The 144,179-nt window shown below is 47.0% G+C and overlaps 1 protein-coding gene across 1 annotated transcript; it reads left to right on the top strand.

Annotated features, from left to right (window-relative positions):
* The first annotated feature begins 29,248 nt into the window (after positions 1–29,248).
* LOC144142518 (nose resistant to fluoxetine protein 6-like) lies at positions 29,249–124,898 on the top strand. The gene is made up of 16 exons (XM_077674096.1): positions 29,249–29,338; positions 41,918–42,233; positions 42,557–42,768; positions 46,511–46,622; positions 54,759–54,843; positions 56,317–56,408; positions 64,201–64,377; positions 65,663–65,756; positions 71,229–71,315; positions 73,531–73,696; positions 98,635–98,717; positions 103,572–103,694; positions 108,128–108,248; positions 113,038–113,227; positions 121,909–122,051; positions 124,432–124,898. The coding sequence occupies exons 2-16, from the start codon at positions 41,948–41,950 to the stop codon at positions 124,618–124,620; spliced, it is 2,160 nt and encodes a 719-aa protein (XP_077530222.1). The 5' UTR covers positions 29,249–29,338; positions 41,918–41,947; the 3' UTR covers positions 124,621–124,898.
* Positions 124,899–144,179: the final 19,281 nt, after the last annotated feature.

Genomic DNA, 144,179 nt, shown 5'->3' with positions numbered 1-144,179 from the left:
CGTCCTTATTATTCAAGTGTAGCTCATGAGATTTTTTTCCATGGCAGTGCTGCTGCTGATGCAAAAGTGACAGTGCTTATTTACGCAGATGGCTTCCGCCTTCATTGATAAATTTTAGTACTGTATGTGAGCTGACACCCATGCCCTAGAAGAACTGAAAATGCGCGTATTTGGCTTGAACAAGTTTTCTGCTTGGAACAAAGTTGCATTTCTTGCTTGGCAGAAGCAAGGCTTTGGTCCCAATTGCACTGACAGCAAGACGGGAGGGTTCTTATAGCACGCCACTGTGAAGTTTACCTAAGGTAAAATATTGAGGCTGGAAAAAATGCTTTCAAGTCTGCTTTGTAAAACTGGTCACCTGTATGATTCAACGCTCGCTTGTTTGCTTCTTAAGGATGTCTGACTTGTTCCCGCTTGAATTGATGACGTATATAATTAGTCTGCTTGTTAAATTTTAATATGTGTAACATGCTCCCAGCAACCTGGTTTACAAAATTATATAAGATTCACGCTGGCTTTTATCAGATTTCTTGGGATCAATTTGTCTGGGCAAGTAACGTGCCTTAAGTCAAAAGCCTTTTCAGGACGCTCATAAGGTCTGTTTTGGCTACAAATAGCTTGATGTTACACTTACGTCTGGTGTCAGGAAACTGTACTATATTTAATAATCATGTTTTAATTGTGGCATACTGCCACATGTGACCTCTCGTGTCAAAATGTTTTATCGTTAATCTTGGCTCGAGCGTTCTTTTCCTAAACTCTTGCACTGCGCTGTTGTAGGTTTGTGGTAATACAACCGTGTATGGCTTGTTTTAAGGCCTTTCCCTACAATTTAATAGCAAACTGCATTTTACCAAACAGTTATGCGTAAACATAGTATGGCAAGCGCAATGGGTAATTCCGCCTTTGAATTACCTTGGTTTATCTGATAAGACCGCATATTTGATGCTCACTGTGTATAATGTCTGTGTCAGTGCCGCGGTAGACGCAGACGTCCATTTATTTGTGAAGCAGTTGCCCCTAATACCGTCTTTATTAACCATGTTTCTGAGTAAAGGTGAATATGTGAAAATGCCACTTGGAGCCTAGTGTTATCGTTATGGTATTTATTCCTTGTACGTTGGTCATTTTCTGTGCAATTTAAAATAGACAGCTATTCATATCTGAAATGTATGCATACTAACACCCAATAAAGTTGTATAGTATATTGAAAAGCAGTGTACGAATCATAATAGTTGGTTTCGTGCGTATTTTAATGGAAGTACATATATTGTTTCTTTTACATGCAGCTAAAACCCAGAACAAGGTTCAGCGGCTGAAGCCAAAGACTGTGTGCCGCTCTAGGTGCCTCAGACGAACTTTTATATAGAACTGTGCTCCGATAGGCAACTGCTGGGAACTGTCAGGGACCACACTGCTGCGGTGGTTCCTGCTTTCCAATTTTTGGTATCACTGCGGGTCATATATCAAGGCTGTGTTAAAATCGTGCTTCCGGTTTCCTGCTGATACCAATGCATCCGCCAGCCTGGCATATGACCTTGGTGTATACCGACAGGAAAGCAGAAATATTGGAAAAGTGGAGTCCCATAGACAGTTTCCCAATGTCTATAGGAACACCGTTTTATATAAACAGCTGGTCTGAAGGTACCTGGAACGGCACACCGGATAAATCCCATAATCATTTTACATGGATCAATGTTCCAGTAACTTAAACTACCCTTTTATTTGGAACAGCGATCCCCATACTTTTATTTGGAACACCGATCCACATAATTTAGTTGCAAAAATATGTGATGCACTGTTCCACTTAATTTTCAGGGTATGTGGAACACGGTTCCAAATATATAACTGGAACTGTTTTGCAAAAAAGTTCCACTTACTAAGTGGATCTTACCAGATTAAGAGTGTAGAAACGGCGGCGGCAGCGGCTTTCTGCTGTTTTCGCACCCATTCGCGCTTTTGTCCCGGCAGACGCTCCTTCGATTCCTGCTATTCTTCCTCCGACTGAACGACACGCGTATGTCCATAGGGAGTTAAAGGGGCACTGACACAAAAATTTTACATTTTGTTTTTTTTATTCCGATAAGTAGCTAGTGACCTACTTATCACATGTAGAAACCTCATTTGCTTCAGCGTGCGATGGTTGTTTAATTAGACGCATTTTCAATGCGGCCAGTCGCCGTTTCGGTTTCAGCGGGTGCCGCGAAACGATGGATTTTGTGTGAACAAAGCTGTCCACATGACCGTCGGAGGGATATCACAGAGCAGAGCTGCCGTAGCACTGCTGAATCCGCGTCGCCGGCAGTTTCTGCGAATTCCCCCACGCACTGATTTCGTGAGCCACTTGATTAAAAAGCGACCGTGGACGTGACGCAGGCGCTGCGAGTGCAAATGCTGCCGCGGCTAGAGAACGACTGGGAGCAGCCGGCCGGTCTGCCTACAGATGTGTTCGGCTTAGCACTGCGGCAGATATTCGATTGCCGCTGTCGTAAGCGGTGCAGATGACAATTTTTAATGCAACCCGCCATCGCATCATTAACTCCTTTCTCAAACAAGCTGCCATGGTTGGGACTTAGGTCCAATTTCGTGCAGCGGTAACAAGTTATCACTCGAGCTACCTGCGCCGGCCTGCGCCACTTCGCGGCCGTGGCCGCCGCCTGCACAGCGACCGTGCGGCTCGCTCAGTGGGCTCTTCGTGTCTCCGGCGCGTTTTCACATCCAATGTAGATAAAAAGGGATAGAAACAGAGTGCCTGGAATCGCTGTAGAACTTTGGTCGCGGCCAGCTGCGCGATGAGCCGACGAAATCACGGCGCCTCCGCCGCCAACGATCGCGTCGTTCGTTCTCGAGAGCAGAAGCTCCGCCCTCGGATTGGAGCGGCGAGCCGGCGAAAAACGCCGGCAGTGGGGAAGCGGCAAACACAAACTCGTGACGTGTTTGGATGTTGTTTATTTACAAAAATACTCCCACCTCCCCTCGCGGGAACCCCTGTGTAGATGCGACGCATAGGGGGTTCCGTTGTTGTTTCCGTTAGGTTGATTCTCCCGTCGCGTGAAACGTGCCGTGAACCACCTGCCGCGGCTATGACGCAACACAATCCAACACAATCCCCTTTAATTCAATCCAATCCAAATCCAATCCAAATCCAATCCAATCCAATCCAAATCCAATCCAATCCAAGCCAAGCCAAGCCAAGCCAAGCCAAGCCAATCCAATCGAATCGAATCCAATCCAATCCAATGCCCCTCACGAGAGTGTTCGCTATCGGAGAGGAGATGGGGTGAGCGGCGGAGAGCGCAGCTCGCGCGCCGAGGAGAATGGGGGAGGGGTGTGGACGGACAACGACAACGCCGTATGGAGGGACAAGGCGAGTGAATGAGATGCCGTCGCATCTAAAATATCCAGGGGATGTCGATTGCGCGAGGTCCTCTGATGGCTGCTCGGTTGCGTTTCGCACACTTTAAAATTGATTTAAAAAATGTTCTAGGCTGCATTCGCCGCTGATATTTTGCAGATGATGTATGTGTGTTCACACCAATCTATCCGAAGTTATCTCGCCTTCAAAATTTTGTGTCAGTACCCCTTTAAAACCTGGAAGTACTCGAGCTTTATTCTAGCTAGTGGACAAACAGGTTGCTGTCCGTTTCCGTACCGCGTCGTAAGCACCCCACTGTCTGTGTAACACACAACCCCAAACCGCATTCAGTACAGCTGACAGGTCGAATTGAGCCGCGGGACTTCCACGTTTAAATTTCCCGCCAGCACAATGCGCATGTCATCGGTAGCGGCATGAAGACCAGCTATGCATGCACGCCCACGGCCGGACTGGAGCAGCGGCGAGCGCGCACTTTGAAGTGCGCGCCCGCCGCTCCTCCAGCCCGGCCGTGGCACGCCCCCCATTCTTTCACCCCGACCAGTGCATGCATAACCCGGCAACCGGTGATGGCCGCGTGCTTAGGCGTAAAATGCACGGGCAGAAATATCGCGCGGAAAGCCTCTCACGCTGAAAAATTATCGGCTCACGTTGGCGTTCAAAGACGGCAAGTTGCTCTGGTAACGCCTGATAAGGGTGCTACCGCCGTTATCAGCTGATTGGGAAGCTTGTGAAAGAGGAATTGCTGGTGGTCAGGGGAATAACAGTTGTGAAAGCGGTGTCAGCAGTGGCGAGGAGAAGTATACTTGGGTTCGCATTATTGTGGGCTGCGTTTTAGCTTACATGCTACACAAAATTAGCGAAATCACACGAACCAAGGGGACAGCGCCAACGCAGCTATCAACTTATTTATTACAAGTACAATATTTGCATGCACATCATGAGAGGCAGCATGATGCCTCAATAAGAAGCTTCAAGAACACCGCTACACATGCCAGCTAAACAGCCCCCTCAGGCAATCTGTCGCTGCACTGGATTATTTAGAGTGCAGCCCACTGTTTGAAAATTCTTGTATTGGAAAAATAACAGATCAACCACAAGCGAAACTTCGGAAGTCTATCACATATGAAGCGAGAAGAGCGCATCCGTGAGCCCATGCTCAGTTATGCTGACCGTGTCTAAACTAGACCTAATGAAACGCAGCTTACAGAGAGTCGACAAATGGAAATAAAAGGTGCCAGATACGCGGGTTCGATTCCCGGCACCGACGGCCGCTTTTCTGGTGAAGGCGAAAAGCAAGAACGCCTGTTTTTTCTAGATTTAGGCACACGTTAAAGATCCCCCAGTAGTAAAAATTAATTCGGAGCCCTCCGCTACGGCGCGCCTCATAACCTGCGTAGTTTCGGCGGGTTAAACAATGTGATAAATCAAAAGTGTCAAGCAGAGAATACGCTGCTACTTAAAAATTAAACAAACGAAAAGTGCCTTTTACCAGCTTATGATGCTTTGCCGCCTGTCACCTGTGAGTTGTAATGAAACCTTTTTCCCACACTTGCCCCTCCCCCCTTCTATTTGTATCTTGTAACACTTCCGACGTGTTTGGTCTCCAAGGAAATAATGTACTTGTAATAAAACGATTTACAGTAGCGCTCACACTGTCCACTTCGTGTGTCTTAATTTTTTTCACCGTGTAACCTAAAGCTCGCTCTACAAAACGGAGGTGAAATACATTTTTTTGTATAGGGGGCGCAATAACCGGCCTAGCAAAGTAGCAGGCGCCACTGCCTGGAGTCTGCCGTTAAAGCTATAAGACTGTCGCCACAGAGAAATATTTTTTTAGCTGTTGCGCTTAGCAGCTGCATTGCCGCTTTGGGAGGTTACGTGTTACTCCTTTTTCAGCATGTGCTTTTAACAGTGAGGCTGTTGTTGCTGGCCCTAATGTGTGCGGTGTGCGGCGTCATCAAAAAAACTGCGCCATAGTTATTCCGGCTGTTTACCGAGTACACGAGCAAGCGTCTCACGAGGAGCGCCCGGCGTCGTCCTGGCTTGCGCGTGGCGCTCGCAAAAAAAAAAATACCAAGACAACAGTTCACGTATGTCTACGCCTCAAGGGGGGAGCACAAGGCGGCTCGCGCTACAGACGCCCAGTTCGCGAAGTTGGTTGCCACCTGCGGACAAAACTACATGGACCCGCCAGTCATGCATGAACATGACAACGGTATAGATGGATATGACAATGACTACTACTACCGCAGTGAAAAGCGACTATGCAACATGTAAATAAACAATTTCAAACCTAATGCAATGCTTCGTGGTGCTTCGATAGAAAGAGAGTGCCTACAGAGAAAGAAATCATCCAGCTTCGTCGTGGTTCAAGCCTTGCGAAACTTAGTGCAAACTTCGCCATTTTTTTATGTGAAGCTTGTTATTCCTCGCTGATGGCGGGGGAGACTGAGTAAAAGCACTGTAGGAAAGCCAACCCTTACACAGTGGGTTTCAGAAAACGATGATGAGGTTAAGCGAAGGCACAGCAAGCGCCTCAAGAAAAATCTTTCCCGTGGTGAGAATTGAACCTGGGTTTCCCGCTATATGAAGCCGACGTCTATCCAATTGTGCCATCCTGACACTATTGAATCAGTTTCAATTGTAAACTGTGACTTTGACTCAGGTTGTACGGGAGAAAGCTTCGCGCTTTAATTCTCGTAATACAGGTTTTTTTGTAAGTTGGATGAAGTTGGTAGGAGTTAATGATTGTTTTGGGGCATACCTCATAGCCAATGTGAAGTTTATCTCTTAAAACACCCAATTTTTTTTTTTTTTTTGCTTCACGTAACATCTTGGTGTCGGTGTCAGTAGGGCCGCATTGAAGGTCTCCGCAAAATGGAACAATTCATGTGGTTTGCAATAAAGGCGAAGTTAAAACTCCCGTGCTGTAAAAAACAGTCAGTTGGAATGTGAATTAGCGGTGGTTGTGAGTGAGCGCGAGTGGGTGACGGGAGTGTAGAGTGCGTGTGAGTGGAGGAAGCGAGTGGTGATTGCGAGGGAGTGTGAGTGTGTGAGTGGCCATTGCAAGTGGTGAGTGCGAGTGCGAGGGAGTGTAAGCGGTGAATGCGAGTGGTGAGCGTGAGTGAGTACGAGTTGTGACGATGAGTGGTGAGCGTGAGCGCGAGTGAGTGCGAGTGGTGAGGACGAGTGGCGAGCGTGAGCGGGAGTGAGTGCGAGGGGTGAGGGCGGAGTGGCGAGCGTGAGTGCGAGTGAGTGCGAATGGCGACACGACGAGTGGTGAGCGGGAACGGGGGTGAGTGCGAGTAGTGAGGCCCGAGTGGCGAGTGTGAGTGCGAGTGAGTGCGAGTTGTCGGGAGGAGGGGTGAGCGTGAGCACGAGTGAGTGCGAGTGGTGGGGACGAGTGGAGAGCGTGAGCGGGAGTGAGTGCGAGTAGTGAGGGCGGAGTGGCGAGCGTGAGCGCGAGTGAGTGCGAATGGCGACGATGAGTGGTGAGCATCAACGGGGGTGAGTGCGAGTAGTGAGGCCCAAGTGGCGAGTGTGAGTGCTAGTGAGTGCGAGTTGTGGGGCGGAGGGGGTGAGCGTGAGCGCGAGTGAGTGCGAGTGGTGGGGACGAGTGGAGAGCGTGAGCGGGAGTGAGTGCGAGTAGTGAGGGTGGAGGGGTGAGGGTGAGCGAGAGTGAGTGCGAGTTGTGAGAGCGGAGTGGTGAGCGTGAACGTGAGTGAGTGCGAGTGGCGGGGACGAGTGGCCAGAGTGAGCGCGAGTGAGTGTGAGTAATAATGGAGGAGTGGCGATTGTGAGTGCGCAGGAGTGCGCGTGGTGAGGGCGGAGTGGCGAGTGTGAGTGCGAGTGAGTGCGTTAAGATAAATATATTTTTTTGAGTGAGTGTGAGTGAGTGGCATCCAGTTTTGCCGAGCTATGCGTCAAGCTCAGACTACCGGTAAACGTCGTAGTGCCTCAAAAGGAAATGACAGACCTAAGCGGGGGCGTAGCAGCCAGTTGCTGTCAGCCTAGCAATGTGATACATACCCGCACGGATGTATTGGTCAACATTTCGCAAGCTTGGAAAATGCTGGGCCATGCACCAAGTAACCATTGAATCAACCAATTTATTACTTTTATCTCAAGGAAAACAAGGTAGACTACATAACAACTGTGCTGGTATTCCGAACCCTGTCTGCGCACTCTGAAACCTACAAAAGGGTGACATGCACACCGACTATCACATTCCCATGGCGAGGTAATAAACAAAGCTTGTAGGCAGGGGTGCATGTTTCTTTGACACGATATTTTACGGTTGGTGGAGTATGGTTTTTTATAGGGTTTTAAGTGATGAGTACTTCTCTTAGTTGAGTATCCTATACTTCGTCAATTTGGCTGAGTGGGTATGAGCCATTAGTTTTTCCGGCGAAAGAGAGAGAGAGAGACAACCTTTAATAGAAAAGGATGACCACTGGTCACGATGGGGAAAGGAATGGGGAGGGAGGGTAAGAGAAAATAAACAAATTAATGCTGGTCGTTCTCAGTAGTCAATAACTGGGCCAGTTCTTGGAACCTGCAATTCATGGGCCAGTTCATGGTGATCGCAATAGGATTTGTGCACATACACCAGTTCGTTCGGGGGAGGACCCGCTCAAACAACCCGTGCCAGACCGCTTTTGATTGAATAAACCGCTATTTCATATAATAGTTGTGCATCAGTTTGTTGTGGATCGGGATGGGGCTGAGAAGATTGAAATGTACGGTGCGTGGCGAAAGCTGGGCACCACCAAACTAGGTGTGTGAGGTCTGATGGTGTTGTGGTACGGCAGTAAGGACATCGAGGGGGCAGGTGAGGGGTATACCACTTGCGAAGTGTTTCAGGTGTGTACGCTGAATTTGCAATATATTTGTTAATAAAAATTTCGCCTGAGCGGGGAATAGGAGGTAGGCGGCTGAGGTAGCCAGCTGGAGTTAGGGCTTTTAGACGTGTGCGTCGGTCCTTCTTGTGCTGGTGAATACGCATCGCTGGGGAGGGAGAGGGGGACCGCGACGGCCTCACCCCAGGCACCAGTGGAGGATAAGAGGGGGAACTCTTCTGAGCGGCCATATGAGCCGCCTGGTTGCCTGAAGAAAATGGTTCGTGGCCAGGTACCCAGTCGACGCGGATGTTGGTGTTGTTCCGTTTGAGGAGTTGAATTTGAAATAGAATTTCGTGGACGACAGGGTGGGTCGAATCATATGATCGCAAAGCTGTGAGGGCCTCGTACGAATCTGTGAGTATGCGTATGGAGGGCGGTAGAGGTGGGTCACAGTCAAAGGCGATAGCTGACACTGCGTTGTTAATAGCGTACAGCTCCGCATCGAGGCTGGAAAGTTCTTTGCCAAGTATGGTAGTGTACCCTGAGAGAACCGGTGCCTCAGAGCATGTCCAAGCAAGGCCCGCGCCGTACTGGTTTACGCTTGCGTCCGTGAAAATGTCCAGTTTGTTCTGAAGGCGATCCCTCTGGAAGCGTCGGATTCGCCGCTGTCGCAATAGAGTATTAGTACGCTCTATAGGTCTGCTATGCGTAGCAGTATCAATTGCTGGTCGCTGCCAGGGTGCTATGGGGACTGGGTAATTGGAAGGTACTGGTGGTCTTCTGGCGTCCCACGCTACTAAGGCGTGTCCCTGGTGTGTAAGGGGTCTTTTGAAGTCCGCCTGGCCTTTGGCCTCCTGAATGATGGCTTCAATAGGAGGAAGAGGTACAGCTTGCTCCAGTTTACCAATGGGTGTATGCTTTGGTAAGCCAGTGACTGTCCTGAGGGTCGCCCGATGTAGCACCTGAATGGTTTTGGTGTCAGTCTCGGACAGCTACCTCACCGACCGAGGTTATCGGAGCCGGTAACTTGTGTGCTGCTGTCAGGCCTGCCATAAGTTGATTCCCTTGCAGCTCTACAAAGTAATCTTCAGGTTCAACACTCATCCAACATGACGGAGCAAGCTTCTTACGGCTCTTTTTCAGCTACACAGCTTTTGCTGAACACCCCCCGAAGTATCGGGATACTGGTGCCAAACGGCGGGAAAATGAAAAAGCCCGTTATTGTGTGTTTAGCAATCTTCATTATTGCCATCACGATGATCGCCGTCGGCGCGATCTCCAAGCCGACGCCGGAAAAAAATTTGAGCCCGGGATCGAGAAACAACACGCTCATTCAATTCGCTGCTACACAGACGAACTTTATAAAGACGAACGATTCTGCATCTGACCATTCTGGCTCATTCAACTCGACCAGCCCCCCCAGAAGCACCTGGTTTTTGGGAACCGCGAAGGGACAACCACACGCCGCATGGGTAGCCAGTAGGACAAGCTGGAGAAGGACTGACCGCGGAGAAACATCGGGTTACCCCGAACTGAAAAAGGCAGGGGAGACGTCTTTTTCCACTGTGTTGTTTGTTACAAGTTCGTCTTGACTTCGGAAAACATTTTCCTTAAATGTTGTGCCTTTTTTTCCTCTTCGCTTTACTTCCGCCGCTATGGTAGTTTTTTTAAGGGAAAAATTTGCGGGCTTCACTTTTTTGCCCGGAAGAGCATGAAGCTATCGCGGTGAAAATTACACAAGCGAAAAGCGCAGAAGCACGCCCTATGTTTAAACTGCCTGGCAATACCCATGTGTGGAAATACAGCCTTCATTTACTGGACCGGCAGTTACGTGTACGCATTTTTTTAGTGTCATCGTAGCTTAATTCACGGCATTTCATGTACGATTTTAGAAATTAGGTTTATGTTCTAAATCTAGAAGCAAACATTATCGCACTTCTTATGTAGTTGCCGAGTGAAACGTACATTCGTAATGTAAAAGCAGATATAAACCTGTATCGCTCATCATTGGAATGAGGTTAGGGGAGTGTGTGGAAAGAGAACTCATTCAGTCAACACAACTGTATCACGTACCAACCGCATCACATTAAAGTTGTCAAAATGTATTCTCTCATAGTTTTACACCAATATGCCTCTCTTCGACGGAGTAACTTCAGAGGGCTGGCAGAAGATTTGCAACCCTTTGGGCTCTCTTTTATTATCGCTTTAGAGGGCCTTGAAAGTGTAAAGACGTCATACTGTGCTAACCAAGAAAAAAACTCCATACTTATTTGCACGAAACACTTAAACAGGAACGTCGAAAAAAGTGGTGGCCATCGCTAAAACCTCGCACGACTAACTGTTGAGGAATGTACCTGTGATGTCGTAAACCTAACAAAAAGGTACCTTTAAACGACCAACGTGTGCAGAATCTCAAAAAGTAGGCTTTTCAAAAATAGAGTGATGTATAAGAATTCACGAGAGATCTACCTGAAGGCAGCTCAAAGGAGGGGCATACGCAAGGTTTAGTACCGGCAAACGGGATACGTTAAAAAGCGAAGAACATAACGAACGTCGTCGTGAGTGGCAGTAAATCAAACCAACTTTCGATCATTTCCTTAAGTTTCTTTTTTCTTCATTTTCTTCGAGCGACCTGTGAAATGGCTGACCGCTGTGGTCATTGCAGACGTTGAAACGAATCGCTTGTGGCAGTGAGATATTCAGATCGAAATAGAGAGCTAGGAGGGTTACTTTACTCTCATGTTTAAGAGAAGATAATCACGGATTTACGTACAGCCTGCCACCTAGTTGGGACTCCTACATGACCAAGTGACTTTTCCGTCCCCGTCTCAACACAACAAAAAACTTCCAAGGGGGGGGGGGGGGGGACCCGCTTCCCTCACACGGGAGTGTCTGCAAAAATAATAATTATGCATTGGCTCAATATTCTGCATTACCGCCATGGAGAGACATCGGTCTAGCTGTTTCGTTCCAACCAGGGTGGAATTTTAATAGAGCAGGAAGAAGCTACTTACCTCCTGCACAGGGCCGCGCAATGCCCGAATATCGGCATATACGAGCGAGACAGCGAAGGCATCATAAGCAGCCCTACACACTCGTCGACGTCGAACGTAGCTTCACGGTGCGAGCGGGATCGGTGCTTTGATGGAAAACAGCACCAGGGGGTCGGCACTCTGTGATCAACCCGAACACGACAAGCTTTAGGTTTGGCCAAAAGCAAAAACACATGAGTGCCAGAACTATGATGGGAAATTTGAACAAGGTAAAAAACGTCAGACACTTATAAACATTTTCCGACCAACCAATGGTTGACTCCTTACGTGTGTTATTTGCTACAACATTATGTGCTTATTTCACGCTATAAAATGATACATATGCTGAGCAAATGCAGTGTCTAGAGTGCAGTCCGACAGCACTCCAGCTGAGCGCTAACGGCCTGGCTTGAGTGCCGTCCGACAACGTTCGAATGTTTAAGACTAAGCTGACAGGCGCCAGAGCGTCTCCCGTTCTGGTGTAGAGGTTCCGTTTTAGCTTCGTATTTCGCAGGGCGGTGCTTCTAGCCCGGCTTTGGCCACCTTTCATTTTTTTTACCTTCAGTTTAATTAACATTTTCTTGTCGTATATAAGCTTTCGTTGTTGTTTTAGATAATTTTTTTGTTCCTTAAGTTATGTTGCATTAGTTTTCGTAACATTACGTTATAGAGCTAAGTAGTGCCAGGCGGGGCATTTTTGTATGAAAACACCGGAGGACGTCGATTTAGTAAAGTTCGTATAGTACTGTCGAACGGCACTCTAGGCACAGCCCTCAGTAAATATGCGGTGAAGATCTAATCCCCGCATCGCCGTGGTGAACGCGGGCCGGAGGAGGTCGATGTAGAACATCATGGCCCGCGTCCGAAACGTCAGTACGGAGCATAGCCACATTCCACGCATAATAACGCGTCACAGACAGTGGGGCCGTTAGGGTGCACGGTTATAGCAAGCTGCGGCTAAGCTTCAAAGCATGTACGCGGGAATGCCGAAGTGGGTGTAGTTGCGGATGTTGTGAACGCGTATGTTATTCGTGGAGAGTCTGTACGGGTTTCGAAAACACTAATCTACGGAACTTGCGATTCTAAGTATTAAAGAAAAAATAATAGAGAACATAGACGACCAAAATATTTGACTGGGTATTTTTCGACGTAAAGAAAGCCTTCGTTTCCATTGACCATAATATTTTACTAACGAAGCGTGAAAATGATTAAATACCTGCAACTAGTAGTCTCCAAGGTTACTTATGTATTAGAAAAGATTATGTGCAGAGTCCCCAGTATTGAACATTGAACGAGATTAACCACAAGGATAGAAATTAGGTCCTTTGCAATGTCGTAGCCGTAAATTTTGCCCTGAGGTAGGGGGGTAGTGGGGGGCGGGGTAGTGGAGGGGCGCTGAGGTTGCACCTCGACCTCCTCCAAATGATTTTTCAAGGGATTAAAAGTATGTATAATAAATACACAACTATTAACTGATACCAATGTACAGTCATGGACAATTGAAATACGAACCGCGGAGCACACGGCCGAAGTTACCGGTGCTGTCACCTGGCAGCGGCCGTGGGAAATGCACGGACATGCGCAGTCGAGATGTCGGGAGCGAGGGTGCGTGCCCCACTGCAATATGTCGCTCTCTCCCCGCTCGCATGCTTGTCTTGTCGCCATGCCGCAAGAGCGCTGCAAGCACTGCAAGTACTACCGCCGCTGCAGCTGAAGGTGTTGGTCGCGTTGAGAGCAATGCGGCGCGTAATTGCCTGAAGCTGCGGCCAGTGCTTGCGTGGGAAACGCGTGCACGCTGTTGTAAGGAATACTGTTGAGCTCATCATGCTTTCTTAAAGAAAACCAGCGCACAGAAATGCACACAAAAATAAATGCATGCCGCATAACTTTTCATGGCACTTCAATGTTTTGTGTTCATGGTGCAGTGGCTCGGGAATTGAACAATGAGCTGGCCGCCAAGAATGCGCCTTTGTTTAACGGAGTCATGGCTGAGTCATTTCGCGGGCTCGGTGCTTGTAGCAAACAAAACATATACCACCAGAATTCGTCTCCAATAATATGCATTAACTGCAAGCATTGTATGGGCTGGGAAAATTACTGCCAGAATTCTAATATTCTGATTAACAAACATTAAGAAGATAAGCACGTCCAACCCTTCAAAGGCCAGATTCCGTTGCACAACAATTTTGACGGCCCGATTTTTTCGTGTTTTTGTTTTGGCAGGCGCCTCAGTGCTCATAGAAATCTGCGGAGCGGACAGCACTGAGCATGGTTTGGGCGTAACCCAGGTGTCTATAGGTTTTTGCTTAAGTTACTGCACCACATATGCAAAGCTATGTCGGCAATGTGACGCCGGCACATACGGGGAGCAGGTGCTCATGTGAGCCGAGCACACAGTGGCCGCAGATACTATCTCTCGCCGCATCGCTAACCGGTGTTTTCAGCGCTCTTGCGGAATGGCGACAAGGCAAGCATGCGAGAAGCAGAGGGCAACATATCCCAGTGGGACACGTAGCCTCGCTCCCTACATCTCAACTGCGCATATCCGTGCGTTTTCCACGGCCGCTGCCAGGTGAAGGCACCGGTATCTCCAGCCGTGCGCTCTGCGGTTCGTATTTGAATTGTCCATGACTGTACGTTGCATGTTCCGAAAGAATTCTGGAACCCCGCGTGCGGTCAATCACAAGGAAAATAAAATATTTATGCAAAAACAAATTATTCGCGCGTTCCGAGATGTGTGGTAGAAGTGCTATCAATACTTGGAATATTTTACTTGTGTACGTAGGAGAACGAAGGTTTAACGAATAATCAAAATGTAGAAAAAATATAAGCATATATACTTAACAAACATGGAAGCAAAAACATACAAGTTAAGAACTACATCAATCTAAAACTCACAAAGGGTTGCATGAAGCAGATATTATAAATCTGGAATGCCACAAAACAAATAACTTGTGGGTGGGCATTTTATTGTAATGTAGCTTTGTCATTCAAGAACCTTTTTTTTTCATTTTCGTACACCTGCGACGGTTAGAGACAAATCTTAAACGCCGCTGTCTTTTATGCCAATATATTGAGTCTACCGTCGCGTACTGCGGATAACGGCACCAAAATATGTCCCACAAAAAATATGTCAAAACGACACTTGTGGCAAAGAAAGCTAGAATATAATGTTTTTATCAGGGTAACAAAGGCGTACCGGCAACAATGTGTACAAAGAGAAAGCCCGGTCTACATGGTGCGAATTTGCCTGCGAATTCCCTGCTGCGGCGTCCCTGGCGCGGAAAAACGACCTATTTTTATGGCCGTGGCCACAGATCGTTTTTCCGCACGAACGCGCCGCAGCAGCGAATACGCAGGCAAATTTGCACCATGTGAGAACGGTAGAACGGGTTTTAGGCGCTTAGAGCCTGGGAGGGGAGTCGCGGGAAACCGCCACACCCGGCTCGTTGCAAGCCGGCCAAAGCTTTCGGGAATTGGACAGCCGAAGGGTAGGCTCAACGGGACGACGCAGCCGAGCGAGCGGCTGCCCTGCGGGGCTCGTAGGTCCGGGAGGTGTTCATGAGAAAAAATCACTACGGCAACTTCATGACGCCACCCCCCTACGGTAAAGAGCACCCCCACCTTTGAACAAAATTACGGAAAACGCTTTGAACAAGGACATATGAAAACAACTAAAAAAATCCGCAGGGAAGAAGCTTCACACAGACCTAAACCCAGAGAGGGGGAGGGGGGGGGGGGCAGAGACGGAGTCCGAAGTCAGCGCATTGGTTCTCGGCGGCAGCCCTGTTGCATGGAGAAGGGGCGTAGGCAGAAATTTTGCTCAGGTGGGGGGTTGAGATTGCAACTCGACCTCCTCAATACGATTTTCAAGAGATTGAATAATAAATACATAACTATTCACTGAAATTCCTAACTGTTAAATGAAAATGCAAAACTATTACTGTCAAGAACAATAGAAATAAAATACTTCATAAGAAATGTATTCGCATGTCGCGAGCATTGTGGCAGAATTGCTATCCCTCCGTGCAATTTAATTTCTTGTTTACATAAGAAGCGATAGCACGTGACGAAATATGTAAATGTAGAACGAATATGACGGAGAATTGAAGCGCTAGGACCCAGGGACAAGCGAAGTGGGACACACAAGGCGCTGCGCATATGCCGTGCGTTTTCCAAGGCCGCTGCCAGGGGAAGGCACCGGTATCTCCAGCCGTGCGCTCCGCGGTTCGTATTTGAATTGTCCATGACTGTACGTTACATGTTCCTAAAGGTTTCTGGAACCCCTCGTACGGTCAATCACAAGGAAAATAAAATATCTATTCAAAAACAAATTATTCGCGCCTTCCGAGAATTGTGGCAGAAGTGCTATCAATGGTTGGAATTTTTTAGTTGTCTACATAAGGAGAAATAACATTTAACGAAATATTAAAATGTAGAAAAAATATAACCATGTATGCTTAACAAACATGGAAGCAAACATGGAAACCACTCGCTTGTCCCTGTGTCCTAGCGCTTCAATTCTCCGTGTTATACCAACAGGCCCAAACCAGCACCTCGTAGAACAAATATAAACATGTATATGCTTAACAAACACGAAAGCACAAAAGGTGGAGGCAAAGAACTAATTCATTTAGAACTAACAAAGCACGCAGCGGTCATTATAAACGAAACGCACGAAATAAACAAGTTGTTGTGGGTGGACGTTTTATGTTACTGTTGCCTTGTCATCCAACAACATATATTTTTTTTTTTCATTTTTTTACACATGCGGCGGTTAGGGACAAATATTGACGCCTTTCTATTTTATGCCAATATATTGCGTAGGAGCAGCTTAGCAACCGTCACGTACTACGTATAATTGCACCTAATTTCGCCACCCAAAAATACATGAAATGTGCAGTTGTGAAAAAAAGCGAGAATATATTTTGATAAGGCCAACAAAAGTGCCACTGGCAACAAAGTGTACATTTATGCAGAAAGCCCATTCTACGTGGTGCGAATTTACCTGCGAATTCGCTACTTCGGCGCCGCTCTTGCGGCAAAACGGCCTATTTTTGTAGCTGTGGCAATAGATCGTTTTGCCGCACGAAGGGCGCTGCAGTAAAAAATTTTAGAGTAAATTTTCAACATGTATGTGGAGGGAGAGACGAATTCTGAAGTCGTTATTGCACTGCTTTCCGGCGGCGGCACTGGTTGCATGGAGGTACTGAAGCAGCCAGGCCGCTTTCGCCCGCGGATCTCCCCTAGTTTGTTCAGGAGCGACTTTCCGTCGCATCGCGGACCGCCCGCTTGCAGAACACCCCCATGGATGAACGCCTTGCACAGGAGTTAAGCGAGCCAGGGGGAAACGGTCAACCAAGGGAGAGCAGGTGCGCTTTCTGGACAGGATTCCTGGCGTTTGGGACAAAATCCTGGGATGGTTTCAGGGGCAGGTGGTTCCCTTCATCGCGGTGCATGACAGTGCGACAAAATTTGGGGGGGGGGGGGGGGGGGAGTGAAGCCCCATAAGTCCCCGCCCGTCCCTACACCCTGGAATGGAAGTACTGAAGCAGTCAGGCATGCGGTTTCGCCCGCGAATCTCCCCTAGTTGCTTCTGAGCAGTGACTCTCCGTTGCGTCGCGGAGCGCTCGCTCGAAAACCAATCCCGTGCATGAAGGCCTTGCATACGAGTTAGGCATGCCAGGAGCGAAACGGGCCACGGGGGGAAATATAGGTGCGCTTTCCGGGCAGGATTCCTGGGGTTCTAAACAAAATCCTAGGATGGTTGCCGACGCAGGTCGCCGGCAACCGCCGCCGTGCATGACAGCGCGACGAAATTTAAGGGGGGCGGGGGTGGCGTATTCAATACGCCCTCCCCCTCGCTACGCTCCTAGCATTGCAGTCACTAAAGTTTGCGGTCGTGCCTTCGTGTGGTCGGTTCTAATGCTGAGGAGCTGATCCATCCGTTGTGGAGACGATCTCGCCGACATGTGGGCATGATCGAAACACTGTGTATACAATCCCACTTGCTGCCAAGCTGGGTGGTTGATGTGACATCGGTTGGTCTAGAGTATGGGCAGACCATAGGAGCAAGTAGAAATAAAAAGGTTGGACTTTATAGAATATATGTTGCGTGGTTCGAGAACAAGTAGAGACAAGCCAGGCGCTCCTGCGTGTGGGAAATTAAATAAACTCGTTCGGGCCCACCCCTTTCCTTCTTCCCCGCGCTGCCGTCAGGACTTCGCTAATCAGGAACGTCCTGACAGTCAAAAACAAACAAAACCTCCAACTGGGAAGGCAATTTTTCCTCTCGCACAGATGGCGTCTCGGAATCCGATGGTCAAAAGCCGCATCAGGGCGCCAAGTTGACGGACGGTCCTCGAGAGGCAGCTTCCCATTTCTGCGCGTCCGGTAGTTCACGGAAGTCAAGGCGTGTGGGAGATTATCCCATTAACGAGGGGAGATAGCCATCCGCTACGCGTGGCTGTTTACGATAATTGATGGGGGCATACCCGTCAATAAACAAGACGCAGTTGGCCATGGTTCGGTTTTCTGCGAAGACGACGAGGCGCATCGGTGCCCCCCCCCCCCCCCTCCCCCCTGTCGATCGCAGAGATATCAAACGTGGGCCTCGGATTCATGAGCTAGATGAGAGAGTGTTAAGTTTAGATAAAAAATCGAATCCCCTCTTTCTACCGACGACGGTGGCTGAAAAGCGAGTCTTTCTTGCTTGCGAAAATTAAATGTCGAACTAAAAGCCGCCCACGTCAAAACCGCTGCACTCAAAGCCAAAGCATCGACGACAAAAGTGCAAGCCACCTGAGACTCAAAGTCAACGTGTCAACGATCAAAGTGCAAACTGCCTGCGAGTCAAAGTTTGAACTCAGAAGACAGCAATGAATCCCTCACGGGCTAAGGTTAGGGACCTTATCACGGGCAAGCTGAGCGCGCCACCTAGCGAATCGTCGATGCTGTCGGAATAGCGCAATCGGCTTCAACTTTGCCTTCTTAAAGCGGGGGACACTGGTTCGATTCCTGCCACGGGAAGTATTATTTCCTGTGTAATCATTATCATCGTCGTCATAACGTGCCTACCCATTGTGTAAAGCAGGCTTTCCTGCAGTGCGGTTTGGTTGCGACACCGCCATCAGTGAGACCAAGCAAGCTTCGCTTCAAAACGGTTTTTTTCGACTCCACCCACTCATCTATCAGCAGACGGGCTTAGTTGAAAATATGTTAGGGGGAGTCCGTTCGAACCTTAGGCGGGAGGTGGATTGTCTGTCTGGTCGGGCTGTGTCGGCGGGCCGTGATGTGCTGAATGGGTCCCTTTCCGCGAACTACTCCTGTCCGCATCGGCTCGCCTCTCACCTCAATTCTTTGGGTGGAGTCCGTATATAAGCAGTAGGGTCGAGGTAAACTGAATATGTCAGTCAACTCAACCCTCCCTCGTGTAGTACATGTATGTCTGGCTATGATCTTTGCTCATATAAGTGACGTTCACGAATCTCTACGAAGTCATTTCTGGGTTTGTATCAATGAATACCTACTAAGGAGAAGATGTATTTGGACGTATTTACATGTTCTTAGTGATTACCCAATATGTTTCATACCCATCTCTATATTGGTGCAACCGGGTGTTATTTGGTTATGCCACTAGTCAGAAATAAACACTCTTCTTTACATGTAGCGGACGGCAAAACCTCTTGCGAACTCGCCTTTTGCCGTTACAGTTCCCCTTTCTTATGTCAAGTAATCTTTGGTGTGTCCATTAGGAAAATTGTAGTTTTTTCCAGTTTTCGGTGATTCTTTTCGGTTATGTAGCGCCTCCTTACACTGCCTGGGACAAAAAAGACGAAAACTTCGTGCCTTCTCCACGCCAAATGATTCCTGCAGCGACCGTGACATTTCTTCATCTGCTCTAGTCCCGCCACGCGCCGGCCTTGTGCATAGCTACATTCGAACGCCGCCGAATAAGCAGATGCAGACCGCGCCACGCTCTCCCCGACCAAGAAAATTTGGTTGTCGTATGTCTCGGAGCGTGCGTGCCCTTTCCTGTTCCGTCTCGCTTTTTCGCATTCAGTCGCAGTGTAGGAGTACCAATGACCGTAGCAACCCTTCAAAAAAAAAAAAAAATGTCAACAAAGCTGCCAAAAAGCAAGCAAAATATTAAAAAATGCATATTTTTAAGAAGGTGCGCAGATTAGTACGAAATGGTCATCGGTGATTTTTACAGCAGCCCGGCGTAACTCACAATAGTGAGTAAGGCCGGTCTGCTGTGAAAATCTGTTCATCTTAGGCATGTACGCCCCATTATCGCCCGCTGGTTGTGCTCTCCCGCTCATTGTACTGTCTGCTCTGAAATTAACACTAAGAAAGCACCAACAGTATTAAAGAAGGAGAGGAAAGCCATGCCGGCGCTGAAAGAAAGAAATAAAATTTCCCCTTACCCCTCATTTATATCATGATCGTCGCGAGGGTTCAAAGAGGGGAAATATTCTGCAAAACCTGGGGTTCAGGAAGCAGTAATACTGCGCAAGTTCTGTTGGAACAAAAATTGGTTTGCATCAAAGCAGCTAGAGCAAAAAAAAAAAAAAAAACAGCGAAAAACAACTATTCGAATTCAATTTTCTTACTGAACCCACAAAAAATACAGCAGCGTTACGTTGGACTTTAAAAAGCAAGTTTTAAAAACACCATTTTCGTCCTTGAGGTTGTATTTAATATGATCATTTCCAGACTCCAAACCTGCCGCTCTACCGTTTACCGGTTGTAACTGAAATCTACAGAGAATAGCAACGTGCAATCGAAAGTCGTAACTGAAAAGAAAACAACGCTTGCCCCGTCATTATTTGTAAGTGCAGGTCACGAAACGCTTTTTTTCCCTTTAGAAACATTCTCGTAGCTGCTCATCAAGAAAATTTGCAGTTCTTGCAAGTTATCATGGTTTATTTCCCGCCGAGCCTGGCGATTCGTAGCGTTGTCGAGTGCGGCGCCGAAAAAGAAGGAAGCAAATTTGCGCTTTCCCCTCTGCAAGATCCCTGTCGGGGCCTTGGGTTTTTTACGGTTGCTGCAATCAAGGCACGTGCCAGAATTTGCGTCACTGAAGCCGTACGCCACAGACTAAGTACGCCTAGACTGGATTATTCCGTCTCATACGGGACAATGATTCGTTGTATCACCTAGCTCTCAAAATAGGCGCCGCATTCCTTTCGGCGCCGCACTCACTTTGGGATGAGAACTACCGAGCATTGGTGAGAAAGTTGGCTTTGCCGAATAAAAAATCTTGTGTACTTTCGGCTATGGATGCTGTACAATTGAACCAAGGGGTGAAGTGTATCGGTATGCAGTTACGTTGTGAGGGCTGAAATATTTCTCGGACTAATTCCAGACGGTGTCGCAGTCCCGTTCATATACCAAAATGGGGCTTTCCCAGTATAACGCGTACCACTTCTAAGAAACGAAATTCAAGGTTCGTCCCAAACAATGTCTATCTCGCCGAATCTGGATTTGTGGGAACATTACGTCTTTATGTTGACTCAATATGAGGTTCACCCGTGTTATATTGGCATATCCGGGCATCACTGGGTGTACTCGCTGGGTGTATATTTAAAGGAAGCCCCTTCCTCCTGTGGGGGTCTTAATTGGGGCTACTCCCAATTACGCGAGCACGCTAGCCCGCGATCCCCTCTCCCAGAGGGGCGAGGATAGCCCCTCGCGCCCTCTCCCTGCAAGGGTGTACGGGCTGACCAATGCGCGCCGGTCCGTGGGCCACGTGGGGCGTGACGTAGTGGCCCCGCCGAAGGGCTCGCGGCGGCGGGCGCGCGCTTCGGTCGGACCATGGAGGAAAGAATACTCAGGAGAGGCCCCTAGCACCCCAATGCATTGCGAAAAGTGTGGAGGAAGTCACACGATTTTTCTTGAGCCCATGGACAATGTTGCTTACTTGTTTACAACTGCGGCGGCCAAATTTGGGCGAATAGAACGGACAAATTTTTAAGGCGCTTGGTATGTGGCTGCTTCGCTACGCTTGCAAACCAGTGCAGTCGCTACGACAAACGTTTTTAGATTAGGCCAGTTTGAAAACTCTGCCGTCGGAGGCGTCTGCGTTCGCCATCGCGCGAGCCTGTTGCTATGACGACGACAAACGCTACTTTCCCAGGCTTAAGAGCTGAAAAATCGTCCTTCTATCTCAAAAACGAAGGCTGTTTTTTGATTGAAACTTTGGGTGAGGGTTAGAATGGGCAAATTGAAGGCGAAATCAACAGCTTAGAAGATGACATCGCACCGAGGAATTAGCGACGAAGCTGTTTTCGCTTCGAAGCGGGAGGGCAGGGCGACGCCATGTTAGTCAAATCAAACCGGAGACAGCAAAGGATGATGGGATAGAGTGCTGGGCTCCGTGGGCTCAAGTCATGGCGGGACTCGGCTTCACAAATGTGACGTCAGGGCCTCTCCTAACCTTTTCTTTCCTCCATGGGTCGGACCCAGGAGAGATTGGCTGGGTGCCGACTCCGACAGGTACTTCGTGCTTGCACGCTCCTCGCTCGCTTCGGCCTGAGCGACCGCCGTTTTCTCACTTCCGTGAGGTCGGCGAACGTACCGGGAGTTGGATTTCTCAGTCAGTCTGGTGGTCGGTTCCGGTCATAGCCGGGCCCATCACCCGCAGCGTTTCGGTGGCTTACGCCACTGGAACAACAGCTGCCGATTACCCCCCCCTGCACGTCGGGCTCTGTGGCTTGAAGCGTACGGTCGGCGGGTACCCCCCTCTCTGCCCCAGGGCTAGGAGTGTAATACCAGGGCTGGTTGCTGTACCGTGGATTACCCGGAATAAAACCACGTTCTGAGGAGCTACTTCGTCTCCACGGAGTGACTGCGCACGCGTGGCGAGGGCCGCCGCGGCCGTCTACGGCTTGGCTCGCTCGAACCCATGGTGGGCACCTTGGCAGGCTCCACTGCATTACAGAGGTGAGGCCCACACTCCCCCAGCCCTTCCTAATAATAGCCCACTGCACGCTTTATCTCTCAAAAATATTCTTTTGTAGGTTTAATAAAATTGCGTTGTTACTTGTTAGCGGTAGTTTCTTTCCTCTTGGGCGGTACGACTTCGTATCGCTCCCTGGGTACAGCGTCGAACGAGAAGAACACTTCAGGCTTACACCACGCGCGCGGGCCCTATCGCGGCAATGTCATTTCTTCCGCTCCTGCCGCCGAGAAGAGTGCCCGTACTTTGCATAACTGCAGCAGTACGCCGCCAAACATGTTGACGCAGACTGCCTAATCCAATGCCCGCCGGGGAACGCAGTACGTTGTACTACCGAGGTCTGAGCCCGGGCCGGATTCGTTTTCGCGTCACTCCTCGGCGTGTGGTCGTATTGTCCAACCAACTCTGTAAAGCAGACGATGTAGAAACGTTAGCTTAGAAACATACTAGCTTCAAAATAAAGGCGTATTTTTCAGGAGGCTTCAAGGTATGGGTGAAATGAAACGATCACCGACAGTTTTTGTCATATGTGAGTTGCACTCGTCCCACGTGAGACGTGAGACGAGTGCACGTACGAACGTCATAATGTGCCTCACCGGCAAACTTTATCCCACTTGTACCTTCCGTTGTGGGTGAGGGGTAAGGCCAGAAAGCATTTAAAACTGTTGATGTGTGGTTCTATTCCATCCAGATAACGCGAAAGTTAAAAGGAGCACTAGCTTGCGGTCTTAATTCCCCTAAAAATGAACAAATAACGGGGAGCAGGAGCATGACCCCAGCCTTCATGTGAGGCGGAGAGATATGGTAGAGTGTACTAGAAGTTTTAGAGTGGCCCGAGCGGCGGCCTCTCCCATTGCTCCGCCGGGTCGACTTTCGCGCAGAAAATAAAACCGGTATAGCGGTGGCGCTGCTGTCGTCAACAACTGAACAGCCGGCGCTCCCCGGCACTAGCTCGCAGCCTGCGCGCAGCAATATTTGCGTTGCTCGCAGCGATGCTTTGCGCTTGCGAAGCTGATTTATTTTGGATTATGAGGTTTAACGCGCCGGTGCTACACAGGCGATGAGGCAAGCGGTAGTGGAGGGCTCCGGATTAATTTTGACCATTTGGGGATCTTTAGCATGCGCCGAAATCTCGAAGACACGAGCGTTTTTCGCTTTTATCCTCCATCACAAGAGCGGCTGCCGTGGCCGGGAATCCAACCCGCACCTTTGGTCAGCTAAATCTACTTTGGTGATTTAGAAAGTAGACGCAGACCGTTATGACTCCGCTTGATTAAACTTTAAACTAGTGCGACAACATTTATCTAACCCCCCTCCCCCCCCCCCAATACTTTCTCATGTTTTGATGCGTATTCTGAAAACGTTGTTGATCTACAGTAATCTCTCGTTAACCCAAAGTCGTAAAATTAGCTGAAAATTTCGAGATAAGCGCGGAGTCTCGATTTAAGTCAAATGCCGGAAACTTGGCTAGGTCCCTGAAATAGCAGCTAGTGCTTCTAACAAAATCACTATTGCATAGGGGAGATTTCGTTATAAAGGCAAAATAATTTGCAGGAAAAAAAACTTTTATTACTGCAGAAGAAAGAACTGTGTTGCGCTCGGCTGTGTCGCGTTCGCATCTGCGTACCAGAAAAGCCTACTCGAGCTTCTCAATGTATCGCGTGGTCGCCACCGCTACATTATACCTTGCTACAAAGCAGACGCAGCATATATGTTGTATCGGCCATTGTTGTATGTTGTATCTGCCGTCGTAGTCACTTCTGGGTGCTTCTCCGCATGATCAGCTGCGTCGTCCACATCTATCTCAATGATGTACGCGCCAGACAGCATTCCGGTAACGGGGACGCGTAGTCCGCGTAATTAAACTTGCACTTCACGGCCGTGTTCGGTGCGTAGTGGGAGTAAGCATTCGAATGGGGACCTTATCAGCTGCCTGTAGCGGACTTTGCCTTGTGTCCTCTCTGCCAGTATTTCAAGATATCCGTGATCCTCCAAAAAAAAAAAAAAAGTTTCGGATAAAGCGGGCAAATGCGTATGGCCTATGGGAGGTAAACACACGGCAAGAAAAAGTTTCGAGAAGATATTCTGAGATAGCTTGAGTTCGAGTTAACGAGGGATTAATTTGACGTACAGGCACCAGGAATGTTTTCCCTTCCCCTTATTGACTCTGAGCGTGAAGCAAAAGCAGTGGGGCGCACATTCTATAAGCTGAAAAACGTTTGCTGTTTTTTTACGTTCCTATTTGGAACTAAAATATAAGAGCCTTCTTCTGAGATACCCCTAACGTTGGTGCTTGTACTGTCGTTAGTGGGCTTTCTTATTTTATTAACCTACTATGTCGCAGGCACTTGGTCAGTAAGCATGTGTACTGAAACCGAAGTGCCAAGTCTGTAGGACCAACTACTGCTTCCTGCATGCCAGGAGAAGATGCCGCTGTGTTTACTACCTTTTGTAATTTTGGGGGACTTCTGAATCCTTCCGTGCATTTTTTAAAGTTTATTAGCGATCTCTAGGACGTTTTTACCGGTTGCTTCAGGGACAAGGAGCTCCACCATGACAGCGTTATGGATGTGCTGCAGCCCTTATTCACAACAAACACCTTAACGGTGTTGGTTGCGACCAGCACAGTGAGACCTTGGCAGCAAATTTGGTTGGTTCTGTATACATTGTGACACGGATTCATTTCTATAAAAAAGGTTTAAACAAGTTTCGTGATTGCATGCGAAGGCGGGAGCAACACCTTAAACTTAGCCGTCGCTAATGATCGCAGGCGAGTTATGAAAATGCGTTGGCCAAAAATGTCAATTTAAATCTCCCTGTTAGCGTCATTCCTCAACCATTACCTGTGTAGACTTTGTGCATGATTTCCCGCGTAACATTTTATATGCTGGGCTATTAAAAATGAAAACACAATGTGTATTTTGTTCTAGTTCCGTTTATTTGAACCTCCATGTTAGCTTTCTTGACTTTGTGTATGATTTACCGTGTTATATTTCATTTTTGTCGCGGTCAATATATTTCCTGATCTATGCTTTGCTTTGATTTTATGTGCGTTTAATTATACTCTCAGCATACTTGCGAATTAAATTTGTGTTAATTTTATTGAACTCCTTTCTTGACCGAATCAGGTGAAAGGTGGTGCGATTAATAGAATGTTGTGGGCATAGTTCTATGAAATACGGTGATTGGGACAACTGAGCTAACCGCTGGGCTATCCCCTTTTTATTAAAAAAGTTATCTCCCTTGCGAGTGTAATTTTCTGTTCGGACAGGTGACAGCATTGACACCGTGCGAGTGTAATTTTCTGTTCGGACAGGTGACAGCATTGACACCATGGTGACCCCTAATTATCACAAGCGGGCTACTGCTTAAATAACTAACGCAATAAAAAAACACAACCTATGATATTAACCTATATAACTGCAGTCGGTGCGTAAAGTGCGAGACAATAAATAAGAAATTCTTCTGAAAAATCATCATCCCAGTCCTCATATTTTTTCATGTCATTTGTGTCGACCAATTATGTGCATCAATCAGCACAATAAGGACACACTCATCAAGCAATCATGAACTGGTTCATATCAGGCAATTTTACACAAAATAAATTTTGATGGGAAGTTGGAATAGCCGAAATGTCGATGCAAATACTTTATTTACAATCTGCTAAGAATGTTGCACTCAGTTAAGAAAAATCCAAAAATTTTTCGTTGTTGTCGAGCGGGAAAGGCAAAACTAACGCAAAATGAGCTGCAGCGTTTATTATTCCTTTCGTTACCCACAGTCCACTGTACCTACAGTATATTGAAGGAATTGGACGCCCCGAAGAACAAATTTTGAGCGCTCCGCGCGTAAAGAAGCAGCATTTCCTGGCCCGACTGGGCGCGCGGCCGTACGCGCGGCTAGCCGCCGCTTTCAGTTGTTGTTGACTACAGCGCCGCCACTATTTTCTGCGCGAAACGAGCACCTCTCCGGGCGGCCGGTCGGGCCACTCTAAAACTTCTAGTACACTCTAGATATGGGTAGGCGGTAAAGTGGGCTCACTTTTTACTGGCGGTGCCTTGAAAATGTCGCTAATAAAATCATGGCGTCCGTTCAATCTTATTAATGGCGAGAATGGGTGGAGGAATAGGTGGGCGCAGCTATTTTCATGTTTGTGAAAACACCTGTGATTACATTCTCTATTCATACGATTTGCTTGAAGAGGGCAATCAACTGTGTTTTTTTTTCTCTTCCTTATACTGCTCCCACCACAGAAACCTCCTGCGGCCTCTCCACATCAAATCGAGCTCCCTTTTATGGGCTCCCAATACGTAGGCGGTCGAAGCGCAGATACTCGTGGGTACGTCGTCTGCTCCCGGAACTCCCGACTGGAGAGCTCCCCTGGCGTCCCATAGGCCGGTGGCTTTTACGTGCGTGTGTGTGTGTTGTTTATTTCTCAAAATGTGCTTTCCTTTCAGAAAATACCCCGGTAGCATCCATCACTGTTATTCGTTGAATGCGCGATGCATGAGCGTTTTTTTGGAGTGGGGAAGGTTGAAACAGATAAACAACACGCAGACACGCACGTGAAAGCCATCGGAGTACGGGAGGTAAGAGGGCTCTCGAACTGGAAGTGGCGGGAGCAGACGACGCACCCATAAACATTTGCACTTTTAACCGGTCATCTATACCAGAACACATGGACCCTGTCTACAACGCCGGTCGCCGCCAACATCGCGCTCGCCTACTCCTCAAGAAGTACAGCGATGCTTATTACACTGACGCAGCCCCATACCACACGTACACGGATCATGCCGTAGCAGCAATCCCCTGAAACAATTCCATCACAGCTTTTCCCACAATACTAACGACATCCACTGGTACCGCCGATGAGGCTGCAATTGCTTTGGCCATCACCAATGCACCTTCTTCTGCCATCACCACACTGAACGGTTCCCAAACCGGTTGCCGCCGCTATGTCACGGGACTCATCCCTCGCATCAGCTCTAAGATCCTAGCACTCCGACCAGCATTCCCAAAGACCCGTATAGTGTGGATTCCTGGCCCCACATCTTTTCCTTGAAACGAGGGGGCACACGTGATCACCCGCAAGCTCACTTGCGGGGCATATCCAGAAGAGACTAATTAAGTACTGCCACACGATGTCCTAAACCTCCAGCACCTACCCCCTCGTAATCCGACATCCTAGCCCACTACCCGAACTCCCGACGACTCTATGCCCCCCCCCCCTCCTTACACGCCACCCCCAACAACCACCGACGCCCGCATATGGCGCCGCCTACAAACCCAGATGTACCACAGTCACACCCGCCTTCACTATGTCCCCCCACTCTCCACCCATTTACGCTTACGTCCGAGAACTTGCTCGCCGGGCACCGCAAGAGGATGATGCGAGGACCCCTCACTCACTCATCACATACAACCACATCACCCAACACAACATGATCACACGGCGCACCTTCCCGCCGCCACCCCACCAGATAACAAAGGAACAAGGATTCACGCTTCGACCGCTTCAAACGAACATATTTCCACGCCCCACGTGGCTAAACCCTTCCGCCTCGCAATGCAATACCCCCTGTGCAGGCAGTGCGGGAGCCCAGCTACGCTCTACCATATGGTTTGGGCATGTCAGCACACCCAGACCTTGATTCAATACCTAATGCAACTAACGAGCAGTGGGAGAGTGAGCTTGCCAGCTCAGACCTGAGTAAGCAGCTTTGGCTCGCTTGAAAAGGTGAAGACGGCAGGCCGCACCAACTGAGTCTTGGACCACGTCCTGGACTGAGGACCCCGCCCACTAACCCGCTCGACTTCACTGTAAATCGAGTTTTGCTCCTGCTCTTTCTGCCCCTTCCGCAACTCTCCCAACACCCCCTGCCACCGAGTCTGAACATGTCCGTCCAATCCCTCCCTCCCCGCCCTTCTCTCCCCCTCTCCTGAGCACTAGAAGCACGTGCTGTGCTGCAGCCAGCTGCTCGAAGAACAGGAAGCCCTGATTGGCCGGGCGAAGACTGCAGCAACCGCCCATGGCCCACCGGAATATAATGGCCACTCATTGCTGCACTTTTAACCCGATTCCCTTCCCCTCTTTCCTCAATAAACGTTTTCAACAACAACACCAACAACAACATCAACGCCCACAATCCTCGTTGTACAGGCCTCTGCTATCGTGAATTCGTAAAGTTCCAAATCCGCCAGCTCGAAGAACCAATCGCACACGATGGTTCTGGTCTTCATTTCTTCCTCTTCCCGAATCAAGCAAAAACAATACAGCTTGAACCTATATAACATTCAGCAGCAGGATAGAGCGAATATAAAATGAAGGCACACCGGAAATTACGATGCAATATTCTAGCGATCTACTATCTTCGTAAACAATTTTAGCGGCCTTGCTTCTTCTCAGTTCCTCAACAGGAAAACAACAGAAACAAAGTTGAATTGGTCGTTTTATTTTGCTGTATTTGCGGACGTCGGTAATCAAGCACAGGTGTACTAGGTTAAGCAAGGTGTCCTAACCGCTATACACCCACAACGGCTGGTCTCGTGGATTAGGGCACACGGGGGTAGGATAATATATATATAACGATACGTTACGTATATTTTAATGTCTGCGCGTGTGCATGCTTGTGCGTGTTCATGCTTGTGCGTGTGCATGCGAGTGGTCATGCTTGGTAAGGACCTTATTTTAACTAGCTGCGTTACGAATCACTGTACGTGGAAAAAGTCGTTTTGCATTCTATAGGCCGACCTTTGTCATCGAAGTTAAGATTGCTAGGAATTTCTTCGGCCTTATTATTAAGCGCTGGACAGAGCATAAATGGGAACGCCATGCTTCCTTCGCCATCGACTGCTTTTTGGTAAAGAAAACTGCTTTAGTTAGTGTGACGCACGCACCTCTGAGTTGCAAGGTTGATTTGCATAAGATTGAACGAAGCATGCGCAAAAGCTACAGCCGATGAGAGTACTGACCTTGCGCAAGTATTCTTAACACGTGCTATGAGCGTGGTGTAATCGAATTCTACGGACGCGTTTACTTGCGGTATTCTCCCCGCTTTCACAGCCCATTACTCGAATCGCCTGGTACCAGCGCTGTGGTCTGTGGAATACTACCAGCAAATCTCAGGTGAGTGCCTGCCTCCCCAACGTTCAACGTACGCAGTAATTTTAATTGTAATTGCCATGGACGTCTAGAGGAGCTTGTAGAGTGCCGCCATGAATTGGGTTGGTGCGGTCCTGTCGCTTTACCGTAAAGTAGAGCGCACTAATCATGATGTTGGTTTGACGCCGAACGTGAAAAATGTGTATCTGAAACGTAATATTTGTTCCATTCGAGAAAGCAGAATAAAACGCACTTGCATGTCATGTTTGGGTCACTCGGGCAGAATTCAGAAATACCCAGATGCACACTGTTCGAGAGAGACCGATTTGTTGAAATTATGCTTCCAAAGTTCTTGTGTCCGCAATCTCGGACGCCAAAAATTAATCTAGCTCGTTACATTTGAGCCAATTGATTTGCCGTTACTTTTTGGAAATTTCTGCATTGATAATTTTGTGCACGTATCACTTCTTTGCTTTCCACGAAATGTCGAGTGGTGCGCACTAAAGCAAGGGTGGCTGGAAAATAATAACTCCATGACCGGAAGATGAAGGTGTTGTTCCATGGCGGATTAATAAATACGCGAATGTTTACGTTTCGTGCTGTCAAATTTTTACGTGCCGGAGCTCCACTTGCGCTATGAAGTGGACCGTAGTGGAGGGCGAAAGATTGATATACACGCTGTATTGGTCACGGTGTCATTTATTCACTCGACCACACGACAGCGGAAGTCAAAGATTGGAACCAAACAATAATTTCGTGGAGACTTGGGGCACGGCAGATATGTAATCTCTGTAGCAAGAAGCGTTTGTTCTACTTTCACCGTGCGATTGACAGAATGCCAGCCCGATGGCAGAAAAATCAATCAGGGAATACAAAAGTCACTGCCTTTGTGACATGTGTTCAAATGGGCAAATCACATATAAATTACAGGTTACAGTGAATGGGAATTACACGAGTTCTTGTGGGGCACTGTGTATGCTAAGACAGCTATGTAGCCTGAACGAGCGAAGCAAAGGAAACATAAAGCAGCCTCCGTAGTTAGCAAGCTACAAAGGGTACAAGCGTAAAATAAATAATGGCAGTGCGTAATTATAAACATAAGACTACAGTTTCGTTGGTGAAAAATGCGCCCATGCACTGTGTGCAGATGGTTAAGCAGCAAATCTGTAACGTGCGGCTGGTGTTCCGTATGACACGTGGCCTACCCATTTCAAAGTAACGTGCAGCCGGTGTTTGCCAATGCCACGTTGACGGCGTTCCGCTCGCGCCGCCGGCACGCCTGCTTGCTTATGTAGCTTGAGCTATGCTTCACGCAGTAGGTCGCTGCGACTGGCTGCGATAAACCCAGCCAATCTCTCTCCCCTCACTTTTAACTCCTCTTCCAGCTGGTTTTCTCGCTCATGCGCATGAGGTTATGGCGGAGGAGTCTTCTGCGTGCATGGGACCGCTGAATTTTCCTTTCGCCAAGCCACATAAAGCTCTACTTTAAAAAGTATGGGTCATCGCGATATTCGTTTCCCGCAAGTCCACTCAGTGGTCATATAGGTTGGTGCACGAAAGAAATATCGGAATGCAGTAGATGTCATGGCAAAGGCCTTGGTGTTTTTTTCTCGATGCACGAACTTCTTTTGGTTTCGGATCCTGCAATTCTTCACATGCCTATTCCTACTTCGAAAAAAAATACGAACGAAGAATTTAGCTCACAATATAAATTTCCGGTAATTTAAATCAAAACAAAAGGGTGTGGGTTTTTTGTTTTTATTGCAATACCTTACACCACAGGCAGCAATTTCTTATTGCAGAAGTCGAGGTTTTGACGGAAGCCTGTCTGTTAGGCAGACATGTTGAAGTAAAAACGGAGACACCGACAAAAAGGAACTGTTAAAAACTTTAAAAACAACAAACAAGACGTTTTGGCTTCGCTAGAAAAGGCCCCGAAAGAACCGCCGCTAGTACACCATTGCTTATCCCTACAACGGTGGTTCTTCAAACACAAATATGCCGGGGACGCAAACCGGACACTGCCTCATTGTGGGTAAATGAACGTAACACTCAAAATTTGTAGCCTTCTTATCAGTAAGCTCTAGGTAACGCAAATGTCTTACCTATATTCTCATTTTTTGGTTCAATGTAACGCATTACTTTTGCGACGAAATTATGCCCCAGTTTATATTTTGTTTCTTTTGCCGTTTCACCCACGTATTAAAACTGGTCTAAATTTTTCAAATTAACCGGATGTTGGGTACTCTAGTCTAGGAAAACATGTAATGCGAATTATGCCCGAAGAAAAACAGGCAATAAATACCGTAGATACAGCATTACCAGAATATAAATTAGTAAGCTGAATGAAGCCTTATTCAAAGCCAATGTGATGTCATGGCAACAGTGAAAAAGAGGTCACAAACGGCGAGGTTAATTTTCAAGCGAAGCCTGTGTTGACTCATTTGTGTCGTGGAAGCTCGTGATGGTGTACCAAAAAACCAAGCGCCTCAAGAAAAATTCTGCAGCAATTCAGGGATTTGTATATTAATGCGCAACATTCTCACGCCACTTGTCTACACTGAGAGTTATTTACAGCTACACTTGGTTATGAGTAGCCAAAAACGTTGGGTTATTTGATTGCTTTTAAGTTTTTTTGTTTCTTTGTTCGAATGATGTAAATTTATATTTTAAGGATGAAGTGCCTTTACTTCACGAATGATGTGTTTTCCCGCAGATCCCAGGTGCAGTGCCGAGTCGACTTTTTTTTACTATTTTCCTTAGCATTTCCGAGGTTCTTCAGTCGGCTTTTTTAGTTAAGTACTCGTTTTCTTGAGGATATGTGCACACAATGCATATTTTTGATTTCGTCCGTCCATTTTGGTAAAATCCTTTTTCTATTTTGTTTATGTCTGGGTTTTCAGTATTCTGTTCTACCAATTGTCTCCACTTACGCTGTTATAACGACTGAATGTGGTACTTCAACTAAATCTGCATTTTTGTGCAAATGCAGGGCGTTACACGGTTTGTTAATCTTGAGTATTTTTTAATTCGTATTTGCAAAGTTCTTTCACGGCTATTTTTTACTCCTTTTGCGATATCTGCAAGATACATATTTTTCATTTCGTCAGTCCATTATTGTAAAATTTATTTTTTATTTTTGTTATTTTTGGTTTTTCACTATTCTGTTTCGGCCAATTGTCTCCACTTACGCTATTACGATGATTAAATGGGTTACTTCCGCAAATTATGAATTTTTGTGAAAATGCAGGGCGTTACATGGTCCTGGCTGTGGGGGTACTCGGAAAAGAATGCCACGCATTAAAGCGGTTCCCGTCCCTTGGTCGGAATATAAACCTGGGTCTCTCGCGCAATGAAGTTACGTCCATCCGATTGCACCATTCGTACACCGTATTCATATGCAAAGCTTGGAGGTGATACTTGCGCTGCGTCGTTGCCACGGACGCCGCTGTTGCTAAGCCGCACTGCACCCCGGGAAATAATCGGCTAATTTTAATTGGGCGCGCTGTAAACATCCCTGTTTACCGTAGTGCCATTGGCCCGGACGCGGTCATTGATAAGCCGCGTTGGATGCCGGGAGATGAGCGTCTGATTTGAAAGTTGCATAGAAATATAGCGTGAAAGCAGATACACCAGCGGAAGTGAATCCGTATTTCATGAGGTAATAAGGTGATTCGATTAGGGGTGAATATTTGTGTGGTGTGTGTGTGTGTGTGTGTGTTATGGTTTTCTTTTAAGATCCAGTCAAGCTGAGCCAGTTGGTTTGTGTGGGGTTTGGTTTGGGTTGGGTCAGAGGTTTGGTTGGGTTTGTTGGGTAAGGTATGGGTTGAGGGGGTGTGGGTTTGGGGTAGGTTAATGGTTTGCTTGGAGTTGTGAGCTCTTGTTTGCTTTATACTGACTGGTGAGAAGCTTCGCGCCCATCCCTCTTCTCTGAAGGGGAGGGGTTGGTTAGTTTTTTATTGTTCATTACTCACATGAAGTAAGCCGCAGGACTCCGTTTCGTAATGCCGTAAGAGATTACATGAATTGCTACCTTAGAGGTTACTAACATGAAATCAAGGGTCTTTTTGAGCCCACGATTATTTTGTGGATACTCCCTTATATGTTGGTTTCGGAAGGTATTTGCCACTTACTGTTTTGCATAATTGCAGTTATTCGCACCCACCTAATTTTCCTATCCATTTACACCGCACCACGAGGGAAAAAAAATCTTCAGCCATGCTAACTTGGTTCGTCTTTTTTTGTTATCGACTGTTGCAGACGAGTGCAGCCATCTTTCTTACAAATGAGCGTGAATCCACGTTAGTAACAGGCGACCAGAAATAAGGGGTAACATTTGCTTGTGTGTTTTTATCGCTGACAGAGGTTATCTATATTATATAATAAGTATTTTCATTTTTTCTGCGTTCGTGGCGCGTTTCTGTTGTGAAGACATGAAAACATGAACAGAACATTTTGTCTTAGCTGTGCAATGAAGAGACGCTCAGATAATTTTACCGAAATTATATATGTAGCTGGAAAGTGTATTCCATCTCAAGGGATCCTTTATTTTAGTAATTCGGTGATATCGGAAGATATTTTTTGGTCGCAAAGCTTTATCGGAAAAGTTTCAAATGACATTTACGTTTAGATTTTAAAATGCACCATGCGATAGCGTTGTTTTGATGGCGAAGGAGTGATTTGGAGCCGAGTTTCTGTATGTACGATTTACGTTTCCGAGCGTTGAAGAGAGCAAAATTAGACTAACGGTTTTTTTTTCTCCGTGAAACACTAAAGACACAGGGTATCTACGCTTGTGTGACTTAAAATGTAGGCGTGAAAGGTTGCGCCTGCGGCGTGTTGGTCAGTTTTATGCAGAAGGCGAGAGTACTAAAGTCTCAAAGTGTTTATTCGCTTATGTCACTACCGGAATTGCCATCTAAGTGTAGTTCATCAAAACTTCCCCGGGAAAATTATGTGACAATTGGTTGCTTAGTACAGTTACGCTGGGTTTTATTCACTTGTAGTAAAGTGAAGTTGTAGTGGTGAAGAACTTTCCGTAGCAAACACAACAGAATTCACGCCTGATTTAAATAGATGAGCGCCTACGCGAAATGTATGGCTACAGAAAACAGCTGTAACCATTCTTTTCCTGAAATTGTGCAAGAACAAAGCCGCTGGCAATTGGCTGCTAAAACCCCTCTATCGTTATTCGAGTTTCATTTACGGCAAACTTTTAAATGTAATTCTGTAAGATTTCCCGTCTACTCACTGACATCCCCTCATTTTCCTGCTAGGGTAAAACTCCAGACCTTGCAAGTTTCATTAGACAACCATACAGCCATAGTCACTGCCATTACCACATGATGAGAAAAACGAATAGCTGTCCATTCTCTCTAATTGGCGTTTTTCACGTGAACGTACAAGAAGTGTGGGATTTGCACACGCAGAGAAATAAACTGTGGTGCTTTCAGCGGAGCGCAGGAACGCATTCAACCAGCTTCTGCAGGTGGAATAGAACCAATGAACTTGGGAGTGAGGGTCCGCGGTCCGAAATTGATTCGTAGCTGGTGCCCATAGGTCGATCTGTGAGGTCGGGATACGGGGCTATATCGCATTTGGCGTAACCATCGCGTGCGGGATTGTTGCCATTTGTTTCTACGCGAAGCGTATGTGCGCGGCTAGCTTACTTCTCCGTTAAATGTGCGCTATGCATTTAACGTCTGCTGTGCTCTTCGTTTAGATACGAATCACAATCACACGTATTATAAAAGTTAAATTGGTGTTTACACGCCGTTGGCCCCGAGAGCATGACCTGGGAAGTGAAACTCGCCGTTTATAAATTGTTACGAATTCATGCAACGAGGAACGTAATCTCAGACAAACCGACATTTCTAAATTTTATCTTTATCGATATATAAGAAGAGCGAAAAGAGTTTCACAGAACTTTTTTACAGACGGCTTTCAGATGCGGTTGTTACGGAGGAGTTCACCGAAAGTGCGCGTTCCCATGAAATATTCGTATCAAACCAACATCGGTTTTCGCCCATTCCTGGTTTAACCGATGTTGTGCAGTACCAACCCCGAGGAGCAATGAACGAGCTTACGGCCAGCCCCAGTTTGTATGGCAGTTCGAGAAAGAGTGCCACAAGGCATGGTGGTTGCGGAAGGCGAAATGAGGAGGAGTGCAAAATGGTGTGAAAATAGAGAAGGAAAGGGCAGAAAGGACGTACGAAGATGGTTGGCCAAATTGGGCGCCACGCTCCGGCACCTTTTGTGAGGGCTGCTCGGACGCGCGCTCTCGGCTACAGTATGCAGTGATGCGCTCTGCTGAAAGGCTGCAGGAGGGAGTGCTGCCAAATGAGAAGCTCTGCGCCGCAGAAGAGGTCTCGGTCAAGGGTACAGCAAAGCTAGTGGAGAATGAGGTGGCCACAGAAACTTTATAGCAGTCGTATAGAGACATTTTGCCTGCAATTGCGTGTTCAATATGCCGTCGGCACCTATTCCAAAATTTGCTGCAACCACCCCCGGGCTAATGCCACGAGAAACTGCAGCTGTCACTTCCCACCTCTAACTTCCCTAATGAAAGCTGTACTTGGCCAGGTTGCAATATTGTAGCCATGAGTTACAGGTCTTATATTTCTTCAGAGCACCTTTACAAGAAAAAGAGGGTACGGCAGTGTACTCAGGCATGATTATCAAACTATTTGATTTACTATATCACAAAATAAAAACTCTGCACAGTCTATTATGAAAATTCGCATCTCACAGAACCGTAACCGTAAGAATATCTGAGAATATTTTTAGAGGCGTCTCTCACAAGCGTGGGAATGCACGCGGCAGAAATTCCGTGGCCAGGGTGTTGAGATATAGTGGGCACATGATCACGGGTTTGGACTTCCAGCCAACGGCTTTCGTTCTGCAGCGAAGTTAACCCCTCGTTCGTTAGGTGTTTCGTGTCTCTGCATGTGCTGAAAGATGCTGGAAGCATAAAGAAGGTGGAAGTGAAGAGAATAGAGGCGGAACAGACTCTTACGCGTCTTGGGAGACCAAATAAACGGAAGAAAAATTGGCCGTGTATCCGCTCACCTCGCTGCAACTGTCATTGAAAGACGATAGTCGACTGCCACCTCTGCCACGTAAATGCGTCTCTATTCTCTGTCGCCCACCTCTCATGCTCTTCCCTCCCCTTTTGATCCTCCCACGATAAACACGGTGGGTATTTGCTCAAGTCAGCTCAATTCTCCCGCGCTCCACTGCTCGCGCCATCTACTGGTGCATTTTGCTACTATTGTACTTGAAACACTGCCAAGAGGTCTGGGCTTGCGTGAGATCTTTTGTATCTTCGGGTCGAAATATTGTTTTGAACGTGTATTTCTTGTTTGCTATCGCAAGTATCAAGCGCACATTTCTTTTCAGTTAAAAGAACACTGCGAGTGCCAGTTGTGCATTGATGTTTTGCCTCAAATATGCCAGATGTTTTCTTCTTGCTTTATCATTTTTACAAGTACCAAGTGTTTCCATATTCAGTGGTATGGGAACATTTTGCCTATATAAACCTCCCGTTCAAGTATTCTCTTACCTTTTTTTCCGTAAGACTAAATAAAGGTACAGACAGACGTACAAGCACACAGAAAAACAGACCAAAATTTTCTGGTGTAACTATCCCAAGAAAGACCATCGTAAACCGCCGCGGTGGCTCAGTGGCTGTGGCGTTGTGCCCCTGAGCCCAACGACACGTGTTCCCGACTGCAGTGGCTGCTTTTCAGATGGAGGCGAATAGCGAAAACTCATTGTGTTGAGATTTTGGCGCACGTAAAAGATGATAATAATAATAATAATAATAATAATAATAATAATAATAATAATAATAATAATAATAATAATAATAATAATAATAATAATAATAATAATAATAATTTATTCACTGTACATATGCAAATACATGATCCAGCCCGCATAAGCGTGTGGGGGTCGCTTGTGTGCGTGGCTGGGCAGCCCAGCGAATCACAGTTTGTGATTGAACATAATAAATATACATATAGCCATTTACAACCAAGTACTAGATTTCCACCATAAGAAAACAAGCTCGATAAATAGGAACACGAGTGTGGGAACATACAAGACATGAGAAAACACTGCCATTAAGGAAGCTTCCCAAGAAAGGAAATAATACAATCGTTACATAAAGGAATGCAAGCTTGGTGTTCAAACACAGTAAGAATTACAAACGGAAGAATGGGAAACTTTATGTGTCTGTGCTCAACCACTGTCGAAGCAAGCGTCTCACTGTGGTGAAGTTAGGGATATTGGGGTCAAAGTGAAGCTTATTAAAATAAAATGGAATATAGAAGCGGCGACTTCTTTTACCGAAATTGGTGTACACACGAGGTAGGACGAATCGTTCAGTGTAACGTAGCGGCTTTACTTTAATGTTTACTACTTTGAATGAATCATCAAAATAATTTTTCATTATTACATCAAAAATACACTGCTGGTGCACAGACAACATGTCAAAAGAATACATAATCGATTCAAGATCGTAATCATGGCATCGCGTACCATACGCAAGGTTAACGGCAATTTTATTTAATATTCGGTTTATAACGTTTAATTTGTAAGGGGAAGCAAAACCATAAGCAGTCAAACCATACTTGATAATAGACTCCCCTGGACATTTGTACACCATTTTTCTAACGGAGACGTCACAGCACGACCTCAAAGAATACAAATATATACAAATCAAACGCAACCGTTTAGCCACCTCCTGAATTTGCAGACTCCAAGATAATGTGTCGTCAAAGATCAAACCAAGGTATTTAACATTGTGTACAAAATCAAGTTCAGAGCACGAACAACCGAAACATTGAGTACCATGGAGAAAAACAGAGTAAGTCGGCGCTGGGGCTTTATGCGGGCTATGAAAACATAATAACTTTCTTTTGATGTGTTAACAAAAATACTGTTTATGTTGAACCAGTCGACCAAAACACAAATGTCCTCTTGAATAATTCGAGCTCCATCATAGTATGTGTCGCAGGCCAATGCAAGAACTGTATCATCCGCGTAAAGAAAAATTTTTGATTTCAAAGGAAGATCGCCCAGTTGGTTAACATATATATTAAATAATAAAGGCCCCAGCACAGACCCCTGTGGTACTCCATGGTCTATGGGAAGCGTATTACTGCTGCAATTTGAAATACGGACGCATTGAGCACGATCGGAAAAGTAATTATTAAAAAACTGCTTATACGGTCCTCTGAAACCAAAGGTATCTAATTTCCTTAGCATTGACTGGTGGTTAATTGTGTCAAAATGCCTTTCTCAAATCGACGAAAGGCAAATTACCATTTTGTTATTATCAAAGTTGCTGCAAATGTAATCGTTAAAATCTTCCAATAAATGTGTAGTGCTTAGTCCTCTGCGAAAACCGAATTGAACAGGGTTTATTAAATCGTATTTAGTGCAAAATGAAATCATGGACTTATACACAATTTTCTCTAAAATACACGACAAGGAGCATAAAATAGCTATCGGTCGGTAGTTATCATACAGTATTTTAGAACCTTTCTTATGAAGGGGTCTAATCACACTGACTTTCATTTTATTCGGAATTTCACGAGTAGGCAAGATTTTATTTATTATATAGAGCAATATATTTTTCAGTTTCTCAAACTTACAAAACAGGTCTCGAATTCTAATTCCATCAAATCCAGCTGATTTAGTTAGCGGTATCGATTTAACAACATCCCATAACTCAGACTCATTGACTGTGGGAAAATAGGCTGATTTTATATTTGATGGCGAAGTATATTCATCAAAGCGATTTGCGTTTGCGAGGTTAGTAAGTTGGTTAATTGATCGGACAAAGTGATTGTTAAGCTCATTCACAAGTGTCACGGGAGTTATATCCGGAAATGTTTCTTGGAGCATCATATCAATGTTCTTTTTTTACGGTCTTCCTACCACACTATTAACGACACCCCATTTTTTTCGTATGTCACGGCCGCATGCTGTAAAATGTTTAAGATGATATAATTTTTTAGCTAACCTTATTTTTGCTGTTATTTTGTTTCTAAGTGGCCGAAACTCTTCCTTTAAAAGGGTATTTTCAGGATTTCTTTGCCACTTTTTTTGCAGAATGCTTTTATATTTACAAAGCGAAATTATTTCTACATTGATCCACGGGCTAGATTTATTTCCCCTTGTAACCTGTATTTTAACCTTTGAGTCATCGTAAATATTTTCGAATGTTTCAACAAACAATCTATAAGCTTGTAAATGGTCGTAGTGTAGCAAGGAATCCCAGTTAAATGATGGAATTTTTCTATCTACCTTTTCAGAATTTATAATAACTTTGGTATCACCTTCAACATTATCGTGTACATTGTGATTTCCTAACACAGACATAGCAATAATATAATGATCAGAGACCTTTTCTTTAATTATACAGCCTAGGGTAGTTTTTTGGGGCACCCTAATATTTATATGATCAATACACGTCCTTGTCAGTCGTTTGTTTAGTATTTCTTCACGTGTATATCCTTGAATCAGATTTTCGAAACCATGACTTGCCAATAATGTTAAGTAGTCAGTAACTCCCGGCTTAGATGAAGTAGATGTGTCAATGTTAAAGTCACCAACTAAAATTACCTGTTTATTGCACTGTGTTTGATTAAGAAATCATGCAGTTCGTTAAGGAAGACAGATATATCCCTATTCGGGGGTCGGTAAACGCAACAAATCAGGAAATCTTCGCAATCTTTAGTGATAGAAACAGCAATTACCTCTGCCTCACTGAACTGGACTTCTAAACGTTCAACCAGCCAAGTGCTCCGTACAAACATTCCAATACCACCTCCTTTTCTACCTTCTCTACATAGACTAATTAACTGAAAATTGTTAAGAAATATTTGAGAGCATTCAGATTTGCTGACATTAATTTCTGTAAGAACAAGGACATCCAATAAAAGCAGTGTGCAATCAAGGTAAACCTGGAGCATACCCCAATGTTTCTGCAAACTTCTAACATTTACGTGAACTAAATTGAATACTACATTGCTACAATGCACAGAAGCCCATTCGCGTTTTCTGTTTTCCCATTCAATGACAGATTCTAAAGTTTCAGTCATCAATTTCAACTATTTTAGACAAGTCGGCTTCACACTTAATGCGGATCAGTGGCATCCCTTCATCTTTCTTAGCATATATTTTCCCATTTCGGACCCAAACGAAGCGGTACTGGTTCGCGGTAGCCTTGTTCTTTGTTAACCAATAAACATGTTTTGTGCGAGCAGTCAGGTTTTCGTTCACGAATATCTTTTCGTCCCTCAAAAAACTCCTTTCCTCAAGCCATTTGTGCCTAGTGTCAAGCCTAGTGAAGCGAACTAAAATAGGCGCAACAGCATTAGATCGGGCCTTGACCCTGTGAACAGCCTCTACCTCTTCAGGACGGGGAACCGGTAGTTTCAGCTTATTAGCTAATGAACCCAGGACACCTCGGAGGTCTTCCCCGTCGGTTTCTTCCCCGTCGGAGGTCTTCCCCGTCGGATCCCCGAGTGGTCTAAATTAATCCGGAGCACTCCCCTACGGCCCGCCTCATAGCCCAGGTGTAGCATCGGTGCGTAGTTTGAAATGAGCACGTCCACGAACCGCATAGTTGGAAACGAGACCGTCCACAGCCAGCCGCTGATTACGTGGGAGCGCAGGGCAAGAGGTAGCACGAAGGACGAATGAGGGACGAAGGGAACAGAACAGGAAACGTGGGGATGGAAAGAGCAGATTGACACCTCACAAGTAGTCTATTCGGGGTGCCCGTCACCTCCCTTGCAGGGTAACTTTCTAAGGCATTGGCAAGCAAGTTTCAATGGTTAGTTGCAAAGATTCTTGCTTGCGGTATACCCTTGTTAATATTCACGCAGTGTATGGTTGCTGAATTCTGCTGGTCCCCGCAGATTGTCGGGCTACACACTTTTGGGGGGAAAGATAGCTGAAATTTATTTAATTGAGGAGAAAAACAACTCACTTTTGTTCAGAAATTTTGGCGTAAGGTAAACCCCTGAGGTATCCAAAAAAATATTCGTCTTTCGTCACAGTGGGCCGAATCATGCCTAAGGGGAAGTTTCGAAGGGGTAAACTACAAGATCAACTTTTTAGAACTCGTTGGCAAAGAGGCGTTGGTGATTCGGAAGACAATAAATAAATACGTCCATGCACTCCGTACGTATGGTTAACCAGCGAAGCTGAAGCGTGCGGGCGGTTTTTAAGCACGACACGCGGCCCACTACTTTTGAAGTAACGTGCGGCCGGAGTTTTCCACTGCACCATTGACGCTGCTCCGCCCGCACCACCATTGCCCCTTCCCGCCGCTATTGCTAGAGCTGCGCTCCACGCAGTATATCTCTGTGCACGAGCTCTGCTGCGATAAGCCCCGCCAACTGTATCCCCTTTCTTCGAATTCCTCTCCAACCTTTTTTTTTGCGTATGCGCACGGGGTAGCACCAGATCAGTTTTCTGCACTCCAGTAAATGTGATAAGGTATTCCGTCTTTTTGGTTGCAACTAATTGTAAACGCAGATCGAATCAAAGTGCTCCGCTCTTATTCAGTCTGTACTGACGTTGCAGGTGTAAGGCTGGCTTTCAATCTCCGAAACGATGACCGGTGGGGCCACTTCTTGCCTGAGCGCAGCGTTTCCCGTCATTGTAGTCTTAGCCTGTGTCAGCTCATCCCAAGCAGTCAACATCACCGATGAGTCCCCTGCGACGGATTCTTTTGAATCCTACAAGGAACAGTTCAGACAGGTTTTGGACAGCGTATTCGCCAAAATTCCACCAAGTTTCATGCAGAAACTCCAGGAGGCCGAAATATCTCCCACTTGCACCATCGGAATGCTTAAAATGATTCGTGGGATGCGGAAGTTGGAACCCTGGGCTTTAAGGCGTGAGTATGCATACGATTTTACCTACCTTTTGTGGATGCTATGTTAGCCCTAGCGTCCCCCAGTCCCCTACGTGGGCTACCTGTCAGTAGTGTTTGGTTGAGGCCGTTACGGAACATTTAATGTGCTGTTTTATTTGCTCATATCAGGATAGCGCCACGCACTGTCTATGTCCAAAGTTGTGGGAACGGGCGGCGGGAAGGTAACTTAGTGCGCGATTTGCCAAGTGAAAACTGGAAGTTATGGCTGCAAAAAACAATTTGACGACAGAGGCAGTGAATGTTGTGCGTCTTCGCTCCTTGTTCTGTCTAATTTTTATCCACAGTGTTTGACGCGTCAGGCAAGTACCCAAACGGGCTTATTGAACTCACCAAAGCCGACCTCGGTGCCTTCGACGAATGCCTCGATACGACGGTACGCGATGAGTTCGGGCGAGCAACATCAGTTGGCCAGTACTGCTCATTCAAGATCTACAACAAGAATGGGAAATCATATCTGGACAAGATGGAGCCTGTATTTAAAGCGATGAACCCGATGGTGAGTGTTGAATGAAGAATACGTTGGTTTCGGCACTTGATTAATTTTCCTCACTTTACTTAGTTTCTGTTATTTGTCGAAAAATCCAAGTGTTTGAGGGGGCTTTCTTTACATATCCGCTTCATCCTTCTAGCGTAATATCGCATTGCCCCTTTGTGATTGTTCTTAGCCATACAAATTAGCGCATTGCCGGACGCAACTAAAGTACGCCACTCCCTCCTATTGTGCCGCATTTCACACAAACCCTTGACGATACGAGTGGCCCTAAGTTGCTACAATAACTTAATACCGCGAATACAGCTTAATGAATAGTAAAAACATAATTCAAAGACCTGTTCTCCTTCTCCTGCCCAACTTGAAGTTGGACCCAAGCGCCCTCCTTGCTCCAGCGTCTGGAGTACGCAACACGATTGATGGTGGGGTTTAACGCGGCTAAGCTACGCCTGTGCTGTGAGGCGGGCCGTAGTGGAGGGCTCCGGGTTAACTTTGACCACCTGGGTATCTTTATAGTGAGAAGAAGTCTCTGCACACGGGCGTTTTCGTTTTTCGCCTCCATCTGAAAAGCAGCGACCGCGGCCGGAATCGAACCCGCGTCCTTGGGTTCAGCACCACAAAGCCTTAGCCATGAGCCGCCTTGGCGGGGGAAGACCGCAACGCGATGTTTCACCCACGTTACTCTTACATTGTGCCAACCGTCCTTAGCCCTCTAACCATGTTAGTTGCCAAGTTTGCTCGCTTTCGCAGCGGAACTGCCTACATCTCGCTCCTTTTGCGGTCCACCACTAACGGTATTTTACCGTCATTGTTTCCATTACTTTCACTCTATCGTTCTTACTGGCTGCAAGCTCGAATGTAAGGACGCATACAAGTGGCCGCTTGAGTAGAGAGAGAGAGAGAGAGAGGACCACTTCACTCACTGCTGGGTAAGGGACAGGGGCTGGTGGAGCCCAGAGGGCCTCCGCGATCTGTTGGGACCTGGAGGCGACGGTGGTCTGGGCCAGAGCTACACCACGTGCATCACGCTTCCGTCGGTGCCACAAAACTTGCTCTTGGGGTTCAAGAACTTGGTAGGGTAAAACTGGTGGAGTCTGATCGGACGCATGAGTGTGTTCATGAGTGCATGAGACAGCAGAAAATACTGAGTCTCCTCAGTGTTGTCTGCTATGGCTTGATGAGATTGGGCTGAGGATCTCGTAGTTGTCGCCTCCTGGCTCGAATGGGTTCAATGATTTTGGCGAAAGACATCATGCGTTTGGAGGAGGCGCCAGGTTCTGGTCTCCTCCCCTGTGATGCTGGGGTGCGGGGGGGTGGAGGCGGGGGAGGCGGTATGGTTGTGTGATCTCCCGGAACGAGATCACAATGTCCCAAGAGCTGGGGAGGCCGTGGTTAGGCTCAGACGAAGGGCCTGCTCGTGTAGTGATAGCTAGAGCTTCTCGGTTGGCCGATTCGTTGGCGCCTATTCCTGTGCGGGTGCGGACCCACAAGGGCCACGGGGTGGGGAGGGGGTTTTAGAGATAGATTTTGGAGGGTGATTTTGGATATCCTACCAGCTTGGAAATTTCCAATTGCTGCTTGCGAGTCTGGCAGGATGTTGTTTGGACAGGGGTCTTGGGCTAGGAGAGGGATATGGCCGCCTCATTAATTGTTGTAGCTGAGCGTGTGAGGACAGGGAGGGAGTCCCGAGGGGTCCCGTCGTGGCAGCTGGCGCTCCGCGCTTTTGTTTTCCCCATTACAGCGTGGCCAAGGTTCAGAAGCCTCTCCGCGCTTTTGCTCCACACTGTCGTTCTTTGCTCTTCCACCGTTTCCTCTAGATACAGCGCGGGACGAAAATGAGCACAGAGCAGTAGAAACTTCGCCGACGTGTCCCATCTATTGTTAACACAATAATAGGTTCAGCAAACCACATTATATGTCGCCGAGTACACGTATTTATATTTGTTCGACCATGCGATAGTCCCTCTAAACATTATTTACCTATCACTGAGGCGATGTACACGGTTAAACTGGAGTGTATTAAAGACACATTTTCAGTTTTTGTCGTTTCAATAATGAATACTCGAAATATAATAATTGAAACTGTTCACAATAGAATGCTGCGGGAAAACGTCAGGCAAATGATATTTTTTGCACTCAATACGGAAGAGTTCGGCAGATGTACTGTTTTATTATTTTGTAAAATTAAATTCTTCTATTTAAGCACATAGTTTACACGAATGTGCGAACTGCGTAATTGAATTGTGCACTTCGATTGCGGGGCATATGCATAAAGGGATGTTGAGTAACACTTCGCTCATATTGCGCGCTTGGCCCGCTACCACAGAACACGCGGTGCTGATTCGCTTGACCCGTTTGCGTGATTCAGCCATGAGGGAAAGACTTTTGATGCATTGGTGGCTTCTTGGTTCTTTTTAACGCGTTGATTTCTGCGAGTTTAATTCATTTTGCGTACCTCTGTTTGTTCGTGCTACTAGTTTATCTCACGTGCGTTATACGGGTTAAGTTCAGTTTGGCGTGTGTAAGGGTGTTGTTTTTATAATTTCTGTAAGCACAATCACCGCCCCTTTGTTTAACAGAGGAACCCCGAGCGTCGGCCTCCCATGTTCGCCGTTTACCATGTCTTACAGCGAATTTGTACTTTCGTATCAGTTTGTAACGACACAGCTTCATCTTGTACTGCAGTAACCCCTACTTCCACAACTTCAACAACTAGCAGAATAACTACAACTCCCACAAGTACTATTACTCCTACTAGTACTACGGTGTTACTACTATTACTTAATTAGTACTGCTATTTCTAGCGGTACCGCTGGTTGTACGACTGCTGCCACTACAACGACTATGTACTGCTGCAATCGCTACCACGGCGGCAACCAGACTGTTTCAGTGCGTTGTTGGATAGATTGCACTATCTTGGATAACGGGTAAAGTCAATGGCTCACTATATTAACGTCAAAAAATGCGGATAAGGTAACATGGGCGGGCATTTGGGCTACAGAGGTGAATTTGCATTCCATCCACACTGTGACGAAGAGGTAGGCCATAAGTTCGGTTAATATGTGTAGTTATCATCCCTTGAATTTACTCCCGAACAGCTTCACGCCTTGGAATTTTTTGTATTTGCTCGGGCACGAAGAGATTTCTACCGTACCTGAGTTAAATCTTGAATACATATATTTGCACGGTAGACAGAGCCCAGCGATTGGTGGCAAGGGAACCCGTGTCTCCTCTTTGAGAAACGCGAGCTATATCTCTTGAACATGCCATAGTAGATGACGACAGACGTTTTAGAGTATTTAAAGGATCTTCTTAGAAGAAGCAAATACACTGGCACTTCCGCTTCGCTTTACATACCTTTTGGTTATCTCCACTCATTTCCACTTATCTTTTATCTAAGTACACTGGCATCTCTTGGTTCACAAGGTTCAACTGTATCCCTCCAATGTACTTGGACTGAATGATCATGTCTTGATGTATCGTATTCAAATTTCAAGCATTTGTTTGTTTCTTTGATTTTTGTGCTTTATTTTTTCTTCCTTCTGCGTATGTTTTACATTATTTGTGCTAAATCTCGTTTTGCGGGATGCATCTACAAGCGCCTTGACTATTGGCGCAATGCCAAAAATCAGGGAATGTTTTATTTGTTCCGTTATTTTTAATTAATGCCCTTATTTTGCGATTTGCGTCACGTTCTTTCTTCGTGGCAGTGGGAAATTTTGCTTGAAATTTCACTTTCGCCTTTCAGGTGCTGAAGTACAAAGAATACTTCTCTTTGGACTGGGTTCCTATGCTCCGCATGGGAATCTGCGTACTCGACGATTGCACCCAGACCGACTTGCAGGCACTGGTTGATTCAGGTAGGCCAATGATGTATTTACAAGAGCGGGCACAAATACCGCATTGCGCTGTCTGAAGTGGTAAGATCAGCTAGGAATTGTGCATTGCGGTAGGGGAGAATTGAAACTGAGCGTTGGTTTCTGCATGTAGTAAACTAAACGAGCATTTTCACAGCAAACCACGCGGGTGAAAATTGCATGTGCGTCTGCTTGTTTGAGTGCGGTACAGCTTGCATCCGGGTTTTTCTCAAAACGAAAACAGCAGCTCTTATATAAATTTTGCGTTGAAAGGTTCATTCCGATTAATTTAATGGCAAAGATAAAAAAGGGGGTACTTTTATTTTGCCTCGCTTTGTTGCGGGGTTTTCGATTATTCTGCCTATTGTAAGGCATACGGCATGAATGACCAATATTATAAGGCATAAATGTCCAAGCTGTTTTAAAAACAATTACACGCAAAACCTCTTCGACATGCTCAAAACAAGCGGAGTACCTATTTCTACCACAGTGGGAAAAAATGCAGATTTCATATTCGCATAGAGCGGATTCACTGTAAATGCCGGAAACTGCTCGATAGGTCTTGCAAAATTGACTTCTTAGGTGATCACTGGTGGTCATTCGCCCATGAAAGTGCGCACATATGAGCAACACATATAAAAAGAAGAAAAACAGCGCTAAAAAATCAGAAAAATTTGTTAATTTTCAGGAGAAGAAGGGTTTCCTTTGTATAGCTATTAGTATGTTCTTGCAGCGCAGTATATAAGAGAATAAAACGTAATCGGCGGGAGATGTTTACAATAATAATGACGGAGCGGGATACTTCCAGATCACGGAGGTGGTTCCTTTAGGGAGATTGCAAAATGCAACGAACAGTTTCGTTTGTCAAGGAAGTCTAGAGATACAACACCTTTGGGCAGCGCCATTAGAACTTAAGTACGAAAACTAAGCAAATAGGGAGGGTGCAACCGTCTTTGAGAGTAATAAAAGGGGGCGGTGGAAACTTTAGATGCCACCGCCCCCTTTTATGTACCTGAAACCCGAGGCTGTCCACACGTAATAGAGAACACAAAAATGGTAGGTTATTACCCCAAAGTAATTACATTTTTCGCTCAGTTTTCTAACGGCTGCTCGCAATCTGCGCTATAAACTGTTGTTGCGAACGCTAAGCTGATATTTGCGATATTTGAAACCGCTGTGAAACGCGATTAGACTATTCAGATTCGAGAAAAAAAACTAAAGCTAACAGGTGAAGCAATGGGGGAGAGGTGGGGGAAGGGTGATATCACTCTGCATGGTACACCTCACGCCTTCATTTTTTGAGATGAAGCGTGGGGAACAACCCGACTTTTCTCTCGGAAGTAAGAAGGGGTGGAGGAGATAATGTAGGCGCCCATTCTTGCCATTCATAACTCCAGTGGTTTGAAACCCTTTTAAGAACCCTTGCTGATGGCAATTCACTGAAGATACTCTGTTCTGCACGAGATCTTAATAATTCTTATTGATACATGGTTCGGGCCAACAACAGACAGTGTTGACAGCGTTAGATTTCCTGCTTGTTTCATCGCCCTGAATACCGCAATGTGTAGCACATTTTCAGGGCTTTTTAAAACCAATTTTCATGCATTTTTGACCAGAAATGAGTGTTCAAAAGTGCCCTTGTCTTTTCACCACGCTGTTTGGTGATTAATTGACGTTGACTGTGTCGCCACAATTGCATGTCGAGGGCCTAAATTTATTAAATTTAAAGATGTCACGAGGTGTAGAAGGTACAGAAAACTATTTTTGCAATATATACACCAATCTGCGAATGCGCCGTACAGCGGCAGCTGAGGAGACGGAACGACTGGAAGGCGATATCTCTCAAACGCCACTCGAGAACGCATTCTTCCTGAAAATTGCGCCAAACAGCGCAGTGACATCAACGCGAAAGCAAAAAAAAAGAAGGCCCACTAAACGAAAAACTCTGCTTCCGGCATTCTGCGCCGACCGGTACCTGTAGTAGCAGAACTTCTACAAAACCTTCCATTGGCTGTCACGCTAAGAACATACGTACCTATCTTTATTGGCCAAGGCTGTCCCCGGATGTTTCATTAGGCTGAAGTTGCTGCTTTGAGGTCTAAGTATGTCAACAGGTCAACAATCAACAATGTCAACAATCTGCAGACTCTACATCGTCGGCAGCCGTTTCCTAGCAAGGAGTGAAAGATGACCGTTTACTGTAGTCCATGGCGGAAACCACGTAGCAAAAGTAGGAAATATTACCTGCAGCACCAAACTCGAAGGAGCGCGCAGAGGTGTTTAATTAACCAACAATGCGTTCGAATTCGGAGCTGACTGGAATTGCTTCGGTGCCTTTGGACTTTTTGGTCCCGTTCAATGTGCTTTTGTGTACACAAGCAAACAATTAGTAAACTGTTTTTTTTTCAGTCCTGAGTATTTGTTAGGAGTTTGTGCGCTCAACAGGATTGCACTGCTGTGAAGCAGTTTCGGGCAGTAAAGAATGCAAATCACGGTGGCATCATACCAACTATTACTGAGGCCAAAGGAAGACTTTCAGGATTAGGAAACCATCAAATTACATGTAAAAAGAGCAGGACATCATTGCCGTTTCTGTGATGCTGTTGTCTTAACTTCCATAGTTTACAAATATAAGGCTCTGAACTCCACAAACCATTGAAATAACTCATTACGTAAGTTGAACTAAGGATTCTGCCACAAATAGGAACTTAAAAAGCCGTCTTCAGAGTACCTTTAAAGGGAAAATGAAGGGAGTCTCAAATATCCTCAATACCGATACACGTAAAAAAAACCACTTCGTAGGCATGTACAGTTCGTAGGATATAGACTGCACTTTACCTTCAAAGGCCGTTCGACAGTGCTGTTTCCGCCACTCTATCCTCCCACCCGCCGCGGTGGCTCAGTGGCCAAGGCGTTGCGCTGGTGAGCACAAGGTCGCGTGTTCGATTCCCGGCCGCGGCGGCCGCTTCTCTGATGGGGGAGAAAAGCAGAAACGCCCGTGTGTATACGGATTTCGGCGCACGTTAAAGATCCCCAGGTGGTCAAAATTAATCCGGAGCCCTCCACTACGGCGCGACTCATCGCAGGCGTTGCGCCGGCGCGTTAAACACTACGATCAGTCACCCTATCCTCCCAACCAATTAGCTTGGTTATGGCAAGAGCCTGGAAATCCACAGGGCTAGAGCGAGACGATTTTCGGCGTTTGACATGGCCACCTTGTGCGTGAAGTTGTAAAAACTCATTATAAGGTTGCAAATAGGTAAAAGCACAGTTTGGAGGTGTGAAAAAGCATCAAAACATAGGGCAAACTAGTCTGACATCATTTCAGTAGTTGGTGAGGTGGCCAAGATTGGCTCATCGTGTTTTTCGTTCTCCCATACATTGCATTGAACGAACGCTTATTTATTCCACTGCACATTAGAACCACAAATTACTTCGACGAATCACTTGCTTATCTGTCCAGGAAGGCTCAATAATGCCAGCCACCCATAACAATACATACTAACCTTTAAAACACAACCTGATTCAATATTGGAAAACACGTATTCCGCCATTGTGCGATTTGAGCGGTTACAAAAAAAATGAAATGCTATTTCGTGGAGATTTATTTCCCAACCACCTCATTTTTACAACTAGCCAGTAATATGCTGGAAAATGTGTGCTGTTATAATACACTATAATAATGTGCTGTTAAAATACATTTATAGACGTAAAAAAAACGGCTTGTCACGGCGTTCGGTTGGCTGAGACGTGAAAGGATGTCATTCTTTAAAGGTATTACAATTGCGGCAGCAGTCTGAACCCGGCCTAACAAGCTTTGCCGTGCGCCGTTAAGTCACCGGGAATTTGTGCGCTGTATAGCTGCGCGCTGTTGGTTTCTCGAGCGCTTAAAGTTGCAAGCACTGTTCGGATGAACATCATCTTTCACAAGCTGGTTGTTGCTGGGCGCCATTGTGTCACCTAGCTTGAAAAGGGGGCGAAAGACTAAAGCCAGGCTCGCAAAAAAAGAGGAAACTCTAGATTGTAGCTAGAAACTAACTAATATGTGTCCCAATACGAAACAACGCCGAGTATATGACATCTATAAAATTACACAAATTTTAACATAGCTTCAAACTTTTAGTGGTCCGATCACTACTGCAAGCTCTTTACGGCAAACGATGATTGGCGCCGTGCAGCCAATTAAAAAAGCACCAAAAATATATCAGCATGTCATCCCGAAAACAGTCACATAAGAATCCTCGGCATGGGCACACAGAAAAGAGGAGAACAGTAAATCGCTAAACGGCAGGAAATCTTTGGCCATTTAGGCCACGTTGTAAAACACCTGCACAATGGAAGAGCAGGAATGAAAGATGAAATGACACAACTTGCGCAGGAACTGACCATGAACTGGGTATTCTACAGATTGCCGTACCACGAACTTACCAACGCTGAAGAAGGACAAATAAACACCATCAATATGGCAGCATATAGGAAAGCCCTCAACCTCCCTATTTTCCAAATTACCTCAATGGTCTTTAAATTGTGCTTTATATAAGAGGGTTTTCAGGCTTTATTCTTCAGCCGCTCCATCAGCAGCGGTAGCACCGAAGCACCAAGTCGCGCTGACCAGCAAGTCGAGACGGAGAGCCAACGCGACGAGACTTCTTCTTCGTCCCAGCGATGGCGATGGGACATCCACGACTTGGTGCCTCTTCCATGTGTGGCTTCTGTGTCACATACCCACGCATTGCGAATGACCAGTGCTGTCCACGCTCCTACATTATTTAAACGAGTATGGTGTTGGCGATGGTCTTCCTTACATTTATAATACCTGTGAAGAAATCAGACAGGCCACTTTCCTAACACAAAAGGAGCATCTGGGAAAAACAAAATTGGTACAGCTTATCCTATGAAATATAGGCACACGTTCAGAACAAAAAGGCTTGACGCCATGACGGGTATGTCACCGATACAACGACTTTCGATAAATACCCTCACCCTGCAAAAAAAAAAAAAAGATCCATACCTTTGAATTCCTTTGAGGAAAGTTTAACCCGCTGCGGTGGCTTGAAGTTTAACCCACCGCGTCCTCGTGCTCAGCAACACAACTCGCCGTTGTGCTGCTGAGCACGAGGTCGCGGGTTCGATTCCCGGCCGCGGCGGCCGCTTTTCTGATGGAGGCGAAAAGCAAAAACGCCCGTGTGTACGAGATTTCGGCGCACGTTAATGATCCCTAGGTGGTCAAAATTAATCCGGAGCCCTCCACTACGGCGCGCCTCATCGCCTGCGTTGCGTCGGCAAGACCGTACAATCAATCAATCGAGGACATTTCGAGAACCATGCACGGGAATGTTCGACAGTACGAAGGAAACAATTGCCGTAGTGGGGCAGTGTAGAAATCGCGGTGATTTCGTACGGAAAAAGAGTAAATCAGGGCCATCCTCCTGGCGATCCGCCTAGCGGAACTATCGAATTGATGCTTAAACATTGTTATACAAGCTCAAAAGACCATTAGTCTCTTGGCTGCAGGCCGAGTAAACGTTTTAGAAAGATTCTCCAATCCACAATAATGAAATTTCACATCACATTAACACCCAGACACAATGGTCTGGTAGGGAGCGACGCAACCGTTCAAGATCCAACCGAAGTCAAAGACTGTGCTCCCTGTTTACCACGGCTACCCCACTACACTGCCTGAAAAATGTGGAGAACGTGTCTTCATCCTACGCCCAGCAACACCATCCTTCCACCTGCCACATGGGATCTCGACGCCGAAGAATCGCAAACTGTGCGCAGAATACACACCAACACATATATCCGCAAATCTAAATGAGTGAATCTGTTAAGTAGAAAACGTCCGACATTAACATTAAAATGTGCTAAATACGGAGAAACACCCACTCTCTTCTAAAAAACCGGATGATATCCACTAATATGCTCTGGAGTGAACAACTGACATTACATGTCTCAGTGATACAGACTCATGGCAAGCTGCTCTGGCTGGCTTGCAAGATCGGCGTGAGCGGATTATGGGGCCTTCGACTTCTGGTTCCATCGTTGAGTTCCCTATCACCTCTGTACCCCTTTTCTAAAACTTTCATTAAGTCTTACTCAACGAAAATCTGTCTGGGAGTGTCCAAATAAAAACCAAAACGTTCATAGAAGCCACCACGCTAGAGAATAAACACTTTAAAACTCGGCCTCTGATTTTCGTGTACCGCAGTGATTAAAACCGTTGCGGTTAGTCTATAGCTCTTGTCACTAAACTTCAGTGCTCGGAAAGCATAAAGGATAAATGCAGCAACTGCGTTCCAAAACGCCCCCTCGACGCCGAAGTAACGCTGTCGGGGCGTACATCTTAAGACCTAAACGTTTATGTCATCCACAACTTCTGATATTGGATTTAAATAGTAAGCAACATTTCTGGTAGCACTAGCTCCGAGATGCATTCAGTCTTCTGGTTTTCCCAGTGCGCGTTCTGTGAAATTATTGCGTAAGGGAATTGCCTATAGTCAATGGCATTATTAAGGGGCATATGCTCCTTTTCTTCGAGTGCAAAGACCCTTTCATCATGCCACCCCTGAGGTTTAGCGTAGCGAAATTTAAACGTTCCCTGAAGAATTATACTCACCGCAACATCATGCGTTTCCGTTATTTTTTGGCAAGCGTTGGGAGGTCCAGAATTCAAAACAAGAAAGAATAGGGGCCGAATGAAGCGTATAAAAACAGGTAAAATGGGTGCGAAGTGTTTTACTCCGCCTCGAACAAACTGGTGTAAGCTGTGCAATCTACCCCGTACAACACGCAACATTTGCACCTTCGAACGCTTCAACCATCGCGTTTCGTCGGTAATATTCATCTCAGTCCAATGTGATGTCGGAGAATGCCCGGCTGAAATGACACAACTTTCTATCACGTGCCTGAACTTGTATGTCAGGGACATACCTGTACTTTCCTTTATTTTTAATGCTGAGTATCCCTCACGCCTGAATTGGCGATATCCGCGTGACAAAACGGCGGGGCCCAAAGCTTCAGTGAATATCCTGCCTTCTTCACCTAGTGAATCTCCCACGGGTCTGCCGCGCCAGTGCTTCACTAGATGTCGCAAGCACCCCTCAGATGCGTAGTTTGTGCGTGATGCGTAGAAACGCAACAACGGAAATGGAGGGAGCGTCTACATTACCGTGGGGTTGGACAGAGTAGCTCGAAAAGTGGAGGCATTGAATGGACTTGCGAGATAGTTGGGGAGGGAAGGTTAAGGGAAGGTTAAGAGAAGGCAAAATTTGGAGTTCTGGAAAAATAGAGGGAGAGGGGTGGAGATGCTGTGAAGGGTCTCTACCTTGTAAGCGGAAATATGTCTCAGAACCAGGGTGCCATTTACAGCGCATACCTCCGGGCATTAATCTGTATAAGCTTTCTAAAATCACCGCACATTGCCGCGCTAACGTGTGGTAAGTGTGCACGTGATTCGGCTGGTGCCAGTTCTGTGTTACGTCTATTGGACCATCCACGTAGAACGGTGACTTGTTGCAGTAAGATCACGCTTCATAGGATCATTTCTATATGAGCGTTCAAGATTCGTCCGCGATCTCTTGTTGCAGTGGTCGATTAGACGTAACATCACGCATTACGTGTAGCACTCTTACTAATACAATGCTTATCGGATCTACGTAGATAATCAGCCCAAATGATGTGCTATACATCAAGTTCTGTTCTTAGATAGCGACAACACGTTTCAAGGCTTGCATTCGAAATATTTTCGATTATTCCCAAAAGTGGAAACAAATGGGCGTGCCGAGCCCTGTTTAGTTTGGAATTGCTTTTATAGCGGACAGCATAACCACGTTTATCGCGGTTTCCAGACTTCAAGACGTTTTCATTACTTTTTTCTTCTCTCTGTCTTCTTTATTTCTTTTCTTTTTTTTTTTTCACTGGTCGCAGTTTTCAACTGACGTAGCATGTTACGCTTACTGCTGGAGCGACACCGTCAGTATGATTAAACTGCTCTCTCTCTCTCTCTCTCTCTCTCTCTCTCTCTCTCTCTCTCTCTCTCTCTCTCTCTCTCTCTCTCTCTCTCTCTCTCTCTCTCTCTCTCTCTCTCTATCGCTCGTGGTTTCATGTCGATTCCGATACTTCGTTCCGTTACTTTTGCAGTGAAACCACCGATCATTGACATTGAAGTTGCCAACTGTGTTACACGTGAGCCTGAACCATGGACAACCACTCAGAAAGCCATCGTGTGAGTTTTTTTTCGTTTGAAAAACTGCTGATGCCTAAACAAAACTGGCAGTCTAGGCAGGTTGTAATTGTTATTTAACGCAAAAAAGCCAGACTTGAAAAAAAATACCTAGACGAGTTTCTGAATAATGGTTCAATTCCGAGGCTGGTTGTCACAAATTGGAAATAAGGTGCCGGCGGCCGTACAACCCACAGGCTCCGATGACTGGCGCCGAACGTCGAAATGGTCACGGTGATCTTAGTGCCAGCCTCCAAAAAATCCATAACTCTAGTTATTAAACACCCAAAAGCACTCAATGAAGTCACATGATAATATATTACAGTTTAAAGGGGGTCAGTAAAACAAAGTTTTGCACGGGCTTGTCCAGGGGGTCTGCGTGGAATTTTCTTCACGATCGTTAAATTTTCTTTGGTAAGATGAGATCGAAAATATCCCTGTGTCGCTAAGTGTTGTTCACCCTAACCCCACAAACTATTTTGTAAACTCCTAATATACTTGAGGGTTTATTTGACCACAGTTCGCCTCAGGTAAGAATAATTGCGATCATAATAGGCCAGTTGGGAGTCACAGCGCACGAATTTTCTGCGCTGTTGCGTTGCGCACTCTTGGGTTCGCCAAAGCATGTCTCACTGCTTGCATTGTAAGAGGCCCCAGCGCACGTCATCCTTGAGTCACATCGTATGTAGGGCGTCGTTTTTGGACATATCTGCTTACTTCGATGCCGCAGTTGCCATTGCCGTGAACTGTGGGGAAGAGTAGACACAAAGAACATTTGATTACTCCGGCCCAATTGTTGACTGGTAGCGTTGAATTGAACTGTAAAGGAGTTTTTTTTTTTCGGTTAGTAGGGACGCGCACAGGCTACAGAAACCGCAGAAGGCTAGTTTTGATAAGAAGAACTTTAAAGAAACTCTGCGACACTTCTGATAAATCCTTTCACTCTTTCCTTCGCGTATAGAAGCACTGCGACAGCTATAGTTATCGCCAGCAGGCGTGTTGGCGGAGCGCCAGTGCGCTATTTGCTCGTCGCTGCAGATGCGCCTTCCGTTGTTGCTTTGCTTTTGTGGCTTTCTTTTGAAATTACTGTCGAATGCGCTCATCTCTGAAACTGAAGAAAAGCCGGCCAATAGCTGCTACACCGCTGTAATGACGTAATTCCAGCGGTCAAAGAACGCCATAACCGGGAAAGAGAGAAAAACATTTTGAGTAAGTTTCCAAGTTATCTGAGGGGCATAGAGCCGTAATTTTCGGCTGAGGTACTTGCGACCCCTTAATTTAAGCAGTGGCTGTGCTGTTGACTACGTTCGTCAAACCTTTGAGATTTAAAAAAAGTGGAGCGTGTTGCAGGGTCCCTTTAAGGATTAATCTTCTCCATGCTCAGCAGAATACACTACTAACTCTAGAGAGGGGAATTATGGGTCTCCAGTTTTCCCCGGAAAAATTACCAACCTTATTATTTCTCTCTTTGCATAGAATTTCTCTGGCTACCTTGGCTGCCCTCATGACGGCGAGCACCGTCGTCGATGAGGTACTTGCCTGGAGCGTTCCAGCCCGAAAAAGAGAAGGTAAGACAGTAATGTTCGCCCCTGCAGAACACCTTGGAATATTGAGTAAGATATGCTGTACTACAGTGGCATATCTAACGCTTAACTTGAAGACGGGAGCTCACAAATCACGCGGAAAATTAAGACCAAGACAAACGGTGTCTCGGAGCATGGAATCTTCTTTGAATACAATCAGGTCTAAATCTTGACTTTGAGAGCGCTGCGCTGATTAAGTTCCCAAGCACGAAAGACTGGAGAAACACAGGATGCACGCACACGTACAGAAGAAAAGGGAGGGAGGGAGGGAAAGGGATGTGATGGGGGTTGCAAGATGAGAAAAACCAGGAAGAACATAGTGTGATGTGCGGGAGGTGGCGTTGTGTGGCAGACGCGGCACACAGGCTAGCGTCTTTAGAAGAAATTTCAGGTGGAGAAAGCAGATCGGCAGCCATTTTTTCTCGCGCCCTTTCCCTTTCTCGCGCCCTTTCGCTCTCTTTCTTTCGTTTTTGTTTTTTGCTAAACCTTATAAATCTCCCAGAAAACGCGATAGGTCAGAATCTATCCCTAAATGACAAAGTAGTGCTACAGGACAAAAACCAGCCCACCTAAACAATTCTTATGGTTTCCGAAAGCGAAAGTATAGGCGTCTAGCTGAACGTTTGAGACGCCTTGTTTCGCCTCGCGTTGTCGATGGGCTTTCTAATCTTGCTGCTGAAAACGCTTTGATCTGCGATTTGCTCAACGTTTCCAAATCGCTTCCCCTTTCAACTTGCCCTACGTGTTGCACCGCTGCTCGTCCGTGCCGCCGCGTAATGCAAGAGTTGACGACAACGGCGATATCCGCTGCTTGTTCTGTTCTTCCGTTCATCCGCGTTATACGGGCGCGAACGAAAACTTCTCGCTACTGCCGAGTTTAAGCTCGCTGAGTGGAATGCCCCGTGAATGGCCGGTTATGTTATCAGGCGCGCCGGTGCCTGTCACAAGCTATTTCGCTCAAGCTGGCCCCGTTAAACGCCTCGTGCGAAAGAACCCTCCGAAGGGGCCGTTTTTTAAAGACGATAGTCTTGGGCTATACCTGAACGCCGACATTTTGGTCTGTCTGTCTGTCTGTCTTTCTGTCTGTCTGTCCTTCGATTGGGCCGCCCGGCCAAAGCGAAAATTTTATATACCCGCAACTATTCCTAAGCATCTATATCTGGAGGCAGTGTTCATACTTGTCAACATTGTTGAACAAAAACAAAACATTACGCAACTCTGAGGCACAAAATCAATACCTAAGTGATATTTGCAGTATTCCTTTATTTAAAAAAAATCTGGATGCTTGATTTTTGCGATAGCCTCCGCCGCGTTTGCGCAGTGGCTAAGGCTTTGTGCTGCTGAGCCCAAGGACGGGGGTTAGATTTCCGGTCGCGGCGCCCGCTTTTCTGATGGAGGTGAAAAGCGAAAACCCTGGTGTGTTGGAGATTTCTGGCACGTTAAACATCCCCAGGTTGTCAAAATTAATCTGGAGCCCTCCACTGCGGCCCGCCTAATCGCCTGTGTAGCGTCGGCGCGTTAAACCTCATAATCAATCAATTTTTGCGATAACAAATGAAATACTACATCCATTGTAGAAAAAAAATTCACTCCGTCACCTGCTGTCGCCCGCGCCACTATAGCTTCTGGCGGCATTCTAAGTAGTTCAACAGTAATGAGAGATTCCAGTAGACGGCGTGTGAACCTCACGTGGCGTAAAGTGGAGCAGTGTAACCCGGTAAACTTGAATTGATTTACGTGGCAGGGGCGCCAGACGACTATTGTCTTGAAATGACATTTGCAACGAAGTGAGCAGATGCACGGCCAATTTTTTCATTACGCATGTGAATGCAGTTTTTTTACCGTCGAATTGGCCATTTAACGGTCTCGCCTTAAAAAGAAATTTAATACACGGTAAAGAGCAGCCCTTGATCAAAAACCAAAGCCAGCAAGGATAAAACTGGCACAGGAAAGGTTATCTTTTTAATTAGGAACCATAATGTAGAGTCAAGGAGTCTATAAAGTAATATGAAGAGCTACATAAAATGAACAAACACAACGAATACATTAAAGCAAGTTACGACCACTATGAAAGAGCTAAATCAAAGAAAACGTCATTTCCTAGAAGTAAGACAAAATTGTGCACTGAATTATGGCACTGGTCCTGCAAACCTTCAGCGTGCTTAAGTTTATTCCCGGATTTATTTGTGGCTGGGTCGACGCTGACGAATAGTAGACTAAATTTTGTTACGATGAGAATGTTTCGTTGCACGTGTGGCGGCGCTAGGCTATTTGAGCAGCAGAAAGACGCGCCCGCAAACGCAACCCACTCAGGTGCACTGCCGGAGCTTGATATATATGGTAACCCCACGTATGATGGAGCGCATTGAAGTACCCGCACCATCGGCGAATCCCCATGGTTTTACTGGCGATGAGCCAATAGCCAGATCAAGAGCTAATAGAAGAGAGCCAATAGACAGTATGAGGGGACTCCAGTGGCCTCATTCTACAACTACTGGTGTCCCGGTAAATTTTACAACCACCACGACATCCTGATTTGAGTGGCACCAGTGTTCTAGGCACATTAAAGTTGAAGTTAACACGCGCGTCATATACAGCCTGCCTTACTAGGGAGTGATACAGAGTGCACACCATGGACGGGTACACAGTACTACGGAAGCACCAAATTGCATGCGAGTTTGTTTCCTGAAGCAACCCTGACCAAACGGGAAGGTTGTTGTTCTTCAGCCTACACGCCTTTAGCTCGCATACCCTCGATGACAGGCACTTGCAGTTGCACTGAACATCGCCTCCTTTACTATTTTCATGCCTGCGGAGTCACCCCAAAGCCTGCCCGTCTTGCCCTCTCCCACTGCGCCTGAATTCCGCGGGCTGGCGCTACCCACCGATCCTCCTGCTACCGATTCTCTTCCGCTAGGTCGCACGGTAACAGACGATCCACGTGCAAATATCGCCTCCTTTACTTTTTCAATGCCTGCGGCGTCGCGCCGGTTCCCATTGCCGCCAAATCGCCGCCCTATTTCACTCACCTACCCGCGGTGGTGCAAGTGACCGATCCTCTGTAGCGGTTGCTGTCGTCAGCTGATGCCGGGTTTTTGGGCTCGATTTTGCTTTCGTCTGACGTATGTTCTAAAATAATACTTGTTTTCCTCAATAACTTTCCTCTTTTCCAGAGTGCCTTATTGTGCAGTCAGTAAGTGAACAGATTGTGTTTCTCTCGTACAGTTTAGGCGACCGCTTTAATTATACCCGTTTTGTCGCTCTTTGACGGATGTATTTGCTACTTTGAATAGAGAGCTTTAACTTCCTACATATAATTCGTTTCCTGCACAGTTTGCTGCGTTTCCACGCATGAAACAGCAGCGGTGAAGCTGTCAGTTTCATTGGGCAACGTTATATGATTGAGACGTATCGGACAACACCCATATGTTTATCAGAAATTCAAACAAATTAAACGGCATCAAACACTTTAAGAACAATTATAAATGAACAGAACGAAACAGATGTGAAAACAGAGTTGTTACGGTACACCTGGAGGAAGGACAATTTGCAAAGCTTTAGAACTTTCAGTGAGAGAGGTTTTGTGCGATATATCCTTCTCACGTTATTCTTGTAGGCGATATAAAATGCCTGGTTGGTCAGCAGCGACTTGATAAACTTTCTACATATGAGTTCAGCCAACTCTCGCGGATTACCTTTGTCGGAATTTTCACACACCAAGACTGGCGTTGATGTGCAGAGCTCAACGCTGTGCTTCAAGCATGTGTCTAGGGGCTTGAAAGCGACCGACGATCCGAAAGCATCGCGTCAGAAAACTTCTTCAAGGCATGCAGCAGTCTGACTAGCTGGTGTGTTGGATATCTTCCGTTCTTTCCGTAGAGGGTTCGCGCTTTATGTTTTTTTTTTTTTGAAGCTTACATCGCTCCTTCCTTCTCTCTTCGGTGCCGGCCTCATGTACGAAGGGTAGTGCGGGAAAACACTAGGCACAGAATCTTCTTTTCGTGTCACTCCGAAAGTCTTGCTGCCGAAGGGCAGACTGCAGACCATTGCGTAATAGGACGTTGAGTTGTGTTCCCAGTTCTTTCTAGAAATTTTCTTTACCTATTGTGCTTCCAGGGCTTCGTTCACTGAGAATTCATGGTAGGAGGCATCCGGATCCATCATTCTTCGGTTTTAAGTTTCACGAGCAAAACGTCGTCGCTTGATTAATGAGCAGGTATAAACGAATTTAGCGGCAGTTATGCTCGTATATATTGCAAAAGAAATACGTAACATGAGGAGCCATTCACTGGCAAAAAACGGGAATGTTCAGTGCACGGTTTGTTCGCGTATCACTGAATGACACCACGTAACAGTGGCATAACCACAAAAAGTGACTAAAAGAGCTGACAGATTAAATAGGTAGTAGCCGAGGCTATGGATCCAAAAAGTACTGTTTATTGTGCGCATGCAGTGAGTCAAATAAAGAGAAAAAAACGCTTGCTACACAGACATCACAGTTCGGATTTTTGAAACCTCAAACGGGTGGATACCCAAACAAAAACAAAAATTGGCGGCGTATCTTCTCAATTCGCTGCAAATGTCGTTCAACGACGTTAGTTTTCTGCCGCGCAATTACGATGTGATCAGGAGGTTTAACGTGCTGACACTACACAGGTGGTGAGGCGCGCCGTAGTGGAGGGCTCCTAATTAATTTTGACCACCTGGGGATCTTTAACGTGCGCCGGCATCTCGAACACACGGGCGTTTTCGCTTTTCGCCTCCATCAGAAAAGCGGCCGCCGCAGCCGGGAATCAAACCCGCGTCCTCGTGATCAGCAGTGCAACGCCTTAGCCACTGAGCCAACGCGGTGGATCCACGCAAATACATCTCTTCTTTCCCCCACCCGCCTCTCATGCCGTCCTCACCCTTTCGCTCCTTCCACAGCAAACACGTACGAAGGTTCGTTAAAGGGACACAGAAGTTACTTGTAAACACTGCGGGAGTATTTGCGCAAATTTTAGTCTGGAGTCTCTAGGCCATATTTCGAGCATCCACGCTGCGTTTACGGGACTTTATTATTTAGTAGAAACATCCATTCGAAAGTGCTGACCTCCTCTCTGCATCCTCCTTGCCGATGTACTATGTCGTTTTGTGTGACGCTCAATCGAGATGGCTTGGCTTGACTGCGCTACCGCCCTGCTCGCCGACCCTCCGAAAGAGTCAGTCGGTCCAGCGTTTAGTCGGGCTGGCCGCCGGCGGATCGTCGCAATTAGTTCGCTCAGTTGAAACTAAGCCACGACACGATTTATGCTTGGAAGAATGTGCCTTTAGTTTGTTAGTTTGTAGACAGTTTCAAGCTCCAAGTCCAAGTAGCTCCGCACAAGCGCATATGCGAAGCTCCGCTGACTGGTACGCGAGTAGAAAAATCTAAGGCCAATGAAAGGCAGGAGAAGACTCAGCGAAGCTAATATATGAGGGAATAAATAAACTGAACGTTTTATTCTACAGCTTAAAACTAAGGTGCACGAAGCACTTTTTGCGCTGGGTGAACTAGCACAGCCGTTCAGTAGCACAACCACACATTTGCGATCGCTTTTCTGCCTTAGGGATGCAGTCGCTATAAGATGAGATATTTGTGGAAATTTGGGGACGAGCGGTACTCATGGATAGTCACGTAAGCGTCTTGGAATTCTAAAGCTAAATAAAAATGTAAACAGGCCATACGATATATGTTTTATATATCCGTTTCTGACAGTACTGGCTTATGACCGCGTGGTATGGATAATTAGGTTCACTGTTTTGCCCTTCGCAAGTTCGAATCACCGATAACGCATTTTTTGAAGTTGACCTATTTGTTTTTGGGTAATGTTTTCTATACTCAGTTCACCATTTTAGCGCTGCCACCTTCAATTCTACACGACCGAGTTCGCAGCAAGCGTGTAGATTGACATTGACGCGCTGGCGAGTTCCCGTTGGCGTGGTGTTGACATAAGCACCGACTGCTTGAGGGCACAGTGCCGAATCAGCCGACTCTCGGCCTGGTGCGAACATGCCCCTTACGACGCAGGTGCGAGCCAGGAAAGCTCCAACGGTGGGAAGGGGCAAAGGGCCTCGCATTTGAGCGTCTCAGGTACGCGGAGGGCGTTCAGCCACTGCGTACGCCTAACCTATAGTGATCGTCACCATTCAAAGTCGTGCTGGCCGGCTTATCTGACGCCTTTTACAGTCGACAACTTGGCAGAAGCGCAGTATGCCGATTCGTAAAATTTCGAGAATGCCCAGCCAACGCTAACGTCGGATTCTAATCATGTTGTTTTGCAGAAGTGAAACCGATAGTGGTTTGAAATAATATCGGACATCGTCCAATCACAGTAGCACCGGGTATGAGCGTCACTGCTTTAGTTGGTGTTGCCGCCGCATTCTGCGTGTGGTAGTTTTTCTTCTTTAATGCTTTATAAATAAATGTTGCTTTCTGGACCGCCCAAAACGATGGAAAGTGTGTATGCGTAAGCCGGTCTACGCAATGCCACCAAAAACAGAAACTTTCCAAATTCGCTTCACTGCCCCTTTACAGTCAGTCCAAATTTTCCGCGTTCCACTTCTCGCACAATTTACTAGAACCTTTGTTCCTGTTTGACTTCGAACGCTACCACGAGGTCCAGGCTCACGCGAGCTCTTTTTCTATTGGTGCGTCAATATGTTGCTTTCAACCCGTAGTTTTGAAGGGAGGCTTGTATTATCTGACTTGCGCCATCGGGGGTTGCGTACGCCAAAACGCCTTACGGCAAAGTCAACTTTATCCACGTCCTTTAATGACGACGATAATGATGCCCTTGAAGTGTTTGAAGCATGTACCTACTCGAGGGGATTAGCTAGGCATGAAGTGTTGACTGTGCCTACTTTTTAACGTGCTCTTCGGGCGCAGCTCTCGTCCGCCTTCGCAGCTCGCGCAGGCGCGCACAAGTGTCGTACTATGCCACGCCAGAGTGGGTAGCCGTGCCAGCTGTTTCTCTAGTTTGTCGTGTGAAAAGCTGGAAATTTCTTGTGTTCGGAAGAATCACAAAGCAGCTTCGCAACGTTTTTTTAGCTGGTGCAATCTGCGGTGATTGTCGATATAGGCCTTCAGGGCTGATATTCTGAAACACTCGCGCCATGTAATGGTTGATGGATAGAGTACTGAAACAAGAGCCAACCCTGCCAATATTTGCCCTTATTAGTTTGTGCTCAATAGACCTGGCATGCCGGCTAAAATTTTCGCCGACATGCTAGCTAGTGCCGGGCAGGAAAGGATGAAAGAATCAAAATTACGGCGGCGAAATGCCAACACTGGTGGAAAACAAAAGGAGCGACAGGCAAGCGATGCCACTACTGAATAGGACAGACCTGAGCACTGAGATAGTTTAAGCGCTAGGGCTGGTTTGCACGGCCTACGAGGCGCATGCGAGAAACCCCGCGCTGCGTACCTTTCAACGCGAGCAAGGCGTGCGTATTGGCCCCGTGTAAATTTAGCGCGAGATAAGAACGGCATGTTCACGCACTCATAGAGATGTATTACTTAATCTTCCATGCCTTGCTTCAACTTGCAAGCACGGGGTCTTAGCTGAACTGTAAAAACCTTAGCGTTATTTCGAAGCGAGGTGAAACAGAACTATGTTGCTCTGAAACTTCCGAATAGGTCTCGAAAGTAATCGCGATATATTCGTGCAGGCCCCACTTACCTTGCCTTTTTATAGGTGTGTCTACATTAACAAGTGCTTGAAAGCTCCATTCACTGATAAGGACCTTTTCTCTGCAGGTTTTCTATACAGGGTCCTGGCGGCATTCTCTGTAACGTCTAATACTCGGGGACTGCTCCAAATGCCAGCCGCGAGTTCTACTGAACACACCTATCGCTTTCTTCATGGAATGCGATTCATTTGCGTATGCGGCGTTTTAGTCGGCCACTGCGTGAATACCTACTCCGATACCTGGGGTAAGCCCTACATTTGCGATTGAGGAAATTTACTTTTTTTTGCTTCCTGAACAATACTAGGAGGGAGAACAATTAAATTATCTGTACTGAAGCCAAGTTCCTATGAAAATACTTTTGTCAGGATGCCCTGACCGGATGCTGGGCTACGATAACAGGTTAAAAATATGACGAATAAAAAATATTGAGCCTATATTTCATCGCGCAGTAAAATGTCTAGGCTAACATCTGTTATGCCGTAAGCTCGTCTTCTGCAACGGACACACGACGAAACCCCAAATTCTTTGCACTTGACGAATCCCTATGGGCCCGGCGTTGACACACGCAAATGAAGAATAAAATTTTCCGTAAAGAAAGTTCTACCATTCCCTTCGAGTGGCTAGAGGCTGTCTCGAACAATAATTTTTACTCGTTAACTTCTGTCAATCAGAACAAAAGCACAATGTTATCGTACAAATTTATGGTCACACATTGAATACTTTGGCTCCTCCGCCAAAGTCCTTCATTTTCATTTCTTTTTGTCAGTTACCGAGAAACCTTTGGAGGGAAGGAGTAGTAGATATAGAGACGATTGCCTTCTCCGTCTTCATCCGCTAAGAACCGCACAACTGTGCTTCCAACTAATGTCCTGCGCTTAAGGAATTTGCAGCATCTGCATTGTAGAATTTCCTGTTCACTATATTGCATCCATCGCTGACAGAATGCTACAGGCTGGAATTATTGGCGGGTTAGCGTCAACCTTTCAAATTATTTTATGAACTTGTCTTCTCAGCCCACCTTGAAACAACGTTAATTGTTTCTGCGCTCTGCGCCCTCCGGTGCCTCAGTTTTAGCTCTCACCGAAACGCAGACAGTTTACGACACTGAATTCAACATTTGGGATAGAACATGTTTTGTTGAAATGGCGATATGGCATTTTCCACATGAAAAAAAAAGCCGTTTTAACAGGCGCAGCCCGAGTAAAGCGACCAAACATCGAAGAGATTTATTCCAGCTGCTGTCGAGTCACTAAGACGCAGAATAAGAAAATATATCCACTTGAGTGCATTGCTTAAGTCAACGAATACTTTGTGGTAATTTTGTCGACTATATTTTCAGTTCTGTAAGGAAAAGCTCAGCAGCTCTTCAGCTTGTTATTTTGCATAAAGACAGCGTTTTATAAGAATATGAACATAAGTTTCAACAAACTATGTTAGATTTTGGTAAGGGGGAGAGCGTGATTTTTGATACCTTGCATTGGGAGGTTATTACAATAGGATCTTTTATTTATTTTCCCTCTTCCCTTCAGGCCAACATTCCAATTTGCTCTCACTAGTGGAAAGGTGGACAATCATATTAGTAGCAGCGATTTTCAACAGTGTGGACACTTTCTTTTTTATGAGGTAGGTAATATTCTTCAAAATATTTTTGGGCTAACATACTTAAAACTTGCATTAAAACAAAAATGAAGAAACTACTGGATGGCTTTTAATTGCTGTTGCTGTCACAGCAATAAACACACGTGCCAAGCTACGCTTGTAATAAGTTTTTCTACAAATGAACCGTGCCAACCACTGTCACCTTCCGTTCCGTAACATTAGTTTACCTGCATCTTTTTTATACCTGCACATGAGCGCCATGATAGCCATGGCTAGTGTAAATGCATCATCGTGCGAGTTACGATACTGGTTCAGTAACCTTCGTAACGATTCAGCAAAATTCAGAAACCATTCTGTCCCACAGGAGTGGATAGCCAGCGAAACTACTTGGTGTAATAAACCTTACACACGATAAAAGGAATTGGTATAAATAAATTAACTTTCGGAGAGCTTTATTCCATCTGAAGTGTGACGGCAGTCGGATTTGTGGCAAATGTCTGCCCCGTGGTTTACAATTTCACGAGCGCGTAAATAACCTACCCCTTCATTCAAAATGCCCAGCGCTGCGTGTGAGGGGGTGAATCTTCATGAACAAAAGCCGCGCCGCGACTGGCTGCTCTTCGGCATCCTTCAGTTTCAGCTGGTGAGCCGGCCTCTCAGGGGAAAGAACGCCTCTACTGGTAAATGCGAAGGCAGCCGAGTCACTGGGCCTAGCTTTATACGCCAAAGTCTATTTAATTAAAAATGAACTAGAATGGGAAATCATGCGACGAATATCCTGTTCCATATACGAGCATTGCCATGAACGTTTGTCGCAGCACTACGGCTGAAACAACAGAAGAGTTTTCTCGGCCAGTGCAATCTGACATAGGTCAGACTAAGGACCCAATACGGCACTCAGTTACAGACCAGTGCCATACGGCTTATATATCAGATTGAGCGAGCCTTGGCAGCGTGAATTTTGGACCACACGCGAATGACATGTTTTAGTTCTTTTCGGATTTCATATGTTCAACAAACTGGTGAAGATCTTTGCTGCATTTTGAAAAGGAAATGCCTTGTGTATGCCAAGTTCAGTCGCAGTCGATGAAATACTGTTAAACCTGAATGTAACGAATCTGCATGTAACGAATCTGCATGTAACGAATTCCTGGATTTATCGGAGGTTTTCAATTCCCATTGCCATCCCCATTGAAGCACATGTGTTTTTGACCTCCATGTAAAGAAGGCATTGCGGCGGTTAACCTAAATGTAACGAAGTCGCTAAGCTGATCACTCATTGTTTTTGCTCTTTTACTCAAAAATCGGCTGGATAAATTTACTAATTTACCGTATACTAGCCATACTGTAAGGAGCCAGCTGCTATGAAAACGTCTAGAATCGCCTAAAAACCAAATTCCTCATGATGATGATCATAAACAGAGCGGCTAGCGCTATCCGTGGCTAATGTAGCAGCCACTTCTGGTTTTGCTTGGGTAACGTGAACACCACACCAGGTAGGAGGAGTAACTACACTTCCTTTTTTTTCACGCGCATCACAAACTACTGTGCATTTCCACGTGTGAGTGCGGTTTCGGATCGCGACCAGTTTTTAGGAGCTAGGCCTGCCTGTCGCCATATAGTCGCGCGTCTCTACTGCTATCTGTGGTATCGATTCGTCGGTAATGAGTTCTGCTGGCAGTAAATGAAATGTTTTGTCTTTTGAAGACAGCCTCGCAATTTTGAATGCCATATCCGCCGGCGAGAAAGAAGAATGTCGCCGCCCTGTACAGTATCCCAGCTATCACCCTCACAACAATTTTAAGCGCGAAAAAAAACATGAAGGTCGCGAAAAGGAGCCCTTTCGGCATATGCGTTTGGTTCTTGAAATGCGTTCAGGCACCGAAAAGTGTCAAAAGTTAAAAGTGATGTTAAATTAGTATTACGAATACGGGGGTAAGTGACCCCACTTTTTTGGAACGCTGTGTAGTGACCAAGCTCATGCGAAAGCAGCAGACAAAACTCCCGCAATTTTTCACTGTGAAATAAATATTTTATGTGTGAGTTCAGCTTCACTGATGTCTAGCATCTGGGCTTCGTTTATGCTTCATTCCCGCGATCTTTAGCTGGAAACCTGCATGTAACGGAAACCTGGATGTAACGAAAAATTGCGAACTTTTGTCAAATTCGTTACATTCAGGTTTACCTATACAGCGTCCTTACGCTTGCTGAGCCAAGGAAGCATCCTGAAGTTCCATTTTGATTTAATAAGGGAGACAGAGAGAGATAGAGAGAGAGAGAGAGAGAGAGAGAGAGAGAGAGAGAGAGAGAGAGAGAGAGAGAGAGAGAGAGAGAGAGAGAGAGAGAGAGAGAGAGAGAGAGAGAGAGAGAGAGCCGTTTTATTGAGCCTTTAAATGCCGCTTAACGGGGCATGGTGCTGTCGTGGATCGTGCAATTCCCGTGGCAGACGATCATGCGGCGTTAATACGGAGGCGCACATTGTTGCCTTGTGTCAGACCAGATACAAATCTGTAATATTCAGGGAATCGAGGATGCGAGGGTTGCTGCATCTTTTTGGGGTGGTGGAACAGAGAGGATGTGGGCCGATGGGGCCGCATTTTCAGCTGAAACATTGCAGGAGAGTCCGTAGAGTGCAGGAAGTCGTTGGAGTTCTACGCTGTGCTTCTTTTCTGTTGATTGCAGATGCAGAATGTATTTCCCGTGCCGCCTGCTCTTTCGGTAGTGATGCTAAGCGCAGGAGTGCTGACAGAAAATCAGTGAAAAAAGCCCATTTATCGGCTGGCTGCTTTAAGAGGATGAAAAGCCGCCCGTAGCCCTACGAGCTTGGTAGTCATCGTTAATGTCTTGTAGCTAAGTGGGACACAAATGTAAGTCGCGGTGAAGAGATCCAGATCCAACTCGCCGACAATGTAGCCGCCACTGACCCATCAGTGAACGCATGCGCATGGGCTCTCTCCATATGCTCCAAGGCAAAAAATACCACAGCTAAGGCCGGCATGTGTGCCTTTAGTTTGAAGCCAGGCACAGTGGTTGCGGTCTTCATGAATACATAATTCATTACTTTCTTCCGGTTTAAAAAATCATGCACCCCTCCGTCTAACGACGACGATGGTTTAACACGAAGTTTTCTCGTGACGGATTGTTTGGTTGTCGTCTGATTTTGAACTGAGTTTCGACCATGTCGAAATGGAGCAATCGGATTTGCTTTAAAATCGTTAAACTTGCCCGCGAGATCAATTCTGCTCAGTACTTAGTCATTCACCTTGAGACTATCTATCGGGGCACAGCCGGATATCTTCCCGAGTAGCTTATTGAGTCTCATCCAAACAATATCACTTCGCTTTCAACTTGCATTGAAAATGGGGTTGTAGTGTTCTCGTTACACATCTTCCTTTTCTTTTTTTAAGTTGTTACTAAACGATTTTTATTCATCCCACCTGCTTAAATCTAGAGTTTTCACAAACAAATGGTACAACTTGTTTTTATTAGCAGTTTGTTTTCTTACGTGCCCCGTAATCCACGGCTGGCGCGACTTACTAGGTGTTCGGTGCGTTTTAACAGGAAATGAACCAAAGTAATGCGATTTAAAATTTTTTATAAAGCCTTCATAAGCGGAATTTATAAAGCTCTCATAAGCGCAAAAACACGTCATAGCGTACGCCCCTCTAAGGGGATGTCCAATGATTACCACTTCCAAGAAAAATGAAGGAAGCTCACACTTATAGCAGGAAAGATGGAGTAAAGGTCGTTGCGGCCGCGAAGAAGAAGCATGTCGGCTGCAGTTGTAAACTGAAACCACCGTGATGGTCATGAAGGTTCGCACAGCTTCGCTACGTTCAAGCCTTACGCGTTTGTGTTACTTTCTTCATTTTTTTGCTCACTTGTATCGCTTTGCGGTTTATAGCCGGAAGTAACTAGAAATTTACAAAGACGTCGTCTTGGGCGCTTCGTGTGACTACCTGCCGCACGGAAGGATGCAACAAAGAGGCCCTTGTGAATGGGAATGCCAGAATAAACAGCGCCTGAAGTCTGTTCGGCTACGCTTAAATTCTGGGGGCTGATTTGAATCCCCTGAACGACGTATGGGGCAGAGATTTCAGGGTATTGTGTCTCTTTGGGGTATCAAGAAAGCCAGTTCGATGCCAGTGGTCCTTGCTCTTTTTCTTTGCGTTTTAAGTTCTAGCATCTGTGAATGGTTGCTTTTGTGTGTAGGTAATGTTAGTGAGAACGAAGTAGCTTAACGTCCACCTGAAGCCAGAAAGCGTAGCCTAACGCTTCCTCAATAGCGTGGAGTCGAAGGGGACACCATTTTAATATATTGCGCATCAGGCCAATTTCTGTTATCATTGTGCATTCAAATACATTCCAAAAAGGCATACAAATACTTACAATTGGGTGTCAAAGTGCGTAAAAACGCTGAGTAAATTGTATAGTATACATATTTTAATGTAAATATTGACAGCAGAACCACATCGTAGTTTAAATTTAGGTAGGTCTATAGAGAACATTTGGTGTATGTCCGCTGTCGACTTTTTAATGTTCGTGCTCGTTACAAATATGAATGTCGAATAGCAAGGGTGTTTAATTTACTCGTGTTACTGGGATGAAATGAACGGGATGAAACCCTGTCTGATTTGAATAAGTCATATCAATCCAACTCCAGTGGTGCGAACATTGTTCTTGCGCTAGATGTCAAGTTGTGTTATTCCAATATGTTTATTTAAGACTTTTTAATAAAACCTCAACCTCAACAGAGCTCGATTGATTGATTGATTCATTTATTGATTGATTGTAAGGTTTAACGCGGCGACGCAACGCAGGCGATGAGGCGCGCCGTAGTGGAGGGCTCCGGATTATTTTGACCACCTGGGGATCTTCAACGTGCGCCGAAATCTCGTACACTCGGGCGTTTTTGCTTTTCGCCTCCGTTAGAAAAGCGGCCGCCGCGGCTGGGAATCTAACCCGTGAACAGAGCTCGAGTTGATATAGGTATATTTTATTGTTTCAATACGAGGCATATGGACGGTTTTATTACAACAAAAAAATCTTCATCTTGAATATTAAATTCGAAAAAATTAAATTCATTCCCAGGCAGTAGACATTTGAAGTGATGCAAATATTCGATTTAGAAACTTACCTTTCAAATATGTACTTTGCGGGTTCTTGTGTTTGACAACTGAACATAAAAGAGTGAGTTTCAATTTAGTTTAGAGCAACCCATTTTTTTCTGTGTTGTGTTAACACACAGCTTGTTGACTTTTTGATGACAAACCTGATGAGGTAGGGAGTTACGATTTAATGCGCATTTTTCTATAAAAACGCACAGTTAGGTTTATTCAAACAAAATTACACTTTCTTGACGGTGAAATGAAAACAAAGAGCTGTGTAATGTGCTACTTCACAACTTGGTCCGGCTAAGGTTTTTTTGACGTCCGCAACTCCCCGGCCTAGGACTGACAGAACTAATCGGCGGTTCTTTTTCTATTCCTTACGCAGCGGGTTTCTGATGTGCGTCACACTGGCGAAATACAAAAATAAACCAGTGATCGTCTTGTTGGTAGTGATCCCATTACGACTCATCAGGTAATAGTTGCTTTTCCCTTAGGTAAGTAATGTGACACAGTGGAAAAAACAATATGATGTGCCAAATAAACGCTACAAAGAGTGCCATCTAATGTCTATCACCTTTGAGTTAAAGGCTATGAACTTAATATACTCCGACGAAGTGATTCGATATAAAACATTAATTAATGACAATCTTTAGTACAGTTAATGAATGAGCCTACATGGAAGCATTCCCGTGCTTAGCATGAGGAACCAAAAGAATTAGTACATTCTTTTTGTTCCACTGAACGTGGCGGTCAAATCCCGCATTGCGCTCCTCAACGCTGATCTAACAGGTTAAGGGTTCAGAATAGCGTTATAAGAACGATATGCTTCCCTCAATATTTGCCGATTATTTTCAGATTTTGAATTAATTTTATGGGGCAGAACGTTGGCTGAAAATTGGTTCATTTGTAGCTTTCATTTACATAGATGATTATTATTTTTATAACAGATGTACTGTGACTTCGGTTGTATACTAGCTACGCATTTTCTCTTGTTGAAACAATTCCGAAGTTTAGAAAGAAGTGTGCTTTGTGTTTTTCATCAATTTCGTTGCGTCAAATTGGGGCCCCACCAACGGTAAACACGCCTATAGTAAAACTGTGGACTTTATACAGACTTTATACAGATTATACAAAGTGTTTTCACTTTTCACTCTAGGCGACAAATCTCTTTTCTGGTTTAAATACCGAAACTTGAACTGAACGAGAATGTTCAAGAACCTCTCAAATTTGCAAGGGCCGAACGGGGTAACTCAGAAGTTCACCTCTTTAAACGTTTTCTTTATTTAAGAAATCTTGAGGCCATCTAGTGTGAGCACTCCTGCATCGCACAGATAACAGAAGACGTATTGACACAAATTTCATTTTCATATTTTTCTGGTTTTCTGGCACCGTCTTGTTATATTGTCGGAATAATAATGTTCAGAATGGAGCGCTTTTCTTAAGTCTTTATCAGCTTATTGTCGTTAGTTAAAGGGGCGACAAAGTTTAGGCAAACCGCGAAGGAATATGCAGATACATATTCAAGCTCAGGTCTTCATGCACCTTCACGCAGGCGTAAGTCCACGCAACTCTTGTTTCATTTTTATGTAAGGGGATCGCCCAGGGCCCATTCAGTGCTATCGAAACAAGGTGCTGACGCTAATTAGTGTGGTAATGTCTTCACGACACTTTGTAAGTGTGCAGGATACGCAGGGTAAATTAAAACATGGTTCCACCTAGAAATATTTTTCGGTGATACATGCCGGTAATAAAATTTTGAAAGGATGCTCATTTGGAGCTCTACAATGCTATGGCCATGAGTGCCATGTTTTGTTTCTTAGGCATGGTCATACAGATCAATACACTCGAAGAAATTGCCGCAGGTGGGCTACACCCCAATGCTCTAGAACGACCAGTCAGTGTGATCACATGTGCGCATATGCTGAATGATGAGGCCAAGAACGCGATTCCAGTGGTAGAATATATCATCTCCGCTGGCACAACAGCGCACATGCACGCCTTGCGCTGTTGTCCCTACCACGGGTGCCAGCGCAGATTCTATTTTTTACTCGAATCCCATTCTGAGCCTCGTCATTCGCCGTATTCGCACATTTGATACCGATGACTGGTCTTGCTGGAGCATTGGGGTGAAGCCCACCTGCGGCGACTTATTAGAATCTAGTGCCCATTAAAGGGAGTGCGACGCTCCCCTTCAACGCTTTGACTCTTTCCTTCGCATCTGGGGGCACTGCGAAAGCTATAGTCATCGCCAGCACGGAGCGGCACCGCGTTATTTGGTCTTTGCTGCAGATACAACTTCCGTTCCTGTGTTGCTTTTGTGGATTTCTTTTTAAAGTGGCTTTCGAATGCCTTCATTGCTGCAACTGAAGGAAAGCTGCCCAATAGCCACTACAACGCTGTAATGACGTAATTCCAGCGGACGAAGAACGACACGACCGGGAAAGTGAGAAATAACTTTTGATCAAGTTTCTCAGTTATCTGATGGACATATAGCAGTAATTTTTGGCTGATGTGCTTTGCGACCCCCAATCTAAGTACTGGATGTTTAACAAAGTGTTGCAGGGGTCTCTTTAAGCCTCTTTGTACGGAACAAATACCCTTTCACGATAAACCCTTCATGATAAACAGTTGCATATGCTTAAAATCTGTGGAGCAACTGCCAACATTTTTTTCTTCGTTCCATCCAGAACAATGGTGCCGGCTTTCTTCGTAATCATGTGCATATACCTCCTTCCTATTATGGTTACTGGACCGGACCTTGGGACATTCATGCACTACTTCTATGACGAAATTTCGGAACACTGGTGGCAGATAGTAGTCCAAGTGCGGAACTTCTACTGGCTTGACCACAAGGTAATGCAACGATAAGAATTTTCGCATGTATAACAAAACAACTTGTTCGTGAAGTCCTGTGCTACGCAATTGACAGTGGCCGTAAAGACCCCTTTACAATTCAGCCCAAAATCTCGAACCGTACCGGTTATTCTAGAAAAACTGCTGTTAACATTGATAGTTGCTAAGTTAAAGTGCTGCCATTTTAAGTTCAGAATTTGAAGAATATCACTGATTCAGGGGCGCACACTTATTCCAAGGCGCCTCCTTCACAAGTGGGGATTTTTCGCTGCGTCCGTGCCAGTCATAGCAATTCATGACCGTCAGAGACAAATCTCCTATATTGCGTGGAACGTTACTCTCACGTTATTTCACACATTTGGCAAAGAACACAGCGCTTTAGATGGGCGTAATCACAAAGTAAAGCCAGGAACCGGTCATGAAATCGCAGTTGGCTGCGCACGCCAGTATGCTGCGACTTAACGCCCCCATTGGCTTCGAGTGCGGGTATGCGCTGGTCTGATGTCCACATTGCTAGCGAATGCCTGCGTGCGCTGGCTTGACTTACCTTGGCAGCGACGTGTCATGCAGTTGAAGAAAAATTGGTATCAAAAGGTCAAAATATAAGATCAACAGGTCAAAATGATCAAAAGGTCAAATTATAACCAGTGGTACTGCTGGCCTAGTGCAGGGAGTGGGTTGGCGTCGGGCCTGACGTGAAAGCGTCAGGTTTGGTTAACACCACGCTTTGAGGTCTCACGTATTCAACGAGTACCAACAGCTTCACGTACAAAGGGTCTGAAATTGCTTGGCGTGTAGTAAATCTAAGCGTTAAAGGGACCCTGCAGCACTCTTATAGCAGTGCAAAAAATCATGCACCCCTACGCCAAACAACGACGATGGTTGAACGCGAAGCTTTCTGGTGACGTACTATTTGGTTGTCCTACTTTTCGAAAGAGCTTCTACCATGTCACAGTGAAACCCTTCCCGTAAATACTTGGTTAGCAGAAAGAGGCATTTTTGTGCCGTGGAAAACCGACTGCAGTCTGTGCAAAAAGCCGGAAACTATTCATCACGTCTTCATTGACTGTTGGGACTCAGTGTTCCACTGGGATGTTCTCCAACGTACGTTAAAGAAAGACATACCCATAACACCGCGCGGAATTCAGTTCCTACCCGTGAAAAATGAAGGCGGTGAGCCGGATGATTTGATCATGCTCTTCAGTCTTCATAGTAAATGGAGGACGAGAATGGCGGTGAGGAATGCGGATATAAATTCCCGGCCTGTCAGGGAAAATTTCATTGAAAGCGTACAGTATATACGGGAAGTGTTTCGTGCAGAGAATGATCCCCCTGAGTGGTTGCCTGTGCTTGACGATTTAGTGTGTCTTACAAAGTTTTAAAGCCACTGAGTCAGCCGAGTCGGGTTGACGTATCATTGCAATATGACATGATGTGTGATGTGCTGTAGAAATGTCGAAGCAGGCAATAAATAAATGGAGCAATCGGATGACCTAGGTTTCAAAACACCGAGGGACGCAGGTTCGATTCCAACCGCGGAAAGCGCTTTTTTTGCTTAACTTCGGCGTTTTCGCGTTGCAGACGCCATCAGCGAGGACGCTAAAGCTTCGCTTACAAAATCATCGCGACGTTTAGACTGCACTTTCAGTATTACCTGAGCCAGATAGACACCTGCACGTGAAGCGGTAAGCATTCAAATACTTGCGAAAGTTGTGAAAACCAAAGGCGCTCTTTTCGATTTCACTCATTAGGCACCGCTTTAATTACGTAATTACAGCGATGGACGTCCTATTTTCTGTTGCTGGTCAACGTCACGGTTTAGTTCTCGCGTTTCCGGTGACGATTCGCGGTCGACGACCGCGGTTTATGTCTGAACCTGTACGTACAGTTTTGGCATTTTTTTTGTGTGCGTTTCGAGTGCGCGCGGAATTGGAGTGATCAACTCTATACTTCACTCTCAACCCGATCATTCAACAGCAAGCGTTCATCCCTCCTTAAACGCCCTACCAGCTTGAGCGAGCGCTTGCGAGCAAGCCCCAACGCTTGCGTTGTCCCTCGGAAAACCGGAAATGGACTACAACATGTCGCGGAGAAAAAGAAAACTCGCCGGCACGTGATATATCGAAGGCAGCTGAAAAGAACGCCAGGAGCGACCCCATTCTCCGGGAGATCGTGCGCAGCCTTCGTCGGCTAGGCCGAGGTCAAGTTGACAAGGAACTATTACACAGAATATTCATTCTCGCGTAGCTCCTCTTATACTGTACGGATTTGCGGGAGGAGATTGTTAGGACAATGAACTTTACCCCGAAATGCATTCCGAAAAGTCGGTGGCCAGGGCTGCAGGGTTCCTTTAAAGATACCTCACGACAGGACTGCATATAGGCCTAACGCCTAGGGCTATAGGCGAAGGCTCCTAGCCATAACAAAGAATATAGGATGCAAAAATGCAAACATATCGTGTGTTTTGTGACACTGCATTACACAAAACCATACTCCGCAGTACAAAACTCAGGCACACAAACAATTCTGCGACATAGCTTCGCAGGAAGGGGTGCTCACGTATCGTGACATCAAAGCTGAAACTTAGGTGCACGTTGGTTTTTTAAAGGGAAGCATTATTCGGCTCAGCCACCTTTTCCTACTTGCTTTTCCCTTTCGCTTTCCTTGGCTTTCTTGCCCGCCTACCCTTATTTCTGTCTTCATGCAACGAGCCCATAATTTCCTTTTCTGACGTCTTTTGCAATTTTTTTCTATCCCTCTCTCACATATTGTCGGGAATCGTTCTGTCTTAATTCTTTCTTTTCCTTCCTAGTTCATTCTGTATGCAAAATTTTTTTTTGTCTACTTCGTATGCTTGCAGCTATGGTGTTATGTTTTCTGCTCTCAGTACAGCATAGATTCCGATTTGCGTTATTTGTGTCCTACGTTGTTGTATATATTATAGAGTTTTAGCTGACCGTTTTTGACGCTCCGCTAAACTCCCGACGGTCGCTTAGCACAACCGGAGCGTCAGCGGCAGAAAGGCTTTTAGCTAAGCGATAACCGTATCTCCCTCGACGGGGAATGATTCGCGTCACTGGTCGTGCCCTGTGCGTGTGCAAACCAAAACGTCATCGCAAACTTAAAAATACGAATTGGAATTTGGTCGCTCAAGTAATGTAAACTACCGTGTTTAATGCCTTATTTCACCTTTTTAATACAATGTAGTTGCTTACACGGTATAATGGTTCTAATTTTTTTTGAAGAAGCCGACAAACTTTGGAATAGCCAAGACAAGGCTGTCTTTCTCGGCGCTGCATAGAAGCAGCCCCGCGCTTCGGTCGGCGTTTTTCGCTTCCGTACTAAAGCTCGTTGAGGAGTGTGGCACCTTTGCCTATTCGGAAGAGCTTTCGCGATTTCGTCGCTCGCGTTTCAACTAAAGAAACGGAGTTCGCGGGAGCGCGCTCGCATCGCGGGGCAGCCATGTTGATATTCCGCACGGTAACGTAAGCTGCGCAACGGTCCGCTAAGAGGTTCCGGTTAGCAGAGCGGGGCCCCGCTCCGGTATCGTTGCTAGCGTCCTTGCGCGCCACGCATGCGCAATGGCGCTCCCGCTAGCTATCGGAGCGTAGCGGGCCGTCAGAAACGGTCAGCTAAAACTCTCTATTGTCACGTAGCCAAAGACGACGCAGCTCTCTTGACGGAAAAATAGGTTTATTGGAGCGAACTTGTGCTCCCGTAACAACTCAAAGAATACACAGGCGGCGAAGCAGCAGTCCAGAAAGTGACGTACGCGGACTGGTGTCGGCGAATCGAATACCGCGGCGTCTCCTCTGCAGGCTTTTAGATGCGACGGCATCTCATTCACTCGCCTTGTCCCTCCATACGGCGTTGTCGTTGTCCGTCAACACCCCTCCCCCATTCTCCTCCCCGCGCGAGCTGCGCTCTCCGCCGCTCACCCCCTCTCCTCTCCGATAGCGAACACTCTCTCGCGAGGGGCATTGGATTGGATTCGATTGGATTGGCTTGGCTTGGCTTGGATTGGATTGGATTAAAGTGGTTTGTGTTGGATTGTGTTGCGTCAGAGCCGCGGCGGGGGTTCACGGAACGTTTCACGCGATGGGAGAATCAACCTAACGGAAACAACGGAACCCCCTATGCGTCGCATCTACACAGGGGTTCCCGCGAGGGGAGGTGGGAGCAATTTTTTTATCTTTCGGCGCAGACTGGTTCTCGAACCGTCGATTTACATCCAGGACATTGTAGATCAAAGAAGATTATTCTAGGCTAGTGACGTTAGGGCGAAGCACTCTCCTTATCTGAATGAGATAACCCATGCGGCATAAAAATAAAGAATGGGATTTGCGCTTCGCTTGAGACGCAGATAACAGAGCCGGGCACGGCCGGGCAGTAGAAACAAACCATAAATAAACAAACCCGATGCATGGCTCACGGCAATATATTGTTCTCGTCATATTGGTATTGTGTAATCTGTTTAAGCATTACCGTTTGTTGTTGTTGTTGTGCCTTACTCGCAGTGTTTTCGGAATGATTGAACGCTTTTTAAGTGCATACTTGGGTGTATTTTGCATTCCTTTTTTTCTTGTTTTCTCTTCTTCTTTTTTCCTTCTTGCGTTGTCGCACGGTCGCTGCGCCTCAGATCTGCCTGCCCACCCCCAATGACTGCGCGCTTAGGTGCGGCAGTAAATATATCATGTATTGACAAATTAAATACAGATGTAATATTATGATAATTATTATTATTACTCGGGTACTGAAGGCCTCGGTTCTTGCAGGCTTGGTGCCATAGGTCGCTTAGGAGGATTAAACGCTGGTCGATCGCTCTCGACAGATGGTCACCTTCACCCAGAGTAGCCGGAGTGGCGCTGGCCACCATCCCCAATCGCAAGAAACATTTACCTTAACATAAATATATAAGAAAGCGCCGCGCAGAACAGCCTCGCCGGTGGCGTAGTTGGAATCGCATCAGACAGGTATTCTGGAGGTCGTGGGCTCGAGCCCCACCCGGTAAGCATGTTTTTCTCCACCTTCTTTCTATCCTTCAAACATTTCAAAACTGTCTCATTCAAGCAGGATAAATGACATACCACCTTTTCCGCTTTGCTTTCCTTGGCGTTCCTGACTGCCTGCCCTTATTTCTCTCTCTCTCTCGCTCTCTCTCTCCATATATATATATATATATATATATATATATATATATATATATATATATATATATATATATATATATATATATATATATATGTAAAGGGGAATAGCACTCACGACGGTAGTTGATCGGGGGGGTTAATTCAAGGCGTAGCGTAAGGCAACGGGCCGAGCGCAGGTCCAGCCGGTACGAGCTCGTGGGCATGAACGTCCGAGTCGGACCTTCGTCGTCGTCACGATAAATCTCGGGGCATACCCGATTGGGAGAATGGCGCTTCGGCATCTACCATTGTTGTGCCGCGTTAACTCATCTTGTTACAATTGCTCCCGGTGCTAAAGGAGCCATCCTGGCTACTGAAGGGCACGACGAAACTAGAGGGTCGTAGTAGGGCTTCAACCGATCCACGTGAACAATTTCAGGCCCTCGGCGGCGATGATCTGTTGTTCGTGCGACTGGTTCCACAAGGTAATTGACGGGTGAAGTCCGCTCAATGACTCTATACGGGCCACGGAACTTAGTGGTCAGTTTTGGGGAAGACCGGGTGTTGAGCAGGGCACCCAAAGCCACACAAGGGAGCCGGGATCAAAACTGCGATCTTTGACGCAGTCGTCGTGACGATGCTTCTGGCGCTGCTGATCGGTCGATGTAAACGAACGGGCCAGTCGACGGCATTCTTCGGCGCGACGAGCAAGGTCTGAAATCGGCGTAAATTCGGTTGCGTCGGGCTTATAGGGGAGTTTAATGTCGATTGTGCAGGACGGCTGTCGCCCATACAAGAAAAACGGTAAGAATCCCGTGGTCATCTGCGTTGCCGTATTGTAAGCAAATGCTACAAACGGGAGTGCGAGGTCCCACTTCGATTGGTTGGCAGACACGTACATGGAGAGCATGTCACCAAGGGGGCTATTGAAGCGTTCCGTGATCCCGTTCGTTTGTGGATGATATGATGTGGTAGTCCGATGAACGACGTGGCACTCAGAGAGCAGGGCTTCAATAACCTCAGACAAGAAAACCCGTCCTCGGTAGCTTAGAAGCTCCTGAGGTGCCCCGTGTCGAAGAACAAAGCGGTGAAGCAGGAAGGAGGCTACGTTGCGAGCCGTGGCGGCCGGAAAAGCATCGGCTTCGGCGTACCGAGTAAGGTGATCCACGGCGACAATGACCCATCGGTTTCCTGCTGCAGTTGACGGAAGTGGGCCATACAGGTCAATGCCCACACGTTGGAAAGGCTTTGCTGGGAAACGTAGTGGTTGCAAAGGACCGGCAAAGCGGGGCGGCGGCGATTTTCGGCGTTGGCATTTAGGGCAAGAGCGCACGTACTTGTATCGTAGGCGAAGACTCTCATAGGTCTTTAGTACGCCAGCATGACCGCAACTTGGACCAGCATGAAAGGAGGTGCATATGTCGCTGCGCAAATGACGGGGTATGACCAGCAGCCACTTTCGGCCGTCGGAGCAGTAGTTGCGGCGGTAGAGTAGGTCATCACGGAGTGCAAAGTGAGAAACCTGGCGGCCTAGGGCCCGAGATCCCCCGGCAGGCGATGTACCGGAGAGCATCCCAATAAGAGAAGCAATCCACGGGTCCTTGCGTTGCTCGGCTGACATGTTGCTGGCTGCAAGAGGCGACAGACGTAAGTCACTGTCACTTGAGGCAAGGCAGAAAACTTCAGCAGGCACTGGGGAGCGTGAAAGGGCGCAAGCGTCAGAGTGCTTGCGGCCTGAACGGTAAATAACCCGGATGTTGTATTCTTGCAGTCGGAGAGCCCACCGACCAAGACGACCTGATGGATCCTTGAGGGAGGAGAGCCGGGAGGTTCCCGTTTGAACCCACTCCCATTTCACCCTTCCCGCTTGTTCCGTCCCGTTTCAACCCGACGCGAAACGCCCTTCCCGTTTCGCCCTTTCCCACTTGGCCCGTTCTCGTTTGAACCCGTTCCCATTTCAACCTTTCCGTTTGTTCCTTCCCATTTCAACCCGAGCCGAAAGAACCTTCCCGTTTTATATTTTCTTATTTAGCCCATTCCCGGAATAACGTACCCAGTTTATGAAACGTTATAAAAACATTTTCATATTGTTTTTCATTTATTTCCATTTGTTCACACCGCTGCGACAGCATGCTCAGTACATCCAGAGTCCTTGACTGCTTTTCAAACCTGGGCTTCACTTTTTGAATATAGAGACAACGACATTTGGTTACAATTCGTCATACCAATAACAAATCTTTTAAAATAACAAAACTTAACAAACAAATAACAATTACAAATTAATAAACAAATCTTTTAAATTAACAAACCAAAAAATGATAAAATCAAAAAGCCCATAAAAGCGCCGCGGAAGCACAAATAAAAATCGCAAAAGTACCCTCACTTTGAAAGAAATCGTATTTGGCGGACTAACACCTTTAATCGTTATAATAGCGCAATTGTACATCAATGTCGAAAAGAAACAGATGAAAACTATAGAAGATAAAAAGACGATTAAAAATAAAGTAACCCTATGTATCTGGATACATATGCCACATCTGGCTATAAAAAATCGCAGTCATGAGAAGCGGCGAAAATTATAAACTTAGCTTTGCGTTTTGTTGATTCTGTTTATTCCCGTCACTCTAGTGTAATCAACTTGCATAATAGGGCAAACCTTCAAAAATTTAAGCAGCACAGGGTCGTCTCTAGCCTAAATTTTCTTTACTACAGAAACTTAAAATTGTCGCGGGAATACTACCTCCAAGGGCCTTTCAGACGTTCAGCGAGAAGACATCATAGTAAGACTATTAGGCAGCCAATCAGCTGAATTACTATTCGAAAGTTTTCTTTGTTTCCTCATGCAATTTCTTACTGGAATAAGTAACTGAACGAACAGTGAACTCGGTATCGTTAGAAGCATTTTCCCCACGTATTGTAAATATGTGTTCTGGTTGAATCGTCGTATTTTAAAATTGGAATACATTACGAATGCATATCCTTGTTCGGACCCCTTTGCGTCTATTACATATTTATGTCTTTTACTTATTTGTGTAGGGCGTTTTTAAACTACGCCAACCATACTGATGTGTTTTTATGTTCATTCCTGCATGAGCCCGACCAGGCCGTAAAGTATCGGTAAATAAATAATAATTTCTGCTTATTACTCACGTAGGAAAGGCATTAGTAGCCAATTCTCAGATTTCTGCACATGTTTTTGCCTTTTTTAAAGTCTCTCCGACGGACATCTTTGATATATAGATCTCTCGAACCCGAAGACAAAGCTACGCTCCAAACAATGAGCATAAGCGCGTCTGATAAATAAATTTCAGCCGCCCGTACGAACACCAACCTCAGAAAAATCCAATGCGTGCATTACTCAAGATATTGGGTATTTTTATAGTACACTTTCGCCGCTACAAATTTTGTGTCAAGAGGGCAGTATCGGCCTAAGGCATTCGGAAACTTTTATCAGCCGGAAATATCGGTCGATTCCGGAAAATTTGGTGCATACAAGTTTTTAGTGCATGACCCGTTGCTTGTAAGCACATTTTGGGGAACAGTTTCTTAGGCGGTAACGCATATTTTCAGAAATTCAAATGGGTTGCAACGATGCGGGTTCAAATGAGAAGGGCGCTTTGGGAGCGGGTTGTAACGGGAAGGGCGTTTTGGGAATGGGCTGAAACAGGAAGCGCCCAAACGGGAAGGTCGTTTCGGGAACGGGCGCACACGGGACGGTTCAAGCGGGAAGGGCGTTTCGGGAAAGGGTTCAAACGGGAAGGGGTCAAACGGGAATGGGTTCTTTCGGGCTACACCCGGAGAGCCAACAGAGTGCATGATGATCGGTGACGACATCGAATGGGCGACCATACAAGTACGGGCGGAACTTTCCAAGTGTCCAAATTATCGTCAAGCACTCCTTTTCTGTTACGCAGTAGTTCGACTCCGCTTTCGTCAGCGTGCGGCTCACGTATGCTACGACGTACTCGTCAAAACCGGGCTTTCGTTGGGCAAGCACAGCACCGAGACCGATCCCACTAGCATCAGTGTGGACCGCGGTTGGGGCGGACGGGTCGAAGTGCCGCAGTATCGGAGGGGATGTAAGAAGACGCCGTAGCGTCACAAATGCTTCGTCGCAGGAGGGTGACCACGCAGATATGTCGCTGGCACTGCCGAGGAGCTGCGTTAAAGGCGAAATTATGCTGGAGAAGTTGCGTACGAAGCGTCTGAAATAGGGGCAAAGACCGATAACGCTCCGAAGCGCCTTCATAGTGATCGGCTTCGGAAATTCGGCTATGGCTCTCAGCTTCGTATCATCTGGGAGAATCCCGTCCTTCGAAATGATGTGGCCGAGGATCGTCACTTTGCGCGCAGCAAAACGACACTTTTTGAGATTCAGATGCAGCCCAGCTCTTGCAAGGCAGGTCAAAACTTGCTGCAAGCGGGCGAGGTGCGTTTTGGTGTCCGTAGAGAAAACAACGACGTCATCCAGAAATCAAAGACACGTCTTCCACCTTTAGTCCGCTCAAAATACTGTCCATCATTCGTTCGAAGGTGGCAGGAGCGTTGCAAAGCCCGAACGGCATTACATTAAATTCATAAAGACCGTCAGGGGTAACAAAAGCAGTTTTCTCTCTATCAGCTTCAGTACCCGGATCGAAGGTCTAGCGACGAGAAGTATTCTGCTCCCTGCAAACAGTCGAGGGTGTCGTCGATGCGGTAGTCGACGCAACGGCGGTAGTCGACGCAAAACCGAATGGACCCATCCTTCTTTTTCACAAGAACCACGGGTGACGCCCATGGACTCTTGGGGGGACGAATAATGTCACGCTGAAGCATGTCATTCACGTGGTCTTGAATGGTGCGTCGCTCTGCCGGTGATAAACGATACAGTCGTTGTCGAAGCGGGGCACGCGAGGCAGTGTCGATGGCGTGGCTCACAATGGACGTGCGGCCAAGAGAACTTTGCCCACTATCGAAAGACGAAGAAAACTGGCTCAGAAGTGTAGTAAGCTGAGCTCGTTGGGTGGCGTCCAAATTTTCGTCGATTGAGCGGCAGAAAATCTCGGGACATGTTTCGTCCCGTATGCATGGCGTAGTAGGGCTCAGCTCGTCGACTTGGAGATGGGGCGCATCATCAAGAAGCTCCCTAATAATACGGCGATCGACCGGCTCTACAAAGCCGAGTGTTTCTCCGTGTAAAAGGGCTCACAAAGTCGTCTACTGGTTCATGATCATCATTGCCCTCGCGCCATTGCGAATTGTCAAAAGGTCGAGGGGTAGCGGAAGGCATCTGCGGCGGAAGAAAATGTCGGATGGCGTAAAAAGCACTGTGGCCTCAGGAACAGATGTGCAGCAAAGAGGAACGAGAACGGGTTTGGACTACAGTGTCGTCGGCGATGACCACCTCGGCGCTGGGAGCACAGAAAGAATCTTCCAAGAGAGGCGAAAACTCGACTTCGGCAGGTGCACACCGTATGACGGCATGATGGCGCGACAGAAAGTCCCAACCCAAGATTACATCATGAGAGCAAGACGGCCCCCTTTTCAACAATTTTTCCACCTCATCGAACCACAGTGGCCCGTCCGCATCGCACGGCAACTGGTAGCCTTTCAACACCTTGGAGCACTGCGCAACGGGGTTCAAGCTCACCTGCCGGCGATCGCTGCCTTCCGAACCCGTGCTCGGTGGCCTACTGGTGGAACTCTGGAGCTGGACTCTCCGAAGAGCGATCTTTTCAGACTCGAGCTCTAATTCTTTCATCCTAAGTTCCATACGCTTCAGCGTCACGGCTTCTGATCGCTTGCTACTGTTGGCAGTAGCGTCTCCTGCTCACCTCCTGCCACGCCCGAGGGCGCCTTCCGTTCCGGACCACTTCCGATTGTTTCCAGAGGCCCTGGCGGGTCGTCCGCATTACTGTCCTTGTCCATGCTAGCCCCGTTACTTCGCGTCACAACCATGCGCCTTCCTACCTGCACACCATGCCAACCTTAAATGCACACAAGAAATCCCACTCACCCGACGCAGACGCCTCGACGGTCCGTCGCCCAGAGCCCGGTGCTTGGTGCTGTCGTGGTCGCCTTCGATGATGGCTTGTTGGCTGATGCTTGCCAAGGCTGCTGTCTCCCCGTCTGGCCCGTTGCAGGGCGGGTTCAGTCGTTCGGCGTTGACGCTCCGAAGTGCCGAGTTCTGTCGTGGCTGCGCCAGTAGAAACCCCTCCTTCAGGGTTTGTGGTTCGCTGAAGGCGGCGAAGGAGCCCTTCGCTGCAGGTGCTCGGCGGTGGTGGTGGCGAGGGATGAGACAAGGGAACGGCGACGGCAGGATTCGATGAGCAAAACGAAGAAAACTATATTTACGGTTATTTACAGGGGTTGGTTACAGAAGGTTGGTTACAGAAAGTTGGTTACAGGGTTGGTTAAGCATGGCCGTTTTAGCGATCGACCCTCCGAGCTACGCCCTAGGTGCCATACCTTTGCGATCGACTCTGGGTTACGCCCTAGACGGCAAGGTTTACGTGCACTAAGCACGGAGGCTCGCTGGTCCTTGATGACCTCAAAGATTACAGCCAAGTCTCCCGCTGGCCGTTATGCCCGGGAGTATAATCCCTCGTGTCCATTGTAAGCCGGACAGCACACCTGATTGGTCAGAGCGACATCACGAATCCCACCAATCGTGGGGCCAAACGCCGCCTTCCAAAACTTCGCGCACTTCCCTCCTCTCCCCAGACGGAGTGGACGCAGAAAGACGCGTACACGTGCACGGGGCAGCTTTGCCACGTTCAGGGTGGCCATTAGGCGCCGCGGCACTTTCAAAAGCCGCCGCGCGGACTTGCGCACTCTAAGCGTAACACGGTGGCCCCGAGGCACGCAACCCCAAAACGGCGTTTTGTTGCCCTAATTGGGCGCGCCCTTTCGACACATCTGGACGGGAGCCGGGCTCTTCAGAACTAGGTCGGCGGTAACAAAGGGAAGCAGGGGTGGCGCATACAAAGGACGTCGTCCTGGCCTAAACACTGTGAGAGTGACACGGTGACCTCCGAAGCACTCAAGGGCGCGTCATTCCGAGGTGTTCAAAAAAAAAAGGAGCCGCGCTCCCCCCAAGAAAAACCAATTACGGCGGCGGCCATTAAGAGAAGCGGGGGCGGCAATGCGCGCGGCCTCTCAGCCCGCGCATCTTATCTCTCGATCTCCCTTCCTCCGCTATGCCCAAAGGCGGCAGCAGTCCTACAGATACCTTCAACAAACACATCAATAACATTTTCGGCCGGGACGTGAGGACTTTTAGCTTTCGAGGGCTACGCAGCTCTTTCCTCGGGAACTGCGGCTGTTACGTTACTTTTCCTCCCCAGTGCCGGCAGTGTGGCGCCGCATAGGCGACAGCGAGCGACGACGTGGAGAAGGCGAGCGCCGGTTGGTGGACGTAGTAGAGCGGTCAGGCGGCAGCGACGTCATCGGCGGATCCGAGGCGACTGGGTACATTGGCTGCGGAACAATATACGGCTGGGCGTAAGCGGGGTCGTAGTACGGAGCCTGTCTGAAGATGTTCGGGGGTGGCATGCGACGGCAGCAGTAGCGAGTTACATGTCCGGCAATTCCGCATACAAAGCATATAGGGTGATTGTCCTGCGTACGCCACGTGTACGTAGGAGGATGACTACCCACAACCGTTGGAAGTCGGCTCGCCGGCACTACATTCCGGATCAGATTGGTCTGCAACGGACGCAGTGGCACGCCGGGCTGGGCTGGTAGAGCAGGCGGGTGCATCACTCGAGGGTGGAACGAAGGAGCAGGCTGGAGAGGTGACCTCCCTGCAGCTTCGGCGTACGTTATGGGGGCTGCGAACGGCGCCTGGTACTGGGCAGTTGGTAGTGCCCCAGGGATTTCTTCCTGTATCACGTGCCTCAGTGCAGGAGCTAGAGGTGGCTACTGTTCCGCGGTGTACGGAAGGAGAGACACTTGGCGAACCACCTTTTCCCGAATAAAATCTTTTATCCGGTGAACAGCGTCGGCTGGTCTGTATAGGTCGCAGCCAAACTCGACAGCGGCTCGGCCTGAGCGCAAGCTTGCCTAGTTAGGGCCCGCTGCTTTCGAAGCTCGTCGAAGCTCTGACACAAACGCATGACGTCGGCTATCGTTTGGGGAAGATTGGACAGTAGCATCTGGAACGCGTCATCGTCCACTCCTTTAAGGATGTGCCTGACCTTGTCCGTTTCCGTCATCGACGGGTCGACGCGCTTGCACAAGTCAACCACGTCCTCGATGTAGCTGGTGAATGTTTCCCCGGCTTGTTGGCCGCGTACACGCAACTGCTGCTCGGCATGGAGCTTGCGTACAGCGGGGCGGCCGAATGCTGCCACAAAGCAGGTGCGGAAGGTAGACCAGGTAGTAATGTCAGATTAATTATTAGCGTACCACCGCCGGGCGAGCTGGTCAAGGGCGAAAACACGTTATGCAGCTTAGTCGGATCATCCCCTTTGTTGTATGCACTCAGACGCTCATAGAATGACAGCCAGTCTTCGACATCAGTGTCGTCCTCGCCAGTGAACATGCTTGTGTCTCACTGTCGCATCGCGCAAGAGCAGATCACGGGTGCGCCCGACGGCGCAGGGTGCTGGCTGGTCTCTCGGTGGTTCATCTCCGGCAGTGTCCGGCTGCGAAGCTCCAGTGTGGAACCGAGACCCTTGACCTCCACCACTTGTAAAGGGGAATAGCAGTCACGACGGTAGTTGATCGTGGGGGTTTATTCAAGGCGTAGCGTAAGGTAACGGGCCGAGCGCAGGTTCAGCCGATACAAGCTCCTGGGCATGAACGTACGAGTCGGACCTTCGTCGTCTTCACGATAAATCTCGGGGCATCTCAGTCCCATCCCGTGGGTAAAAAGAAGGTCCCCTTCACCCCTAGTAGTCCGAGTGGCGCTGGCTACCACCCCCAAGCGCAGGAAAACAAGATACCTTTACATAAATACTCGAGAAAGTGGAGGGGAAAGAGCCCCGCCGTTAGCATAGTGGTCATCGCACCAGACGCGTATTCTGGAGGTCGTGGGTTCGTTCCCACTCGGCCGGCATTTTTTCTCCCCTTTCTTCCCGTCTTTCCAAATTCTTCATCTGTTTCAATGACATACCACATTCTCCCCTTTGCTTTCCAAAGTTTTCTTGACTGCCAACGCCTATTTCTGTATATATATATATATATATATATATATATATATATATATATATATATATATATATATATATATATATATATATATATATATAAGAGAAAAACTTCGAACAAGGGAAAAGCACGATTGTGGCCTACGTTTCAGCAAAGAGAACATGCTGAAACGTAGGCCACAGTCGTGCTTTTCCCTTGTTCGAAGTTTTTCTCTTGTGTTCTCTACCATCTTCAAAGTTCTACTACTCCCTATATATATATATATATATATATATATATATATATATATATATATATATATATATATATATATATATATATAACACAGAAATAAGGGTTGGCAGTCAAGAACACCTCGGAAAGCGAAGGGGAGGTTGTGTTAGCTCATTGAAACAGATAAAGAATTTGGAAAGAAAGAAAGAAAGCGAAGAAAAAATGCCCGCCAGGTGGGATCCGAACCCACGACCTCCAGAATACCGGTCTGGTGCGATAACCACTACGCTACCGGCGGGGCGATTTTCTCCCCCGCTTTCTGGGCTATTTATGTCGATGTAATTTTGTTCCTGTGCTTGGGGGCGGTAGCCAGCGCCACTCTGACTCTCGGGGTGAAGGGGACCTTCTTTTTAATCCCCGCGCCGTGACTCGAGTGTCTACGACATGTCGAGAGTGGTCAACCAGCGTTTAACCCTCTTAAGCTCCCTATGGCACCAAGACTGCTATATATATATATATATCACTATATATATATATAAATATATATATATATATATATATATATATATATATATATATATATATATATATATATATATATATGTGTGTGTATATATATATATATATATGTGTGTGTATATATATATATATATGTGTGTATATGTATATGCAGTAAAAGTTCGTTAATTCAACACTGGTGACCTGCCGTGGTGGCCCAGTGGCTAAGGCGTTGCGCTGCTGAGCACGAGGTCGCGGGTTCAATTCCCGGCCGCGGCGGCCACTGTTCTGATGGAGGGGAAAAGCAAAAACGCCCGTGTGTACGAGATTTCAGTGCAGGTTAAATCCCCAGGTGGTCAAAATTAATCTGGGGCCCTCCACTACGGCGCGTCTCATCGCCTGCGTTGCGTCGGCGCGTTAAACCCTATAATCAATAAATGAATCTATCAACACTGGTGGGATCGCGAAAAATTGTCGAAATATCGAATGAACAAAAACGCGAAATTTTCTCACCTTTATTTGCCAAAGAAGTTTGCAATCCTCGTCTGTTTTTTTTCGGGCGAATTTGAGAGGCGACAATAGCTCTAATAGCTCACGGATGCTCCGTGGCGCACGTGCTCGCCTGGCGCAAGGAGATTATATCCTTGGCCTGGCGAAGCATGCATCCAACACGCAAAAGCCACTATACACTCCAAAACAAGACTTGCCGAGAGAGAGAGAGAGAGAGAGAAACTTTAATCACAGTTGAAGTGAGCATATTTGTGGTCGGGGTCTTCAGTCCAAGACTCCGTTGGTACGACCAGCTGTCTTCGCCCTTTCCGCTAGCAGAAGCTGCGTTTCAGGAGAAGAGCTGGCCAGCGTACTCTCCCACTGCTCGCGTGAGGGGTTGGGGATGGGGGGAAGGTCTGGGTTCCGTTGACATTCCCAGACAATATGGTACAGCGTGCCTGGTGCTTGGCAGTGAGTACATAGGGGGTCGTAAAGAGTAGGGTGGATGGCGTGTAGTCGTGTTGGGTGGGGGTAGGTATTAGTCTGTAGTTGTCTCAGGATGACTTCCTGTTCTTTCGTGGCCTGATCGGTGACTGGGGGATAGAGTTGTCTCGCTAGTCGATAGTGTTGGGTGATGTCGGCGTATGTGAGGAGCGGTTGCCAGGTTCGCTCCGACTCTTCTTGCGGTGCCCGGTGGGCGAGTTCTCGGGCCAGGACGTGTGCCGTCTGGTTGCCGCGAAGAGCAGAGTGGGCCGGGGTCCAAATGATTGTGACCTGCTTCTGCGGTGGCCGTTGAAGCAGAACCCGAAGCGCTTGTCTTGAAACCCTACCTGCTTGGTATGCTCGGCAGGCGGCTTGACTATCCGTAATAATTACGCTAGCCTTTGTCTGGGAGAGGGCAAGGGCGATAGCCGTCTCTTCAGCCTGCTGGGTGTTTGACGACCGAAGCGTCAGACTGGAAAGGAGGTCGGTTGTGGAGGTAACGGCCGCCGATCTTACCCCGTACCTCGCGTATTCCGCCGCGTCTGTATATACGACGTAGTCTTGTCCTCCGTACTGTTTTTCCAGCGCAGTTGCTCTTGCTAGGCGTCTTCCCTCATGATGTTGAGGGGCCATGTTCCGGGGTATTGGACGGACAAGAATTCTGGTCCTTAGTTCAGGCGGGATGTCCACTGCGTTTTCCGTGATGTGCGGCGCCGTGTAACCAAGCGTAGCTAGCGTTTCCCTACCCGTTGGGCTTGCTCCGAGTCTTACTTTCTGCGCCGTTAGGTGGGCCTCCATGAGCTCTTCGATGGTGTTGTGCAGTCCCAAAGCCGTGAGTCGTACCGTAGAGGTGCTTGGAGGAAGTGCCAGGGCTTGTTTATATGCCTTTCTAAGAAGGACGTCTAGCTTTTCGCGCTCCGATGTCCCCAAAACCGCATAAGGAGCCACGTAAACGATTCTGGATACGACGAAGGCCTGCACAAGACGGACCATGTCGTTTTCTTTTAGTCCATGGCTCCTGTTCGCCACCCTACGCAGCATCCGAATAATTTGAGCCGTGGTTTCTTGGAGCCTGTTGAGAAGCAGGGTGTTTTTGCAATTTTCCTGGTATGTCATTCCTAATATCTTGATTGAGGGTTTCGGTTTGATGAGTATGCCATCGAGCCAAATTTTGATGTCTGAAACGTCCCTGCGGCATTTTTGTACTATTATAAGTTCCGATTTCTGCGGGGCACAAGTTAAACCACATCGGCTGGCGTAGGTGCGGACGACGTCCGCTGCCATTTGTAGGCTGTCTTGCATAACGCCTGGAGAGCCTTTGGCAATCCAGATCGTTATATCGTCCGCATACAGGGCATGCTTAATGTTGGGGATTTTCTCTAATTGTCGGGGAAGGCCTATCATGGCTATGTTGAAAAGTAGAGGCGATAGCACTGCCCCTTGTGGTGTACCACGACTGCCACACTTTATGGGAGACGACTGGATGTCGCCAATCTTAATGATCGCAGTCCTATCAGACAGAAAATTCTTGATGAATGAGTACGTCTTTTCCCCGCAACCCAGGTTGCCAAGATTTGTGAGGATTGCTTCGTGCGTTACATTGTCGAACGCACCCTTCAAGTCTAAAGCCAGGATCGCTTTGGGTGTGGTGCGACTGGCTGCCTCAAATATGTCCTTCTTCAGCTGCAGCAGTACGTCCTGAGCTGAGAGGTGCGGGCGGAAACCGAACATCGAGTGAGGCATTTGGTCCGTCGTTTCAAGAAACCTTTGTACACGGTTAAGAACGACGTGTTCCATAAGCTTTCCGATGCACGAAGTGAGGGAGATGGGGCGAAGATTATCCGTGCAAGGTGTTTTGCCTGGTTTTGGAAGGAGACGAATCTCTGCTTCTTTCCAGGCCGGTGGCACCACCCCCTTCTCCCAACACTCGTTCATGTAGGTAGTCAAAGCCTCCACGGAGCCGTCATCCAGGTTTCTTAGGGCCTTGTTCGACACGCGGTCCATGCCAGGGGACGTGTTCCGGCGGATCTTCAGCAAAGCCGCCCTCACTTCAGCTGATGTTATTGGGCTATCGAGATCTGAATTGGGGCATCCCCCGTACTCTGGCAACTGCACCCTGGGTGTAGGTGGAAAATATCTTGCCTGTAGCTCCCGTAAGAGGTCTTCTTGCGTGCCAGGGAATTGGTGAATGATGGCTTGCATCGTCTTACTTGTTTCACTCCGACTTTTAGTACGGTCGATTAGGTAGCGGAGGATGTTCCACGTCTTGGATGTACTTAGTCTTCCTTGAAGAGCATCGCACATCTGAAGCCAGTTCTGCCTACAGAGCTCGGCCGCGTACGCTGACGCCTCTTTGTTGAGCAAAGATATTCGTTTGCGGAGTCTCTTGTTGTGCCTTTGCACCTTCCATCTGCGAAGAAGGCTGCGCCTTGCCTCCCATAAATGAAGCAGGTGTGGGTCGACCGCTGGAATGTCATCGGAGAGGCTGAGTTTCTTCGTGTAGTGAGTGATTTCTTCCACGAGCGTCTTCGCCCAGTGACTTATGTCTTCTATCTTTTCTTCTGTTTTACCTCTTCTATGGGAGCTTCTATGGGAGCGTAGTGCTTGCCAATCAGTAAGTTTTGCTACCCCGATGACCCTACGGAACTGAGGCCCTGGGATTTTCGTCTGTAGTATCATATGATCACTCCCGAGGTTGTCCTCCGTATTGCTCCAGGTGGCATTTGGGGCGTGTGCAACGAGCGTAAGGTCAGGGCTAGTATCCCGGGCTGTGCTCGTGCCTATACGAGTTGGGGCACTTGGTTCCGTGAGGAGAGTGAGGTTCTCCTCATCTATTATTTTCAACAGTTGTTTGCCCCGTTTGTTGACGTACGTGTATCCCCATTCAGAGTGAGCAGCGTTAAAGTCACCCACAACGATGAATGGGTTGGAACCCGCCAGGCACTTTGCTTGTCGGATCATGTCTGCCAATCCCGGCGCTTTGTTTTTGGGGCGACAATAAATGTTAAGGATGAACAGACTGCTCGTACATTTGAGTTTCTGCGAAACCAGCTCTGTAAAGACGCAATCATGGGGGTTACTAGAGAGCTGGTGGTGGATGGCAGTGATATTTTTCTTAATTAAAGTGCACACGTCTCTGCCTTCTTTCGTTGTCTGTGTAATATAGCCCGGGAGCTTGGCAACCACCGTTGATTCTTGAATCGCTATTACGTCGGGGGGTTCTTGTTGATGAGCAATATGCTGTTGAAGGTCACCTTTCTTATTTTTGAATCCCCTGCAATTCCACTGCCAAACGACAGTGGGACAGCACGCATTATATTTTGCACTAGTGGTCATTATGGTTGATGGGGAGGTCAGTAGCCGTGTCATTTAATACCGGGCGATGATATGGCTTCTCTCTGCGCGCAAGACGGCCAGGGAGGGTTGTAGTCTGGGTTTCGAGACTCTCCACTCTATGTTGAGTATTCTGAACCTGCGCCGAAAGCTGATTAAGTTGGGAGGCGATGGCTTGGAGCTGGGTTAGTATCGGGGCTGTAACATCACCAAGGCTGGCATTTAATGTTTCTCTGGTGACATACTGGGGGTTTGTTTCCATGGTGTCTTCTTCTTGGTTCTCTATTTTGCGTTTCTTTTCGATTATTGGCTGTTGGTCTGATGGGGGAATGCTTGGAGGTGGGGGTGCTTTTTCTTCAGAAGTTACCTCTCTGACTGCAGAAATGGATTGTGTAAGAGTGTTAATGGTCTTAGTCTGTTCTGCCATGAACTTCTTGAGCGTTTGTATTTCTGTCCTTAGTGTTTGAATTTCTGCCTGGAGCTTGTTACACTCGATACATTGCTGAGAAGGGGATGGGGGGCGAGCAGCGGGAGAGATAACTGAAGCCCAGCTCACCTGGTTGTGCTTCTCTCCTTTCGCTTGCTGCTTGGCCGGTGGCTTGGATTTGGAGCGGGATCGGGACTCTGACCGAGATCGAGACCTCAACTGGGAGCTGCAGCTGGATGAGTTCTTGAAATGAACCGTTGACCGGCGGGAATGGGACCTCGACCGGCCTTCACTTGGAGTTCTGCCGCGGGAGGGCGTCCGCTTCCTCAATGACGTCTTCATCACGGATCCGGAACGACGCTTCGAGATGCTCCTTCTCTGACTGGCATTGCGCCTTGTTGATGAGCGAGATTGGCGGAAGCGCGAACCACCACCACGGAGTTCAGGGGACGGAGAGCGGGCCTGTCGGGAGGAGTGCTGCTGATGCAGCGGAGGCTTTTTACGATTGACAGGCGGCAGGTAGCGTTTGGCGCAAGACTTGTCCGCCGTCGGGTGGGTGCCGCCGCACAAGATGCACTGGGGGTGGCAGTCATGCTGGTCCGTTGTTAAAGAGAGCCCACATTTTCCGCACCTCGGCGTCTTAGGGGGTTGTGGGCAAACATCCTCCCTGTGACCAGTCTCGTTGCATTTGCGGCAGTAAGGAACCGTTCTTTTGTAGAGGTAGCAGCGAACCGGGATACCACTGTAGTTGACATAATAGGGAACGCGTTTGCCGCAGAATGTGATAACCATCGTTTCCGTGTTCCCAAGCCTTCTACATGTTAGAACTTCATAACTTGGATCCTCGATGCGTTTAAGGACTGTGTCGGGGGTTGTGTCAAGGTCGATGTTATGAATGACCCCTTTGCAGGAATTGTCTGGAGATGGCGCGTATGACGCAACCTCATAGGAGTTCCCATCAATTGTTAGTTTCTTGATCTCGCTTAGCTTCATGGCTGTAGTTTCACAAGGGGTACTCGCGACAAGGACGTTTTGGTCCCCGTCTACGCGCATCTTGATGTTGACTGCTCCAACTGGCAGCTTTACTTCAGTGGCTATAGCCATTAGCAATTTTTCTGGGCTCACCCTGGCAAGGCGGAGACCATTTCTTGGTCGAAATGCCAGCTTCAGATCTTCAGCAGGAAGTGGAGGCTGTCGGGGCCTGCGCGCTGCGGGCCGGCTTTTGCAAAGGGCGGGCTTGTCCGACGTTTGGGCCAACTGCTGTTGACCGGTAAGGAGTCGCTGGTCTCGGCGGCGCTTCGCGCGACGGGCGACGAGAATCCAGGGCGCAGTAGCTGTTGCGTCTTCCTCCGAAGGTGGGGTGGCGTCTTGGTTGTCGCGGGTTTCCATCTCTTCATCCTCCGAGCCGGCGTGTGATGACAGGTGGGCTTCTTCAGAGACGACGCACGATGACGCACTCGCCATCTGGTACGACGTGACTGTTCAGGTCCGGGATAAGCCACACAGCTAGCGCATCAGGCTTAGCGAGGCGGCCGCCGCTTCCGAAGATAGCGATATCTTGGACACGACTGCACAAAGGCGACAAAGGCAACAAAGCACACAGGCTTCGACCACTGCAGCCGCCACCAACCTTGCTTTCCTCGTGAATAGATGAATGCACGGGATGGATGGATGGTGGTGGCTTAACCCTTTGCATAGGGCAGCAACTTGCGCCACCTAGCCTACACATCTACCCGATTCGGATGATGCAAATGACCATGCGGTTGGCCTACGCGGCATTTCTTTTCTTTTCAGCTGTACAGTAGCATTGCTCTTGGCACAGTGTATCTTCTTATGGCTTTTTTCTCCCTGCGCATAGAATGGGTGAGCTCGCAGGCTCCGACGCTAGGTCGAAATAACCGATGCGCGCTAAACTTTTGCCGAATTAACGGGCTTTCAGCTTTTCACTGTATATATGTATATATATATATATATATATATATATATATATATATATATATATATATATATATATATATATATATATATATATATATACATATATATAGTAAGGAAATGAGGGGCTCGTTGAGGAAAATACAGAAAGATAGGGCAGCAGTCTACAACGCCAAAGGAGGCATAGGGGTGTGGTTAGGCTCTTTTCTTTTTCACTACGGTTAATGCAGTAAATATTTTTGTTAATACACAGAAGAAAGAAAGAAAGAAAAACACGCGCCCAGAGTGGGGACCGAACCCACGCCTTTCGATTACATGTCGAATGCCTTACCAATTCGGCTATCTGGGCGACTGTGTTCTCCTTCACTTTCTTGACTATTTATATTTACTAGAAGTGTATCTGACGCTTGAGGGTGGTAGCCAGCGCCACTCTGACTACACGGGGAGAAGGGGACCTTCTTTTCAACCCCCGGGGCGTGACTCGAGCGTCTACTGCCTGTCATGAGCGGGTAACTGGCGGGAAGCCCTTACCCGCTCATGACAGGCAGTAGACGCTCGAGTCACGCCACGGGGGTTGAAAAGAAGGTCCCCTTCTCCCCGTGTAGTCAGAGTGGCGCTGGCTACCACCCTCAAGCGTCAGATACACTTCTAGTAAATATAAATAGTCAAGAAAGTGAAGGAGAACACAGTCGCCCAGATAGCCGAATTGGTACGGCATTCGACATGTAATCGAAAGGCGTGGGTTCGGTCCCCACTCTGGGCGCGTGTTTTTCTTTCTTTCTTTCTTCTGTATATTAACAAAAATGTTTACTGCATTAACCGTAGTGAAAAAGAAAAGAGCCTAACCACACCCCTATGCCTCCTTTGGCGTTGTAGACTGCTGCCCTATTATCTTTCTGTATATATATATATATATATATATATATATATATATATATGAAGGCAAGTCCCGTTGCCGCTACGTAAGTAAACCTTGTTTGTTATTGTTCTTGCTGTGTATCCGACTCTTTACTTATACTATTTCTGCGCGCTTTGTGAGTTTTATCTTTCTCTAGATTTATATATATATATATATATATATATATATATATATATATATATATACGTGTGCGGGTTTGTGTGTAGGTGAGAGTTTGTCTCGGCACAACGGTCAACACCCCCACACTCTGACGAAGTGAACTAATCGCCATCCGCTGGGTGGGACAAATACCTCACCTGCACATACCCATCACAATCTTGACTCGCTCGACAGCTTCCAACAGACTTTTCCTAGAGGGTCGGACACGCCAGGAATGCTGATCTTGGTCCACCCTGCGTGATCCACCGGCCGGTCTCCTGCTTAGAGGTACTCGTACCGCCTCTCGTGCTTGACCTTGAGCTTGCAGTAGTTCGAGGTAGTAGAACAGCGGATTGGCCATGGAAAACTGGGTCATCGGCGTGATGCCTGCGTCCTTGGGCTGGATGTACTTCATCTTCCATCGCCAGAAGGCCCCGCTGAAGAGACTAGCCAGGGTCCTGAGATACTTTTCCCTACGCGCCAGTCAGGGTCTGATTTCGCTCAGTCGCAGCTCCGAGAACGGAGTGTGCGGGTCTGGAGTCGCACTCTTGACTCTGAACCGTGGTCTCTGGAGTTGTACTCGGGTAGGTAGTCTCCGATGGTCATCGCTGTTTGGGGTGTTGGCATGTTCAGCTGGCATCGTTAGCCGTGAAGTTCTGTTGAGTCACCGCCTGCCTGAGTAAACTTGACCGTTGAAGCTGCCTACTTGTGCAGAGTCCGTGGCTTCGTCACAGTATGTATGATTTAGTCATGGAGGAAAGAATAGTCAGGAGAGGCACCTAGCATCCTAATGCATTGAGAAAAGTGTGAAGGAAGTGAGGTCATTTTTCTTGAGCCCACAGACAATGTTGCCTAGTTTTTTACGGCTGCGGCGGCTAAACCTGGCAAAATGCCGCGGACAATTTTTTGCGGCGCTTTGACTGTGGCTTCCTCGCTACGTTGGCAACACAGCGCGGCAGCCGCTGGGGCGTCGTCATCGTCTGCAATCTGTGCACTACAGCTGATTTCGCAGCGTTTCTTCTAGTGCCATTTACTGGTCTAATGTTCCTTCACAGACACCATCCGATGGTTAATAATTGGCGTGGTCGGTGACATAGTTGCCATTATCTTGTGGCGAAATCTCGTCGATTGGCGCAGTGGTTTTCCATCCTTATTGGTCTGCCGGTGAAAAGGTGCGCGTTGGCAGCTTCGGCAGCGTCGCCCCACTTTCTGCGGCGATTTTTTTCAGCTGGGAATCCATTCTCAACGTATACAAGGCAAAGTGAAGCAGACACGTAGTGGTTCCGTTTTGCTCGACAAATAGCGCATCGGCGAATATACTTACCAGTGAAGCGTGATGCCCAATAGGCGCAACCGCGAGTGCGACCGGCAACCCCGCACGCAACAGTGAGGCATTTTGCAAACCACTGCAGCCACTTATTCACGTGAAGTGAGATTAGACAGTTTTAGTTTCACGAGTATGCAGAGTTCACGTACGCAAACGTGAAAAGCGTACGTAGTCCACGCACATGTAGTTTGCAACTCGTACGCGACGCACGCCGCGCGTATGGTGCCTAGATGCCTAGCGCCATCTACAAACAGACACTGCAGTAGCCACTCTTCCCTCGAGCCTATTGCTATGAAGACGATAAAAGCTACTTCGGCAGGCTTGGGAGCTGAAAAATCGTCCTACTACCTCAAAAACGAAGGCTGTTTTTCGATTGAAACTTTGGGTGAGGGTTAGAATGGGCAAATTGAAGTCGAAATCAAATGCTTAGAACATGACATCGCACCGAGGAATTAGCGACGAAGCTGTTGTCGCTGCGAAGCGGGAGGCCAGGGTGCCACCATGTTGGTCAAATCAAACCGGAAACAGCAGAGGAGAGTGGGGAAAAGTGCGGGGCTCAATGGGCTCATCGACATGGCGGGTGTGGCTTCACAAACGTGACGTCATTGCCTCTCCTAACCTTTTCTTTCTTCCATGGGTTTAGGGGTTTCGTAAGAATGGTAGGGACCCTAGATTGCCAGAGAGCAGAATTTTTCTTTAACTTTATCACTTAACGCCCCGCTTACTAACCGCAGAAACAAGATATAGAGCAGGAAATACAAAAAAGATAAATAGTACATGACAACATTTCCAATACCAACGCGGATGCGATCTGGTTCGTCCTACAGAACGCAAAATGGAGTTTTTCATTTTTTCCTTCCAAAGTTACTGTCCTTTTGCAAATTTATTGCGCGCATTTTTGTTTTATTGCAGTCCGTTGTAGGGCACTACTGGTACCTGTCGGCGGACTACCAAGCATTCCTGGTCTCATTTCCTGTATTCCTGCTCTTCAGAAAGTAAGTGATCGCTCTGGTGCAACTGATCGTTTTGAACTGTCGTCCTGCTTCATTTGAAGCCACAATTCAAATCATACGAAACCTTGTTACGTATACCAGCAACAAGTTACTGCACTCGCCATCCTGAGCATTACAATGTTGATACAGGCCGAACAAATTATGGTATACTGATGCGGAAATATCGTCCACCGCCCATTCTTAATACGTTATCACGTGAAAGTAACATAGATATCGCTCCCATCTTATTAAAACGCTTGCAGGAAAATTTCTTGTAGTTTCCTTGCACTTGCGCACAAAGGTGATTTTTCCCTACTTTCCTCTATTGGTGATGTACGACTGTAATGGCTTCGCGTTGTACCAAGTTCTTTGCCTTGTGCGTACTTTTTCTTGTGTCTGAGCTATCCTCTTGTTTCTCTTTTTTTTTCTTTTTCGCCTGATATGTTTTTTTTGTCTGAGTTGCTCTTCATGTCAATTTGCTGGGTCACTTATCATGAGTATTACTGATAATGAACAGATCAAGTGGTGTATTTTTCCCTGTGGGTTTCACCCGATTCAGGAATCTGACTGTATATATCTTTCTTTTGTTTCGCAAGCCAAATCTGCGTTCTTTAATTTTCAATTGATGCATTGTACTGCAGATGTGGTAATAATGTACGCTGTGTAGCATTTCCACTGTTTGTAAAGCGGGGGGTACGGGCCAAGTCAAGCCTTGTTATGGCTTTTTGCCCCTACCTCCCAACATCGTATGATGTTTAACAAACTTTAATTTCAATTCGAAATATGTCGATTATTTTTATGGTAGCATAATTTTGGCTCCTCAGGAAAAAAGTTACTTCCGATGCCACTGGCTCCAAGGACCGCTTATAACCGCCTCCTTTCGTTATTTGCCTTGTTTCATCCTTTCTTTGCGCACGTCGTGTAAACCACTGTGGCAGGGATACTTTCAACCCGTGTGTCGCGCCTCCGTCGTGTGTTTGAAGAATCGGAGCTCAGCCACGCCTGCAAGCTCATCCCGCGCTGCTTTGTTCTAAGATGCTTATTTAGTCGACGAGTATCGCAAAGTGATTATCTCACAAAGAGCGATATATTTATCTCGTACGCGCACGACAGCTCCAGCCTCTCTTATTTGCGCACTCACTCAGCTTGTGCTCGCTCTTAGACCGGGTTTTACCCTAAACGCGACACAGGCAAATACAACCGCAATTTTTTAGGAGAACGCGAAACCTCCACAGCATAAAAGTAGCTAGCAATGTCTGCGATCCTAACCGGACAAATAGCAACAGATTCAGTATAAAAGCACGCGCGCAACGATTCTCTGTCTGTTTTTTTTCCCTCTGGCTGCCAGAATGTACCAGGCATGGAATGCAGTGATCTTCCGTTGCGGGGAATTTTCCCTTTTTCGGTGAATTTCCAGTTGTAATTTTTCGGTAATAGGCAAAAAGGGAATCTTCAAGAGATGCAAGAAATTTTAGGAGTCGTGGACTAACAAGGAAAAATAATGTCAGTAAACTGGACCTCGCACTATATGTTACTTTGTTTTCTTTCATTAGGTTCTCTAATTTCGTCGGATTTATGTTCAAAATATCCGCAGCCGTGTTCCCGTAAGCCCCGAGAATCCAAGAGCGCTTCCAATCCAGTTCATGTAACAGGAGAGAGCATAGAGGAAAGAATTTTCCTCGAGAAAGAGCTAATAAAGCGTGAAGCAGCGGCGGCTGAAGGGCACAAGCCTGTTCGTATGTATTGGTGCGCAATATACAAAGCAGTATTTCGGGCGTGCCTTATAGTCCACGTGCTGTCAAGAAGAGATGGGCCAGCAGTTCCGGCGCTGAGCTAAAATTACTTCAATTACCCAACAATGTCTTGTTCTTTTTCAAACGGGCAGTTTTAACTTAGACCTTTATCATGGGAAGTAAGCGGGCTGTTTGGTACAAAACGCGAAATGTGTAGTCAAATCCTGCTGAGCGGCAGATGTAGTGGAATTTAGTTCACGCTGAAAGTCTGATTCTCTGAACGGCGTCTACGTCCGGAAGGCCCTGGCTAACGCCCAAAATCGAACACAAATCCACGTAAAGGCTATCAGCTGCATGAAAAAAATGCAGAGAACTTTGCAGGGAATTCTTGAGAAACCTGATGGGGAATTTTTGAACCTAGAAATGGGACATTTTCTCCCCAGTACGAACATCACTGATGGGATGCTGCCTCGTCCGATGGCAACCATCATCCCGGATACCCTACAGGCAAAAGTACGTAGGTGCAGCCATGCTAGGAGGACTCTTAGGGACACAAACAGCACTCCCTCACCAGAGAAGGATCTGGTGACCTAGGTGCAGTAGCTGGCTCCCACCTCCTATGATTGACCAACCCAACCCTGGGCCCTCAGTCCCCAGCAGCTGTGGAGCACCTGACCACGGCGGCGGTCAGGCAAGCGACACAGCAGAGGGTACTAAGAATCTTTGGGTCTGGCAGGCCGCCTATGAAACTTGAACTTGGTAACGTTCAACTCGCGAACTCTCTCTAGCGAGGGAAGCTTAGCCGTACTATTAGAGGAGCTCTCGGATATTACGAGGTATATCACAGGGGTAAGTGAGGTTAGACGTGCAGGAGAAGGTCTCTTGCAGTTGAGTAGTGGGAACATTCTATTCTACTACGCACAAAGAACGCGGAGTGGGATTTCTAATCCACCGAGAGATAGCAGGGCGTGTAGAGTAATTCTCCAGTACCAACGAAAGTGGTGGAGTCGTTGTGATCAAGCTGAACAAGCAATACAGGTTAAAGACAGTACAAGCTTATACATCGACAGCTGGATGGGTAATTCCATGTCAAAAGTCCCAGCGGTAAAGTCGGCTATCACGGTATTTCTTCAGTAATAATTGTGGCTCATCTTTGCATAGCCCACAATGCTCCCTCAAAGTATGTTTGTAAAAAAAATTATTTCTTTTTGTAGCCGCCCTTTTATTTCCAGGGTTAAAGCAAACCTAGGTGGGTCAAAAACAAAAAAAAATACCATTAACGAAACACTTTTCCAATCACCGCAGTTTTAGTGGACATTATGTTGAGGCCCTGAGCTGCCCTATGCCGCATTTTTGAATGAATATTTTTTTTGCACTCGTTACGTCATTCATAAAATCCACGATATTGCGTATTTTCAAATTAGCAAATACAAGCACACTCTCACAGTCAAGGTAGGATTGTTTTTACTCGATTTCACAATCTGGACAATGTGTAAAAAGATATATTGAGAGTCATAAAAGGAGAAATGTGCGAGAAAGAGTTTGTCAAATTTGTAAAAATCTCCTTTCCGGCCCGTATTCACCCCTCAATTGCGCATTGTTGCGCTCGTAGTAAAAATATCAAATACGAGACACTCGCTAGTACAAGTTGCAGCTTATTTCAAGAAGTTTTTATCGGAACAGTTTTTGTGTTAGTAGAGGAAATTTTTTTTAATTTGTACGCCGACACTTTACGACGTTGTTCCACAGAGTGTCTTCTCTGCACCACTGGCGCCTGCCTTCATGAAAGACGCGCGAGCCAGCGGCTTTTCCCTGCAAGATTACCTTCCCGTGCAAATGTAATTCTTTGCGAGATTGCCCTGCAATTGTCTTTCGTAGCGTCAATATGGGAGAAAGGGATAGTTCATGTGTTGGAAGGAAAAAATACAATGTGGAGCTAGCGGTGGTGCGCCCATTCTATGAGTACGTGTAGACTCAACAGCTGGCTGGACATCAAAGGCGTATTTAAAGCACCAGTGTATGTAATAACCGCTAACGCATGCGAATAAATCCGTTCAACTCGATGACGCGGCCGCAGTTCGCTTCTCATTTTCGGCATACATAAGTGAGCCCATGCATAACATACACTGGTAGACTATGGCAATGCGTTTGATTCAATAGGCACCGGAGCAGCGTTGGCAGCGTTAAAAAAACAAGGAATAGAAGAGACCTATGTAAGACTCCTAGACGAAATATATGGGGAATGTACTGGCAGCATGATTCCTCACTAGCAAAGCAAAAAGTTCCCGATTCAAAAAGGAGTGCGACAAGAAGATACCAGCTCACCAAAATTGTTCACAGCATGTCTGGAGGGAGTATTCAGAAAGCTTGACAAGGAACACGCAGGTTTACGAATATACGGGGAATACTTGAGTTATCTGAAGTTTGCTTAAGACATAGTCTTGATCAGTGAATCGTCAGAACTGCAAAAAAAATATTGAAGATCTGCAATCAGACAGCATCGCAGTGGGGTTAAAAATACATGCGTAAATCTAAGGTAGTGATAAATAAGCATACTGAAGGCGCGCTCTTCACCAGAAGTAGCGGAATGCTTGAATAAGTAGAAGAAAATAACTACCTTGGAGAGGTTGTCACTACTGATGCCAACCACGAGAAAGAAATCCGGCGCAAAATAGGAATGGGTTGGGGCGCACTCGGTAAGCACTCAGAAATAATGAAAAGTAAGATACCTCTAAGCCCCGGGAGCCGTCATATATACTCTTATTAGACTGAGTATGCGAAATCAGAAAACAAACAGTAAAATGTGATTTGTGGATACAGTAGAGGCTCAGTTAAAATGCGTTAGTGTGTTTTCTCCCCTGGGTGTGTACTCCACATATATGCATTTGTGTACAACGTGCAAGCAACTTACGCAGTATCAGAGTCCTTCGACGCTTTGGCAGCATCCTCACGAAAGGTTTATTTCAAACCGATTGTTATTTCAAGCAGAACACATCCAGCTTATCGGTGTCATGGACATGTCCTGACGGCGCTTGCGGCATCCTATTAAAATACTCCATGTAAAGGCCATGTTTATGACAAGTGATCGCTTCTGGTCATTTTATTCGGATCCCTGTTCTTGCAGGCGCAAAGCATGGGCGATTGCCACATTCACCGTGATGTCTCTGGCGGCCTGCGGAATAGCCACTTGGCAAGTCGCTGGAACTGAGGTGCCGCCATTTGTCGTCGCCCCTCAGAAAACTCCGTCGTAAGTATTCGCACGCTTGTACATTATGGTGGTTTCCAGCCCTAGAGCAAACAGGGGTAATGCAATCCCGACTTATCTGGTGATAGTTTTTGTCTTGTCTGTGCCTCGGGCACCAGGTTTTCCTGGAATGCTCGTGTCTATTCGGCGCTTACACTAAGAAACGTAAGGGGTGAGCCTTCATCAGTGGTGCAGTGATTACTTTTTTGCGATTCACCGTACGTAGGTCTTACACTCAAGGGGCTTTCAACATTACACCTAAAGGACGTGTAAAAATCTAAAGTAGCCACAGCAGACTACCGGAAGTGTTGCCTGTAAAATCAACCCTGTGTATGACTGCTGCCCCTATTTTTTTGTCTTGGAAAGTTCAGTAAGCTTGTGGTTTACTTGATGCCTGTGTAAAAATTCGCATACCGGGGCAGGAATCTTACTCATTCTTACGTTGCTTACTGCTTCCAGACCGTCGATTTATGCAGTGTCAATCAAACAGCTCCTCAAATGTACTATGGCAAAGGAACGTATAGTCAAACTCATTATAATGTACAACGCACATTAGTATTCAAAGATTTATACAAGATCTGTGTAAAATAAATCTCACAAAAAAGTACACGTTAGGTACGTAACCTCTTGAGGCATCAAACTTCAGAACTATTTTTCAGACTATTTAATTCATTCTTATAGATTTTATCTGCTGAATATATCGAGCATTGTAGGTAATTTTGAACATCACTGCACGTTCCAATAATAGTTAGGCGTATCACTGCATGGAGCAGTGATAGTTAGGCCCGACTGCCATGGAGCAAGTGCCGCGAGGAATCCAAATTAAAGCGTGAAATCGCTAAAGGTACGTCGCACTTATGCACGCAATTTCTCTGGATTGAATGAAGAGTTTGCACTATCATCCGTCTAAAAAAATGTTTACTGAAAAACAAACCCCGCCTCTCTGCAAATTCCACTTTATCCCTGCAGCCTTCACCGCAGGAAACGTTCCTGTGCATTAGTACCTTTTTTTTTTTTTTTCACGTGGAACGGCAAAACTTGCTTTGACACGGAAGCTACTTGCGGGTGAAGAAAAAAAAAACAAATTCTTTAAAGAATAATTCTGGATTTTGCTTTTTTTTTGTAAATGTCTTAAATGACTAGCAGATTTATATTTTAAATTTAGCCGGCAGCACATCTCAATTATCTCCAGGCGGTTATCATTGCACATAACGTGCGATGCTTGAAGGCTCGTTTTACGTAATCGCAAGTAAGTGCCGCAATATTGCAAGCAATTTAACGTAGGTCAAATGCTGGGCAAGGGAAATAGCACCCACTCAACGTCTCCCTGGTGCTATACTATCCTCACGAACCTGAGCAAACTCGGTGTCGGGACAAGAGTCTACGAGTACATCAGCAACTTTCTTTCAGACCGCACAGCTACCCTCGCTTTAGGCAGAATGGAATCCGATGCGATAAAGCTAGGGAACAGGGGGACGCCCCAAGGCTCTGTCCTGTCCCCTTTTCTCTTCAACGTCGCCATGATTGGTCTTCCTGAAATTTTAAACCGAATTTACAGCCTTCAACATAGCCTTTACGCAGACGATGTTACGCTCTGGGTCTCCGGAGGCAGCGACGGCCACATTCAGGACACGCTACAACAGGCAATCGAAGCAGTCGAAGATTACGTCGGCCCTCGCGGTCTCAGCTGCTCTCCGCAAAAATCGGAGCTTTTACTATATCGACCAACCAGTCGAGGGCGGCGCACAGATAAGACCCCTCCGGAAGTCCATCTCTTCGCTGGTGGTGGAACCCAACGCATCCCCATAGTCATAAGCATACGGGTTCTTGGCCTTCGCATACAGGCGAACGGACACAATTCCGAAACCATCCTCGCTCTCAAAAAGAAGGTCTCTCAAATCACCCGACTCATCTCCCGTATTGCAAACCGCCATCACGGCATGAAGGAACTCAATCTAGTAAGATTAGTTGAAACTTTTGTTGTAAGCAGGATAACGTATGTCACTCCGTTCTTAGACCTTAAAAAGGACGAAGAACACAAAATCGACGCTCTCATTAGGCGAGCTTACAAGCAAGCTATCGGGATACCGCTTACCGCATCGACCGAACACTTCGAGGCACTTGGGCTACACAATACGCTAAGCGAACTCATCGAAGCTCAACGCTTAGCGCAACGAGAACGACTTACGTACAGCGCGTCTGGACGGCACATCCTCGACTCTATTGGCATCACTTACCCGAGTACTGCCCCAACCAAGGTCCCACTTCAACCAGCCATAAGAGAAGGCATATCCATACCACCCATTCCAAAAAACATGGATCCCGTGCACAATCTGGAACGAAGACACGCGCGGGCCAAAGCCCTCCACAAACAGTACGAAAAATCAGAGAACGTGGCATACGTGGACGCAGCCGATTACGAAGGCCGCGACGCCATGGCATTAGTGGTAGTCGATCGGCAGGGAAATTCCATAGCTTCCGGCTCGATTCGCACGAAGGAACCGGAAGTGATAAAAGAGGCGGCCATAGCACTGGCAATGACGGCCTCCGCAAATATCAAATATGTCATCAGTGATTCTAAATCTGCCATTATAAATTTTTCGAGAGGGCGAATCTCCCCAAAAGCGTCTGCAATTCTCACATCTGGCTTCCGTCGCGATGCGCGGACCGGCAAAATCTACCTGATATGGGCACCTGCCCACTCCGGCCTGGCCGGGAACGAGTGCGCGCACGATGCTGCTCGAGGATTCACCGACCGAGCTGACATCGACCCTAACATCCCATTCGCCCATTTGCTCCGATGGTCGGGTAGGGACCGGCTCGTGTCCTACAGGGACATTAAAAATCACTATCGTCTGGAACGGGCCCGTTTCCCCCCCGCTCACCCGTCACTCAACAAGAGGCAATCCGTCGTATGGCGGCTACTTCAAACAAACTCATATCCAAACCCGGTTATGTATAGCTACTGCTATCCACGGCAACATTCGGATAAATGCCATAAATGTAAAGAAAGGGTAGATCTTGCACATATGCTATGGGCCTGCCCGCAGGCGGCTATACCCGCGCGCAGAATCACTCGGGCGGAGCAATGGGAGACCGTGTTGCTCAGCCACGACCCAGCGGATCAAGTCTGGGCCGTCCAGCTGGCCGAAGACGCTGCTAGAGCCCAAGGGCTCTTGGCCGACGCCTAGGATCACCAGCCTCTCCCAATAAAGTTATTTCTCTCTCTCTCTCTCCAGGTACAAAACTATAAAAACGCTCGTAGCGTCATTCTGACATTCCCGCACAGCCAAAGTACAGCCAGCAACCTCGTCTGGTTGCGCAGAGTGAACACGCCTAATCGCTCGTTCATTACAAGCTGAGAGGTGGGGAGAGGGAGATATGCAGCGCCAGGACAGTTTTCGTTTCTTTGCGTCGCCGTTTAGCGCAGCGAGGCGTCCAACCATCAGTGCCTGAAGGTCGTCTAAATAAAGTTTATTCACGCACTCACTCACTCTGCAGTAATTTTTACATTGGGCTAGAAGACTGTAATTTGAGTTCCCAGTCCACATTCCGCAAAGATTAGTGAGCTTCAACGAATTTGGAACTGCATTTGTCAATGCCCCTTTTTATCTCTGTTCTTATCTGCCGCAATGAGCAACATTGGTGCCAGTCGGGAATATATTTTTCTTTCTGTTTCTCACTCCATCCTCAAACATGAATCTTCAACCAAAAGAAATGTTCGAATGTAGTACTCCCATATCTCCGTATTTCGGACAGGCTGACACATTCCTCCCCTGTTTATTAGTCCGCTCTCGAGTACGCTCTCCTAACTGTGTCAGTAGTGCGCTCCCTTTTTATTGAAGCCCCCTAATAACTCACAATTCTAACCGGGTTTGGGAATCCGATGCCCGGTTGCAGGATCAGTAACTCCTCTAAAAGGGTGACCATTGTTTCAGCGAGACGGCGTATTTGCGTCAGAAAAGGCTGTTTCCTTTGTTCACTACTCTTTCACGGCAGAGAAAAATGCCTTGGTTGCAGACGAAGTAAGCCTGAGACAAACAGTGCTATGAACAAGGCGATCGAAGAACGTCGTTTCTAGGACCAGTACATTTAGACGCCCTTCACCTGAAACGTGTGCAGATTTCGTGGCCATGCCGCGTATAATAGAAAACCAGGAAAAACAATAAATCCCGATGCCAATATTGGGGATGATGAAAACTAAGACAGCAGATTTAAGGAAATAACAAATTTTGTTCCTTGGGCACTCCCAATGTGGTAACCAAGGCGGCGAGTTGATTGTTCCTGCTTGTGCAACAAAATTTTTGCCCACTCTGACGATCACGCCTCAAACAACACGAAAATACTGCCTGTCGTGAAACGTTACAGTGATAAAAAATGTCCTGTACTGATCAATGTTGCTTGTGGCATACGATTTTTTTTAAATACACGCGCAGGGTAGGCCTTGAAATGGTGAACTACCATTACGTCCGGCCGTTCTACCATCTAGTCTGCTATTGCTCGGGCTGCATTGTTTTTTACTTATCTGAAGACTTCAACAAGCTGAAACCTTCCAAGGTAAGCACGTCCAGCATGTTTTGGTGAAGACAAAATGACGCTTGTAGTATTTTATAAATGCATATTTGCTTCCTGGTTTAACTAGATAATTTTACAATCGGGGAACTTCTCGTCAAACTCATAAATGCTTGCCGTCGTTCATTCGATGGGCGGTCCGTTCAGTTGGCTGTGTTCAAGCGCGTTTGTTCTTCCTGGCGATATCAGACTGTCGCGTACTTATTCATCGCTGTTACATACCAAAAATTCCAGGCATATTTCGCGCGATGACTTGATTGATTTTACCGTACTTTTTCATTGAGCAGCAATGACGCCAAACATAATGTCACATGGGCAAACGAGAACAGGAACTAGATCAAAACAGTGGGGAACGGAATCCCCACAGTTCCGCGAAACAAACACTTCAGCGACGCCAGATAATGGTGTACCTCGCGACCAATATTAAAAATTTCGTTATTGACTTCGGCAAGTATATAACCGCACGTTCTGTTCATTCACTTACATTGTGTCTCCCCTCCGACAGCACTTCGCCTATAAGTATGCCGGTAATTCAGCCAGCTTCTAGTCTAGTGAGCGTATCGTGTCATTTAAACTTGAAGGTTGTATCACGCGGCGAGTGTGGATAAAATAGTTGGGGCAAGTAACGGCTTTTAGGGACAAAAATAAAAAAAAGATGCATTATGCATGGTTTGTACGAGGTATGAATAGTCAATCGCATATATGATCGCTTAGCCGAGCCAAGCAACATATGTTACTCATTTATTCGCGACTGCACTTAATTAATACGGACATTATTTTTGCCCCTCACCGAATTTCAAGCGGCATATGACCCCAACCAATTGCGAAGGGAAGCACACAACATTTCCGTTCTCTATTTATTGCATTGGGACGGTAAGACGTGTTTTCGTGATTGCGCGAAACCTATTCACCGAAGGAATGTGGATTACAGTGAAGTTGCTATACGGCGATGATGTTGCGCAAAATTCGCTAACAGAGAAATCATTACATAATGCCCAATCACCCGAAAACCTTCTCGGCTACCGCTGTACCATTAGCATGGACTGCTAATCACGAGACGTAATGTGTTGGAAATTACGGCAACGCGACCATCCTTCAACATATCGGAGTGCGTTTCGCGCACAGGCTGTTCGGTGCATGCGACGAATACAGAGGTAAGGAACCCGAAGTGTTTGACGGAGACGCCTAATACCCAAGCTCGTCGGACTGAACCATACATTTGATAAACTCTCCGCTAGGGATGTCGTAGAGATGCGGAGATAAAAGAAGTTGCTTAAAAATAGTTTTTCCAACATAATGGTCTGTAGCCCAAAAGTTCTTGCTGCTCACAAGACATGTTTTAACAAACAGCTGCACGTGTGTGAGTGGATAAGCCATTGTGCCACTGTCCGTGAGATCGCAAGGTTGCTTCGAAGTAGCTGCGGAGGATTTGTCTCGTAAATTACAAAAACATAAGTAAATTCAAAACAAGTTGGCCTAGAGTGTTTCTTACGTCTTCGCATTGTCACAAAGCTGTTTTTTAATACGAAAGCAGAAGAGCGGCCGTTTGGGGTCTGTAGGAGCAAAACGGCTCCCAAAATGGCGGACCACGCCGATAATAAAAGTTAGAAACCAATTTTGTTACAAAATATGGAAAGTTTGTGACTGGGTGGAAATCGAATCCAGGGCCTCTGGAATCCGCGCTAAAAACTCTTCGCCCTAGTTACTATGGCTCCAGAGGTCTAGCTGTGCAATAGTGAACGTATCGAATGCGTTCCATATGCCCCTGGAATTAGAAAACGCCGACAATCCGTAAGCGCAAAGCGACATACAATCAGTCTGAATCGCCAGCAATACATAAAAATTAAGGGGTTTAGCACGACGAAACTAAATTTGTGCTAAGAAGTGTGCCATAGATGAGGGCCGGGAATCAATTTCAATCACCTGTGGCAAAAAAGCAAGCCGACAGGTGTGTTACTCGAAAGTGTTTTTTAAATCAAATCTTCGATATTAGGGGGAAGGGTGGTAGCATTGCAAAATATTTGAAAGAATTTTCGAAGAAATGGCGTTTAAAACTTGTTACATAAGCCACTGTGTAGTGAGCACTAACCCATTGAGAGCAATAATGGCTCGAAGCGCAGTAAACGCTTTATTTCCAAATGGTACTACATCGCATATCGAATTACATCTTGTGCAATGGTACTAATATTGAGCAAGCCACCAGTCCTCCGAATGGCACAGGGAGCGCTTGCATTCTATGATTTATCTTACGGCCCCTTTGCGTGTACACAGAAGGCTTTTGGGTTCCCCCGAACGGTTTGGAGTAGAGAAATGTACAACACTACAATGGCTCAAGCATGTTCGAAAAAATCGGAACTCAGCCGCAAGTTTTTGAGATTCCTTTTGAAGAATAAATTGTTATCTCGATGGAGAATTCATTAATTCATTACTGTCATGCAGCTTAGCTGGGGCAAGAATAATTTTTGAGTTAGGGCTTTTGCTTTTCCCCCTACATAAACTAAAAGCTGGTTTATTCGAAACGCAAGGGGACGCCCTCTTAGTTCGAAATAATTAACAATAACAACAGCACACTTCAATTGTGAGGCAGTAGGGCATTTTGAGCGCTTTTTTAACAGCGATGCAGTTTCGCAAATCGTGATTTTTCGTGTCGGCAGTTAAAAATACGAAGAAATGGCCGAGCGCGCGCAGGTGAGCGCGGGCCTCGCGGCGTCCACCCGGCACATCACAAAACAAAGAAAATGCCTACCGCTCGTGTGCGCATGCCTCGCGACGAGTGCCCAACGTCCCCTGCACACGTTTATCAAGCCAAGCATACCCACTTAGGAAGACTCACCAAGATTGAGGCCACCGGTCAGCAGTTAAATAAACAAGAAAATGCCGAGCGCTCGTGTGTTCCTACCTCGCGGCGACCGCTCAGGGTCCTCTGCCCAAGTTTGCAAGTTTGTCAAGCCAAGCATACCCGCTTAAAAGATTGGCCAAGATTGCCCCCCCCCCCCCAAAAAAAAAAAAAAAAACTCAGCGTTCGCCGTAATCGTGGCAACACTTGGTCGGAACAAGAAATTATCCAGCGTTCCCCGTAATAGTGGGAACACTTACTCGGGAAGGGAAAGACACGTAATAGCGTACGCCCCTCCAAGGTGATGTCCAATGATTATCACTTCCTAAAAAATGAAAGAAGCTCACACTTATAGCCACAATGATGAAGTATATGTCATTGCAACAGCAAAAAAAGAAGCAAATCCGCTGCACTCGTGAACTTCAACCTTCGTGATGGTCGTGAAGGTTGCGTACAGCTTTGCTACCTTCAAGTCATACAAGGTAGTGTGAGCTGCCTTATTTTTTTCCTGGGAAAAGTGTGCTGCAATATCGTTCACACAGGGTGATGTTTCACGTTATACCCTCACCGCAGAAGGTTCTGCAATACCTTAAGCCAAGTCCCACAAGTTCCTTCGTGTCACATTTGACTGCTCGACGCCATGGGCCCGGCATACTCGGCAACTGAATGAGAGGCTTCTGTATTTTGTGCGCATTCTTTTTATGCTCGGCCGAAATTTCTGGGGCTGCTCTGTATCCTCACTCCTTTGCCTGTATAAAGCCCTCTTTGTCGGCCTCTTGCGTTACACGGCATTTTCCATATTTCGCTGGGTTTCTTTGGCAGTCAGAAAAAATGAGTACGCAATCAGTAAGTCGATGAAAAGGCCGCAGCTACAGGTTTCCCTCGTGGGTAGCTACAAGTGCCTCATTGACACATTAATGGTCGACACAGCGCTTCTAGAGTTAGATAAATAATTACAGTTACCTAATTAAATCTCAATAATAAAAAAAAATTACTGGCCGCACCTACACTGTTCTGGAAACATTATGCATTAGGTTTTCTTCGACTAACGCCATTACTCTTTTTTTGTCATCTTGGGGCATGATAGTTCGGACCCACTGTATATATAAGTAATCCCTGGTTAACTCGAACTCGGATATCTCGAAATATCGGTCAAGTCGAATTTTTTTTTCGTCGAGCATTTACCTCCCAATGGCGCCATGTACTTGCCCCCCTTAATCTCGATACGTTTTTCCGGAGTACCACAGATAGCTTGAAAAGTAGACGGACAGGAGACAAGGCAAAGTCCGCTACATGCAGATGATAAGGTCTCCGTTCTATCGCTTGACTCCCACTACGCGGCCAACACGGTCGTGAACGGCAAATTTACGCTGTACGAGACCGATCGTTCCCGTTACCGGAATGCTGTCCGACGTCTACGTCGTTGAGAGTGCTGTGGACGATGCAGCTGATCGTGGGGACGAAGAGGAGGCTCAAGAAGTGCCTACAACGGCAGAAAAAACCGAGATGCTCCGCCTTCTTTGCAACAAGGTTGAATGTAGCTGTGGCGACCAGCAATTGATGCGGTGCATTGAGCAGCTCGAGGACACGTTTCTGGGACAGATGGGAGCGCGAAACAGGCGAGCATAACGCAGTTCTTCTTCCTCAATATTAAGAATTCGTTTTTCCTTAAAACATTTTTGCCTTTATTACGAAAGCTCATCTGTGCAGTGGAACTCTTGTTACCAGCCTTAGCAACTAATTCAGTAACCTAGCCGCAAATTTCCGGCATTTCGCTTAACTCAAAACTCGGCTTATCTCGAAATTTTCAGCGGATTTTACGACTTCGAGTTAACGAGAGATTAAATATTATCTGTTTCCCTAGCTATCACTTGAGTTCTGAGGCAACTAACCAGCCTTAAAACGGAGGCAGCAAATCTCTTTCCATGCACATTTCAGGCCCTTCAAGCTATAGGTTGGTGCATAGCAGCGTGCTGCGGTCTATGTGCCGTGCTCCAAAAACTGGCCTGGTACCGAAACCCGACGCCCACTACCGAGTTGGGCAAGCTGTTCACGGCCTTCTTCGACCGCATCCTATGGTCCTTGTTCCTGTCCCTGATAACACTGGCATGCGGCTCGGGTCGCGGCGGTGAGTGCCCACGCACGTTTCTTGCCATTTTATTGCACTGGAAACCTTGAGTAGACACTGTTCTACTGAATACGCGAGCATTTCTGTGACATTGACCTCTGGATTGGGCAGCATTGACCGCAAAGAATTGAGCCTACTAAGGTTTTAGTGAGGTTATAAAAGCGGTGGTGGCGTAATGTTGTATTTACTCCTAAAGGACCTCTTTTTTCACCCTGTTTCCACAAAGCGGGATGACATAAAACCTAATAACAATCCCATGCATGTGAACCATGCAGGGGTTCGCTTCTCCGCCATGTTTACAGCCGGAAGGGGGGATGTAATAAGGTGATTCCGAGCTGCACTCTACGCGTCTTCAAGTACATATGTTTCTTTCTATCCATGATGTAGCAGGTTCGGATCCTGCTCACCAACGTGGTATAACAACTAAAGGACAAAAAGGCATTGCAGAGACGTACTCCAAACTCATAGATTACACGACAGCACTGTTACGTTTGACCAAAATTTGCATGCATGCTTTAGTGGTAATGGCCCGGTTAACAAAATATTGATAGCCTAACTACAGAATAATGCGTTTCTTATTCAAGGGAACATGTATCATGTTACCAAGAAAGCCAATTCAGGATTTTCGAGATTGCGATACTTTATTGCTCTAGGCCGATGTTTGGTGCAGATTACGAATGCATATACGCGGACTTGCAACAAAGAACTAGAAAATGTGCAGTACCTCTGCACGTTGCTGTATCTTAGATAAAAAAACAAAAACGGTTTTTGATCGGGTTGCCAGGGAACGTGCCAAACACGGTATTCTCTCCCGAGATACGTACAAATCAGGCACGGCAGGTACGACCCATCCTGCTACCTAAAAATAATGAACTTACCTTATTTACAAAAATAATACGCAGAATTTGACAAAGAGAACATTTTAATGGAGCGCTATTCCAGAAGGCCCGAGTTAGACCTACTCCCGAGTTTCCATCTGCTTGGGTTGTGAAAGTAGTGATAGTGGATCATTCGATACACCTCGAGAGAAACCACCGGAATCGCTCGCAGTATGCTTGGCATATTCACCGCTCTGTATTGGGCCCGCCTACGTTGATAAAGTGCGGCTTGTGCTATCTTCCGCATGCAGCACCATCTGAAATCGATTGCAATACTCATTCCCTTGCAGAAACTAGATAACCCAACTGTTACTTTGAAATCCCAAGCCTGGCTGTTGGCCACGCCAGGCGCGGGGCTGTCCGTTTTTCTTGGTGTTCTGTTTTAAGTGCGATGCACTTTATAAGCGACCCCGAACCTTCCGCCGTCCGCATTGCTCCTCCTCCTCTCCCCTAGCAACGGCGCGAGGAGCGGAGAGGAGCGTCTGTAGCAACGGCGCAGCGACGTCACACCCCACGTGACCCGCGCGCGCTCCGCCTCCCGCGCCGTGGCTGCGCGCGCCCGCGCCGGCTCCCGCACCGCTCCTCGCGCCGTGACGTCACACTCCCACGTGACCGCACGCTGGCGCCTTTGCGTCTGCTCCCCCTCTCCTCGCGCCGTGACGTCACATGCTCTGCAGCTGGCGCGCCTCTCCCCCCGTTAGGTTTGCACTCACCCTCGGCGCGCGCCTCTCCCCTCGCCTGACAGCTCCCCCTCGCCGGTACTGCGCCTCTCAAGGCGATGGCAGAATTACTACGCCGTGTACTCTCGGCGCAAGAAATGCATTCGCACTTCCTCACGATTCCCTTCGGGGAGGTGGGGGCAATTTTTTTCCACTGAATTATGTTTGTTTGCTACGTGGCATGATTGTAGACACAGTGCAGTTCTGCGCAAGCACAAACCAATTCATCAAAGGGGTCCACTGTAGCGAACGGTACACGCCCTACTCCCAACCATCAAATATGGCTTTTGTTTACGGCTCGGTTGAGTGTGCACGGCAGGCGCTTATCACAAATCGTCCCCTTTCAAGAGCGTGTTTGAGCATTGGTGAGTGCGTTTGAGACATTGAAGTTGTGTCATTCGTCATCGACTGTGTTTTCACGGTGTATGAAGGAGGCCCCCGTTGGAAAATCGTGTCGTCTTGACCTGTCCTATCTGCTCGGACAATAGTGAACTCCAATTCAGACAGAACACCCCCGCGACTGTGGCACCATTGGCTGACGGTGGCCTAGGGACTTCATTTTTGTTTTATGCTAAGTTCTTCTCGCTGCTAGCGGGCATCAAATGACGACTTCGTGGCTACGACGCTAAGCCAACACAAAGTGGACGCCATGGTGGGTGTGGCTTCGGTTGTTATGCTTTGCCCACAAATGGGCTGGGTGTGTTTGACTGACATTAAAACTCGGAATAAACTCGGGCATAGTTTTTCACGGCCGAGTTGAACTCGGGACGCCTGTGGTGGCCACTGCTGCGTGGTGGTTTATCTTTGTGGTCGTCGTAGCAGGCGTATTTCTACCGCGATAGGTCTTTTAAACGAAGGAGGAATTTCGAGCTCGTTTTTATCTCTCGAAGAGTGCTGTGCATGGCTTGTGGTGATAGACCCACTTTGGGACGACTTAAAGCCGGCTTTCGCTACATGACCGTCGAGGAGCATGTGTTGTGTGCGATTCGATTTTACGCGACCGGCAGCTCCTACAGAAGCGTTGGTGGCGACCGCACCATCGACCGACATCAGTGGACCGTCAGCAGGTGTGTGCGCAATGTAGTCAGTGGAGACGTGTTTCTCAGACCTCGCCTTTCTTTTATGTGGTTTGGAGGACACGGCTTTCGAAGGTTCCTACCGCGCGACTATCCGTCTGCAGCCGGAGCGTGCGCTTTAGTTATCGTCTACTTGGAAAACCGTTCCGAACGAGGCGTTGCATGAGCGAGCGTTTTGTTATTCAACAGCGCGGCAGGCAGTTTCCCTCTAGGGGTTGCATGACACGCATTTCTTGTTAAAATTTACACCATCTTCCCGCGAGGGGAACCATGGGGTAGATGCGACGCATCGGGGGTTGCCGTTGCGTTATTCAAATCATCGGACGATGACATCGGAGCGCCGGCGGCGGAACGACTGAGCGGAGCGGAGCACTTCCCGCGTTTATATGCAGCGGAATAAGAGAGAGCAGCGCATAGTAGCGCATGCGCATGTGTTAACCGAGCGCAAGCTGCGCGCTAACGCACAGCTGGCACGGCGACGGGAGTGAGCTGACCGCGCTGACGCACAGATGGCGCTGCGGTGAGAGCGGCGGAGCGCACAGCTGCCGCGCCGAGGATGCGGACTACGCCGCGCGGGACAAGACGAGTTAAAGAGGTGCGTCGCATCTAAAACGTAACTGCCAGGATAGCTTAGGCCGGGTTCAGACTGTTGCCGCACCTGTTATAATATCTGTAAAGAATGACGTCATTTGACGTCTCAGCCAACCGATGAAACACCGTTTTTTTACGTCCATAGCGCACGATATGGCTGTTACATCGGTAGTCTGAACATAGCCTTATCCGTATTACATATACTGTCAAGGAGACAGTCGACGCACCGATAGCCGGTTGAGGTGGTTTATTCAGAGGGGTGAGGCCGATGGAACGCAGGTACGAGCGTTGAGATAACCCAGCTCGTTTCTCGCGCATGGACCCTCTGGGGTTCATCTTCCTCTGACACGTCTTTGGCGCAAGTTCCCTGCGTCTGGATTGAACATAACCATACCTTCCTCTTCAGCATGGTTGATGCTGGCACGGCGCGTACCCCGATAGCCTGATGGCCTGTTGCATCTGTTCGTTATCCTCGCTACAATACAATCAACGGCACGTGTCTATTGTCAGAGACGATCTCTACCCATTTCAACGGGTTTTGTGCAGCGTCACCGTCGTGTGGCAGGAAGCAGAGCATGGAAAGCGAGTAAAGGGGAGAGCTAAGATTTAAAGTAACCGTGTGACGCCAGAGGGAGTGTAAGCGGTAGTAGAAAGGGCGCCAAGGAAGCATGGGTTGGGAGGGAATTGAACTCTCTGTATAAAAAAACAACCGTGGACAGCTTCGTCGAACGAGAGCGGTAAAGAGCAAAATGAAATAAAATAAACAAACCAGAAAAGTTGTTGTCCTTGTTGCTATTCCTTTGTTCGTAGCAGATGGCCACTTGGGGGATTAGCCCGCAATGGGGAACTTTGAGGACCTAACGTGCCCGGTTCGCAGAATTCATAACACTGTGAATTTGAAAAGTAACAGTTGTAGAATAGTGCGTGCAGGGTGAAGCCTGAACGTGATGTCACGAGAGTAGCACAGGTGCACACCACCCTCGCAGAACCCCGATTCCAGGGAGGCTGTGACGTGTTCCAGTCTGCTTGCACACTAAGACGAAAAATGAAAGAGAAGAAACTGACGCCAACGCGTAATAGCAGTAAAGAAGCAGTTCGAAGTAATCCGTGACAAAAGACAAAGAAGCGGAAGCGAGGAAAAAGGCGAAAGTACAATATATCAGAAAATAAGTTGCTAATCCGTATCGCCAGGCTTTCGCCCTAAAATAACGTAAGCAGACTGGATTACCCCGAGGAAATTTTGTGTCGAAAAGCGGAGGGTTGGGATAACGTAATACGAGCAGCAACTCTTTTCAATGTGGCACGCTTCCATCACCCGCTTTTTTTTCATTCGGCCGTAGTCACGTGATTGCACTGTCTGCCAACGACGGTGGAAACTGCTTCTTAGGATGAAAAATTTTCTACAAAAAGCTCATATAAAACGCCTGAATAAAAAATAAAATGAACTTTGTACTGATGTACAGATTCATAAATTAAAAGTACAATAAAATAAAGTAGTAGGATTTGCTTCCCTCAGTAGCCACTGGTGCAGCAGTGGAGCGAGAGAACGCAATGAAAGATGCGGCACGGCCTAATCGCGCATGCTTGGAGCGTGCTGGCCTGGAACGATTACGTCACCTCAATAACAATAATCAGCAAATAGCATGAATCGCATTTTTAAACTGTTTTTCCCTGCCCCAAAATATTACCGTGAGCTTGTTATTATCGCCACATAAGCGCCCTGCCCGAGTTTCGCTCAAACTTGAGCCTTCTGCAATAGCACGCCTGTTAACAAATCACAGGTCTTGCAACAAAATAGACATTGCTGATGTATGTACGATCTAGGTCATTCGGGTCGAAGCCCGAAATTCTACCATTAGGCTAGTGAGTCCGAACCGCCGGGTCATTTTATCAGTTACTCAAAACAATAGGAGGTGTGCTCGATGTGAACCAGTGGATGGCGTTCGGTGCGTGCAGGAAGTGGCGGACCTCATATCGAGGGTATCATATCACCGATCTGCTTCCGCGTTGCTACAGTATCTTCGCTGAGGTATAAAGCATAGAGTTCTATAGCAATATATAATACAGGGAAATTTTTCGCTGCACTCGCACGCCGTCATGGGAACCTGAATAGCTGCTGAGAGCGTTCCATTCTTACTTGGACTGCAGCAAGCCTTCGTGTAGCACGTGACGACAGAGGGAAGAACAGGAGCATTATATTTATTATGAAAGCATAGGTCTCCCTTTCGGCAAAATAGCCGGCACCCGGCGTCGGCGATTGCGTGTAGGAAAAAAAACTCCTTCTTAAGCTTAGCGTGGCTTGCCGATGGCGTTACCCACGTTAGCTCCAGTTATTCGCGCCGAAAACCTAGAAAAAGCACTGAGCAGCGTTTAATTGGACATTGGTGGTTGGCAATCACAACAAAAAAAAATTGCGCAGGAGACCTCGTTTTTTTCTCTCCTGTTGAAGTTGCATAAAGCTTGAAATAATTTTTGGCGCAGCTGGTTTTCATTAGCTATAATTGCATGCTTATGAAAACTTTGTATACTCTTAAAAACCATATCATGGTTTCTGCCGCCACCATCAACTGTTAAGCTTGCTGGTGAACCGCGCCTGCAGGTAAAATAGAAAAGCTTCACGGCTGTCCACGACTGCCTCCCCTTGAAGCACGGCTGCCCTAGACACTGGCGCCAGATTTCGATATAGTATATATTAGCATGAAACTATTCCTTGCGGCTTTTAAATAGTGTATATGCATCTTAAATTCATCCTATCACATTGGTAAGGTGCTAATCCATCTTCATTCTGGACTTCTTGCTTCCATTCTCTACGCTTACGGTCTGGGTATTCCGATGTTCATAACCCATGCATTATGGCCCCACGTCAGCTCTCGGCTCTGCGCACCGTAAAGCTTGCTAGTGGGCCCAACATTCGCTCCATCTTCATGCCTGCAATGCAGACTACGGAACAACTACACCGCGAGTGATCGTTCCCTTGCGCGCGGCCCAGGGACCTTTTGCGAAAGGGTGTTTTCCCGAGAGATGAGGCCTACATGCCATCTGACTGAGTCGTATGGCGGTGCGCCACTCTGATGCTGAGGCGAAGACTGTCAGCAAGTACTTTGCTCAGAATGTCAGTATGCTGAAGGAAGTAATTACTATGCAGTGCCCGGAGCTTACGTGGTTACCCATTTTGGAGGAATTGTCTTCTTTCGATGTTTATGATAGTTTTCGCCCACCGAAGTTCGGTGAGTGGGTTTTAAACCGACACTGATATGTTTTAAACCAGCATCGTAGACACTGATGTGACTGTTTGTTCAATATGCAATAAAAAAAAAAACAGGCGTGTGCGGTCGACATCTTTAATTTTTGACAAAATGTTTGTATATAGCTCCTTGTGCACAGGGGAATGCATATTTAAATTTATTCTGTGGAAAAAAAAACTCATTCCTCAAAAAAATTACCAAAGTTGGCTCGGGTCACTAGCACATTCAGCACCTCGCGGAAAATTTGAAACTTCTATCCAGTAAAACAAAAAACTCCTGCGGCCATCACCCGAGTTCATTTTATGGGAAGACGCTGCATACTTTCAAATTATTTAACGTATTCGCGTTTGGCGTGCAGAGCGAATGTTTTTGAAATATATAGTCCCGAATTGGAAAATTTTTTTTAAAATTGCCCGAACCTGGGGACTTTTTCCTCTGCATCCGTTCAAATTATTCAGTATTATTCTTGTTTTCTTGTTCAATCGTCGTGATAATTTTAATTTATGTGGTGAAGACGGTTAAATTTCAATGAAAGCACCCTATTGCAGCTAGGTAACGCATTTTAGAATATTCTGAACGCCAATTAAAAAAAAACGTCCATTTTCACTTTTTTCAAACTCACAAATTAAAGCCAACCTTGCTCTCTATCCCCTATATCACAAATATGGTGCACTATCTTGGTTGTTTTGCAGCTACAAAACGCCAAATATGTCCTTGTTAGCAGTATCGCGGTGACATACGCAAGGGGTTGGAAAGATATTGCAATGTAGGGAGAGAAATGGCGACATTTCGTTCAAGGCGACATTTCGTTTCCAAGTCAGCACAGGCACGGCGGTACCTCCTGTTGAACCTGGCACCGCCTAGCGGCTAACTTCAAACACCGCCGCAATCTTTTTGGATGAACTGTTAAAACTAGCTCGCAGTTCGGCCTCTATTATCTAGCCGGTATTGTCGCAGATTACAAAGCTTCCATCCTGGCTTCAAACAAGAGCAATGCCGGCTTTTTTTTTATTTCCAGGATTTTTGTATGAGAAAACCGAAGCCCCGTTTTTAAGAGAAAGATGTCTCCCATGCAATCTGAATCAAAGTCAAATTCCAAAATCCAAACTGTTTCGACCGTGTCGGATTGACGCAGTCTCATAAACGTCGCCTTCATAACGCGAGGGACCCAGGTTTGATTCCGACCACGGGAAGGGATTTTTTTTTCTTAGGGGCTTGATGTGGCTATGAAAGCCAAGTGTAAACTTGGCTTTCCAGTACACTGTTTTGCGCAACGAAAGACGCCATCAGTGAGGCATGAAAAGCTTTCCTTTAAAAAAATGCTCATTTAGATCAACTTTAGGCATTGTTTTTGTAGATATGTGAGCTTTAAAACGATTTATGTCAGTTTGTCGTGTGGAGGGGGACGGCTATAACCATATTGATCTAAAGTTACGCATCGCACCGGAAGTGCCCGTCCTGCAACGACTTGAAAACGGAACGTGCCGTTTCCAAGACCACCACAGCCTGGCTAGGTAAACCTGACTCGAGGTTTACCTAGCGCATTCATTGTGGCTTCCAGCTAAGGAACGTGTGTTTGGTGCGTGTACTGAGGCATCTGTTGCATTGAGTGACCGTGACTGATGCCTCCGTTTGTAATTTCAGGATATTAATTGCAGAAGTATCAATTAGCCGGGCGGCAGTGTGCGCTCTCGCAAATGCCTCTTTTTCTTGCCGATGCCAGATCGGTACGTGCCTGGTCGTATAGTAACGAATGACAGAAGATAAATGTGCAAAAGAAAAATATATATGTGGAACTAGTGAATGCGTAGTGGCCTTTTACTTAGCTGTTTCTGAAGCATGTACTTCGGCCTATAAGAGGTATTTGAGCGTGCTTATTAAATTATGATCAATTAGGGGAGCAGCAACGTCGGTCTCAGCTAAATGCCGTCTATGCTTGTCGATGCGACTGCATGCATGGGTCGAAGGAGAAGAAAGGACGCAAAGGGTAAAGGGTGATGATAATATTGACACTGCATGTCTAGCAATTGGACACTGACGGTTGTGAAATCACTACTTTATAATGAGGGCTCAGGTGTCCACATGCTTTTTCTTTTTAACTGCTCCGGAACTTGAGTAAAGTTTAACATTTTTTTGTCTCTGATGGCGGCCGTTATTGCTCTTACTGTGCAGGTTTCGTGGGCCAGTTCTTGTCCTGGGAGCCGTTCGTACCTTTGAGCCGGCTGTCCTTCGGAGTGTACCTCATCCACCTCCCCTTCCTCGAGGTGCTTCTTGCAACGGCGAGAGAACGTCTCTACTACTCCATGTTTAACCAGGTGAGACAGATATTCGCTGTCAAGCGCTACCTGCGGGCAATTATGGGCAGTGTTATGGGACGAGCATTATGGTTCCTAGAAGCTTGGACTGTTGCCGATAGGCGAAAGAACGGCAACGCAGTTTTAGTAGGCAGACAGGCGCCGGTTCCTCAGTTTATTCACGGCGCTTAATACCGACTTGGAGCAGTGGAACGCGGTAAATTCAAATTGACTTGAGCAAACCTCTAGCGTGTTATGTTGGGAGGAACCAGACGAGAGAGGGAGAGTATGAGAGGTGAGCGGGAAAGAGAAAGGAGGCCTTTACTTCGCAGGGGCGCCAGTCGACTATTGTCTTTCGGCGACATTTGCAACAAAAGGAGCAGATACGCGGCCTTTTTTTTGCACTTTTACTAAAATCTACCGCAGGAATGAACTAATTTAGCGAATGCTAGAACTACAGTAACGAGCCAGCAGCAATTAAAACGTCTGGAATCTCCTAAACAGGAAATTCGTCATGTTGATGATGATGATCAATGGAGGGGCTAGCCCCATCCTGCGGCTAACGTAACCGCCACTTTTGGATTTTGCTTGGGTAGCGTGACACCACACCAGCTAGCAAGAGTAACTACCCTTCACGATTTTTTTTTCGCCCGCACCGCAAACTACCGTGCGTTTCCACGTGTAAGTGCAATATCGGTTCCAGAGTTACGTTTTGAGGTGCTAGGCCGTCCAATTGGCGCGTAATCGCGCGTATCCACTTCTGTCTGTGGTATCGGTTTGTCGGTGACGAGTGCTGCTGCTAGAAAACGAAAAGCCGAAGAGTGTTAAAAGGCAAAAGTGATACTTAAGTTACGTTTGTTAATACGGGGAAAAGTGGATTTGCTTCTGTGGAGCCCGTGTAGTGTTCGTGCGACAGCAGTAGGCGCAACTCACGCAGTTTTTCACTCTGAAATAAATAAAACAAAGGCGAGTTCAGCTTCTCTTATGTCTAGCATTTTGGCTTCATTTCTACTTAATTTCCTGGACCATTAACTCGAAACCTGCATGGAACGAAAACCTAAACGTAACAAAAAATTGCGAGCTTCTGTCAAATTCGTTACATCCATGTTTAGCTGTAGTAAGTTTGCAACGTCGGTTCGAATTTCTGGAATGGAAAAACATTCAGTCTCTGTTTTTGCAATGCGAGCCATTAAATCATTAAGCATGTCTTCTGTAGAGGCTAAGCGGCTGTTCATAGCTTTTAATTCAGAAATGACTGAATCCTGGCCGGCTTATATCTTAGCTAAAGGTTTCTGAAATGTAGGTTCGGTTGAACTAAAGCATTAAATGCGCTACGTGTGGTGGCACCGGGATTTTCTTCCACGTCTCCGGAGTGTAGCAGAAGCAATCGAATGTTATTTACACACTGGCTAAACAAAGCTGCAAGAAACTGAGGGCTCGGCAGTTGCAATGAGCACCGATTGCTAGATTTCTTCGCAAATAAGGGTTCGTATGTACGCACCTGCAGATCGACCAGTAGCGTGGTTAGACGTTGCGGCATTTCGGAGCAGCTTCCGAGCCCACGAAGTGTCGGTGCAGATGCGCGCGCTTTTACACCAATCAGCAACGTTGATGTCGATGTTGGTGGCGGCGGCGTCAAAGCTTTTATTACCAAGGGGGTGCTGACGTTGGGGCCATCTTTCGGTGGAAATGAAGGCGTTGTCAGTCCGAGATGTACGGTGAATACTGTGGTTGGTTCGGTGTTGTGGCGATAACTTGATCCGGATTGGCGTGGCTGCGGTGAAGTTGCAGAAAGGGCCTGCAGAACGAACAGTAGCAGGGTTAGGCGTTGCGGCGTGTGGGAGCAGCTGCCGAGCCCAACAAATCAGCTGCCGAGACCACCATATTAAAGCTAGAACGTGCTGCATTTTCATGCGGACAGTTGGGACCTGGCTTTGCTATAAAACAGACATAAGGGTCATCTTTACATCAATGCACTGAAGTGGCAATTCGTGCTATCAAAAAAGCAAATTCTGGGAATGACAGCAACATGTATAACATCTGACTCAAATATGTGGTCGGCGCCGTGCACTGCTCAACGCACAACTTTACGCTTGCATTGCGTGCTGCCATTGCGGAGGCTGAAACTCTGAGTAAAATCGCTATTTGACCTAATTTTATTCTTGGCTGCATGAATTTCTCACTCGAGTGCATTGTGGTAAAGCTGGACAATAGGAGTGTCTGACAGCGGAGGTAGCGCGGCCAAGTGGATTCGCCGCATGCTTCGAAATTTGGGTACTTCTTTTATTGTGATCGTTTCTGTTGCAAGTCTAAATTCCTTTTTCGGTCTGCATTTCTCTTCATTGTTGTTTGTATTGTCCATTATGCCAACCTTGTGCATTCTCTTTTGTGGTTGTTTTAGTTTACGCTACTCTTCGCCCTCATTGTGTGGAGTGTGCTGCTCTCTTGCGTGCTCTACCTGGCCTGTGAAGCGCCCACTGCCAAGCTGAGCAAGCTGTTCTTCGAAGGCGCCATTCGCAAGCAGCGGTCTGCAAAAAGCACGTCGGGTGCCACCGGGAAGGTCCCGGTCGAGCCGGTAACCGAAGCCTAAGCCTGTGGTCGGCGTAATCGGGAAACTGCTGAGATGACTGACCCCTCTCGATGACGGTCCGAAGATGTGTGTTCCCATTGATTAACCTCGTATAGGTGGTTTGGTATGGGGCGAAGTGTTATCACCAGATATTATTTGTTGAAAAGCAGTCCCAAATGTACTTAATAAATTACCAAATTTTATACTCCTACTTCCCAAGTTCCTGATTGTCCCTGGTGTGAATTACCGGCAAATATGTTGCTACTTTACATATTTTCTTGGTTGGCCATTAAACAATTACGCGCATTTTTGGTTGCACTGTCAATCCTGCAGTGGCACATATTTTCAATAAATGTTGCTCCAAATTTGTAAATATGAAACCACACACGTGCTTTGATCGCAGAGAGCAAAAAAAAAAACATTCTCATGCCTTCAATTAGAAGCCTGCCATCGAGCCCAAGTGCCAAAACTACTGCTGTCAAGGTGTTGTGAGCACCGAGAAGTACCTGGTATAGCATAGGCTTGTCGAGGACCTACGAAATTTGTTTGAGATGAAATATCTAATTACTGTAAAGACGCGTATTTATTTCTTAGAAATGTCCCGTTTAAATTTGCCTTTTCAAAGCGATGAAATGTTTGTTCTCTTAACAAATCTTCACTAAGGTTAACTCACAGATATCCATTCACAAACAGGACGGTAACAACCAAGTGCGGTATTAGCTGGCGCCACGAACACTAAAGGGACTCTACAACACTTCTGATAAGCGCTTTCAATCTTTCCTTCGCGTCTGAAACAGTTGCGAAAGCTATTGTTATCACCAGCACGGAGCGGCACTGCGTGATTTGATCGTCGCAACAGATACGCCTTCCGTTTATGCTTTGCTTTTGTGGCTTTATTTTTAAAGTTGCTATCGAAAAGCGTTCATTGCTGCAACTGAAGGAAAAACGGACAACAGCCGCCACATACGAGCGGTCGAAGAACGTCAAGACAGGGAAAGAGAGAAAAATCTTTTGAGAGAGTTTCCAAGTTATCTGATGGGAATAGAGTAGTGATTTTTAATTGGGGTACTTTACGACCCTTTAGTCTGAGTAAGTACTGGGTGTGTTGGCTGGCTACGTTCTGCAAGCATTTAAGTTATCGAAAAAGTTGAAAAAAAGTATTGCAGGGTCTCCTTAAAGGTTGCACTCTAGAGGCTACAACCGCATTGCATTTTCTTCTGCACATAATGAAACACAATTGCTGGTACCAGCTGTTCTAAAGCTAGTGCGGTGAGGTAACGTTATAGACAAGTCAAATTCTCGGTTTTAAAAGTGGGACTATAGCAAACTATAGCTGCTGGCGGTGATACAAAGTGTATTGATATTTTCAGTGATATGAATGATCTGCACAAATGGTCCAGATCATTCCTATCACTACGTAAAACTGTCGGTGAAAAAGAGTGGTTTACCTCACATGCCTCCCATTAAATTTCCACGTAAAGTATAATTCAGTACCTAAGGTTCTCCGGCTCCAGTTATCGCTGTCAAGATCTACGTTTGGTGACACCGAGAAGAAGCAGTGGGAAAAGATTTTAAATGGCGCGTCCTCGAGCATGACGAAATTGGTTATGGGGCACAGCAGTCGGAAGGCCGAGGAGCGTAAATCAAATGAGCAGGTAAAACGCCAGCAAGCAGTTCTCTCTAATCCGAAACACTCTAAACTGGAAAGATATGAAGATAAAAAACGGTAAATTGCGGAGAACCAAAAGGCAATAAAAATGCGAATGAGACAAAATTTCAATTCTCTGGAACGCCGGAGCCCCGACGGTGGTTTCCATGGTTCAGGGCCGAGGGGTACTGGAGACTGTATCAGACTCAAAAAACAGCCCTCAGTGCTCGCTCTAACGGGCGGAACGTACCAAATGAACAGCCCTCTCCCGCAAAGCGGAAATCCCCCCGTTCTAAAGTTTTGAACATCTCAAGTGGGAAGCTCTCTGCAGCGGAAATACCAAACGGGCAACGGGATAAGCTCTTGGAACCATCCACTTCGGCCATGAAAAAAGACATAATCAGAATGAGAGAAACCGTTGCCCATTTGCGGCAACCTTGCCAAGAAAGAGCGTGAAGCAGTGAAGAGCCTGAGTGAAGATACTGCCATCGTAATTAAACCTGCAGGCAAAGGCGGGGCTGTAGTTATCAGTAACACGAATGATTATCTAAACGAGGGAGAGCGACAGCTAGCCGACGAGACATTCTACCACAAGCTGAAAGACGACCCGACATTGCGATTTGTGGCTGAAGTTGTGGATACTCTAAAGTTCTTGCGGCATGATGGGAAAACAACCGATGCGATGTATGAAGCGATGCTACCCCGAAATGTAAGGCAGGACGTCATCCTCTTCCGTATCAATGAAACAGGCTCGTGCTTGCGTACTTACACGAATATGGCCGATTTTGTCACCCACAGACAGGCGATACTAAAAGCAGGCGATGTCAAATCTGATCCCATCACCCTAGGCGATAGAGGCACTCCTCAAGGTTCTGTTCTTTCACATTTACTTTTAAATGCAGAGCATTTCTTAGCCTCGCCTCTTCCTGCGTCGGACGGCGTCCACAGCTCCGCGTCCGCAGCAGGTGCGCGCATGCGTCGTAGTCAGCCCGTTCGCTCGTCACCCCCGGAACGCTCCGTCGCGGTCTCGGCCACGGCCTGGCTGGAGGAGCGGCGGGCGCGCACTTTCATATGAAAGTGCGTGCTCGCCGCTCCTCCAGTCCGGGCGTGTCTCGGCGCAACAGGTGCGTGATAGCAGCGCGGTGGGGCGTAGAAGAGCGCGCGCTGCTTGCGCATGCGCGCTCTCCCCCCCGTACCGATCTCCCTCTACTGCGCGCGCTGCAAATATAAAGCCGTTAGCGGTCGCTCGTGCTTCAGTCACTGGTCGGCGACTTTGGCTAGTTTCGGTTTCCGAAATTGTGGCGCTCCTAGCGGCACGGTGCTGCGGCGTGGCCCTTCTCTTTCCCTCAATGTTTCTTTCTTTCCACACCATCAACGCTTCCGCGCCTCCTCACGCATGCGCAACAGCTCACCGGCGCCAATATTTTTTTTCTTTCTCTCGGCGCGCACGGCGGGCCAGTTCGGTTCGTGCGTGAGCGAGCCGGCGTGCGAAGGGTTGCGCGGGTTGCCTAAACGCTTCCACGGGCGGAAAGTTTCGCTGCATTATAAAATACATTCGAATGTATTCTAAATATGGGGCAGCGGAGGAAGGAGTGTTACCACTCCTGCGCAGCTCTGTGGTGCAGCAACACAGGGCGGTACAGTTCGACCAAGTTTCTCGCCTTCTCCAAAGACGACAGGTGAGCAAATTAGCTTTGTACAAGTTATAGTGAATTCCTTAAAAGCCGACTGATTGCACTCTTCTGTTTTCAAAATATTCGCGCATGTAACGTGAAGTTAATGAGACATGTCACTCGTCTTGGAGTGGAAACTAATGTGCAAATATATCCCAGCTGTGCAGGTACGCAAAGTTTTAGTAGAAGTACACGTGTCTTTGGCACGCACACACTTGCTCGCAAAATCAATTTGTGGTGGCATTGCCGCTTTTTGATGATTGCCTTAGTAACTGCTGGAACGTCGATTCAGTATACTTATCAAGGTATTTTTTGTTGTTTCGTGCAGCAGGTATGAGTCTAGGTTTGGGCCCCAAGTCGAGGATGGTTTGCGACTTCATTGGACGTTTCCTCCGGTGACTCTCCGCAATCCATCCAATGTCATCACGACGCACCTGCTCACAAAGAAGGCAAGCTCAACTGTACGCGCTTCTTGCCTTTCATGGCGTACATACTACCACATCGATTGATGGCGTGGAGGTGCTGCGCCCTAAGCATTTTTTCCTCCCCCGTCTTGCTCCAAAACGTATATTTGCGGCGAAACTACTGCCAAACGTTGCTTCAGAGCTCCGAAAAATCTGACGTAACTCCGCGGTGTTCAATGCGAGTCGATTTTCACATGAAGCAAAGGAAGGCCAAACCGAAGTACAGTCGGGGACTTAATTTTGCAGACCACGCGAGCGCGTGGCAAAAGCCACCGATGCGCGCTCTGGAGGCCCAGCGCCTGTTGTCGAGACCGGCGCGGCGCGCATGCGCGTCCTGTTTTACTCGCAGGCACGCCGATTTTCTCGCTTACTGCAGCGGTGCTGCAATGGTCAGTCAAGCACCGCATAGCGACGCCTTTGTAACATTCATTTCTTCGCGATGGCACATTTGGGGCCTAACGTGACGATTGCGACGCTTTCGCGCAAGTGCTCCTCGCGTCCTGATAAACACTTGCGCGGAATGTTTTATTTTGTTTGTTTTGTGCTTTATCGTGTATAGACGATGAGACTAGCGGCTTGCGAACGGCGTCCCCGAATGAAGCGCGTACGAAGCACAGTCTCACGGTACCGCTCTACCGACAACTAAATGCCAGCTGTATGAATAGCGAACCTTTATTCCCGTTGTTTATTTTGTAATTTGTCCACTGAACATATATTTCAGCTCGCTCTCCGCTGCCCATAAAGTAGCGATTTGTAAGTTTAATAAAAGAAATTATTTCGGTGTTTTTGCTGCCTATTTCATTACTTAAAAATGATAGAAATGTTCACCAATATAAATTGTCTGTTCGCTCTACCCGTCGCACTCTTAAAAATGGCACCTCGGTTTCCCATTGAATGGCGTGAAATTATTCGCTACTTTTGAGAATCCGTTTTTCAAAGGGACATTTGCCTGCTTACTAATAGGCCAGAGGTGCTGTTAGGGGAGGGATTCATGCCTACGGGGATGAATTGCTCCAAGGCCGGAGCGATTCTTCAAGGTCGGCATGCATTGATTGATTATGAGGTTAAATTTGCTGATCTGGGGACGTGTAACATGCACCGAAACCCCGAATACTCTTGAACCTTTTCGCTTTTTGCCGCCATCAGAAAAGGGCCACCTTGCAGATGCCCAGCGGAGCGGAAGGACAAGGTCAACAACGAAAAAGGAGCTGATTGTTTTTCAGTGGTTGAACACCCATTCATTAGTGACAAAAGCATTCGAAAGGCCCTAAGTGGTGATTAATATCACGGCGAAAAGTAGTGAATAATGTTATGGCGTTTCTCGATGGGAACCCGAGGTGTCGTTTTGAATAATGCCGACGCGCAGAACGAACACACAATTTATATGGGTACGCATTTCTATCATCTTTAAGTAATGAAGTAGGCAGCAAAAACACTGAAATAATTTCTTTTATCAAACTTGAATCACCTACTTCATGGGCAGCAGAGAGCGAGCTGAAATATAGGTTCAGTGGACAAATTACAAAATAAACAAGGTGAATAAATGTTGGCTATTCATACAGCTGGCATTTAGTCGTCGGTAGCGCGGTACCGTGAGACTGTGCTTCGTACGCGCTTCATTCGGGGACGCCGTTCGCAAGCCGCTAGTCTCATCGTCTATACACGATAAAGCGCAAATCAAACAAAGAAAACATTCCGCGGAAGTGTTTATCAGGACGCGAAGAGCCCTTGCGCGAAAGCGTCGCAATCGTCACGTTAGGCCCCAAATGTGCCATCGCGAAGAAAGGAATGCTACAAAGGCGTCGCTATGCGGTGCTTGAGTGACCATTGCAGCACCGCTGCAGTAAGCGAGAAAATCGGCGTGCCTGCGAGTAAAACAGGACGCGCATGCGCGCCGCGCCGGTCTCGACAACAGGCGCTGGGCCTCCAGAGCGCGCATCGGTGGCTTTTGCCACGCGCTCGCGTGGTCTGCAAAATTAAGTCCCCGACTGTACATGCGTTGTCTTCAGCCGCCATTGCAAGCGTTTCGCTCATTAAAAAATAAATAAAACCAAGTAGCATCGCCGGCTTTGCTGTTCAATCTAAACTGCGCGCCCGCGCCTTGTCATCTTATCGCGAATGGGTTTGGTGTTCCATAGTTCTGAAGTTAGAATGGTCATGCCGTATCGGACAGGATGAGATAAGAGGCGCTGCCCAGACGCGAGTTAGAGGGTAGCTTGTAACAACCTGGCCGATATCAGCGGCTTAAAATACAGGAAAGCTTCTTTTTTTTCTGGGTGTCTTCTCCCCCCCCCCCGCCTTCCCTCCCACCCCCGGTAAGCAGACTGTTAATTCACGCGCCATTCAAAGAAAAGACGGGTGCGTTCGATTTGTGTTCTGTGTTCTACGACGTGCACATGGTTGGGCATTGTTTTTGTACGTAGATATAATCCAGCAAAGAGTGTCTACAGTGCGGTCATTGTGTTGCAACAGTTTTTTATGGCTGCATTTTGTTGGTGTGAACATGATTTCTCGGAAGTGTATGCAGGTTAATGGGCGGGTCAACGCTTTCTTTCAGAGTTTGCGTTAACTCGCCCGAAAGGCAGGGCTTGAAGCATACGTGTGCGTGCTTTCTTTTAACATATAGATTCCCAATTATTGTGTCTCTGAACTGAAACGAATTTTTTTAATGTCTAAATAACATTCCTGTCTCGAGGTGAGCCCAAGAAATAAGTATACATTGAGTGGAACTTTCAAGTTCTTTTCTTCTCCCGCCGCGGTGTGCGCGAAAAAAAAAAATCTGTGAAGGGACTAGAACTTTCGAAGTTCTTCTTTCGTAATCAAGTATTGTGTACCTAAATGTGTATTCATGGCTGTAACTTTTGCGCACCTTTAGACGGAGACCGATACAAAAAGGGACTCGAAGACCTGTACCTGTCATCGTGTAAAGTTGCGCAAAAGTTACAGCCATGAATTCAGAATACCAACTAGCCCGCCTAACCGTGCTATTGTAAATGTGTATGTAGCACGTTTTTTCCCTACTGTACAATGTTGTATGCCTAAATTTGCATATGTCATATTTTTGCTTAGTCCAATACTGTGTACATAAAATGTATGTGCAATATATTGGTGTAGTACATGTATTTTCATGACTTCGAATCAAAGACGTCCTCATATGAATTTTGAATAAATGCATAGCAAAAATAATGTTTGTGTAACAATCCAATTATTATCGCCACAAAGACAACAATTTGACACCAGAAAACGTACTATTACCTACATGTTTTCTTCGTTCAATTATTAAACACGTTACTGCACACATAACAAATGACGGGCGGCGGCCATTTCGAGTCATCGGCGCCGCTCGTCCAACTTTCGCGCCTGGTGCCATTGCCAAGCGGCAGACGCGAAAGTTGGACGAGCGTCGGTTTCAGGGGCCGGCGCGCGGCGGCACGGCCTGGCTGCCGCGGGATAAATGACGTCAGCAGCGTTCGCGACGTCAGCAAACGCCCTTTCCCCCCTCGCCACTCGTTGCCATGGCGATTAATGCAACGTTTCTCAGAGGCCACGTACTACTAGGGGAGGATTTGGCGCTGCTGGCGCGAATTACGTGGGACCACGGTGGATGCGAGAGAGGCCGCCCCGTGCTTCAGTCACTGCGTTGGTCCTTCCTTCCTTGGTTGACGCTCGCTCCCACGTTTACTCGTGTCTGCTACTCCAGCATCACGGAAGAAGCGATGGAAGCAACACTGCCTTCAACCAGTACTGAGGCCCCAATGCTCTGCATTTACTCGTGTTCCCCTCGCGGGAAGGCAAGGAAATTTTTTTTAATATCGCTCTCCTATACCTCCCTCGTCAGCTTAAAGCCATTCCCCGGTCCGCGCATTATCTTCGCACTGTACGCGGATGATATTACCCTTTGGACTGGCACAGGTTCTTTTAATGAAATTGAAGATACCCTTCAAAGAGCCACTGACACCGTAAAGCAATATGCCTCATCAATTGGCATTCGCTGTTCCTCTCAAAAATCTCACCTCATCATTGTAAGAAAAATCCCTCTGCATCCAATAAAAAATAATTTCAAATTATCCTCGATTGGCAGCTTATACATCCCAGACCTTCATTCAAGATACTTGGTGTTACTATCCAGGAAAATACACGGAACGATCAGACAGTATTCAAGCTAACCACAGTATTCGCTCAAGTCACTCACATGCTTCACCGCATCACATCGCGGCATGAAGGAGGAATACCTTCTCCGCCTTATCCACGCCTTCCTTATATCACGGGTCATCTACATCGCCCCCTACCTAACTCTCAGCAAAACTGAAGCAGAAGCCATTGATCGCCTCATCCGCAAAGCTATAAAAAAGCTCGTAGTGTTTCGATGTCTCCCGCGACAACTAAGCTGATTTAGTTAGGCATTCACAACTCGGTCTTAGAAGGGCATCTTTCCAGTGAAGGTTTTCGCCTAACTCAGCACCACCAGGACTGCCGGTTTTACAGGACCTCAAAATGGCAACTCCTCAGACCAGTGACAGAAAACCTCTTCCCCGTAATTGGCGTCAATCCATTCGTATCCGCCCTCTTCCCAAAAATATGCACCCCACCTTGCACTCTGATAGTCACCAAGCACGTAGCCAAGCCCACGAACAAATCTACAGAAACAATCCTAATGTTTCATACACAGATTCCAGCCCTTACTCCAATTCGTCCCATCACTTAGCCATGGTAACAACTAAATACAAGATCATCACCTGCGGATTAAACAAGACCACATCTGTGGCCCTCGCCATCACTCAAACACCCGCAAGGCTTGTAATTACGGACTGTCAAGCTGTCTTTTGCAGCTTATTATAAGGTGACCTGGCCTCCACTACGTAGAACCTCTTGGCTCACACGCTCCCAGCCAGGAAGATCGACATTGTGCGGACCCCGGGACACTGCTCAGTAAAGGGAAATAATTTTGCCCATAGACATGCCTGCGAACGTTTCTCCCAAGCCTTTGAGGAAACACCGAGTCTCGTACCCCTGCTCACATTTCAAGACATCACCCAACATTACCGCACATCAAGACAACATTCTCCCCCCAACTTTCCTCACCCAACTTAATATGAAGATTAACTTGGCTATGTACCCCACTCAATACCCTGCCACATGTAAATTCTGCCCTAACCCATGCACCCTAATACACATGATCTTGGGATACGCACACAACCCAGTCCTCCCACCTTTACCCGCTTCCGGTCCCCTCCCTGAGCTGTGGGAGGACCTGACGACCAGCGCCGGGTTGGATGCACAGCAACTCCTGGTGTCTAGGACTAACACAGCACGGTCGTCCCATGGTCTCCTGGACTGAGGAACCACTCCCACAACACCAGGCTCACAATAACCTTTTTCATCCACATTGCCCTCCCTGGGAACGAGGTGGCACACGCCACCGCCCGAGCTCTCCTTCACCGGGCATTCCCAGAAGAGGCCAACAACGCAGCCAGCGTTGTCAACTCCCTTACACCCCTCTCCCAAACATAACCGACATCCTCTACCACTGTAGAGCAACCCGACGCACCTATCCCCCTCCTCACCCTTCGCTTTCTACCGCAGATGCCCGCATTTGGCACCGACTTCACACCAACACGTATTACAATCACCTCCATCTCCACCACACCTCTCCTACTAACTACCCACTTAACTGCCCCAAATGCGATGATCCTAACCCCACAGCTAATCTCGTCTGGACGTGCCCTAACAACCCTCCGCCACCCAGATCCCCTACCCTTGAGCAGTGGGAGTGCGCGTTGCAGAGCTGCCAGCTCGAAAACCAGGACGCCCTGATCTCTCGGGCGAGGATGGCAGCCGCGGCACGCGGCCTACTGGACTAGGATGGCCAGTCACAGCTGCTAACTCTTTTTCTCCCCTACCCCTTCCCTAATCTTTCAATAAACGTTTGTTTTCTCTCTCTCTCTCTTTCCTTCTCCCCTATCTCCTACCTAAAACACACAAAGAAAACAATCCTGGTCGGCTCATTGTATCCAGCAATCGAACGGCAGCAGAAAAAAAATCCAGTTTTATGGAGCACATAATTAGGTACACGACCCAGAACTTCCCCTCGTACGTAAAGGATTCAGGTCACTTTCTTCGCGAGGTTTCAGGCTGCGAAATGTAAACCAGCAGTTTTCTTGTCACCATGGATGTTACGTCCCTGTACAATAACATTCATCATTCTGATGGCATCCTTGCCGCAGTCTCATGCCACGGTGACTCTAATTTCAGCTTGGACGTAACCCCTGGAACATTGGAAACCCTCCTCAGCCTCGTCCTTGACTACCCTAGCTTTGAATTCCACGATGCTCACTATCTCCAAATTAAATGCACAGCCATGAGACCCAAATTGGCACCTGCATACGCCAATATCTTTATGGCGTCACTAAAAATGGAGTTAATTCAAAAATGCTGCCCAAAACCGATCCTTATAAAAGATTCCTCGATGACATCTGCTTCATTTTGAATATTGATGAGGCAAGCCTTAGGGAATTTATCTTAGAAATCAACTCTCTGCATCCGTCAATCAAAACTGACCTATCAGATATCAACTGAAACCAAAATATCTTGGATGTCACGCTCAAATTGGACCAAGGGAGCGCCTCAACAACTTTGTACGGAAAGCCCACTGACCGCCGACAACATCTTCACTTCTACAGCAGCCATCCCCGCCATTGTAAAACAAGCATACCTTACTCACAAACACACCGGTACCGCAGGATATGCTCTGGACGGGACGATATCGAAAAACATCATGAGGAGCTCAAGACCTCCCTCATTGGTCAAAAATATCCCGGCGAAATGATTGACGATGCGATTAACCGAGCACGCAATTTACAGAGAAGACATCCTAACTGAAAGCCCAAAAGACACCCACCATGAGACTAATTTAGTTCTCACGTATGATTGTTCAGCAGACCCCCCGTGTTCTGTACAGACGGGGCATAAACTTGAAGAACATTTTAGTCAGGGAAAAAACAGAACCACATGAGCGAACTCAAGGCTGCCGGCCTTGGGGCAAGCCAAGCTGTCAACTCCCCCCCCTCCCCCCCCCCCCCCCCAGCCCCCACGGAGACCGCTAACGTTGCCCAGGCCGCCCAGCAAGTCAACCCTATATTATGAAATAAAAGACAACCTCAATTGCGACACCCTAATGTAATTTACAAACTCCCTTGCCTAGTCTGGGAGGAGGAATAATTTGGCCAAACAAAAACATCTTTCCTCAAAAGGTTTGACAATCACAAGTCGCACGAGAAGGGCCTTCCCGACTTTCCGCTTTCTAGGCATCTCCCACTCCTGGGCCGCTATTTTGAAAAAAAATACAGGTTGTTTTAATTCAGTCCGTTTTCCGCACCACATACGAACGGGAGAAAGAGGATCGTTCTTATGCATAAATTTCGGGCGTTTTCCGAATGTATAGATGAGGCCACCGTGAGATTAAGTTCCTTTCGAGTCTGACGTAACCACCCTGAGAGGTTGTGGGGAGGGCGAAAACAGTACGGTAATTTTTATTCATTTGCCCTTTTAAAGGGACACTGAAGTGAATTTGTCAAGCTCCCGTTTTTGCTTGCACTGTGTAAACTGGCTCAAATTAGCACACTTTTCATCGTTTTTACGATTGACAAATCGGTAATTATTTTACAAAGCGCGAAAGAAGAAAAACTACCATGCGCGGTTTGCGGCGGCCGCACCAACTAAAGCTGTGACGTTAGGAGGAGCGGGCACCGTGATTGGACGATGCCCAAGGTGAGCAACCAAACAAGTTTCGGTTTCGGTTTCGGTTCTGTAAAACACAACCGTTGGCGTTGTTGGATGGGCATTCTCAATAACTCAGTAATCATCGTACCGCGCTTCTGCCATGTTGTCGGCTGTAAAATGCACAAGATAAGCCTCCCAGGACGGCTTGTAGTCGTAGCATTCACTAGCCGAGGCCTACGCAGTGCATGAACGCCCTCCGCGTACCCGCAGACGCCCAAATGTCATGCGCTTTTCCCCCATATTTGGAGCTTGCCTCCCTCATGCCTGTATCGTAAAAAGCGTGTTCGCACCAGGCCAAGGGTCTGTTCATTCTGGCCTGTGCCCACTGCCTGCAAGCCGTAGGTGCTTATGGCAACAGCACGCCAACGAGAACTCGCTAGCGCGCCAGTACCAGCCTGCGCGCGTTTTGTGAACTAGTTCGTGGAGCCATGAACGTTGCGGCCCAAAAAAAGGTGAACTCAATATAGAAAACATCGGCGGAAAACGAAAAAGTTAACTTACAGAAAAAAAAAGCACATACCCGCAAGGATTCGAACTCCTGACTTGCAAAATACTTGCGGTGGCATATCTAGCGCCCCAAACAACTTGGCCACGGAGCGGACTCCGCTGACCTTGGTAATGTAGGGTATATATTGTACAACCAGTTTACACTTTTGTTTAGTTTTGGCATTTCAAACAGCTTAGGTGACTATTTGTTGTATTGCGCTCGTGCAGTAAGCGTCGCCCGAGTTCCCACAATAGCTCACGTCTAGCAATCGCATTTCGTAGACGGAAAAGCGTTCGCAGATGCGTAGTCGTGCTGCTGACCGCTGTGCTTGTTCGCCCAGCGCAAAAAAGTGCTTCCCGCACCCTAGTTTTACGCTGTATGGTAAAAATATCAGTTGATTTTATTTCCTTAGTACCTATATTGACTTCGCTGACTCTTCTCCCGCCTTCAAGAGGCCTTATATTTTCCTACTGGCGTACCAGTCAGCGAAGCGTCGCATGTGCGCTTGTGCAGCGCTTGTGTGAAACGACCTTGACTTGGAGCTAGATACAGTGTACAAACTAACCAAGTAAAGAAAAGCAGATTCTACCATTCACAAACGTGTCCTGGCTTGGTTTCAACTGAGCGAACGAATTGCGACGACCCGTCGGCGGCCGGCGGACGAAACGCTGGGCCGACTGACTGACTGAAGGCAGGGGAGCCGTGCAGTAGCGCAGCCAATTGCGAGCTCGGCTCCTCTCGACGTCACACGAAAACGCCGGAGAAAATGGGCGAGCGTAAAGAGAGGAGGACAGCATTTTCGAATTAATTTTTCTACTAAATAAAATCGCGTAAACGCGCCCAGGGTGGTCGAAACATGGTCTGGGGACTCCGGACTACAATTTGCGCAAGTAATCCCGCAATGTTCACATATCACTTCAGTGTCCCTTTAAGTTTGTAGAACACGTCCCTAGGCATTTGTGAGGCGAGGGGGACAAGAGGGGAGGGGGGAAAGTGTGCGGGACTTTCCGCGCGGTAACGACCCCTTTGGAGGCGGTGAAGCAATACATATCCTTCTTCTCCTGTGGATTTTTACGTGGCATAAATCGGTTTCAACGCAAACTTTCTTGCCATTTTCCTCAGCTGGACCGTACCAGCCTCCACGCACTGGTGCTTCCTTGGTCATCTCTTGCAAGTCCGTTTGGTTTCCCTAAAGCTTTCCTCGACCACCTGCAGTCCGTGTGACACTTGTCTCTGTCTAACAACTCTCTTAAAAGCACAATTAACAAATGTTATTCTTCGTTCTTTCTTACTATTTATTACCATTAGGTAGAATTTGGCATGCTTCTCTGCCATCCAGAGCCTTTTCATTCGGGCTTTGAAGCGTAGACTCTCTTTTACCCACACGCAGCGCGCCGTTTTTCTGTAGACATACATTGGTTGGTATTTTATGCATCTGTTATCTTTATATCAACGCCGCGACTGTGCCTCCTTCACATTCCCACTTTTCTTCTTTCTCTTTCCGTTCTTTTCTTTTTCTTCTTTCTTTTTCCCCTTTCCCCACCTTACGTAGCCTGTGTAGTATAGTTGCGAGATGACATTGTTACTTTCCAGCTGTTCTATCTCCCCGAGGGTTCTCCTTCGCGAGGGTGAGGAGAAAAGGAATCCATTGAAGGCAAGGTTTTTATAAGGGTTTCTCTGCGATAACCCCCGAAGAAGAAAGGTCCACCTTTGGAAACTGTTGTTCAGTGTTCTCCAAGTGTCTTCACCCAAGTTTTGACCTATATATATATATATATATATATATATATATATATATATATATATATAGTCGTGAAGTGGAGTCCTTAGTTGCTGCAGGAATACGCGAATACGCACAAAGTAGAAGTACGCTCTTCGGAGACTTTATTTCCAACGTTTCGACCTGAGACAGGTCTTCCTCAGGAATGAAGGTAAAATCGTACGGACTCAGAGTGGGGGCGGCGCCCCGAAACACAAGCCACATGGGAAACAAACACACAAACGACCACACACAGCATACAGAGCTTATTCTGCCAATAGCAGGTGAAAAAGAGCCGTCAAAAAAAAACAAAAACAAAAACAAAAAAGGCGAAAGGAAGAGGGAGGAACAAGGTGGCAAGGAGGAGGCAAGAAAGAGGCAAGGAGGAACACACTGCATGAACGCGGGTTGTGGGGATAACAGAAAATCCGACGAGTTCACGGGTGGCGAAAGGCCCAAAAACATCCGGTGTCTCCGGGAGGGAAAAACTACAAAGCACACGCCGCCACGAGCAGTGAGTTTACATGCGCGTCACAGGTAACAAGGATTAACTACTGACCGTCTTCAGCGGCATGGTCAAGAATGCAAGCGGGGCCAATTACTGCATCTGAAGCGCAGGCAGCCTCCACGACTTTGGGGGGTCCCACAAAAGCCAATGGGGGAGCCCATTTGAGGCGTCCCCTTCTCCGCCTAAGCCTCCATTTGTACACGGCGTCGCGTCGTGCCTTTTCGCGTCGGGCCTTTCGCCACCCGTGAACTCGTCGCATTTTCTGTTATCCCCACAACCCGCGTTCATGCAGTGTGTTCCTCCTTGCCTCTTTCTTGCCTCCTCCTTGCCACCTTGTTCCTCCCTCTTCCTTTCGCCTTTTTTTTTTTTTTGAAGGCTTTTTTTCGCCTGCTATTGGCAGAATAAGCTCTGTATGCTGTGTGTGGTCGTTTGTGTGTTTGTTTCCCATGTGGCTTGTGTTTCGGGGCGCCGCCCCCACTCTGAGTCCGTACGATTTTACCTTCATTCCTGAGGAAGACCTGTCTCAGGTCGAAACGTTGGAAATAAAGTCTCCGAAGAGCGTACTTCTACTTTGTGTGTATATATATATATATATATATATATATATATATATAGAAAGCAAAGGGGAGGATGTGGTAGGTCGTAGAAACATATAAAGAATTTCTAAAGACGGAAAGAAAGTGGAGAAAAAATGCCCGCCGGGTGGGATCCGAACCCACGATCTCCAGAATGCGCGTCTTGTACGTGCGATGACCACTGCGCTACCGGCGGGGCCATTTTCCCCTCCACTTTCTGGGGTATTTATGTTAAGGAATTTTTGTTTCCTGCGTTTGGAGGTGGCAGCCAGCGCCACTCGGTCTACTCGGGGTGAAGGAGACCTTCTTTTTAACCCCCGGGCCGTGACTCCAGAGTCTACGATCAGTATGCCATCGTAAGGCCTGACCCCCGGCCATTTGCCGTGTGCTACATTGCGGAATCTTATAAAAGATTATGCTGTTACAAAATGAAAGGGAAATTTGACGCGGGGAGCATGAGATGGGACTTTTTTGGGTGGACGCTGTTTAAATTGTCCACAGCAGTACTCCCCTCCGGAAAGTGTAGCAGTAAAAGTAATGTAGCGAGTTGGGCAGTCAGTACAATGCACCTTCGAAAAAAAGCAGATCTGAAGAGAAAACTGCAGAACAAGAAGAAAAGATGATTGCTGGGTGAATGGGATAGTGTGAGGTACCGGCCTGCCTTTCTGTACCTGTCATCTGCTTTATTGTTGTTTCTGCTTCCAAAACAAGGACTAGGGCTGCAGTTTCATGTCACGGGATTAAGTGCGCACCTTAACAGTTTTTCCTTATATATCTGTTGTTATTTGTATATGTAAAAACGAAACTTGTCCACTGTACTGTCCTGAAACTCTGACCACGGAACTCACTTCCTTCGCATTGATGGCACGTTTGGTTGTGAAAGGCAGGACAAAGAAAACTATAGAGCGATATCCACGTTTTGGTGCTTTTTTTACTTATTCGGTTTTACTTACTTTTTGCGTAACATTTTAAAACAACTTGATTCGCCTTTTCTTTTTTGTTGTTTTCCGTGTAAACACATTTTAAAAAAACTGGCGCATTTGATGTCTTGTGCTATATCTTTGCTCCGAGGCGCAGCTTATGTTGCAGGCCGACAGACTTATTTTAACCCGCTGGTGATATTAAACGTGGATCAAAATCTCGATAGACGGACCTTCTCGATTTCCATCTACTTCAGAAAAATGGTCGTGGGGAAGGGAGATCGAGGCCACTTGTGGTCAGCAACAAACTGCTTAGCCACTGAGCAGCTCCTGCGGTCACACTTGTCAAGTATTAAGAATTCGCAGGTATCGTACTTTTTAAACAAATTATGACATCCAAAAAGTTTGCACACATCGGGTGTGGACTTTCGCTGTTGCGCAGTGGAGCACTCCTGCAACCTGATTGCTCCAATAAAGTCGCAGCTAGGGAAAGGCAAAGTCGTTTTATGTCCCCTGCAAGCTGCCGAGAATGAGATTTCGTTTGGTCAGCTTTCACTACTCTCGTTCTTCCAGCAGCAGCAGCAGACCATTGCTACATTGGTGCTCGTTCATTTCCCCTGTTGTTACATATAGCTTGATAATGTTCAATTGTCTGGAGGTGAAAGTGCGCGTGCGGGTACTAAGTTGATGGTACGTGAAAGAAAAAAAGGCTTCAATTGCATTGACTGTGCAATATCAACAACGGAGAGTCGAACCGTTTCGGCATGAACCGGTAACCGTTATTTCTTTTTCCGGTTCAGTTCCGGTTCGGGTTCAGTGTTTTCAATAAATAACGGTTCGGGTTCGGATTCACTTCCGGCAAAAATACCGGTTCAGCTCCGTTTTTTGGTTCGGTTCGGTTCCGGTTCGACACCATGGTTTCTAGGTATATGGTTTCTAGGTTTACTTACTTTCTTTTTAGAGCGGCTGTAATTTCGTTTCATTCGTGCAGTTACCAGCAACCACGTTCACTTTTCGCCTTTGATGATACATCTAAGGCTTCCCTTAAAGGAGCACTGACACCAATTTTCGGCGTTAATATTATTGCACAGTTCGCTTCCTTCACTCAACATAATACCCTGGCTGAAATATGAGCGGCCTGCGACGCGAAGAACGTAGTTCAATTGGATCTCATTTATCGCGCCGACGGAGCAGCGCGCGGAGCGGCACTCAGCAAATGGACATCAGCGTGACGTCAATCCAAGAGCGGAAAAGAAGTGACGCGACAGCGCTCGTCAAAAACTCGTGACGTCCCTTCACGCGCGTGACCCCACGAGCGGCGAGCGGGCGCAACACCCTCTCAAGCGGGCGCCGGTGACGTCCGCACAAAGCGGTGACGTCTGTCCGGGAGTCTGTCATATGCGCCGTTCGGGATGAAAGCGCGGGAATTTGAAACAAACGATTTTCAGGCCGTTCAATGTAATTAACTATCGCGCGCTGAAATATTTGAAGGGCTGTTTCGGGTTCGCCAGACCATTAAGCATCGATAAAAACAATAAAAGTGGAACATGAAATTTTCGTGTCAGTGCTCCTTTAAGACGTATGTCACATTTTTTATAGATCTGCGCGGAATCGTGTGTTTTTAATTTTTTTTACTTTTCTTAAAAACATGAAAAAACCTGTTTTTTTTATGCCCCTTAGAACTTCATGAAAACCACATCTCTAGGTGAGATTAGCGAGTTCCCTCCCCCAGAAGTTTACCATATGTCGTACTACATTAGAGGACAGTTAATTATTGGATAGTTTGCGAACTTGAGCAAGATAAAAGACGAGAGGTCGCGCTTAATTCCCGGTTACGCGTTGTTTTGAGCTAAATACAGGTAAACCTAAATAACGAAGTTTGCAAAGCTCGCAGTTTTTCGTTACATTCAGGTTTTCGTTACATGCAGGTTTTAAGTTGAGGCTCGCGCGAATGAAGCAGCAACAAAACCAGAATGCTAGACATCGCTAAAACTCCGTTGATAGATCTATTTCACAATTAAATAAATCCTTAGGCAAATAAATTCTCACAGTAAAATAAATCACGGTGAAATTTGTGCCTCCTGGTTTCGCACGATCATATGCAATCCAGTAGGCTCCAAAGAAGCGAGTTCACTTACCCCCGTTTCACAAACGTAACTCAAGTATCACTTTTTTGCCTTTCGACAATTTTTGGTTCCAAACGCATTTCAAAATCCAAACGTATGAAGAAAGGGCCCCTTTTCGCGAACTTGATGTTCTTTTTCGCACTCAAAATTGTTGAGGCTGCTAGCTGAGATATTGTACCGGGTAGTGACGGCATTGCTAGCTTGTCTGCGAGGGAGTAAAATTTTAAGTGCGAATGCACTTCTTAAGCGAGCCTGAAGCGTCCGCCGCCGTCCGCATAGCAACAGCTGCGGGTGCGCGCGCTCCTCGTCTTCCTTGGCAACGGAGGGAGATGGGCGCACGCTGCCTGGCCGCTGACATGGCACATACCCACGTAAGCGATTGGCCAGGAATCTCCTCGTCTTCCTTGGCAACGGGGGGAGATGGGCGCGCGCTGCCTGGCCGCTGACATGGCACATACCCACGTGGGGGATTGGCCAAGAATCGGGCGTGAGAAGGGCTAATGCACCCGCTTAAAGGAGTACTGACACGAAATTTCAAAGCTGAGATCCGCTCTAGCAATCAAGTACAACGACAACTCAAATAGGTGTCTGTGAATAAATGCATCTTTCTTTCTTTGTAGTTGTGTGTGTGTGTGTGATCTCTCTTTCGCGAACATTACCGAACCGCGCAAATTCAACTCGTGCATTCGCACTTCCACATTCTTCCCCTCGGGGAAATGCGGGGAATTTTTTTTTATTTCACGGCAGCAGAACTCATCACTGCTGGCGAACCGACACCACAGGAACCAGTGAAGAGTACACGCGCAACTACACCCCGACAGGCCGGCCAGGCCCCTCAAAACTTAGGTCTCGAACCGACACCGCACTCACACGGAAACACGCGGTAGTTTGCGGTACGGGCGGAAAAAATTGAAGTGTAGTTACTCGTGCCACCTGGTGTCACGCTACATAAGCAAAGGCTAAAGTTGGGCCTACATTGGCCATGAAATAGCACTGGCCGCTCTCTCCGTCATCATCATCACGACGAATTTTGTTTTTGACGATGATCAATGTTTTCGTAGCTGCTGGCTACGAAAGTGCTAGTGCTAGTATACGGTACATTAGTGCTAGGACTGGTATTTGGTAAATTACTGCATTTCTGTGGCCGATTTTCGAGTAAAAGTGCAAACAATTCGCCGCATTTCCCCGAGGGGAAGAATGTGAAAGTGCGAATGCAGGAGTTGAATTTGCGCGGTTCGGTAATGTTCGCGAAAGAGAGATCACACACACACACACAACTACAAAGAAAGAAAGATGCATTTATTCACAGACACCTATTTGTGTTGTCGTTGTACTTGATTGCTAGAGCGGCTCTCAGCTTTGAAATTTCGTGTCAGTACTCCTTTAAGCGGGTGCATTAGCCCTTCTCACGCCCGATTCCTGGCCAATCCCCCACGTGGGTATGTGCCATGCACAGACACCTATTTGTGTTGTCGTTGTACTTGATTGCTAGAGCGGATCTCAGCTTTGAAATTTCGTGTCAGTACTCCTTAAGCGGGTGCATTAGCCCTTCTCACGCCCGATTCCTGGCCAATCCCCCCCGTGGATATGTGCCATGTCAGCGGCCAGGCAGCGCGCGCCCATCTCCCCCCGTTGCCAAGG

The sequence above is a fragment of the Haemaphysalis longicornis genome, unplaced genomic scaffold (genome assembly GCF_048455015.1).
Source record: "Haemaphysalis longicornis isolate Haplotype H1 unplaced genomic scaffold, Haemaphysalis longicornis Haplotype H1 scaffold_1, whole genome shotgun sequence".
NCBI classification, from domain to species: domain Eukaryota; kingdom Metazoa; phylum Arthropoda; class Arachnida; order Ixodida; family Ixodidae; genus Haemaphysalis; species Haemaphysalis longicornis.
The sequence above is the reverse complement of the archived record's forward strand: the minus strand, read 5'-3'. Positions and strand labels throughout refer to the sequence as shown.

Coding starts and splice junctions, on each gene's coding strand:
- LOC144142518 (XM_077674096.1), top strand. CDS start 41,948: ATGACCGGTGGGGCCACTTCTTGCCTGAGCGCAGCGTTTCCCGTCATT. Junction 73,697..98,634: donor TCTACTGGCTTGACCACAAG/GTAATGCAACGA, acceptor GTTTTATTGCAG/TCCGTTGTAGGGCACTACTG. Junction 103,695..108,127: donor GCCCCTCAGAAAACTCCGTC/GTAAGTATTCGC, acceptor ATACACGCGCAG/GGTAGGCCTTGAAATGGTGA.